At 44.3% G+C, this 105,000-nt stretch overlaps 3 protein-coding genes across 3 annotated transcripts; 1 reads left to right on the plus strand and 2 right to left on the minus strand.

Moving 5' to 3' along the window:
- Positions 1-2,474: 2,474 nt before the first annotated feature.
- On the minus strand, positions 2,475-23,442 carry deptor (DEP domain containing MTOR-interacting protein). Its single transcript, XM_056601718.1, has 10 exons — positions 23,109-23,442; positions 22,786-22,878; positions 20,350-20,528; positions 19,448-19,571; positions 15,558-15,736; positions 12,761-12,940; positions 12,000-12,137; positions 10,056-10,126; positions 9,018-9,122; positions 2,475-5,015 (listed from the first exon to the last, which is right to left on the minus strand). Exons 1-10 carry the CDS (start codon positions 23,120-23,122, stop codon positions 4,887-4,889), a joined length of 1,212 nt encoding a protein of 403 aa, XP_056457693.1. The 5' UTR covers positions 23,123-23,442; the 3' UTR covers positions 2,475-4,886.
- Positions 23,443-29,959: 6,517 nt separating this feature from the next.
- mtbp (MDM2 binding protein) lies at positions 29,960-59,672 on the plus strand. The gene is made up of 23 exons (XM_056602572.1): positions 29,960-31,026; positions 31,631-31,711; positions 31,826-31,899; positions 32,564-32,715; positions 32,854-32,912; positions 35,032-35,176; positions 37,931-38,045; positions 40,616-40,723; positions 45,775-45,869; positions 46,276-46,342; positions 46,825-46,942; positions 47,062-47,241; positions 47,658-47,759; positions 49,588-49,734; positions 50,110-50,203; positions 50,387-50,551; positions 51,638-51,733; positions 53,062-53,352; positions 53,812-53,978; positions 55,313-55,425; positions 56,580-56,693; positions 58,183-58,248; positions 58,360-59,672. The coding sequence occupies exons 1-23, from the start codon at positions 30,960-30,962 to the stop codon at positions 58,411-58,413; spliced, it is 2,670 nt and encodes an 889-aa protein (XP_056458547.1). The 5' UTR covers positions 29,960-30,959; the 3' UTR covers positions 58,414-59,672.
- A 5,984-nt stretch (positions 59,673-65,656) lies between these two features.
- Positions 65,657-95,679, minus strand: sntb1 (syntrophin, basic 1). The gene is given in 9 exon segments (XM_056601849.1): positions 65,657-66,333; positions 69,613-69,750; positions 69,752-69,861; positions 75,021-75,223; positions 78,687-78,823; positions 82,151-82,240; positions 84,201-84,318; positions 89,651-89,900; positions 94,391-95,679. Coding segments are annotated over 9 exon segments (1,713 nt in total). The 5' UTR covers positions 94,965-95,679; the 3' UTR covers positions 65,657-66,240.
- Between the last annotated feature and the right edge of the window lie 9,321 nt (positions 95,680-105,000).

Raw genomic sequence — 105,000 nt, forward strand, 5'->3', positions numbered from 1 at the left:
AAGCAAGCGGTGAACACGCATTTTTTGCGAAAAACCTTCTGAAATCCTGTAGGATCTCCGCAGGTGGCCCTGAGCGGTCATGTCCCAACCCGTACTACAGCTTTGTCACTCCGGTCAGGAATTTGGAGGACAGGAGATGAGCGACAATTGAGTGGAAAATCCCCTCCTGTAATCCCGTTCCAGGGCTCTTTAAGGCCAGCGACCTCAGGAAGCAGCCTCGTCCGTCTTTTATAGTTTCAAACTGTTACGTCTCCTCGTTGAGAGGAACTTCTGATTAGACTGGGATTTTTGATTTGAATGAAGAGATATTTATTTTGGTTGACACTATTTAATTTGAGCATTTTTTTATAATTATATACTTATTTTGCATCTATTGTGTATAATTTATTATTTATATATAGAAAATGCATACAGAACAGCTGATCATTTTGTTCGAAACAACTTTGAGAAAATCTTCATTTAAAGCCAGTTACAAGTCCAAACAACAAAGGCTACCAAGGACTATTCATATAAAATAACAAAAAGTCCTCTGGAGCCGTCTGATAACATTCGTGTTGTTTCCCTTGCCTCGGCTGAAGTATCCACGACGGAAAGCATAAATTACTCAAATTCAGAATAACTGATAAATACGGATATTAGAATATATACAGGTCGGTTAGACTTGTTCTGTGCCTGCGGGCGGGGAAAGCAATGTGGGAAACTGCTAAAGTAATATCCTGTGTGTGCGTGTGTGCGCGCGTGCGTGCGTGCGCGTTCCCGCATACATGAAGCAGAGACGATGGACAGCGTGGAGGAACAGACAAACGGAGGAGTGCAGGTTGGACAGATGGACATCAGACTGAATAAATGACCAGGAGAGATGGGGTGGATATGGATGGACGGCTGGGTGGGTGGGTATGGATGGATGAATGGCTGACAGAAATGGCCCTGTCTGATATATGTCCGATAAGGGTCTATTCTCCTAAGACGAATGGTGCTGAAAAATGTGAGAAAGGCGAGGCGAGGTGTGGAGATTGGAGAAAGGAACACAGCGGTGGGTTTGGGGAAGGATTGCCGCCTGTGGGAAGTGATAACAGCATTTCACCAGAGTATCAGTTGTAGACTTCGTTATTATTTATTGTGTAGGCCTATGGTTTGTATGGCTTAAGTCAGTTTCCTGTCATACCCCAAGTTTTGGATTCGCAGATTTAAACTCAAATCGTCCAAAGTCAAGTTTATTATATATATATATATATACATATATACATATATACATATATACATACATACATACATACATACATACATACATACATACATACATACATACATACATACATACATACATACATACATACATACATACATACATACATACATACATACATACATATATATATATATATATATATATATATATATATATATATATACACACACACACACACACACACACACACATGTATACATATATACATACATAGGCCTACCTGTAGGCCTATATATAGTCAATAATAATATTATAATAATTGGACTATTGCTTTTAAGCACCGTATAGTGCAAGGTGTCAATCAATTATTTTGTGTGACGTAGGCCTATAGAAGGACCGCTTGCCAAGCAGTCATAAAATGGGTTCAACTGAGGGAGTGACAATAGTACAACACTGCTCTCTGGTGGTAGTGTTTATTTTCCCGCACCTTTCCACTGACCCGTGTGCGGTGAGCGTTCACTGCCTTTTATCGCCATCACCAGACTGGAAGTGGATTACATGCTCCGATAACACCCCCCCATCATGAAAGGTAAAGGATAGGTGCCATGTTACATATTACTATTATCAATTATTATTCATCACAAAGGGACCTTTAACAATCTGTGCGTCAGATGTTACTTTTAACAGTAATTAACCGGCCCATTCTACGATATTGTACATTTACAATTATTTATAAAGTTGTTTATTTTAAGAAATAAGACTTACTTCTACTAAAAGAATACAGTGGCGAAGTAAAATGTCTATAAAATCAAAAACATGACAAATACAAAGCAAATTGAACTCAAAAACCCCAATCAAATCACATACTGATCAGACTGGTATGTTTATTAAACACATGATGAACCTGTAATACATCTGAACGTCAGAATGCCTTTAAGCTGCTTCATTAAAAACAGACTATGGTACCGTGAGATCCTTGTCTTCACCTCACTCTGATAGTGATCAAACAGCCGCGAACAGCGCTGCCTGAATGCTCAAACCCCAGCTCAACCAGTCAGGAAGAGTCTCTTTCAACACATTTGTCTAAAAACATTTGGTAAGTAATACAAGAAATAAGAAAAAGGAGAGAGAGAGAGAGAGAGAGAGAGAGAGAGAGAGAGAGAGAGAGAGAGAGAGAGAGAGAGAGAGAGAGAGAGAGAGAGAGAGAGAGAGAGAGAGAGAGAGAGAGAGAGAGAGAGAGAGAGAGAGAGAGAGAGAGAGAGAGAGAGAGAGAGAGAGAGAGAGAGAGAGAGAGAGAGAGAGAGAGAGAGAGAGAGAGAGAGAGAGAGAGAAGTGTAGATCAACACTAACTAGCAGCAAATTAGGATTTCTTAAGGCAAATGTTCTCAAGCTTATAGCAATATATCTGATAGCTCTCCAAACTACAGTAACCCAGCAATGAACAAACTAAATACTACTTCCAAAAAGCTTATTTTACATGAATGATCCAAAATAAAAAATTAGATCCACTTTTTAGCATGAAAAACCAATGTTAAGTTTTAAATGTGGATGTTCTCATTTCAAAAGTCTCTCAAACTACTGGTTTAATGTCTTTACCATTCATGAATGAATTGCTCGCAGTATGCTATGCACAGGTTGCATTCACACAACTATTCTAGTAAAGAATAATCCAAAATCATATCAGTGATATTTCTCTCATAGGGTTAGACAATAACAAACAAATCAACTCCTTTCATCATTAAAAAAGGTATGCCTCAGCAATTATAAAAATCATCAGAACCAACTACAGAGCAAACTTAAACAAAAGATAAACTTCAAATAGGTTAGCATTGGTAAAACCGCAAAAGCAGAGTGTTGCGATTTGTGGAACTTTAACCAGAATATTCTGGAATGTATGGCAACAGCTGTAACAAAATGGAGGACGGGTTTGGCATCAGCAAACATTAAACAACCAAAACATTAAACGGTCCAATGAATAGCTTGTACAGTGTATTTGCGCACCTCACATACATAGTTGGATTTGAATTAAAAGCAAAAAAACGGAAAAAAAATAATCTACCTGAATCATAAATTGCAGAAGTCCTTCTGTACCCCTCCTGTGCTCCGAACCCCCACTATGGGAGGAATCCGTTATTACCATCAACAAATAATTGCTTTATTTCCCGTCAAATTCTTAAATCCAGTTGGAGATGAATTCGTCCCCCTGAATGATTAAAGGAAATGCTAATGAACATACAAAAAATACGCTACAACGATGCTAATAGCCGCAGCATGACACTGGGAGCTAATGCTAATTCAAAAATAAAAATAAAAAAACATAAAAAAAGCTCTGTCTACATGGTGTTTATCAAGACCAATCAACTTTAGGAAGCTTTTGAATATATAGAAAGATTTTGTTATGCTCCAATGACACGTTTACATATATTCATCCTAACAGTCAGAATTGAATATTGGATACAATAATTATCTAATTATAGCCAGCCAATTACCTGAAATGCAAAATTGACTTTTAAGTGCTTTGTTTCAAAACAAAAATCTGTCCCACAAAAGCTTTCAGATTCAGATATTTTAGATTATTTTTTGTGTGGGGGATTATTGGCTTGCAAGCCTACCACAATCAAGGATAGGAGATCTTTTTTACAAACCTGTATGAAAAAAAATATATTGCACTGCAGATTTTAAACCAATGTATTTGAAAGTGCCCAACATACAAGGACAGATAATATTGGAGGAAATTAAATGAATGGCATAGGAGAACTAATAATATCGTATAAAACCATACATTTCTTCACCGATTAAAGTTTATATAAAAAGGAACCACATCAACTATGTATAACTACTTTACAAATCTGCTCCAAAAATTCACATAACCAAGTTTTCAGAGATTTTTTTCTTTTGGATTAAGTGCTTTAGGTCTTTCTGTATGGACGTCTTTTATAAATTGATTAGAAGATTATCATGTCAAAATAGTATGCCATGTCTCAATATGAAGGGATTCCTTCGGTCTCTATTCTAATACATCGTCCCTTCAGGATTAATACTTGGGATTGACTCCGAGAGTGGAAATATCTTCGGAGCTTTTGTGGAAACTCCCCAAAACCAATCAGTGTTTTCCGGAGTGCGATACATTTGGTGACAAGCTTCAATAAAAAGCGGAACCGTCAGATCACACCTCCTCCCTGTTTGTGTATATGCCCAGCAGAGGGCAGTGTGGAGCCAGTTTTCCTTTTTCTGAGGGAAGGTCAACTCAACCTTTCCACCCTGAAAAGTGAATGAGAACTTACGGTTTTGAGTACCACCAATCACAGAGAGGGGGAGGCGGCAGGAAATGCACCTTCTGAGAGAGTGAACCACAGAATACAAAGAAAAGGCTATGGAGGTTTTCTATGAATCTCCATTCTTAGAGAGGAACACAATGAGCAACATTGTATGGCCTTCTGTGACCATTTACGGCCATTAAAGAGACACCAGCCTTTTACCTCATTGTTTATGGTGATTTATAAAGTTACCTGGTTTGGCGGGTCTTTTTTACCGTCTAAATACACCTTCATGCGCCAGCGTTTCTTGAAAAATATAGCATTCTGGGAAAAAAACGATTATGGTGGTCCATAACTTTTAGTCCAGAAGGTTTTGCCAAAGGTTGCTCCCTTGAACCACCAGAAGTGCTGCCTGCCACGACATCCCCGTCGGCCATCTCTCAGCAGGACGGCTCCTCCATCACCTCCATCACCACGGTGCGGGGGCCGGTGAGGATGAGGTCGCTGACGGTGCGGTAGTCCAGGGAGAGGACGCTCTGGCCGTTCACCGACACCACGAACTGACGCACCTGGGGAGAGGGGGAATCGAGTCAGGAGCCTTTCGGCGGCGCCTTGGGTCGTGTGTTATTGTAGCGGCGTGGACGGCACAGCAAAGGCTGTGGTCCGATAGAGAGGACACAAGGGGGCGTACAGAGGTCGTCGGGGGGGGACGCGGGTTCACACCTTTTTAACCGCAAACTACTTCTCATGCACGACGAACGAGCAAACAGACGATTTCACGGGTTCTCTACAACAGCCTTTCAGCCAGTTTTGCCATTTCCAAACAATCAAGGTACCTCTCCAAGGTAACGTCAAGATAACTGCTCACCCAAAATATAAGGAACGTAAACGAGCCTCAGACACAAAAACTGCTTCAGTCAGCTGAGGCAGATAAATGTATTCTTCTAGATAGTCTAACTAAAAAAACAACCCAAAAAATTCAAAGTGTCGAGTTGCACCCTTTCCTAGAAATCATTTGAACCCGTCGACACATTTGGAACAGTGTCCGAGAGACAACCTAAACAACAAGTTTGTTTAGGTGAACATGAGCATTCCGCAGCAACGCCCGAGGCCTTATCAATGTGTCTTCAGGGCTCCAACAGGGCAGCTCTGATTAAAGATAACAGACAGACATATAGACGTGTGCTTCTGGTTAAAAACCCGGTTGAAAGACTTCCTATGTTGGGTCGATACAGGGCGGCGAGATATGCGAGGTATGGGAGCCCGCAGACGCTTCTAATTCCTTCAGCGACAGTAAGATCGCTGGTGGTTAGAAATATGGAGGACTGTCAGAGATAAGAGTCAAGGAACGCTGAAAAGGATCGTAGTTGAGTGGGGTTCAACGTTGTGCATGTGTGTGTGTATGTATTGGCTTGTCCATGTGTGTGTGTGTTTCTGGTTACATGGTTTTTATGGGGGCAAGACCTGCAGTCTGTGAAAGAAGGTTGAAATTCATTCATTACGAACTTAATGAAAAGGAGCAGCGATTATTAAGGTTTTCAGCTTGAAAAAAGCTCCCCCTTCAACTTGACTGCGCTTGTTCACAGAAGCAGAGGTCAAAAAGAGAAGATAGAAGGTGAGGAGAATGAGAGAGTTGGGGAGGGGGGGGTCACAGATATGTCCCGTAGAGAAAGTGCGAGTACTAATACTAGTAAATCCTTATCACATCCGATCTTCACATCATGCTCACGGTTGCACAGCGCAAACAGACTGTCCTGTACGAGAGCAGACGCAAACTCTTGCCTTCTCCTCCCTTCCCCCACCGTCTTCTTATCTTAACACTGCTTGTTCCCCAACCCCCCCAGGACCTCCTCGTGTTTCTCCGCTCTTTAAGAAAATTATATATTTTTAACCCCCCCCCCCCCCCTCCCCTCCCCCATATCACTTCCCTTCCCGTTTCCGCCGGGCTTGCATGTTGGGCTTGGCCCCGGTCCAGCAGGACACAGAAATGCCTCACAAGCAGAGCCTTTAAGGGTTAAGTGAGGTAAGACACATACTGTTGCATTCGGCTACAGGGTCTTGCATTAGACCCTGTAGCCGAATGCTCCCATGGGGTCTCCCCCCCCCCATGGGAGACCTCTAACACACTGCTCCCCCATCAGGCATGGTCCCGGGCCAGTCCTCCACGCCCCCCAGCCCCGGGTTGTTTTTGTCACCACTGAACGCCTCGACCAATGCACGAGAGAGAATACAAATTGTTTTACAACTCTGGACGCGTGACATTGCGCGATATTGTGTCCCAGTGACAAAACACAAGGAAGATATGGGGGCAGGAGGAAGTAGGTGAAAGAGTAAGGAGCTGTTGGAAGATGAACATAACCGCAGTATAGTTCAGTACGTGACACAATAACAGGAGCAGAACATACATAAGAATGGGGGAGGGATATGTTTTTCCCCCATAGCCTGTTTCCTCTTTCTGATCCAATCGTCTTCGGCTTTTCACCGCCACCGATATCTACCAGTCCTCATGTTGCTGGCTTCTCTCTATTCCAACCATACACTGTAAATGATATGCACACAGCTTTCCTAAGCTGCCCCATTGGTTTACACAGATGCATAGGAAGACTTGGCTTCTTCACATGTTTGACGTTATGGGCACCGCCATTGCTCTTCTTTTGGATCCAGAACATTCGAGGGTCGAAATGGAATGGCCGCCTCACAGAAGTCCACGGCGAAAACGCATTGATAATAACAAGTAAAACGGGACCTCTAAAATAAAAAATATGAATATAGGCGATATTAAAAAATATCCATCTAAAAAGGAAAATAAAAATATCTTTATAAAATATCTATAGCCCTATACAAAAATATATTAAAGTAAAAATATATTAAAAATGTATATCTAAATGAAAAAAATCTATCTATATTTAGATATATAGATAAACAAGCTACTGAAATCAAAACAAACAAAAACATCTATTTGCTATGTACTGATTATTTTTTCATTGACTAAGAATGGACAATGGTGTTCGTTTTGCAATCATCCAACAACTGCGAGCAACCTAGAGGCCGTTAGGTGAACTACATGTTAGGCCCTTCTGCATGGGTTTCACAACCAGCTGGCTATGGCTGCCTCTTGATTATAACACACACACACACACACTCCGAACCTATTTATACACCACTTCCCTGTTTTTTTTTTTATAACTGGGTTGAAGTAAAGTTTAATAAGTAAACCTCACACCCGAAAATGTTGCCAAGTCGCTCTGTGTCGCTCAATGATCGGTCTCCTTAGATCCCCTTCAAAAACCCAGACCAGGTCCGCACTCATTGGTCCGGCTGGCATTAAAAACACCCGACGCACCAGTGAACTGAAAAACACAGAAACTGCAAACCACAGCGTACACATACTGTAGCTGTAATGTGTCAAACAAGCAGGACTTTCAACGTCCTCCAAGATGGTCCCATTCTGTTAAACTATACTCTTCCAATTTCAACTTCATCCTGCAGTCTCAGTGTTTCTTTTCTTTTTCCTTCAATACTTCTCTGTCCCGGCCATCCTTCCTAATCATTAGATTTGCCTCCCTACCTCCCTTCTACTTAATGCCGTGGGCTCGGTGACCGCTACTGCACTCTGCATTCCCAGCATTCCTTGCTGCCAATGTGTGTGCATGCCTTCATGCCAGCATTGTGGTGAAGTCAGGGCCTCTTCTGTTCCAAGCCGGCCTCCTCTGCTCTCCCAATCCATTTCTGGATTCAACCGGGGTTTTTTTTAACAACTTTCACTACTCAACTATCTCTTCCACCATCATTCGAAAGGTTATTAACGATGACAATCATGGTACTGTACTCGTGATTTCCATCCATCTTCAACCCTTTTTCATTCAGATCTCTTTTCTTCACCCATGCCATGCACTTAGCTTCCAACATTTTACATTTAAATGTACATTTAGGGCATTTAGCAGACGCTTTTATCCAAAAGGTACATTTGTCATAAGAAAGATCAACAATATATCGCTGTCGGTACAGTAAGGATGTTCACAGAACCAAGTGCAAAGCACCAACAATCGCTAGGTTAACCCATTCCCCGTATACAACAAAGATAGCTAGGATAAGATGCTACATAACCAAGGTACTATAACTAAATACGACAGACAATAAGTGCATAGAGAAGTGCCAGGACGTACAACATACAACAAGTAGAAGAGGAGGGACCGGGTGGCTATGCAGTGTCTAGTGAACTCTGAACAGGTGAGTCTCGACTTTGTGTTCCTTCTTTCTGCTGCTCTGTCCTATATCCTACATCAGGGCATATACCATATAACCTATATCATCTATGAACTATCTATCTCCTACATATAATCTGTCTCCCACTTATATCCTATGTCCTGTATACTACGTCCTACCCGTACATCATATAATTATCATTTATATTACATTCTACTTGTATCCTATAGCCTACATCCTACCTAGATCCTATTCATTGACGATACACTCTTGACACAGTCCAGAGTCCAGGTGGGGCCGGATCATCGGCCAACCGTACCACGTGGGGGTCCCTGAACCCGTGCCCCCCCAAAAGGGCCACCTACCTTCATCCCGGCCGCTGCCGCCGGCCCGCTGGGGTCCACCGCCTGGATGTGGCACGGCTTGGTGCCCCGCACCACGAAGCCCCAGCCCACCGCGTCCCCCACGATCTGAGGGGGGGGGGGGGGGGGTCATAAACACAGCAGTGTGACAACCAGGCAGGTAATGAACACGTTGAGGCGGAAAACCGATAACAATTTATGACTGGAATATTATCCCAATCTATGTGCTGAGGATTCAAAGCTGTTTGCTGAGGAATTTGACTTGGTTTGATAAAACGCAACGTTAAAGACTCATATTTAGATTATTGGTTTGAATTAAACCAAGCAGAAAATTACGGACGACTGAAGAGTTTTAATGGTGGAAGCGTTAAGCTAAGTCATGCTAGTCATTTTTTCATGCTAGTAACGATTTTCTCATCAAGACTTTCTGGTCTTCATGAACCACTCGGACGTTACAATACCTGTGCATGGTGCTGTCTAAATGCATATATTTGAGTCTCGACGTCATTAATGTTCGACGTACACAAGCAGGGGTTGAGTTTCCTGTTCCTGTTCCTGTTTTAGGACTAACTGCTAGACATGGAGTCCAACCACACCAACAGGTGTGTTTCTTGACTCTTGACATTATAGTTCAGCTTATGCACATTCCGTTTAAAATGAGTCAGTGGATAGGGTTCATCTACATTCACACACATACACAGCTGCTATCTTCTGGATGACATGAGCTTTGTATTAAGTGACGTCCCCACACTCTATCCAATATTAACCCGGGTTAATGATTATAGCAATCACTCAAACCGTATTGTGTATTTTGTCCAATGGGTGACCGAGTGTGTGTGGGTGTGTGTGGGTGTGTGTGCGTGTGCACAGACGAGGCGCATGTGCCGTCCCCAGAGGAAATAGGTAATCCACCGACATTTTCAGAGAGAGTAACCCCGTGTGTGTGTGTGTGTGTGTATGTGCGTACAGTGAGTAACCCTGTGTGTGTGTGTACGTACAGAAAGTAACCCTGTGTGTGTGTGTGTATGTGCGTGCACGTACAGTGACAGTCTTCTTTGTGAAAGCTCCTCCCGGGGCCTGGAGTTCCTCGGGGCTGATTTGTCTCTTCAAGACTACACAGAAACAGAAGAAAAGCGCACGCATCGGTTACTAGGCACACAGTTAGATCACGAGGTGTACGACACACAAACCCAACGGACGCCGTCATTTGAGAGTGGTGAGCCACACTGAGCGCTTTGTTAATCAGTGTTAAAAAAAACTAAAGCCATTCACATAACCAACCCAGTTCAATTAGTTTTCAAAGCCTGGCCCGATATGGTACTGTTAAGGCACATTCTAAATAGATTTAATATATTCGACAAATTTAAGACGAACCAAGTATAAGTGGCCGTCGTAAAGAGCTACGAGTGAGTCAGTGAGTGCCAACGTGGCTTCACCGAGGCCGACAACTTCCTGACCCACTAATGAACGTTCACAACCTGCCATCAGGGCCCCTCAACATCCTCACAACCCACTCGGGTCCTCTGCGATCTCTTCTGTTCACCCATGTTTTAGGCGATTTGAGCTCTTTCTCGGGTGAACCGTCATTTCCCGGAAAGTACAACAGACGACTGGATTAGCTGCCATCACGTCCAGCCTCGGAGGCGAGCATTGGGGCAGGAATTTTCTAATTTGAGGTTCCAGATTGGGTTGGGTTACCATGGAAACTTCCAGTTATTCAGAATCAGTTTTCATGTTAGATATTGTATTGGGTGTTATTTAGGCGTGTAAAGATCCAATGGAGACATTTCAGACTGTGGTTATGTGGTTCTGCATGGTACATAAGGGTCAGTGTAGAACTCTTGAGACATTACGCATCGATGGAAGAAAAGCCGGTAAGCTCGCAAGACGCACAACAGCGCATTTTGTCCAGGACAATTGCGTCTGCAGGGATGAGGCAGATGAGGGAGGGATTACAGAGACAATTCACCTGATTTTGGGTCTATTAAAGACCACTGTGACGTGCGGGAAAGCCAACACTGGCCTACGTGATCAATATAAATGAATAGCAATACTGGGAATTTACACCGGCATCGGCTTGTGTGATGAAAATAACACTAGACTATATTACAATATAGAATATAGAAGAGAGTGAGCCAGTCTATCTACACCGACCGACAGAAAGTGATCCTCCCACTTGAATAACCTCTACATCTGGTTGTTGGATGCTGTAACACAATGTTAAGGTCACAGCAACAGCCTTGGATAGTGAGTGTGTGAGTTTGAGTGTGTGTTTGCGTGTGTGAGACATTGCTTTCATTCCTTTCCTGCCTATTGTTACTTTCGGTTGGACAAGGCCCAGAACGAAACTTGGGAAGGAACCGAATTACACATCAAAGACCAGGTAAACGCGCACACACACACACACACACACACACACACACACACACACACACACACACACACACACACACACACACACACACACACACACACACACACACACACACACACACACACACAGTTAAAGGTCAAGGATGTTTCATTGGGCAGAGGGGCCTCGCAGTAGGAGGGCCCTTGAGCTAGATGGGCCTCCACTTCTGCTTTTGTGTGCACGTGTGTGTGTGCACGAGATGCCAGGCCACAACATTAAGCTGTTGTTGATCCGTCTTTACCCCTACTTACCCCGACTACTGTGTACTATCGTTTTTCTCCAAATGCAGAAAAACTGAATTCTTGCTACAAAACAGTGCATTTAATTTAAATATAATAACAATAATAATAATAATAATAATAATAATATCATAATGTTTTTTTATAAATGAAGGGGTAAGGGGTAAGGGGCGTCCCCTTACCCCTTACCCCTTACCCCTTACCCCTTCCCCTTTCAAAACAAGGAGGAGGGGTAAGGGGAAGGGGTAAGGGGCAGAAATGGGCTTGGGCCTAAATTGTACCCCTGAGTGCGTGTGCGTGTGTGTGTGCGTGTGCCCCCCCCTTCCCTCTCACCAGACTTGGGGTTGAAGAGGACCGGGGGGCTGCTGCTGAGGGTGGGGCTGCTGCTGTAGTAACCGCTGGAGCCACAGCTGCTGCTCATGCTGCTGCGCCGCGCCCCCACCACCACCTTGATCTCCTTGGTGGGGCTCACTGCAGGGTGGGGGGGGAGAAGATAAGACGTTAGCGTTAATCCTGGGAGGGGGATTCAGTTGTTACGCCGGGAGCACACAGAGCACATATTTGGTTTCATATCCGTTTCAAGGAAAAGCACAGAAAGCGTGGAAGTAGCGCTCTCTCACTGCGTAGAGGAACCGATTCTAGTTTGGAAACATCGAAAATTAAAAAAAAAAGGTGACGTATCACACCACCAGGTTACAAGCGGTTTTTCAAAAATCTGCCCCTTGTGACGTCACAAGTGGGTTGGCACACCTCTCGGTGGACACGCCCACTTGTGATGTCACAGGGGGCAGATTTTCAAAACGGCCTGAAACGGCTAGGTGGTATAAGATGTAACCTTTAAAATAATATTATTTTACGTCCATCCAGCCCGTCCGCGTGCCTCGGGACATACAGCAGATAAACAAACGCTAGAATAGGAATACAATACATACACCAAAAATAAAGTACAACAATAATCCCAACAATACATCAAGAAATGTTAAACAGCTAGAACGTCTGGCAGGCTGCGGAGTGCCGTCCCCGCTGACCCCCTGACCCCCTGACCCCCCCCAATCCCCATCACCCCAGCAGCAGCAGCAGCGGATCACACCCACCAGAGAGGAAGCTGGTGTTGCCCCCGTCGGAGTTCTGCTTGCGCAGGCAAAAGGGGCTGTCGTGGCTCTCTGGGATCCGGCCGCGCTCGGCCAGCAGCTCCATCAGCCGCCTGCGCCGGCGGAAGTTCATCCTGAACTGGTACAGCAGGGGCCCGTCGCTGAAGTGGTGCTTGTTGCTCACTGGAGAGGTGGTGGCGGTGGTGGTGGTGGTGGTGGTGGTGGTGGTGGCGGTGGCGGTGGTGGCGGTGGCGGTGGTGGTGGAGCGGGAGCGAAAGACGGCGGAAAGAGACGAAAAGGAAAGGAGAAAAGTTAGAAGACATTAGGGGAGTAGTATAGGCTTAGTTATGGTTCCACGTCGACGCAACGCATGGGGGTCTTACGGAGCCATTACGCCCCTACGGACCCTCCTTGCGTAACCCTGCGTCAAAGCGACGCAGCAGCGAAAACTGTGAATGGACCGCCAACGTAAACCCGACACAGAACCAAAACAGGTTCACCACTGCGTCGAAGCGACTGCTTGGTCATTGCGTTGCGTCAACATGGAACCATAACGAAGCCTTAAGAGAAAAAAATATTACAGCAACACAGTGGATGGAATGGACACAAAAAAAAACAATAAAAGCAGATCTCAGGTTAAATGCTGGTACCCTTACCATACAAGCTGTGGGTCAAATTGTAGCGATTGCTTACCGTTGAGACCTCTTTTGACCCCTTTACAGAGGTTGTAACCCATTTTCAGTACGAGCTCTGTTTAACCAAGTGTACCGAGTGGTGTCATGTAGGGGTTGTTTGTCTATTATTCAGATTGACCGTTTGACAGTATGTCATCAGAATGGTTTTGCACAGCCAAACCAGAAGGATTTAGTTGTATTTTGAGCAGTGTGTGTGTGTCTTTCTTCTGTTAAATCTGCCCTGAATTTAAATGCGTTTTTCCTGAGTTTCAGCTGCTTGTGTTCTGTTGCAATAATGCAGGCTAATGTAAATGTCAGCCTACCTGGCAGGAGAAGCGGAAAGTGTTTAAAAAAACAAAAAGAAGGTACCATGCTGATAGGCTGGTGCTGGTGAGGGGGACATTCTCAACACCACCCACAACAAAGTGGACTCATCTGGAGCTGCCAAGCTATTGTTCCACTGTGTACTCTCTCCCTCTCCCGTTCTCACTCACTCACTCTCACTCCATGATGAATAAACATCGTTTTATCGCTTTGTACGTCGGCCACGTATGTTTACTCTCTGCGACGCGTGTGCCAACAGCAGGCGATCCGTTTTAAGGTGTCCTTGAGCAACACACAGACCTTTGTCCCCCGCTGGTACAATAAACCCTCCACCAAATGTTCCAGCTGACCACGACTACACCCAATGTGAGCACAGTGTCGTTTTGGAAACCGCAACGGACACAAAAGGTGTAATAAACATGCTCCTGTCACAGATTATCCTATTGGATTGTACCATTGAAGGATATATTATATGATTAGCCTCATTCATTGTTTTACAAATAATGTTACATCTAAATTAAAAACATTTGCCTTCAACAACGGAAACCAAACTTTAAAAAAAAACATGCTATAACCGACGCTTTTATCTTATTGTTAATGTACTGTCCTGTTCACACAGGACAATACGTACCAGTTGAAATATGACGACGGCTAGTGAGAAGATCAGATATATTGTGGGAGAGTTAAGAGGGGGCTGGCTGCCAAGATTCAGGACGTTTCGGGGAGTCGCTTTCCCTGAGAAGTAGGATGATGTGCCAACACAGCCTGCTCCAACCAGCTGGGCCTTTGCCAGGTTTACACACAACTCAACTGGACTCAACCCACAAGAAGCACACTAGCACTATAGCAAATATAGCTTCAGATCACACTTCTACCATAGCTGTAGAGCTTCAGATCACCCTCCTACCATAGCAGCAGAGTTTCAGACCAGCTTCTACCATAGAAGTAGGGTTTCAGATTCAACTCCTACAATAGCTGTAGAGTTTCAGATCAGGCTACTACCATAGAAGTAGAGTTTCAGATCACACTCCTACCATCGCAGTAGCGTTTCAGACCAGCTTCTACCATAGCAGTAGCGTTTCACCTCAAACTCCTACTATAGCAGGAGCGTTGCAGCTCAACTCTCGCAGCATCATTTAGGACAGAAGGTCATGGATCACGCGACATGTTTGGTCTGGAAGCCACACGTCTCCAGTATCGTCGGGGCTGCAGATAGCTCACGGCGCTGTGGTTTTGGCAGGCGTGACGGCACCGGGTGTTCCGTAAGGCGGCATGCCCCAGAACGATGGCAAACAGCGAGGGCAGAGTGCTTTCTTTGGTGCCTGATACGGCACAAAGAAAAGCACGTTTTGGACGCCACCCATCTGTCAATAGCGTAGATCGAAGCAGGAGGCAGCCGTCGCAGTTTTAAACCACATTTCCCTGTTCGCAATGTGACCTATAAATAAATACATTTGATTTGACATATGCAAGAATGTTTGTGTGGAATTAAAGTGGAACTGTACATTTTGCGTTTTGATTACACTTTAGGTACGTGAACCTCAAAAACCTTCCGGTTCTCGAGTGCGTCTGAGACGTGTGACTGTAGTGTGTTAAAATGCTGAGTTCAGCAGCCCAACAAAGCAGCCCAAACACAACAATGCTTTTATTGTGCGCTTCTCTGTGGAAGTGAACCGCAGATTGTCATTGGGAAGCAACATGGCTGCTCATGTCGAGTTGCTAACCAAAAAAACTGGGGAGGGGGGGGGGGGGGGGGGGGGGGGAAGCATAGCCTGCGTGTTACCATGACGCACACCCCTCACCGTGTTGGATGATGCCGTGTTCTAGAAGTCTCCGGCCTAGCTGCTCTGCCTCCTGTCTGGTCGCGATCTCTCCCTCCTGCAGCAGCCAATCGATGAACTCGGAGGCCACCAAGGTCTGTTCATAGGCCCCGTCCTCCTCCTCCCTGGTCTGCAATAGGTTGTTCTCCATGTTCATCAGCCTGTGGGAGAGAAAGACGGTTGATCATCCAATCACCACCAAGAACACGTAAAAATAAATTTAAAAAACAAGAAATTGTGTTCTTTGCTTTTACATCCATTAGTGGGCCCGATGCTGAAAGTGGGTGGTATGCAACTTATTCCCCCAGTAGACACTCGACTAAAGTGGATTTTCACCATTTAAAACAAAATGAATCATGTTGAAAGATTAAATGTTTACTTTAGGTCGGTTTCTCCAGATAATGTAAATAGAGAGACGGAGAACTAGAACAACCGGCTTTTTTATTTTGTCTGGGACCTTGTGTGCTAAAGCAACATGTCCAGGCTTGACCCCGCTACCCAAGTTCACACAACCAGACACAAGTGCTAGCTACATAGCTAACCGGGTATAGCTACTACTAATGTTGTATTCTTAATGTATTCCTTCATAGCGAACATTCAACACATATCATCACTAAAACCTCAATATCCAAAAGTTTAAATAGTTCTATAGACTGTATTACTCTAGGGTTAAGGAGCCTTATTTATTTGATGACAAGGATTTATTTTGTACCTTGCATCACTTGGATGATTGCGGTTACAGCTGGTCTGACTAGAACTGAAATGGCAACAGTTCAATATTTCCTCAGTTAATTTAGTGCAGTTGTCTGTAATCTAGCCTGGCCCAGCCTTATCAACCTCAACGAACCAGGCAGCCAAAACAACAGGCAGCAACCCTGGATATGGCTTTAGTCAATTTGTTTAAAATCGAATTTCCTGAACAGAAGCAAAAAAAAGCAGCATAGATGTCAAGCAAGGGAGTGGGTGATGGACTTTATACAAGAAGATTGTGGTTTTCAGTGGAAGGACTACCACAATAAGTGAAGCCTGAGGTGGAATTATTAAGAAATGTGTGATACTGCCGAATATTACGCAAGATAAAGATGGGGAAATGATTTGGGGATTTTTGGTTTAAAATAGGGAACAGTGCTGTTGGTTTGGATAGTGTTTCCCAACCTTTTTTGTCCCCACAACCCCATTAGTATGGACGAAGTACCTCTCCATCGGGACGAAACCAGAAATATTCACCTTTAAACTGGCTAATATTATCATTTATTTATTTTTCCTAATTAATACTGTATACTGACCTTGGCAAAAGCTGAGTTGTACTTATATTTCTCAACTTCAACAATCAAAATAAAAAAACATGTTTAATATTTATTAAACTCAAATATTAATATTTAAAACCGTCATTTTAGGTAGGTTGAACAATGCATTGCTTTGACTTAGCCCCACTTAGGAACCACTTATTTAGTACCAATCCCTCCGTCATGAATCTAAAGTGGTGATCTCAAAGACTTCTGTTTCGTTCTCTTTGCCGACACCTAAGATCTATTTTTCCCCAGGGATCCAAACAGTCTTGTCGACAAGTTCATAACCTTCATCAATCTGCAAATACAAGGGCTTTCATCAGTGAGCTAGGCTCAATAACTTCATTGTTTCATCTCATTCAGCGATAGATAGTGATTTAACAGATCTTTATTTCCAGGAAAGATCTATGAAAATACCGCATAATTTAATATTTCATTTATGATACATAACTTATGGAACTCTGGACACGCTCTACAGTTTCAACCGAGTGGCTTAAACCCCTTCCTTCAGAGGGGGATTCATGCTGACGATGTCAGCAGTAGTTGATACACGGTGCTGCATGCCTCACCAATGCAAAAAGCTGCACTCATCGGTATAAAATTAACCACGTCCCCTTCGCCCGCACACACCCAGGATCACCAAACGTGTTCTGCGATATAAAAGTTCACACACTGCAGCAACTATTAACAGCCCTCTGTATTTATGAGACGGATGCAGACTTCATGGCAGTCGACGGGATGGTCACAACATGAGGTCCTTGAACAACACGATAAAAATCATTTCTCTGCTCAACAAGTCTCCATCGGCACGGCTTGAACAATACGTCGTAAAAAGGTGACGTTTCAAACCAGGTCTTCCAATAATAGACACTCGCAGTTGGATAAAAGCATTAATGGCACGTATCTAGGACGACCCGATACGAGTGGCACGGCATGCTGCCATGGCCTACATTAGTAGTCCGAGGACAATCCAGTGAGCTAGCGGTTGTAGCCGGTGAGCAGGCAGCTCTCCAGCCCTGTGTAGTCAAGACACTTTGATCCTATTTTAGTCTGAATATTTAAAATCTTGAATACTACATTTTGGACTGTGAGCATAAAAGCATCTTATCTTGCATTCATCTTTTATGATCGACTGGGAGACTGAATTAAACAACATTTAACGAATAGGAGGAGAAAATAGGGTGGTTTTTCTAAGATGTTCCCCCTTGAATCGATAAGAGAAGGCAGTATAACAACTTTGATTTATACAGTCGACTCGTTTTTAATGATTTTATTTTTCTGCATGTGAGACAATGACAGACGTCAAGACTCTAATGGCTGCCATAGCAATGGAGACAGATGGTGTTCTCTTTCTATCGGTTCAAAATAGATTTTCCCCTCGGGGCTACATGCTCATACTCGTCAACATATAGTTAGCCAATACCACAGATGTAATACATGCATTGGCATTATCTCAAACACAGAGAGACACACACACACACACACACACACACACACACACACACACACACACACACACACACACACACACACACACACACACACACACACACACACACACACACACACACACACACACACACGCACGTCCATCCAGATGTGTTGAGGAAGAACATCTACCATTGTGCTCTCACTGAACAGCCATAATCCTTTATCATAGCAAGTTTTGTCATAGTTAGTCCAGTAATGGTGATACTTCTATAGGTTTGGTGACTCTTTAAATATTTCCGTTTCTGTGTGTAGATGTTTCCAACATGGGTATCTTTTGTTATACTTGTATTGCTCAAACTGAGTTTACTTAAGAGCTGTGACCCTGGCTGCAGCAGCTCTGGGAGGATCTCAGGGCAAGCGGCCATTGCGTCTGGAGAGTGGGGTTGTTGGTGTGTTTGTCCCCTGATGCACCATGGCGATTACATAAACAGACACGAAAGAGAGCTGAGACTGGCTCTTATCATAATGTCCCAGCTCACATCTCCACACGTCTGTGCGTGTGTGTGACTTTACTTAAATGGCATTTAGAAACACTTGATCATCATTTGGGACATTCGATTATTTTAAGTGATTAGTTTGAAGCCTAGGCACTCCGAGGTCATGAAAAGAAGATTGTAAAAAATAACATTAGGTACAACTTTTAAATGTATATATTCAGTTTAAAGTGGTGTGTTTATCTATACTATGGAGCCATTGGGCACTAAAAGATTGACAAGATAGAGAAGGAGACAGAGAACCGAGAGAGGGAGGGACTGAAGAGGAGAAGGACAGATAATCCTTGGGGATATAAGCAACATCATCCATTTCCGGTGAAATAAACAAAAACATCCATCCGAAAAAAATATATAGAGATAAAAAGCAGGCATAAGCAGTAGCCTCTGTCATCACACTAGAGGGCTCATGAGTCACCTGTTGTTATTGTGGACAGGGTGTTCAACTTCCTAAAAAGGCGGCGCACACACATTTGACATCAACCCACCCACTAGATTTAGCACTTGTGCTTACATTTTCCAATAAACAATTGACGTCAAATGCGTGCGTGCATGCGTACATGAGTGTGGGTGTGTGTGTGTGTGTGTGTCTTTGACATACTTCTCATAAATCCTCTGTCCCCTCATAAAGACCTTGGCCTCATGGTCCAAGGGGAAGGTCCCATCATCTTTCCGGAAGCGGTAAAACAATTTCAGGTCTTTGAATTCCCTGTGCTCGTCACATACTGAAAATCAAACAAATGTGTCAGGCACGAAGAAACACACACACACATAGTTATTTTATGATCCATCAAAATACAAAGTAAAATAAAAAGGATCTACCGGTAGTTGGTCTTTGTCTGACTTTAAAGTATAGAACAAAGCAGGAGTGGAACAACATACCAAATCCCATGTTACAGGATTCGTAATACTATTACGATTAACTAAGTATAAAGAAAGCGTTGCTGTTAAAAATATCGAATATATCGGATATCTACTTAAGCCCCGTCCATACGGAGACGATTTTTTGGTGAAACCGCATGGCTTGTGCGTTTCGGCCGACCGTCCACACGGAGCCGGCGAATCCGGTGCACGAAACCGCACATTTCTGAAGCCACCCTCGGAGGTGGTTTCAGAGCTATCCGGATCTATGCGGTTTCGCATACAGCGCGCAGGCTTGATGCGCTCCACTTTATTCGGGGAGAACCAGCGCCTTGAATATTTACTACAGCGTTTCTACAGCTCGATGCGGTTTCGCAATGACTCCATCTTTACGAGCTAGCAATCCATCCAGTGGTATCAGTTGCCGCACATTTATTTCAACATTTATTTACGCATCTGTGAAAGAATAACAGTGAACCTAACAGAAACACTGGAACATTATCTGGCCTCCGTTGGAGATGTTATGTGATAAGTCTACCATTGCTGGATTCGGTGCAACTCGGTTATGTCAATATTCCCCATTTTGTGTGGATTCTCAGAGCAACATGAGCAAACAGTCCTAACGTCTCCACCCAGCCGTACCGTGGTGAACGATGCTCTGGTCCAGCAGCTTCTGCATGATCCTGATGGCCGTGTCTCTGTCCGAGGCCTCCTTGTGTTCCATTAGCCAATCGATGAGCTCCTTGGCAACGAAACAGTTGGGGTAGGTTCTTAGGTGGTGTCGACGATCTTTGATCACCTTCGCTTCGTGGAGCCGCAGCCTAAGATACACAACACGTGTCGAAAGGAAGGGTGATGTTTAAAGTACACACATTAAGAGGGTGCTCTGATTAAGGACAGACGTTTTAAGGAAAATGTAAAAGCTTATGTATTATGGTTGATAATACATTTATGGAATAATGTAGCATAAAATGTCTGCCTCCTCTGTCAATAATATGTAAACATATATTTTTGCAACTACCTTTCTACTATTAATGTTTTTTATTTTTGACATATTTTCTGCATAGTTGTTTTATTTTTTATGCCTTTTAATTCTGATGATCTGTATTTATTGCTGTGACACTTGCATTTCCTATCCGATATTAATAATATATCTTATCCACCGCTTAACTAAATCAAGCGTTTACATGATGCATGTATTCCTTCCCGTTATTGCAGCCAATGGTTAAGGTAGAAGAAAAACACTTTCTGTCCCACAGTGTGACCTCTTCCTGACCCAAGTAAAACAGCCCATCTCCGGCCTGGGCTTAATTCTCTGCCGGTAGGTGCTCCGCGGCGGAGGGCAGCCTCACTAAGGATTAGCACCGACCGCCTGCCTTGCATCTGGCCGGGCCAGACCAACACCAGTAATAACACCCCTGCTACTAAATCCTCCTTCCTCCTGAAGCCAGATGTAGAGTTTCATGTTTACATTTTCTACATGTACACTCTCCTTTGCGCCTTAGAAAATTGTGCGGCTTTGCCCCCAACAAAATATGTCATTGTGATCATTAGCTATTTGTAATCATCTGAATCATTAGATTAAACACAAGGTCAATGAAGTGGAAATCAATTGAACAATGCAACGGTTTAATTTACAAAGTACATTGCAAGTCATAGCCACTGTCGTGCAGACAACCCTAACAACCTATCAGCAAACATCCTAGTTTTGCAAAGCAGACAGAGCATGAAATGCAACAAGGTCTACATTTAGAAAAAAACATAAGCATACCTCACCCTTCTAAAATACACTAACGTTAAGCTAGTGTGCACACACTCAGTGTAGCATGCACAACTACGCATCGACCATTTGTAGCTAGGCATCAATTAAACATGTCCTGTTCTTGCTTTTAGTATGATTCATTCATTCATTCATTCATTTTGATGAATGAATTCATTCATTCATCAGATTTAATCAGTGCCTCCTTCCTGTATCGGCTGGGACGGGACAGTTACATATGTATTTACAGAACACACGGGCTACTTGGCTGCCTCTTATCAGGGCACCGTTATCAGGGGCAGTTAAGGTGGCCTCGTGGGTCCAAGGCGTGATACAAGGCTCCGACCATGGCACAGACCGCGCAACGCCTAGCCATCCTCTCAAATCCCAATTGATACCAATATTGCTTTTTTGTGGGATTTGGAGTGTCTCTTCAATACTTCAAACTGGTCTAAACTGCTGGCAGAGTCGAGGATGGAGCCGGAGGACTATACCTGTGTGAGGCACTCATGTGGTAGATAGTGGTGCACAGTATGCACCTCTACACAGCGGTGAAGGTAAAAAAAACAACACATAAGGCGGCTACTGAGTGACAGCTGTCAGCTTGTCTTCACTGCCCCCCTCTCTGGAGTTTGCCCCAGGAAAAGTAAACTGACAGAACGGAATCTCTTGGAAGCTTGGGACAGCCACCTCTACTGAAAAAAACTGCTTTATTCCTGCCAGCTGGGAGGCATAAAACACACATGCACACGCACACGAAAGATAGCCTGTACTACACAAGTGGAGGTCATTGAGTGTGAATTGAATAATTATTGAATGGCCACTGCATGCGTTAAAGTTAAACTTGTATGTATCCAATCAATAGTTTCAACTTGTAGCGTCTGCAGCGGACTGAATAAACCCAACATCGGCATTTAGTGACGGGTTTGCGCTTACAATACAATGGCGCTGCAGTGTTACGCAAGCCGTAGTCATTGGCTTGCAGCAGATAGTGAATGCATACATACATGCATGGTATGTATGTATGTAGCCGTGGTGAACTGAATGGGAGGGGCTTGTGCGTAACGTATGGACGCCTTTGTTTGACTGTATGTACAGCATTGGGGTTGGGTAGTACTCAACGTCGACGTTCAGCTCCTTTAATCTACATTCTGGGTAAAATTCATTAAATGCATTCGTGTTCAATGCTAAGCGTGTGCACAGCGCTGGGCGTTTTAAATGCACAAATCTTTAAATGAACCCCTGAAACACCATTCGGGACAGAAAAACATGGTTTTTTTTTCACCGTATAAACGTTTGTTTTTTTGTGGTCAGCCTACCTCAGCTGTTCTCCAGTGACCAGCACCTCGGCCATGCGCTCCAGCTCGGCAGCCTTCTTTTGCATCGTGTTGCCGATCCCATCCATTATTTCTCTGTCAAAAACATGTCCACGTTAAAAAAAACAAATAACGCACCACAGAAAATTTGCATCGTGTGAGAACTTGTTTTTTTTAAGTCTGACAGCTTGAAACATGATGTGAAACGCACACCATGGCCAAAAAATAACTAGTTTTCATTCTGACAGATGGGATTTCTTAACGCTAAATCAGAGCGGCATTGGGTGGTGCAGAGGTTACATGTGTAGAATCGTTAAAGGTCTTACCTTTGCAGTACCATCGGAAGATAAGTCGTCTTCAGTATAACTTCTGGATTAGGATATATTACATTCCAGACCACGATTGAAGCAATGCACACGCTCACAAGTGACAGCTATAGCAGTCCTGTTTGCCAATGAAACATTTGCAGTATTCCATTGAAACCAGGCAAATAAACGGAGCAGCAACTTCTTTTTTTTTTACAGTGTAGACACAATGCGGTTCATGTTAATGAACTGTTTTAAAAAGCAGTCTAACCGCTGACTAATACATTACGTCGTGTGTGTTTTTCCCACCCACAGGATGAATACATGCTTTTCACCCACCGCTCACTAATTCACATCCACAAAGCCACCGCATTGGGAGGATTCAGATGTCGTCATGGGGGAGGCAACCAGAAGGGCGGAGACACGGACCGGAGAAAAGTTAGGGCTGGTTGGACTTATAATTGTACACAACATGTTATGCATTGTTGTTTAATTGCTATTAGTAGATCGATGAGCGTTTATCTGCCTTAACATTATTCAGAATAATAACATAAAACGTTGGGCACCGCCCGTGGTCCGATCCCACTGGTAGCCTATACTGTGACCCACAGTAGGTGTGACCCCAGGGGGTCGCTGTTACACCGTATTCTGTGACACATCGTAAAGTGTGACCCCAGGGGTCGCTGTTACACCGTATTCTGTGACCCAACATAGAGTGTGACCCCAGGGATCGCTGTTAGACCTTTTTATGTGACCCGTCGATTGATGTTACAATTTGGTGAGCATTTAATTGTGAACATTATTTTGGCCGAAAAAATGAAAACACTGGACAGCGCCCGGGGTTCGATCCCGCGAAGGGAGAGATGACATCTTTGTAGGAAGTAACCACTGAGCTAAAACAGCGCACTACAACAGTGTGGTAACTTTCATTATATGGTACGTGCACATTTTTGTTGGAGCCTTTTATTTCTGGAAAGTATGTCTAGTTTCTAATGGGCCAGAGAAAAGTTCGGGCTGGTTTTACGAATATTTGTACACAACATCCTATACATATTATCCATTGTTGGATGATTGCTATTAGTATATCAGTGAGCATTTAATTGTGAACATTATTTGGACCAGAATGTTTATAAATGTCGTCATGAGGTCATGTTGATGATCACGTCATGTTGATCAGGAGGGTGGAGACATGTACTACTGTAGGTAGGCTACTAGACGGCCTTGACAAATATTTGAGCACAACATAGCCTACTTAACATATTATGCCTTGTTGATGGATTTGTATTACGGTAGTATCTCAGGGGGAATTATATTGCGTTAACATTAATTTGAACATAATCACTGGACAGTGCACATGGTTCGATCCCTACAAGGGTTGGTACAGGTAAAATGATTTAGAATTGTAGGAAGTAACCACTGAGCTACACCAGAACATTACGTGAATGTGGTTGCTTCCATTATATACAAAAACAATGCAAACAGTTTTTGGAGCATTTATTTCTGGAAAGTATGTCAGTTTATAAATGTCAGAGAAAAGTTAGGATGGTTGGACAAACATTTTATCAACACACACGACATCACGGCGCAGTTACTGACAAAAAGCGAGAGAATTGAACTTCTCAGCATGAGTCTCTCTCTGATTCACAGTTGACAGGCTATGTTGGGTTGCAAGATCACCCCCTATCTTGACTGATTTCATAAACCCTGCTGGCTTTTAATCTATCTTAAAAATGTATTCTAACTCTCTGTTGTTCTACTTTCCTTAAAGTATATCATTGTTCCTAAGGTATATAATTCTGTCAAACAATGTATCCTCATTTAAGTTCATATCATGTTATACTCTCACTGTATTAATATTTATATTTATATTATATATATATATTCCTCATATGATTTTTCAAATTTAACAAGCAACAACACTTTGCACTAATTATGTCCCTACACTGTTTACCTTTGCACTACCACCGCTACACGTACTCCTCCACCATAGCACCTTATCTTCATGGGCAATGTATAATATAATCTGTTTTTATCAGGCCTAATAACTCCACATGCTCTGTATTCCTTACCCTTTAGTACTTGAGAGTGTTTTAGATTCCTTTTATGTGTGTGAGATATGTGTGTGTGTATATATATTCATGCTACTGGATGCCTAAAATTTCCCTTTTGGATGAATAAAGTATCAATCGATCTACCTATCTAACATTTGTACACAACATAATATATTGGAGGATTGCTATCAGGGTGTCACTGAGAACTTAATTGTGCTGGTTTAGCTCAGTGGTTACTTCCAACAACAACAACAAAAAACTATTTTGATTTCCTGACCCATTCCGTCCCGGGACTGAACCACCGGGAGCTGTCCAGTGTACTGTATATGGCACCAATTGCACACCGGATCATCTCTGGAAGGAAGGATCCACTCTGCGTTCCTCCTCATCATTTCTTCCTCCTTGATTGAGTGAGTTTTGCTTGCCTACTTGGGGGCTTGGGTCACGAGACATGGACCAGAGGAAAGTTAGGGATGGTTTGACAAACATTTGTACACAGGATGTTATATTATGCATTGCTGAGGGATTGCTATTATTGCTATTGCTACTGTTAGATAGTGTGATTACTTCGTGCAGACTTGCTATTTTTGGTCGTATATTACACTGTGCTATTGTTATGATCCACGGCATACACTAGTTTGCACAATTAGTATTTCTGTTTCACTATGAATTTAATTATAAAAAAAAAATGTGGCCTGAAAAATAAAAAATACACTGGACAGCGCCCGTGGTTCGATCCCGGGTGGGATGATGTAGAAAACACAATCGCATTTGTCGTAGGAAGTAACCACTGAGCTACACCAGCGCATACAGTCAGTGCAGTAACATGCATTATATACTACGTGCACATTTTGGTTGGAGACTTACTTTTCTTTTCTGGAATGTATATCTAGTTTATAAATATCGTCATGGTGGATTTAACAGGGATGGCAGAGACATGGACAGGGGAAATTTAGGGATGGTTTGACAAACATTTGTACACAGGATCCTATATTATGCGTTGCTGAGGGATTGCTGTTACTTTATCACTTAGCCTTTAATTATAAACATTATTTTGGCCAGAAAAATATAATTTAGCTGGACAGCGCCCGTGGTTGGATCCCGGAAAGGGGTTGTACAGGAAATCAGAAGATAGTTTTTGCAGGAAGTAACCACTGAGCTAAACCAGTGCACAACTTGAATGAGGTTACTTGCATTATGTGCAACGTACAAGCTGTTTTGTTTTTTCTGGAAAGAATGTCGTTTATAAATGTCTTCATGTTGGAGCCTTTTTCCAGTTTATAAATGTCGTCATGGGGGAGTTGAACAGGACGATGGAGACATGGAGCAGAGAAAATTGGGCTGGTTTGACAAATTCCCGTGCAAACAATCCTATACATATATATATATATATATATATGTATATATATATATGTATATGTATATATGTATATATATATATATATATGTATATATATATGTATATATATATATATATATATATATATATATATATATATAATGCATTGTTGAAGGATTTATATTAGGCAGTCAGTGAGATTTGTATTGCATTAACATTATTGTGAATGAAAATCACTGGACAGCACCCGTGGTTCGATCCCGGGTGGGATGATACAGGAAACCCGGTCGGGTTTGTTGTAGGAAGTAACCACTGAGCTACACCAGCGCGCCCAGTTAGAGCAGTAACATGCATTATATACTACATGCACATTTTGGTTGGAGACTTTTTTTTATTTTCTTGAATGTGTATCTAGTTTATAAATATCGCCATGGTGGACTGGACAGGGATGGCGGAGACATGGACCAGAGGAAAGTTAGGGATGGTTTGACAAACATTTGTACACAGGATGTTATATTATTCATTGCTGAGGGATTGAATTTAATTCTAAAAAATTTTTTTGGCCAGAAAAATAAAAATACACTGGACAGCGCCCGTGGTTGGATCCCGGGTAGAGATGGTACAGGAAATCAGAAGAGATTTTTTGTAGGAAATAACCACTGAGCTAAAAAAGTACACCTCATGATAGAGGTTACTTGCATTATGTGCAACGTACAAACTGTTTTGTTTTTTCTGGAAAGTATGTCGTTTATAAATGTCTTCATGTTGGAGCCTTTTATTTGTGGAAAGTAGCCTTTGTCTAGTTTATGAATGTGGTCATGGGGGAGTTGAACAGGACGATGGAGACATGGAGCAGAGAAAATTGGGCTGGTTTGACAAATTCTTGTGCAAACAATCCTAACTATCTATCTATATAAATAGATATTATGCATTGTTGCAGGATTTCTATCAGGCCGTCAGAGAGAATTGTATTGCATTAACATTATTGTGAATGAGAAACACTGGACAGCGCCCGTGGTTCGATCCCGGGTGGGATGATACAGGAAACCCGGTCGGGTTTGTTGTAGGAAGTAACCACTGAGCTACACCAGCGCGCAATGACAGAGCAGTAACAATCATTATATACTACATGCACATTTTGGTTGGACACTTTCTTTTCTTTTCTTGAATGTATATCTAGTTTATAAATATCGTCATGGTGGACTGGACAGGGATGGCGGAGACATGGACCAGAGAAAAGTTAGGGATGGTTTGACAAACATTTGTACACAGGATGTTATATTATTCATTGCTGAGGGATTGCTATTACTTTAACACTAAGAATTAAATTATTAAAAAAAAATTGGGCCAGAAAAATAAACATACACTGGACAGCTCCCGTGGTTGGATCCCGTGTAGGGATGGTACAGGAAATCAGAAGAGATTTTTTGTAGCAAGTAACCACTGAGCTAAACCAGTACACCTAACAAGGAGGTTACTTGCATTTATACAACGTACAAGCTGTTTTGTTTTTTCTGTAAAGTGTGTCGTTTATAAATGTCTTCATGTTGGAGCCTTTTATTTGTGGAAAGCAGCCTTTGTCTAGTTTATAAATGTCCTCATGGGGGAGTTGAACAGGACGATGGAGACATGGAGCAGAGAAAATTGGGGATGGTTTGACAAATTCTTGTTCAGACCATCCTATATCTAGATAGATATATTATGCATTGTTTCAGGATTTCTATCAGGCCGTCAGTGAGAATTGTATTGCATTAACATTATTGTGAATGGAAAACACTGGACAGCGCCCGTGGTTCGATCCCGGGTGGGATGATACAGGAAACCCGGTCGGGTTTGTTGTAGGAAGTAACCACTGAGCTACACCAGTGCGTACAGTCAGAGCAGTAACATGCATTATATACTACGTGCACAATTTGTTTGGAGACTTTTTTTTCTTTTCTGGAATGTATATCTAGTTTATAAATATCGTCATGGTGGAGTGAACAGGGATGGCGGAGACATGGACCAGAGGAAAGTTAGGGATGGTTTGACAAACATTTGTACACAGGATCCCATACATATTAGGCATTGCTGAGGGATTGCTATTACATTATCACTAAGCATTTCATTATAAACATTATTTTGGCCAAAAAAACTATAAAAACACTGGACAGCGCCCATGGTTGGATCCCGGGAAGAGATGGTACAGGAAATCAGAAATGATTTTTGTAGGAATTAACCACAGAGCTAAACCAGTACACCTAATGAAAGAGGTTACTTGCATTATATACAACGTACAAGCTGTTTTGTTTTTTCTGGAAAGTGTGTCGTTTATAAATGTCTTCATGTTGGAGCCTTTTATTTGTGGAAAGCAGCCTTTGTCTAGTTTATAAATGTCGTCATGGGGGACAGTTGAACAGGACGATGGAGACATGGAGCAGAGAATATTGGGCTGGATTGACAAATTCTTGTGCAAACAATCCTATCTATCTGTCTATCTGTCTGTCTATCTATCTATCTGTCTATATATATATATTATGCATTGTGGAAGGATTTCTATTAGGCTGTCAGTGAGAATTGTATTGCATTAACATTATTGTGAATGAAAAACACTGGACAGCGCCCGTGGTTCGATCCCGGGTGGGATGATACAGGAAACCCGGTCGGGTTTGTTGTAGGAAGTAACCACTGAGCTACACCAGCGCGCACAGACAGAGCAGTAACAATCAATATATTCTACAAGCACATTTTGGTTGGACGCTTTTTTTTTTCTTTTCTGGAATGTATATCTAGTTTATAAATATCGTCATGGTGGACTGGACAGGGATGGCGGAGACATGGACCAGAGGAAAGTTAGGGATGGTTTGACAAACATTTGTACACAGGATCCCATACATATTAGGCATTGCTGAGGGATTGCTATTACATTATCACTAAGCATTTAATTAAAAACATTATTTTGGCCAGAAAAATAAAAATACACTGGACAGCGCCCATGGTTGGATCCCGGGAAGAGATGGTACAGGAAATCAGAAGAGATTTTTTGTAGGAAGTAACCACTGAGCTAAACCAGTGCACTTCTTTATGGAGGTTACTTGCATTATATACAACGTGCAAGCTGTTTTGTTTTTTATGGAAAGTATGTCGTTATAAATGTCTTCATGTTGGAGCCTTTTATTTGTGGAAAGCAGCCTTTGTCTAGTTTATAAATGTCGTCATGGGGGAGTTGAACAGGACGATGGAGACATGGAGCAGAGAAAATTGGGCTGGTTTGACAAATTCTTGTTCAAACAATCCTATATATATCTATATAGATATATATATATATATATTATGCATTGTGGAAGGATTTCTATTAGGCCGTCAGTGAGAATTGTATTGCATTAACATTATTGTGAATGAAATACACTGGACAGCGCCCGTGGTTCGATCCCAGGTGGGATGATACAGGAAACTCGGTCAGGTTTGTTGTAGGAAGTAACCACTGAGCTACACCAGCGCGCACAGACAGAGCAGTAACAATCAATATATTCTACAAGCACATTTTGATTGGACACTTTTTTTTTCTTTTCTGGAATGTATATCTAGTTTATAAATATCGTCATGGTGGACTGGACAGGGATGGCGGAGACATGGACCAGAGGAAAGTTAGGGATGGTTTGACAAACATTTGTACACAGGATCCCATACATATTATGCATTGCTGAATGATTGCTATTACTTTATCACTAAGCATTTAATTATAAACGTTATTTTGGCCAGAAAAAAAAACGCTGGACAGCGCCCGTGGTTTGATCCCGGGAAGGGATGGTACGAAAATCGGCAGAGATTATTTGTAGGAAGTAACCACTGAGCTAAACCAGTGCACTTACTCTGAAGGGGTAACTAGCATTTTATACATTGTGAAAATAACAAACCTATGCACAGCACAACTGGTTCGATCCCGGCAGTCGTACATTAGGTACACAGTTGCAGGTTGCTGAGTAGCATCTTTGTACATATAAAATTGCAAACTTCGATATGAGTATTACGACACAGTTCACCTTCTACGTAAGTCGCTGAGAATGGGTTGGATAGAGCCTGCATTTGTCCGTCAAAAGATATCGCGCAAAACTTGGAAACAAAGTTCCGGCATTGACTGTGTGTGTTTGATCTGTTTCACTTTTAAATAAAATCCCTTTAAACTATGATAACGATTAACAGCCATACAAACTTCGATTCATATTAATAAGTAAGTACTACATGTTTCCTCGGGCATAGTTCATATTAAGTAGTTATCATTACTTGCACCCTTTCAAAGCACTACGCTATCTCTGTATTCCAGCATGTAGCCCGCCGTAGTAGAAAGTCGTATGGCTTTTATTTTGAAAATCTCGGTCCGGAAGTAGATCTACCGCCGCTAGTTTAGGCCTTTAAAGTTTAGCGGGAGTTTTGACACTACGAGAAGGCTTTTATCACATTTTAATCGCAATTTTTTAAGCATACATTTTATAATTATTTAACATGGATAAATACGTGATGCTTTTATCCTTCTGTCCTCGGTTATCGGAATGTCTGGAGGATTTTAAACGTAAGCCATAGCTACTACTAACCTACTCTTGACAATGTCCTTAACTGTACATGCTATCACGATATCTCGAGCTTCGAAACTTCAGTCGATAGAAGTAATATGTCTGTCAATATCAGGATGTAATCAATGCAGTAGACGCACTACGATTGTTGTGAGTAGTTCAATCTATTACGGCATAGTGGTTGTTCCTCAATGTTAGCTCGCCCAGCTATACCAATGAACTGTAATGTTACAGTGGAACTGGGTCATCGTACTGGTACATGGTTGCCAGTAATGGTAGTTATTGCTGTAGGTTATGTTTTGTTACTCAGAATATGTGAAATATCACATTATTTGTTTGATGGTGTTTTGTTGTCTATGAGCGACTTTTATATGGCGTGAGATTACTTCGTGCTGACTTGCTATTTTTGGTCGTATATTACACTGTGCTATTGTTATGATCCACGGCATACACTAGTTTGCACAATTAGTATTTCTGTTTCACTTACTGATATATTTGTTTTCATTGTTTATGTTTTCTTTCACTTATAACATGATTGCATGATTGTGCATCAAACAAATACAACTACTGCATTGATTATACCTGCCCTGCCATTTATTCCAGCTTTAGAGAAAGTGAAGCAATTATATCATGGTCTAAGGGGCATCTCCTGTGACGAATCTCCGAGGGTCTCAGCGTTCCCAGGTAGGATTCTGTAGGCATACTTCGACTGCCAGTCGTACTTATCTGTCCAGTTTTCGTTTTACTGTCAAACCCATTGTGTGAATATTTTCAAATCCCCTCTCTCATTTCCTCTAGCTTGTTCGCTTAGTGGCTACCCATCTGGGCAGAGGTGGTTCTTTGCCATCGAGGCTGTCCATGGATTTGGTCAGGTAACTACAAAATGATATACAATAATTGAGTCCCACATTCCACCAGCAGGCAGTTATACCCCTGAACATTTGGAGAAACCTTTGAAGTCTGTGTGTGGTTATAAATGCTTAATTAATTGTTTTCAAGGCAGTAGGAAAGTCAGACGACTGGTTATTCCTCTCCCAACCGAAATGTTCTGGTTTAGATTTCTGACATCTCACAACCTTTTGGCTTTGCTTCTTTATACCTCAATATAAATGACTATATAAAGGCTATTGCCCGCTAAAGTCGTTCATAGGTTATTCTCTGATGTTGCCATGGCAACATGCGATTGCTGTACGACAATATGCATGCACTAGTATGTTGACGATATACACATAATGACTAGCCTTTATCACATATACATCATTATCCTTATAGGATTATTTGTTTGTAGCTCTTTTTCAAAAAACATGTATTCAAAATTATAACACAACAATGTGACCAATTTAAGAAGAGCTTGAAACATCCGTCCCTCCTTGGAGCGGACAATCATTTTAAGTGGTATTATAAGTGCCACATTGTGCAAGACTCAGTGGATGTCGCGACCAAATTCAGGAGCTAATAACATTGTTTTTTTCCATGAATTGCCTTGAGTCGAGTGTGTAGGTTCACAATACCATTCTGTGCACATGTGTTTGTTAGTATTGCAGTTCAGAGTGGGAAGAGGGGAGAGCAAGCCAACCGAAGGGGGACAGGGAAGAGGAGAGCCCAAGTGCCTGGCAGCTGTGTCACAGCTCTCTGCAGGACCAGGGAAGAGAAGGGGAGACACAGGATGAGCAGTCTGCACTGGCAGAGTAAGTTCTTCTTTCATTTTGTGCATGGTTGTGTCGCATGGGCATGTGGGTGTGTGTGCTAATGTGTGTGATCACATGGTGTATTTGATCACAGTCTGTTCTCCTGATGTTTGAGTTTGAGTTTTGATGTCCTGACAGGTTGTTTGAGGAGGCAGCAGAAGGACTACATCTCTTGTCAGACAAACTACCACCACCAGGTATGTAGAAAAAAAAGAAGTAAGGTCTTTATCGTCTTCTCTGCTGTACTTTGCCTGAGCCATATGGTGCGGTTTTATGCAAACAGCATTCGCGAAACAATTCAATGTCATTCTCTCTGGGGTACTCTTGGGGACTTGGTTATATAGGCTCTCATAAGATGTTTAAAATAGCCGCAACGTTTATGATTAGTTGACTTTTAGAGCCTCCTGGTGGAGCTGATCAGCAATTACAAGGGGAAGAGAACATGAACATATTTATAATGTGAAAACTCTGAGTGCATCAAGCAGTGAACAGAGACCGGTTAGCTGGTCCCTAACATTTTTGCATATAACTAGTGACTTATTTTCTACTACTTAAAAGTGAAACAAACACTGCTTATGCAATGTCCAAAAGAGAACTCCATTAAAAACCTCTGAGGATTGATTTTGGACAGGTGTGTTAGACATGCGTTTCCACCACCATCCCTGAAATATTGAGAAGGTTCTGATTGATCGTGGGGCCAAACGCCTTGCAGTACCCCTGGAGAGTTTAACCTCAATCTGCTGTTCTATTAGAAGTCACGCATGGTTGAACACAATGTCATTCCTTAAAAAAAAATTCCCCTGTAATGGGATGGGTAGAAGAAAGTGACACTGTGTCACCTGACTTGTCCAGTAGTAGTTTCAGAAGATGTACTGACAATAACATGGCACAATAGTGCACGTGATGTGTGTGAGCATAATAAACCTTTTTTTAATAATTGGATTTTCAGTCCTCCTCTACGTGTGAGTAGTGGAGAAGCATCGTTGTAGTGTTTCTGCTGGTTTAAGTGACAACATAGGTAAAACGTTTTTATTTAAACCCATCAGCTTGAGATATGCATAGAAGATCTATGAAAACATCCCTAATGCGGACATTAGCGCACCATCACAGTGCTGACAGAGTACTTTAACTTAATTTTTGGGGTGACCAAACAACAAGAATTACAACGGTTTGGAACTCTTCCATGCAGTGTTTGGGACTCCGGGCCAATCTTTCAGCCATTAGCCTTAAAAAGCCGCCTCTCGTAATCCCTTTAGGAACGGTGTTCTCTTCAAATGCTAAAGCCACACTCCACTGGGCACTGGGACGGAATTGAGGCTCAGCCATTTATACTTTTTGGATAAGCTTTAGAAATGTTATTTAGTTTGAGACAGAACATTGTTTTTTTTGTTTATATTCCAGCACACACTTTCATCGTTGTCTGACTCTAGGGAGGAGTTTGTCATTGCTTTAATTCCCAAGTTTGTTTTGGTACAATAACTATCCATATGGAGGTGGTTAAACAGACAGTTGGAATGTATTTTGTGTTGAGGTGCATTTGATGCTCAGATCAAGTCAAAATGTTGCATAATTAGTTTTTTTCAAGGATGACAGAAACGACTAATTGCTATGTTGCTTGCCAGCCATTGTGAATAGATAACTTGTTCTAGTGGTATATTATCAGCAATGGCAGACTTGCTGACTGCTATAGGTGAGCATTCAGGAACTAGAGCACATTAAACACACTTGGCTTATCGTGTTATTGTTATCAACAACACAGCCTGCCAGAATGACCTTCCTGCCATCCTTCATGACCTCGTTATGCTGATAAGGAGATTGGTTTACTTTATACACTACAAATTGTCTTAAAAATACATTAATATAAAAACTGCACTGGGAATTTCTACTGTAGATCAATATGCCCATCAACAACTGAATCCATCAATGGAGCTATTCTCTATAAATTGTTTTATTAGCCCCCCCACCACCACCCACAAGTTGGGAAAATCTCAGACGACAGACGCTAGAAAAGGATATAGGCAAGGCAACTTTATGGCACTTATGGCACTTTTCATACATGAGGCAGACTCATATGTGCTTCACATTGAAACATTGTCAAATGATAAAATAAAATGGATAACTAAAGGAAACAAAGGCAAAGTTAAATAGACAGTGCGATGTGGTTAAGATTTAGCGGAAATCTAAAGCAAACATAAACTAAAACAATATCCAATATACTTAGAACCATAGCTATATCTCCACCCATTAGATGCTGCTAATGGTGACGGGTACAGAGTGCAGGTCTAAAGGTGTGCTGCGTGTTGTCTTTGTGGCCAGGTAAAGCCCTGGTGGACGTGCTGGTGCTCTGCGGGTCTCCCCCTCCGACCTCTCTGAGGGACCTGCTGCCTCTGATGGGTGCCCTCAAACACATGGAGTGCTGGCACTCCGCCAAGATCACCCTGGTGACCCCGCATGCCGAAGGGTGAGCGAACATGCAGCCCTACACACGGACGTAGTGATTAACCGGCTCTGGGCCACGTTTACTGTATGGGTGTGATTTTAAGATTTACATTCGCTCTGTGCCAAAGTTGTTTGCATGAGTTCCGGAACTTTCAGTTGATAGACAATTGTCCAAGCTGTCATGTGTACTGGCTGTGGTCTTCTATTTTTCCTGGAAACAGGAACATTTTCTCTCCCGGCAACTGAAGCAAACTATATCCCGGGAACTGCATTTATTTTTTTGGTTTAACTACCAGCTACCGTCAAAATGCATTGGTCATATTTCTAGTAACACTTAATGCCAGAAGGAAATATGTTCATAAACCTATGGGTTCCCAAGGCCTAAACAATTTTTTTGTTTGGTTCCGGTTTCCGACGACCCTGTCAATATGTGCGACCCAAATTATTTTATGAGCTTTATAAAAAAATAAAAGGAAAAAAGAAGAAATTTTTTTTTTTAAGATTTACATTCGCTCTGTGCCAAAGTTGTTTGCATGAGTTCCGGAACTTTCAGTTGATAGACAATTGTCCAAGCTGTCATGTGTACTGGCTGTGGTCTTCTATTTTTCCTGGAAACAGGAACATTTTCTCTCCCGGCAACTGAAGCAAACTATATCCCGGGAACTGCATTTATTTTTTGATTTAACTACCAGCTACCGTCAAAATGCATTGGTCATATTTCTAGTAACACTTAATGCCAGAAGGAAATATGTTCATAAACCTATGGGTTCCCAAGGCCTAAACAATTTTTTTGTTTGGTTCCGGTTTCCGACGACCCTGTCAATATGTGCGACACAAATTATTTTATGAGCTTTATAAAAAAAGAAAAGAAAAAAGAAGAAAAAAAAATTTGATGCAAACTAGGATTACGTTTTTGTACAGCACCTCTTCATTCTGTACAAGGATGAGCAACTGATGAAAACAACCTACCTATCATTCGCTGCCACTGGAAAAAATAAAATAAAAAAATAAAATAAATTCCGTACCTAACCATGACCTCAACTGACAACCAACAGGAACCAAACTTTTTTTTTTTTCAGGCCCAACCTGCCCTTCAGCTTCAGTGTATTATTCAGGGATATTAATTATTAGTAAGGCCATTAAACTGTATTTATGTCAATCCACATTAGTATACACAAAAGGTTCACTTTTGTATGCAGCTTGATCTTCACTTTCGCTGAAAGGATAATGAAATGCAAAGTTCATTGCATGTGATCCGTCTTTGTTAAAGCAAGTAATTTTGGCATTTTGAACGTCATTCCTATAAGCTGAGACGGATTCAATGTTCTGTTGGGGAAGGCTGCTGGTGTGAGCCTTATGTAAAAGCCAAGCAGCGTGAGATATATACAGTAATAAAGTCAATCATCACCCAAAGTCAACAGACCAATTTCTTTAGCTTTACTTCAGCATTGCAAACAGCTGTAATAATAATACAAAATTCACAGCATAATCACCCAAAATATGCTAGGGCCGATTTTAAATAAAACAGGAAGGCGTTAAGTCATAAATAAAATGGATACGACCCTGAGAAAAAAAGAAAAGGTTTGGCCTGCATGTCAATGCATGTGCAGACTGCAAATCAACTTGTTACACAGTTTAAGAACAGAACAGGCCTACTACTACTTGCATTATTACAAAATATTAGACAAATAGTCATAGGCTTATAACAACTGACACTGCTTAATATAAATCTTGGTTGACTTATTTTGTTCCTTTTTTTTTTAAGTTGGCTTTCTAGCAATTAACTCGAGGGACTTTGTACTCAGAAGTCCCTGTACAGAAATGCTCCATGCCTGAGCTGACGTAGCCGGAATAGTGGCAAGAGCGTCTTAACAGCTGCTACATATGATTGTGGAAAGTAACTGAAGACTTACATATTTTACAGATATAGGCCTGTTCTAATGTGATCTAAAAGTAAACAAAAACATGTATTTTTATTTCCATGGAATACAATAATAATGTACCTGAAACCAGCATCGACTGCTCTCCCCGATGCATCACCTTCTCATCTTCAAACCTTGAAACTATCCCTGGCAATGGCCCAGAATGGAAGTAGAAGTTTGTATGGGCCGGCTATTTCCCAGAACCCTCCAGCTTCTAGGGAACGTTCATTTGAAGCACAGTATCTGGCCTTTCCTTCACAGAGACGTTTTTTTTATGCTTCCTAAGATCCAATATCTTGTTTCATTCTGTTTTTATATACATATTTACCATTCCTGGAAGCATATCAGAAGTGGTCATGAGTACAACGAGCACATGCTCCGTCTTTAGGGAACGGTATGTTTTCCCCAAAACGGTACGAGCAGTGCCATCTGTTCAGCAAAGAGGCCCGTTATGGGTTTTTTGGTTTTGTTTGTGCTTTAGGAAATGTTTGACTTTAGTCCATCAGTCTGGCTTGAGTCAGGCTAATTAACACATGTAAATGATTTGGAAATATTGGAAGGAGGCTTGGTGGGGTAGTTCATTTTTTCAGCTTCCTCTGCATTTTTATTATTGTCTGATCAAAAATGGATAACCATTTATCCAACCACAAATTCCCCAACCAGCCCTTCCTTTCAAGCCTGAATAGTTCCAATAGTATCCACGCTGAGTGTGAACTTTGCCTCCGTTCCCTATAGCATGCCTCTCAAGCAACCGATCCAAGTCCCTTAACACAATGACAACGTTTGGATCCTAGCCTGTGGGATCCCCTTCATGAATACAACTGAAAACCCAGACCGTATTATCATATGTGCAGGTGGCAGAGGGTGGCGTCCTCTCTGAGTGCCACTGTGGTGGGGCCCGCTGAGATGGACAGCTGCATAGACCACAAGGAGCAGTGGAGAGGAGCTCTGCTGATCAGGGAGAGGAAGGTAAGCTGTTTGTCGTATTTGCGGGGCCATAGGCAGAAAGGCTTGGCTATGGTCGGACGTCGACGCAACGCAAATGACCACGCAGTCGCTTCGACGCAGTTGTGAACCTGTTTTGGTTCTGCGTCGGGTTTTAGTGAGCGTTTTAGTGCTGCGTCGCCTCGACCCAAGGTTACAATTTTTGGGAGGTGCATGTCAGGCCCTTGCGGTGGATGGAAGGTGGGTCCACAAGGAGAGAGGAACCCTGCATAAAATAACCTTTCTGTGCCCCCTTGTGGCCACCCGTGGTAGTGTGCCTCCCCCTCTGCTGCTGGGCCATGTAGAGGATGATTAGCATTATGGATTTAGTCTTATGTAAAGAAGTTCGACCTGAATAGAGGGGTCTGATTGAAAATGAATACAAAATATAAAGGTCATGCGAAGTGGAATGAACGGAGGTAAGTCCATGTGATGCGGGATAAACTGCTCTGCCCTATCAGCGCCACCTCTCACCTGACCTTAAACGCCCCTCTGGACTAAGATAGTTTGAGGAGGGAAGAAAGCAACCAAACATCTTAAAAATGATTCATTAGAATAAATAATGTGTGTGTGTCTTGGTGTGAGGAACAAAACCTTGCATGTTGTGTCAATGAAAATAAAAAGTTTTCAGTGACACAATATTCAACATATTCCAAGACATTCAATGCACTCGGACTCCTTCCTGTCTCGGCCTGATACGGGTTCACCCTGTATTGCCTCCGCTCTAGTGACTCTGGCTCCATCCAGCTCCCTCAATGAACCCAGGCAACTGGAGAAGCGCGGCTAAGGGACTTTCCACTTCCCTAAACTCTGTTGACAGGAGTCTACCTGCTTGAGCAGAAAAACTCCCACAGCTTTTCAGGATTGCGTCCATCTCTGCCCGCGCTCCGAGAGACAGCCATTTCCTTTCGTTTTCGCGCCATCGCTTCCCTCGTACTGGTGTTGAGCCGGGGATGCTGAGGCAGGCAGACAGACTCCTAGCGTCCCTGCCGGGGTGACCTTTTCACCAGGCGTGCTTTTAAGAGGAGACCGCCGCACGGGCCGCCTGCCAGTCAATCAGTTCGGGCGTCACCGCGGGAGAGCGCTGCCAAACAAAGAAGAAGAACTCCCCCAACACCGGATGCAAAGGAGCCGGCCGGGATTAAAGCTCTCTCGCGCTTCACCGAGGCGGTCCCCTATATAACAAGAGACGGCGGTGGCTGCAGGTGTGTGTGTGTGTGTGTGTGTGTGTGTGTGTGTGTGTGTGTGTGTGTGTGTGTGTGTGTGTGTGTGTGTGTGTGTGTGTGTGTGTGTGTGTGTGTGTGTGTGTGTGTGTGTGTGTGTGTGTGTGTGTGGGGGTGAGTTACTGAGCGTGCACGGTGGTTCAGTCGCTCAGTCAGCACCGTCGGTGTGGGGAGCCACCCCGCACCTCAAAGTGTTCAAGATTCCGCTTCCCCGCCCATTACCGAGGCAGGGCGCCCACAACTGGGGTTGGTCCCCGCGCGTGACCCTGTGTGGCAATCCACTGTTCCTATAGCCAGTTAGGATGGGTTAGATGCAGAGAATACGTTTTCTCAATATATTAATTGATTCATTAAGTTGATCTTCTATCGTGTGTCGTCTCTCTCTCTCTCTCTCTCTCTCCCTGTCTCTCTCTCTTTGTCCCTCTCTGTCCCTCTCTCTCTCTCTCTCTCTCTCTGACTCTCTCTCCCTGTCTCTCTCTCTCTGTCTCTGTCTTTCTCTGTCCCTCTCTCTGTCTCTCTCTGTCCCTCTTTCTCTCTCTCTCTCTATGTCCCTGTCTCTCTCCCTGTCTCTCTCTCCCTGTCTCTCTCTCTGTCTCTCTCTATGTCCCTGTCTCTCTCTCTCTCTCTGACTCTCTCTCTCCCTGTCTCTCTCCCTGTCTCTCTCCCTGTCTCTCTCTCCCTGTCTCTCTCCCTGTCTCTCACCCTGTCTCTCTCACCCTGTCTCTCTCACCCTGTCTCTCTCCCTGTCTCTGTCCCTGTCTCTCACCCTGTCTCTCACCCTGTCTCTCTCTCCCTGTCTCTCTCTCCCTGTCTCTCTCTCCCTGTCCCTCTCTCCCCGTCTCTCTCTCTGTCTCTCTCTCTCTCCCTGTCTCTCTCCCTGTCTCTCTCTCCCTGTCCCTCTCTCCCCGTCTCTCTCTCTGTCTCTCTCTCCCTGTCTCTCTCTCTCTCCCTGTCTCTCTCCCTGTCTCTCTCTCCCTGTCCCTCTCTCCCCGTCTCTCTCTCTGTCTCTCTCTCCCTGTCTCTCTCTCTCTCCCTGTCTCTCTCCCTGTCTCTCTCTCCCTGTCTCTCTCTCTGTCTCTCTCCCTGTCTCTCTCCCTGTCCCTCTCTCCCTGTCTCTCTCCCTGTCCCTCTCTCCCTGTCTCTCTCTCTGTCTCTCTCTCCCTGTCTCTCTCTCTCTCCCTGTCTCTCTCTCTGTCTCTCTCTCCCTGTCTCTCTCTCCCTGTCTCTCTCTCTCCCTGTCTCTCTCTCTCTCCCTGTCTCTCTCCCTGTCTCTCTCTCCCTGTCCCTCTCTCCCTGTCTCTCTCTCTGTCTCTCTCTCCACCTGTCTCTCAGTGTGCCTCAGAGCTGAGGTTCGGGGGCTTCTCCCTCCGTACTGCAGAGGGTGACGGTCCGACCATGTGCTCCTCCTCCGGCCCTGCTGCCCAGCGCCTGCAACCCCAGGTGAGTCTGAACGAGTCCGTCCGGCCCCCACGCCTTGAGGGACTCCACCTGGCGCGCACGCACACACGCGCGCGCACACTGTGCTATTTTTTGTGTGCTTAATGTGATCTCTTGGTTGGTTTTATTGTAGCCAAAAGGTTTTTCACTGGGATTGGTTTGTTTGGCAATTCCCGTTTTCCATTTTCATACTCCTTTACTTTTGTTGTGATAAACACCAATCTCGTTAAAAAAAGACAACACTTGGCAGTTCCTATTAGAAAATAAAGCATTTGACAATTGTTCTCAATACCCTGAAGACATTCCCTTCCGGATTTTGACACACACACACACGTGCGTGTGTTATCCACATAACACGCAAACGATTGTTCTAATAATGAGTACGGTATGTACACTGTCGTCTGGGAGAAAAAGTCAATGATTGACAGGCTTGTAATCGAGCACAACTTGTCGTAGCGCTCTGACGTAGCAGCCAGCTCCTGCTGTTTACATACCAAAGGTTTAAAGGTGATATATTATACCACCAGGTGTGAGTGTGATTAGCCGTTTTGAAAATCTTTTCGGACATCGATTTCTAGTGACCCACAGGGAATTGTAATTGGCTTACAATCCTCAACATCAGAATTCTAATGCTAATGACATGATTAACAATATGTAGTGTTCATCATAAATGTGTCCGTATACATTATATGTAACTATCGCCTGTATCCAAGTATTTGTTTACCATGATGATAACTTGGAGAACTTAGTGTGTGTGTGTGTGTGTGTGTGTGTGTGTGTGTGTGTGTGTGTGTGTGTGTGTGTGTGTGTGTGTGTGTGTGTGTGTGTGTGTGTGTGTGTGTGTGTGTGTGTGTGTGTGTGCGTGCACTATGTGTTCAAGCCAGAGTACTATGTGACCGCAGGTGGGTTATTCATGCGATAAGGTGTTGTGTGACAGTGTGTGTGTGTGTGTGTGTGTGTGTGTATTGAAGCAAAAGGTATTTCATTAGATCTGCAACCCGCCAGATGGCTTTGTTCTGGCACCCAATGATGGGTACATACTCTGACAGTCTTCTCAACCACCTTCAATTGAATACCTTTTCCCTCATGGAGGAGCTGTTTATGTCATTTGTACCCTTAGACAGAAAGACATAAACACCCACACACGGAGACAGATACACACACACACACAGCCTCATAACGGGGATGATTTGCTGCGTGTGCAAATTTGGAACACTTTGACAGTTATGTATGTATCTTCTGTATTTATTTTCCCCACCCTGTATACCCTAAATTCGCTGTTTAGGGCTGGAGTCTTCTCAAGGGATGACACGGGAGAAATATCCTATTTAAATGCATGGTTAGCTGTTTTAAATGCATTGCTTTCATTTTGTGCTAAATGGTTATGGAAGATTGGGCTCACTCAAGGGGTTGATACCAAAACCAAACGTAATACTAATTGAACTGTGGGAAAAGGGAAACAAGACTCAAAGATGATGTATTCTATTCATCTTTCTATTTCTTCGGCCAGCGATCAATGGGGGAAGACCGCCACAGAGGCATGGGAGTGAGACGCAGTAGGTAGGCTGAGAGTGGGCAGGTCATGGGAGTGAGACACAATAGGTAGGCCCGGATTTGCCAGGCCTTTGGAGTGAGATACAGCAGGTATGCTGGGAGTGGGCCGATCCGTTCACAGTCGGGTCTGTTTTGTCGTGTCTGCATTCAGGTCGTGTCCTTGAGAGGAAAACACAAAAGCCGTGATCTAAAAAAACAAATTATATTCTGCAGTCTGTCATTAGGGAAGTCTCTTTTTGACTCTTCTTACTCTCTATGTACCGCACCACAATTCTTCAGATTTACAAAGAAACCAAGCATATGTTCTGTATGAAACCAAAGGGATTAGCTTAAAGGGTGGGGATCCGGTAGAGTCTACATTGATGTTTCACTATCATGCTTATTATTATAATGAGGTATTCAGACAGAGTATCTGTGGATACCTAGTTGTCATTTATTTGCATGCTGAAGAATTTTGCCTCTCGGACCTACAATGGCTGTCTATGTTCCCAAAGTGACGTACCCATGCTCGCCCTACTCAGAGTTAAAATAAATGTATAAAAATGGCAATTTTATAAGGAAATCTAAATTGTTCAATATTCAATCAATGAAAACTACAGTTGAGAAGTGGTTCAGTGACTGGAAACTTCTTAGGGTCATAGGGGTCCCCCCCAATTAAAAACGTCAAGGTTTTGGGACGATATTTAAAAAAATGTACTTTGAATAAATGCTAAGCTATATGCCCAGACTCGTTAACAAGTCTTGAGTCCGAAGGAGGCAGGAACTGGAAACTGTCCATGCACATAGAGGACATATCCCTGAAACATGTGTTGAAAGTTTTGTGTTTATCTCCTTCCAATGACGTCACAGTATCAATTAGACTAATTGCTCTTAAGCGTAATGCCCCACTGTGCCTGCAGATGGCCCAGAATCACACTGTGTGTGTGTGTGTGTGTGTGTGTGTGTGTGTGTGTGTGTGTGTGTGTGTGTGTGTGTGTGTGTGTGTGTGTGTGTGTGTGTGTGTGTGTGTGTGTGTGTGTGTGTGTGTGTGTGTGTGTGTGTGTGTAATAAAAAATACCCATTGCTGAAAATCAAAGACCCCCCCCCCTCCTGTCGGAGGCATAATTGCGTCTAGGAGTAAAGACGTGCCCCCGTGAATGTCTTCAAAAGGGCGGTTGCTGGGGTCGGCGATGCGTGGGCAGTGAATACCTCCCGTCACGGCTCGCAGTCAAGAGTGTTTTTTTTTTTATTATTGAAGCTTTTCCTCTTCTGACAGTAAATAAAAACATCCAACACAGACAGACCCTATGAATCCAGTCTGCGTAAACCACCGAGGCAGAAAGCATGGTCTTTTCATGATGGTAAATGGGCTGCATTTATATAGCGCTTTACAATATTGCCTGACATTCACCTCTTCATGCATAAAGTCATCGGAGGTGCTGCTCCGATGGCGGCGTCAACCACGAAAGGTGACAGCCGGCTCGTCTGGGAGGGGTGAGGTGCCTCGCTCAGGGACACCTCGACACTCAGCTAGGAGGAGCCGGGGATCGAAACTAGCACTCTTGCGTTTACCCGCCAAAATGCTCTACCTCCTGAACTACTGCCGTCCATGATTTGCAACTTTCTTGTCCGTTTAGCTGTGGTAATGTGGTAATGTGGTAATCAGGTTAGAGAAACGGTTGGGATTTGGGGTTTTATTATTAAATTGGTAGGATTGTTTGGCCTGTGCATCGCCACCTCTTCTCCGGTCTGTTGAAGTCGAGCCCTATAACTAGTGAGTGCGTTGGCTGTTGGAGAATTGCAAAAGCAGTTGTTCCCGCTCCCCGCCCCTATGACCCTGATCTCATTGAAACCCTGCTGCCGATCGGCCGGGGATCAGCCGTCCCTTTTTATCATGGACCAAACGAGACAAAGATCTCCTTCCATCATCGTGAGTGACAAGCTCTGAGAGTAGCCCCATGTTTTATTGATCCAAGCCTAAAAAACAATGTGAACAATAAATAATTGATTGACAGCAGAGCGCTTTTAGAATGCGTTGCCGTTTGCATGCCTTTGTTTCCACACCAGGCTTTATAAATGATTTTTGTGCATCGACAAGGCATGCGTTTATTACTTTTTTTTATTCAAGGGACATTATGGGTGCTTTTGTCAGTGCCATTTTTCTGGCTTACTCCGAGAGCTCGGTAGGTTGTAAAGTTTCGTACAAGATGTCCTCACACAGGGTAACTCGAGTACCCTTTGTAACTTATAACACCGCCAGAGAAAAAGAAGTCGCGGTGGATTTTTTATCATATTGTAATGTCCAGGTTGTGTGTCTAACTAGTTGGAATTTAAGGTAATTTGTGGCGCAACATATTCTTTATTTTTGCTCTCCTGAGCCCTCTCTTCTTTCATAACCACTCCCTACATGACAAGAAAAGCTACAGGATTCAATTAGTGTGGACGCGGCGCGGGAGAACGCGTGTGTGTGACTTGGAGACACAGCCAGGCGCACACGGGCTCTGATGCAATCTAGCAACAGTGACAGGGATTGAATGGTCATTCCAGTATCGTCCTGCGTTTCCCCCATCAAAGTAAATTGGCAGCGAGTTTGGCTCCGCTTCAACAGCTCCCAATCTTCTGGGCTTGTCTTGAGGGCCTGCGAGATTGATCTCTATCTAATTTTCTCTGGGTTGCTATTCATCTTTTTATATATTTATTTATTACCCCGCCTCGTCGCTCGCCGCCTCCCTTTCTGTTTTTTTCTGTCTATAAAGTTTGTTGGATATATGGAGAGAACTCACACCCTGCACATTGTTAGTGATGATGCACGCACACAGGCCCTCGCATAGCAGGCTAGTGGTGCTTGAACAAAGCTGATATTGTACTCTGAGGACAGGGGGATGCGTGTCAAGGTTGATGGCTGTCCTGCGTGTTAAGTTCATGCTCGTCAAACTCCACTCTAGCAAACTTACCTCTGGACTAGTAAGTCAATTACATGCTGTTATTAATTGGAAACTTGAAAAAAAAGGGTAAGGTGGCACAATCTGTTAAAATAGGCCCAAAGCAAATGCTGCCACAGTAAGTGTCCATAGAGTATATGTCTTGGCAGCTCTCCTCTTGGGTGTTTATTGTGAAAGACAATCGTGCATTTATCAAACAGTGACTCCGATATTTGACCTTTCAGGCTAGAGGGGGATCTAGGACACAAGCACTGTACTTGTATGTAATCACACAGGTGGCATGGTCCTTTAAAGCTTTGTGTATCGCCCTAGTGCAACTTGAGGTAATAATTATCTGATTTGATTAATTAATTGTTTCCTAACGAGACCTGATCCATTGAAAGATATTTACATGATGAATCGTATTTGTGTGAAAAGATGCCTGCATACAGTAAAACAGAATACCAAAAACTAGAACAAACAAGCCACGATGATTAGTATAATGTGGAAATGATTAGATGTATTTGTTGGCTGCCCTCATGCATGCATCCCCCTCACCGTCCCCCTTTATTATAATGCAGCGTTGTTCTTCATCCCTAGGTCTTCCATTACTACCGGAATGTCTTGGACCTGATGCAGATGGTCTCCCTGAAAGAACTACCTGACTTTCTGTTGTCCAACACGGAGTTCCAGCTGTATCCTGAAGCCGTATCTGTGTCTCTTTGTGTCTGTGTGTCTGTTTGTCTGTGGGTGTGTGTGTCTGTGTGTGTGGCGGTGTGTGTGGCGGTTTGGTGGGGCAGACAGTTTTCTGTATGCAAAAGCAATTTGGGATGATCCACGCTTTTATTGTGGTACATGTAAATTTAATTTGGTCACTCTTACAGTCCCTTTCACCCCCTTTTTGAGAGGCCATAAATCATGCGGCACAGCCTTTTTTGTGAAAATCTTCTGTGAACATCTCGTTTATAATAATGGTATTAATAATTTACATACAATTGTTTTTCGGCCTCATAATAACAATTTATAATAATAGTCCCAGAATGTCCATAGTTGAGGCAGACCTTTTCAAACAGTGTATAGTTCCTTCATTCACAAGCACAGTCGCATGTCTGGGAAGTCCAAGAAGTGCAAGCTTCTGTTGGATCAGCTGTCGTCCCTACGTGGAGAGGTAACCGCTCCCTCTGGTCGCTGCTGCTACGGGACTCATGATGTACTTTGCCTTTCTTTGCTTAAAGGGGTGATATCATGACACCAGGTGTGAGTGTGTTTAGCCGTTACAAGCAGTTTGAAACTCTGCCTTTTCCTGTGTTCCAGTGACATCCCAAGTGGGCGTGTCCACCTAGATGTATGATGGCTAGATGAGCAGCATTTGCTTCAGTCCACTGGTTGGACTGATCTATCCAGCATGCATTTAGGTGGACTCGTGATGTCACTAAAGCACAAGTAAAGGCATATTCTCAAACGGCCTGTAATGGCTCACACTCAGCCCCGGTTGGATAAAATCCACCCTTTTTGTTTTTTTTGTTTTAGTCATTAACTTCAGATTTTTCATTGCGCCTCCTTGACATTGCATTTAATCTCCTACACCTTAACATAAAATAACCATTCCATATATCTTGTACACATATAAACACAACCCATCCCCAACAGGTGGGAGCATTGTTTTGCCTGTCCTGTGTGGTCACCCCCATGGCCCAGCCAGTAGCCAGCCAGCTGAGCTCCCAGCGATGGAGGGACACCCTGGCCAAGAGGCCCAGCTCTCTGCCTGGTAACGCCATCTCTCCCATGGACACACTGCAGAACGCAGCCAAGGGACTCCCAGGGCAGGCAGGCAGGCTGGACACTAACTTCCCCACCTCTGGGGTCCTGCTTTGCTCCGGGGTGTAGTGCCTGAGGTGGAGGTCAAAGGCGAGGGCGCCCACTACTTCCTGTTGGTCCAGGGCTCGGAGGACGGTGGAGGCGGAGCCTGCAGAGCCCGGATGCTCCACTCGGCCAATCAGATCAATGGAGCTGCTGCCGTGGCGACCGTAAATGGGCTCTTGAGGGAAAAGTCTCTGCTCTCATCAGGTATTTAGTGCGCGTGTACTTGTGCACGTGGGCTTTACTCCTTTTCTTGCCCGTGCTGTTCCACTTGAAAGCCTTGACATTTCTGCTGTTGACATTTTGCAAACCAGAGAGGAACATTTTTAATCTCGTGAAAAAGCACTGGAATGCACTCATGTATGGCAATCTTTTATGGAAATGCATCGGCCTGAAAACCTGGTCAAATCTGGAGTGTGTGAGTGTGTGAGTGTGCGTGCGTGCGAGTGCGTGCGTGCGTGCGTGCGTGTGTGCGTGCGTGCGTGCGTGCGTGCGTGCGTGCGCGCGCATGCGCGTGTGTGTGTGGCTATTTTTCACTCTAACCTTTCCCGTCTCTTTCCCGTCTCCTCCCCCCTCTCCCTCCCCACTCTCCCTCCTCCCTCTCCCTCCCCCGGCGCGAGCAGGAAAGACAGAAGGACGCCTCCTGGACTCGCTGCCCTGCTTCCGCCGAGACGACGTGCGGCAGGCGAGCCGGGCCCAGACGCTGGTTCTTAAGGAATGCCTGAGTGAGTCCTTTATCCTCCTGACACCCAATTAGACTCTGTACATGTTGAATGGCAGAACCTGTGGGGCGCGCTGCTAAACCCACGTCGATGTGAGACGAGGAACCTAGGTCGCCCCCATTTTGGAAGGATAAATTCTTCCTTTAAGTTTGGCAGGGGGCACATGGAGTCCATCGCGGCGTTATTGATTCGTAGACTGCCAGTGACCTTGGGCATTTCCACTACAGATATAGCAGAAGGAGACGGTGTTTTAAAGCCCAGCTGTGGGGGATTGTGTTGCGTTGATGTTTTTCTGGATTTGTCTGACGCAACTTCACAACATCGTCAACTGATGCCCCGCCCATCGAGCCGGCTGATTGGCAGGTTATCTATTTCCTCCTGCCTTTTAAAAGCCAATGGCGAGTGCGACGGCAGAGTCCTTGAAATCCTCCACAGAATGTCGAAAAGCTGACTCACTTACGCTCACCTGTTCTGTACGCTGTAGCTGTTGGCTCTAGCCTCCTTTCACATATCTGATATGAAATATTACTCCCCGTTGGAGTAACATTGGCCCTGCAGAGCCAATGGGGGGGAATGGCACAGAATATCATCAGGAGTCATCCGTCGGATCTTCAGCCTATAGTTCTCCTTCAGGAAACGCCCTCAATGTTCATCTTATTACGTTTTCAATAAACGCACGTTTGTTTGTTTTTATTTTCCTGTTTGAAACGCAGTCATCCTAGCAGCCAGAATGCCGCCGAAGAAAGGAATGCGATCGGACGAATGCGTGTTTTCCGAAATGGACAACAAAAAATTTTGCTTTCAATAGTAGCTGGCAGCTGCACATATCTCAATCTTCATCCCCCCCCCCGAGCTACACAGCTACCTAAGCCTGGGACATATTGGAGGTTTGCTTGTTTAGATTGGATTCAGATGATCTGCGCCGCTTGTTAAAGACGTCGCCTGAGGAGAAAGACGGGCAGAGGGGATCCAACTTGAGGCACTCAGCCCCTCACACCAGAGAGGGGGAGGAGGGGGGAGGGAGGAGGGAGAGGGAGGAGGTGGAGGAGGAGGGAGGAGGGGGGGAGAGGGAGGAGGGAGGGGGGAGGGGGCACTCAGTCTCTCCCCGACACCGTCTCTGGAACGTCCTGTGGGCACATCATTATTTCAGCAGGCCCCCATTGTGTCCTCCAAGTGTTCAAAAGACCCTGGCTGGAAGTCTGGTGCAGACAAGCCAAATAAATGCAGGGGCTCATCAAAGCGCCGGTTGGGTTCCGGGGGGATTGATGATCTTCCACCGCTGGGGTTGGAGGAGGCAGCGTCTTTTTGTGCTTGGAGAACGTCCCAACAGTGTAGCGATATTAATTGTGGTTGAAATGCCAGCCCACACTTAACGACACATTCGCCAACACTTTGGGTTTTTGGAGGGAATTATCCCGTAAGGCAAAGCGTCTTTCATCGCCTTTATATACTCTAGGATTGGGACAATTAATCTGTACCAGAAGGATTCAAATACAATAAAAAATAAATAAACGCCATTTAACTTTGTACTCCTATTTATGGCTTTGTTTAGTATAGAACAGTTAATAACATATATATGTTTTAGAAATATTTATTTTCATAATAAATGTATGGATTTCCTTACCATGGGCCATGTAATATAATATCGACACTGTGCAGTACGTCCTATATTTTATTGGATCTAGAATCCAATAAACTCTTCAAACTCTTAACAACAGTGTGTAATTGCAACCCAGCAGTTTTGGAGACCCTTGCTCTAGCAAGCCGAGCGAAGCGATTGACTTCTAATGAAGTTGAGATATGACCTTTTTATATTTATAATTTCTTTCAGAGAGGCGAGTGGATGCCCACTCGACGGCCGCGATACCGGTCAGCCTCATAAAGACCCTGCTGAACCGGGCCGCAGAGCAGTACCTGAGAGTAACCACTGACCCCTCCCCCCCGGAGGACCACCAGGGCAGCGTCACAACGGCTCCTGGTAGGCTATCTGGACCGGGAGCTCGGCCCTAACCCTAATCCTAATCCTAGATTAAAAACACATCAGTTTACCTGAAAGGCACAATGTCCTCAAAACCGTCTCGGCCTGTTTACACGTAGGGAGAGTTGATGAGAGATCCAAAGTACAGGTACAGATTTTCACCTCATTCAGGGTTTTCTCCGTCTCCGAGAACGGCTGGAAACATAACCTAGCTTCTGATGATGTGGCGAATGGGGTTTGGATGTTTTTAACCAAAATGTTAACCCGAGGGTCCACGGGCATGCCGTTGGGTGGCTGTGCGCCTAGTTACCGTGACGCATCAAATTCGCCACCTCACGACTTCCTGTTCCAACACGTCTCACTCCGCTCGCGCAGAGACCCGGCGAGGAGCCGGCCAGCCGTCGGAGTGGCCCGAGAGAAGCGTGCTCCGGAACGTGGAGAACCTCCGGAGAAGGCGCCAGAAGAACCGGTACGCGCCGCTCCAACAATCATGGAGAAATCAGGGTTGATTACTGGATGATTTCAAGTCAGGGGGGGCGCAAAGTTGATCCACCGTGAACGCACTTCTGTGCTGCGTGTGTAAAGATGGAGAAAGGTGTGTCGAAGCCACCAGGCCATTAAGATGTGTCTTTGTCTTTGTCTTCCCCCTCAGCTTTGGTCCGTTGTCGGCGCCGGGCTCCAGCGACAGTCTGCTGGGGCCGAAGGACGCGAGCCAGCGCGTGTCCGCGGCGCTGTTGGACGCCAAGGAGCTGCTGAAGCACTTCTGCGCAGACGGCACGCCCGCTGGGGAGCTTCAGCCTCTGGTGGTCTGCAGGGGGTGGGTCTAATGTACACAGAAGGAGGTCTGCCTCCCGTTTATAACGTCCCTATCTGGGGGCGCCCCCTGGCTCACCGGGTACAGCGCGTACCATATAGGCCCAGTCCTGAACGCAGCGACCCTGGGTTTGGATCCTGCCCGTGGTCATTTGCTGCATGTCCTCCCCTCTATCTCCCGTACCTTCCTCTCTATCTCAGTATATTATTAGGCATAAAAATGCCCACCCAAAACAACAAATCCATATTTGCAGCACGTACCTCATTAGTCGTATCGTGTGCGACTTGGAGTTGATGCGCTTCCATAGTCATCAACTACTAAGTTAATCGCAGAGCTTCGGTTCCTCGATGGCAAACGCCGGCAGTCGACTCGCCACTTCCACTCATAAATGATCCTCATAAACGTAACTTCAGCCGTTGGATGGGATGTATGGACGGCTGCGTACACGACGGTGACTGTGAGTCGAGTGTTCACGGTTCAGGGGCTGCGGGCGGTTCTGATGAGACGTTGTAATGGGTTTTCTGTTGTTCTGCAACCTTAATGCGATGAGCCTTAAAAAGAGGTTGATTGCGCACGGGGGGATTTTTCCTTGAAAGGCTTGAGATAAGATTGCCTTCAAGGAAAACACTCATTCTGGATGTAAGGGACTAATGCAGACAGCAACTTCTGGAAGGGGTCCAGTATTGACTCAGAACGCAGTAGCCATAGTCAAGGCAGTGTACGTCCTCTAAAAGGGTTTGTGTTTGCCAGTGACGGGCAATTCTATTCTAACATGGAAAGTATTCCTACAGAGTAATTAAATGTGGTCATTTATCTTTCGCTTGACACCCAAAAAAATTGTCTGCATTAGTCCCAACATAGGCTCAATATACGATGCAGGTAAAAAAAATCCCAAAGTCTTCCTTTGAACAATATTCAAACTGTTACGTTTTTCTCTCTCTCCATTGTCTCCGTCTTTCCTCCCACTCGACCATACCCATCTCCTCAACGGTTATTTCTGTCTCCCCCATTTTGTGGATCGCCCTCTCTCTGTGTGGATTCCTCTTTCAACTCTCTCTCCATCTCGTGCCTCTGCTCTTCCCCTGGCAGGAGCAACGTGTTCCAGATGTCTCCGGACCTGTCTCCCGGGCGGGCCAGCCAGTTGCCCTTCAGCAAGGCGTCGGCCACCAACTACCACGGGATAGAGTAAGCTCCCTCCATGTCCGTCATGGACGCTCGCCCCGCCTAGTCCCGCCCTGCGACAGTGGGTCAGCTGGCGCCACATGATTGATGTCTTATCCTGTCGCTGCCTGTCGACCTACAGAAGCACAAATTTGTCAGAGAAAATAATTATGGGCCTTTGATTGGCGACATATACCGAATACTAATTTCCCAATCAGCGTGCGAGAGATGGTTCCCATCGCTCTCTCTCTGTCTCTGTCTCTTGTCTCTCTCTCGCTCTCTCTCTATCTCTTCCTCCTTTCTCCAATTCATGGGGACAGAGCATTGATTCACTTTGAGGCGGATTGAATATTGGGCCTTGAACACACGCCACAATCACAGGCGTGTTTTATTTCTTTACCGCCGGCACTGCGTAGCCAATGGGGGATGTATAAACGCATCACAGACCCAGCGACGGGGCTCTGGGCCGGACGCAGCACATGGTTACCCCCTGACCACAGAGTAGTGCAGCTTTCCTTCGGCCAGATATACAAACGCAACTAAAAAAGAAGTAGGTTCTGCATCATCAAGGGCGACAGTAGCTCAGGAGGTAGAGCGGGTTGGCTGGTAACAGTAAGGTCGCTAGTTCGATCCCCGGCTCCTCCTCCTCGGAGTGTCATGGTGTCCCTGAGCAAGGCACCTCGCCCTAACGGCTCCCGGCTGTCGCCTTGCATGGCTGACGCCGCCGTCGGTGTGTGAATGTTTGCATGAATGGAAAGCGCTTTGGGCGGCCACTGGTGACAAAAAAGCGCTGTATAAATGCATAAATGTTTAAATCTAGCATTTACCCACTGCTGGAAATGAAGGAGGGAATCTTTGTGCAAGTGGGCCAGTCCGATTCACCCCTTGATGGTGAATTGGCGACTTGTGAGGGTTTTGAAGTCTGCAGCAGACACCGTCGGCCAGGGCCGTAGTCGGGTTGGTTGTCGGGGCTGAACGATTAATCGAATTCAAACCGACCGTAACTGAAGGCTGCGATTTTTTTGGGGTGATTTGTTACTGTTACTGACTGGAGATCAGTCCGATTTTATTTTTCTTTCCCAAGTCAATAGTTGAATAGAGGTCACTTCATCTCAACACATAGGCCTGGCCCAAAGGAAAGAGCCGTTTTATACGTTGACTGCTTCCAACGTCGTGTTGGTCATACAATGATTCATCGCTTGATAGTGAACACAGAACATAAGGAACTTTAAAAAATAAAATCGCATACTAAATCGCCATCGCCATATTGCTCGAAATATTCGCAATTCGTTAATTGCCCCGGATGGTTGAGCCCTCCCCGGTTCCTGAGTGGTGTTCTCGTGTCCCGTCAGGTTCTGCCTGGACCAGCAGCAGCTCAGCGCCCTGGACCGCGACCTGGGCTTCGTGCGCCTCCAGTCGCGCCTCGTCCGCTTCGAGACGCAGACCACCTGCTCCAAGGAGCCCCTCCCCTTCGCCCTGAGCCCCGCCCCCCTCGGCCCCGCCCCCTCCCCCGCCGTGGCCTCCGAGCCGGGCAGCGTGCCGGACGGGGAGGCGCTGCTGCAGCTGCAGAACGCCAACGTGGCACGGCTGAAGCGCCGGTCCCGGGAGGCGGACGCCGCCGCGCTGGGGGGGCCGCGCAAGAGGTGTGTGTGTGTGTGTGTGTGTGTGTGTGTGTGTGTGTGTGTGTGTGTGTGTGTGTGTGTGTGTGTGTGTGTGTGTGTGTGTGTGTGTGTGTGTGTGTGTGTGTGTGTGTGTGTGTGTGTGTGTGTGTGTGTGTGTCATAAATATTTGTATCATAAATGTGTTATGAAGTATGTGTGTCTGTCTTGTTTGTGTGTGTTCTGTACATATTGGTATCATAAACTTTTATGAAGTATGTGTGTGTCTATCTGTGTCTTGTGAGTGAGTGTGTGTGTGTTTGTTCCATAAATACTTGTATCATAAACGTGTCATGAAGTATGTGTGTGTCTGTCTTTTCAATCGTCTATAAAAACTGTGTGTGTTGTGTACGATGTGTGTGTGTGTGTGTGTGTGTGTGTGTGGGGCAAATCAAGACTTTTCCTCTGTGTTATCGCGGTGCTAATCGCCTCCGCTCCCCCCAGGCTGGTGAAGTCAGAGAGCTGTGACTCTCTGTGCTCCCAGAGCAGCGGTAGCAGTGGGACACGCCCCTCGGTGAGGTCACTGAGGCAGCAGCCAATCAGGTCCCAGTCGACCTCTGCCTCCACTCTACCCAGCTCTCTGGCCCCTCCCCCCAGTCGTCCATCTTCAGGTAGAGAGAATAATCTGGGATTTCATTTTTTTTATTTCAACATTTTATTAAAGAAAATGAGGCAGTATGTTGGACATACATGCTACAGGTTTAGCACTTCTCTCCTGTTTGCTGATATTTCTTATAATTTCCATTTCATTTTAAGATTTATTTTTAATGCGTGACTTGACTTTATACAAATTAATACTTTTTTGATGTGACTTGATGTAACTACAGTTCAATGCTCAAATGCTGAAAGATATCCCTCTGCATTCAAATATTTCATAGCAGAGTAATCATAAAAGGTAATTCAAACGGGCTCTGACCATGAAAATAAGATATGAATGCAGGAGATCCAAACTTTTTCGATCAGAATTGAGTGCGTACGACAGAATTTTCTAACTTTTTCTACGAACCGTTAATACATTTGGTTGTTACTGTTCGAGGGGCTGTGGACAAAGCGTTTCACCTTTGACCCCTAACCAAACGACGCTCCAGGAGAAGACCTTGCTGGCTTACATCAGTGTTGACAAATTATTACCAAGCCTCCTTTTTCATTATAAATGTGAAAAAGCGGCGGTCTACAGCAAGCAGACTTTACACCCGCAATGCACTGTAGATGTGGCTCTTATCCGCGCATATAGTCCTTTTAATACGTATTGCAGCTACTTATGTATTACAGCTCTTACAAAGTACGCACTGTTGCACACACAGTACGCGTACAATTGGGACACACTACCGTTGCGTTCACCGATTAGCACACACGTTGTCGTAGGCTCAGGTGATGCGACGTATCTTCTGCTTTAGCAAAGGATTGTGGGGAAGAATCGCCAACAAAGCATGCTGGCTTGAATACTGCGAAACGCGACCGAATGTAGTATATCAGAGTACGAGTAGGGAAGGCCATTTATAGCTGGCCTTCTTTGCACTCCAGAAGCCGACAGAGATTTGGGGGTTTATTTAAACCTAAGAAGATGTCTCTGTTAGATTAAAATCCCCCTCGCTGAGACCTTGCCTAAAGGGCCACAAAGAAAGTGGTTTTCACCCACCAAAGAGCTCAGAAGAAGACGCTAATAGAAATACCACATCAATATTTATGATGGTTAACATATTATTTTATTCGCCATGCACTATTCGAATTAAGTTGTGCCTTGTACTCATACTAACATTATTATATCCGATATATCGTTTAGTCCTCTACTGCCGCGGTTACAAACACATTTCTAAAGCACCCGTCTCATCCAACAAACCATGTAACCCGTATGGGATCTATGGAAGACGAGACTGCCCATGCTGACTGACCATCGCTCACACCCCATCGGCTGCCCCTCCCTCCCGTCTCCGTCCCCCCTCAGGCCAGCCTCCCGCGGCGCCGGCGGACACTACCGGACCCGACCACCAGGGGCCGCTCCAGGTCCACAGCCAGGAGCAGCAGGCCAAGGAGTCCCGCTCCCAGAAGCACCACAGGGTAGGGGGGGAGGGGGGGGAGGGGGGGAGGGAGGGAGGGAGGGAGGCGTGGGGGGAGGATATCTGTATGAACAACGTGTGTGTCTTATGGAGTTTTAACGCTGGAGAACCGTGTTTTAATTTGCTTCTAAAGAAATGTTTGATGGTTCCCTTGAGTTTTCCTCACAAGTCGCACATTGTCATAGGGATGCCTTTTCTTTCTGCTTCCAAATCTGCTCTCTTGTCAAGCTGGTGATCAGGATATAAAGCACATTTCAGGTCCTGCTCCTTTTCAAATAGACACACATTAAACACTGATGCTCGGTGGCACTGTAACACTCACTCCGGCACACCGAGGCATAATGAAGTGCATTTCTTATAGGATTCGATGTTCTGCGGACTGAATAAATTGCATCAGGACCGCGTCCCCTCAAGCTAAACAGAACAGGATTTGCGAGCGTGAGACAAAAGGCCGGCCCACATCAGTGACTTGTGAACGATGGCGCACAGCTGCCAAGATGGCGCACACACACACACACACACACACACACACACACACACACACACACACACACACACACACACACACACACACACACACACACACACACACACACACACACACACACACACACACACACACACACACACACACACTAGCTCCTCATGCGGTTCCACAATCTGGATGCAGACGTGGAAGACCTTGGGTTCTGCTGATTATTGTGCAAACACACTTATCACCCAGACATGAGTTCAGAAAAGAGCAACAAAAAAACGAATCATGCGGCGCTATGAGATTATTTTGGACGCAGATAAAAAGGAATCTGTGACCCTTTTTGGTCGAGAGAAATTGCAGTGTTTTGAGTCTGCAGGTTTCAGTGACGCATTGAAATGTTATTTTTTCTTTCTAAAAACACTATCCCTTTTATGTTTTTCGATAACGACCCCTGTTGGAGTCTAGCACTCACACCGCGCAGAGAACGCGGTCGGCCCTGCAATACATACAAGTGATTGCACCTGACCCCCCCCACTCGCCAGTGATAGTCGCGATAAGGCTGGGGGTTACACTGTTCCCAACACGACGTCAAGCTCTTGTGTCAACACATCGACGTGTAAACCTGAGTAACGCGGCCTGTTTGATGTGGCGTGTGTTTGTTGTCTCCCTGTGCGTCCCAGATGCTGAAGGAGGTCGTGGCTAAAACGCTCGAGGCCCACGATGTCACCGCCAAGCACCCCTGCTTCAGCGCCTGCAGCAAGAGACTGTTTGAGATCTCCAAGTTCTACCTCAAGGTTTGCACGCTCACTTCCCGCCGGCGCTCTCTCCCTCTCTCGCTCCGCTTCCCGCCTTGAGTTAAGGCTCAGTTGTGGTTCCACGTCGACCCGACGCAATGACCACGCAGACGCTTTGACGTCGGTTTTTAGTGAGCGGACCAATCACAGCCCTTTCTGCTGCGTCGCCTCGACCCAAGGTTACACATTTTGGGAGGTGCACGTCAAGCCCTTGCGGTGGGCGGAAGTAGGCTCCGCAAAGACATAATGGATCCATAAACCCCCCTTGCTTTGCGTCAACGTGGGACCATAACCAAGCCTTTAAACTGAGCCCGTTTATGCCGGTGGTGGACAGGTAAATGGACAAAACACTGTGCGGTGAATACAACATATTCAGGTTGGGCAACAAAGCCATCATCGCTTCTTGGGCAACTAACTGAGGGTCGTGTATATCCACGGTTAGAGTAAACTAACCTTTAAGTAAAGTTAGTTAATTGAATGCCCCTTGAAGGCTGTTGGATGGATGCTCAGAAAAACAAAGAGTTTGAAGTACAAGGGTTAAAGTAAAGGCAAAGCTTTAGGTGAAACACAGGTGGTTATATGAGATTAGATGGATACTTTCTCCATCCCTGAGGGGGAAACTGCAGCCGCATGTCAGTACAACCTCTGCTGCAATTAGCCAAAACTAATAATACCAATACTCTTTGGCTGGGATGCAATGATGAGGCATCAGACAATCAAGTCATTTCAGCCTGAATACATAGGTAAAAAACACCAGTGCAGGCTGCTAGTACCATGGACAGTATCAGAACGATATCCCCGTTGAACTAAATGGATGTGGTAGGCTACACCACGGGATGCATCTGCAGACCACTGCCACATAAATAAAGGTAAGATGCAATATTGATTGCTTAAGATTTGCTGGTGCTGTGGCGAGGTCTTTTGTGTTTTTTCCACTCAAGTGGTCGGCTGTTTTAACTTGCAATTGATAGTCGCTGGAGTCAGTCTCTTGTTGACACAAATTGACTTTTGGCCATTCTTGCTTTGCTTGAATTCTGGAATAAGTGTGGGGGGGGGGGGGGGGAGTGCATGAGTCTGAAGCTTTTTTTTTAAAGTTTTCTTCATAGAACGTGCCAGACAGATTTTGTATTAATTTTATTTCTCAGTAATTTTCTACATTGGTATGCTGTTTTTTCAGAACCTTTCATTACCGGCACTAAAGAGAGAAAAAAGAGTGCATCCTCATTGTACCCAGCACTTCTGAAAATGCCCTTCCCAATGCGTCTCTGTCCCCAGCACATTTCAAACCAAACTGACACCCATGGCAAGCTAACCTTCAAGCTTGGAGTGTACACTTCAAACGTGCGTTGGAAACAACAAGGCTACCGGTGTTCAATCCAGAATAGTTCAAATGAAACTGGTACTACATCCAGAATAGTTAGAATCAAATGACAAGGTAAGACAATATTCCAAAGCTCTGCGTCTGATACAAGTGCTTCTCTGCTCCAAGGATCTGAAGACGTCTCGGGGTCTGCACGACGAGATGAAGAAGGCGGCCAAGAGCAACGCCAAACAGGTAGGCCTTCCGTCCCTCCCGGGCCTGGTCCCGGTAGCTCTGTCACTGAGCCGTCCCTATGCAGCGCTCTAACCGCGAACCCTCTGGTCTGAACCCCCCCCCCCCCCGTAGGTTATTGACTGGGAGCTGGAGAAGACCTCAAAGAAGCAGAAAGCGGGGAAATAGTGAACATTTCGTACGACTAGCCTTCGAAGGTCATCAAAGACGGGGCTCCATCCGTCACCGTGGCAACGGGACGCTCGAAGCGCCCCCTCCAAGCGCTTCGCGTCGGAGGAAATGCGGCGTTGCGTCGACAACGTAACCACTTGTGTCGTTAAGGACGTTTGCTGTTTTTCGTTCTCAGTAAGAGATGCCGACAACAAGGCCTCATACGGTACTTCTGTTGAGTAATTCTCCAGACCCCTTTGACTACGTCCAGGGCCAGCTTCTCCTTTCAGTCTTTAAGTCTGGTCAGCCGGCCAGGGTCTGGCTTCTTCTACCTTAAACTCGGAAACTTCTACCACTGTATTTCCGAGTCTTCCGCACATTAGTGTTTATGTGTTACTTTGAAGGGAATGGCAGTCGGACCAAACACGACCACACAGCACAGACTCATGTTGTGGTACGGTAACTCATGGCACCAGCAGGGAGCCATTGGGAGTAATTGCCTCATTTTCTTAAGTTCTCCTTTTAAAGTTGTCTTGTGTTTTGTCTTGCCTGTTTTAATCAATGCAAACCTTAATTGTGTGCTATTTATTTTACTCCGGAGACTATAACATTATTATCAATGTCCATTATTTGTTTTCCCTTTGTGTTTTTCTGCCAGGGTTTTTGTTAGTTTTTTTTGTTGTTTTTATGCCCCGTCTTTATTTTCGCTTTTTAAACGCATTTTATCAATTATTTGTGATGTTATTTCCGCTGGTTTTATCCGCTCTAAATGTTATATCCTAACAGATGTGTCATATTTATCCCTCCTCAAGGCGACAATAAAATGTTTTTTTTTAAATGTTGTCTTTATCAGCAAAACAATTTTTGTTTTCATTCTCATTCTTCGTTTCTGTCATCATTTTATCGACGTTGTTCGTGCTATCTCTCCATACCCTGATGCATATTGTGGCTCCAAGCTGTTTGAACCAGGTGACCTCAGCCCTCCCCAGCGATACATTCGTACTGCATGGGACTGATTGAGGAGAGTTGTTCCCCATGTATGAAACAAATAATGTTCCTCAGATGGACGTTTTCCATCCCCCTCTGAAAGACCTTATAAGATAACTGGGATCCTCTCTTTTAAATCCATCTGTTAACATTTATGTTCATAACCGCATTACCATAGCACTGATTGTGTTAGACTGTGAAGCCCTTTCGCCAGTCTTACCATAAAGATAATATAAAGTCCCTGATTAAACCCACCGTGATCCCAGGCTTGACATGTGCTGTAAAATTAATGGGATTCATGGTCATTTGACCCATATTGGGATTTATCTTTCATTCTCACCTTCAGATGATGGTGACTGGCAGTAAGAGCAGGCATGCAACCAAAAAAGCTCAGACAATGGATTATGCTAGACTGATGAAGAGAAGGTACGAGAAATAGTGATACTTTCTCATCTTGTCATCTCTTTGAAAGCTTTCAGATCGTGGGAGTCACAAAGGTGTGTGGTGTGTGTGTGTGTCTCGACTAGTAGTATCATCAAAGTGTTATGAAGTATAATCGTGTACATCTTCAGTGTGTAACATAAATTGTGAGAGTCAGAGATAGGTGTGTGTGTGTCTCACACAAGTCCCCAACACGGCAGGAGAGGGTGTGTGTGTGTGTGTGTGTGTGTGCGTGCACATGTCGAGTGTGTAACATAAATCCTTCTCCTCATAAAGACAGGTTGTGTAATCTTCTGTATATATATGCAGCACAGTGTCTGCATGCTGATCGTCTGGCTCTCTGTCCCTCCTCTCCTCTCCTTCCATGTTGGTGGATAATACAACACACCCGACACGGAGGGTCAGCTCAAGCGTGAAATCAACAAACGATACAGAAGATTTACCTGCGTCTGCCGCTGAAAAACTAGAAACTGGAGAAGATAATCTCTCCCCGAGTCAGATCTCACTGCCGAGTGGCGACTCGACCGTGGCCACTTGACAACCACAGCCTGGAAAATTGTAATCTGCCTAATAAGACCAGAGGCTAACCTTTTACAATATGACCCACATATTGTGTCTCTTATTCATCTGTAAGGTAACACGAACATATTAGTCAGTGATTACTACACCATGAGTCTACTGCTAATTACCTGTTAGTTAATGCGTATGACTGCATTAACTAATGTTCATTGAGGGTTAATCAATGCATCCTTGTTAAGTGTTACTGACCAAAGCCTTATGACACCAATGTTATGATGTTGGCCCTTGGTTGTTTTACCAGGGCCTCAGGTTTGGTTTGGGGGTTCAACACACGGAAAAGGCAACTCCTGATAATGGGGATTTCATAGAGTTATAGCGAAAAGGGAAAAAGTAACATGATATATATATCATGTTCAACATTGAAATAGGCATATTGCTAGATAAACGAATCCTAAACATAGTAAATAAATGACATTTGGAAGAAAAATAAGAATACAAAATATAAGATCTTCCACCCATTACCTTTTCGGCTTTTGACATACAGCCAAATTCGACAAATCCTTATAGGATTATGAGTATTGAACCTCTCACTTTTTTGTAGCTCCAATGCTGCTAATGCCATAGCCACTAATCACTCCGACTCTACTGCTGCTGCAACTGCAAAAGGATGGCAATGAAAAATTAAGAAGGCTGCATAAAACCCTAATTTAAAAGGGAATATATAAGTGAGTGCCTCTGAAATGCTGAGCTACGTATTGCCGGCAGATTGAAGTGAAGGGGACCAGTGAGAGATCATTAGAGACGGGGAGAGCTTTGGGGAGACGGCGGGGAGCCATGCTGTAAAAGACACGCGGTGGCTGTGTTTCACTACGAGAAAGAGAGAGACGGCTCAACGTGGGTTCTCAAACAAGGGCACCTCAGCTGGGCTCCTTAAACACGTCTTCAGACGTGTCTACTTCTTCCATGTTTTCCTCGTTCTCTTTTTACAAGTTATTATTTCTGTCCGGACCCCTGTTATCACACACGCCAAGCTCACATGCTAACACACATATATAAAGGCAGTTTGTTGCTTCGGGGCTCTAATCAAACATGATAGACCAGCCCCTCCTCTATCCTAAGTTGATCTTATTTCGCTGCATGGTGTCTATTATGACACCATGCACCATAGTGTCTATTATGTATATTATTGTGCTGCATTATTGTTATTATATAAAGGTATACCGACGAATTCTAAAATTTAAACTTTTAGAGGATCGCGGGTTCAAGACAAGTCATTGGCTGAGGGGCTACTGAGCATGTGCATAGAGGGTCGGGTGTTATAATAATGTGTGTCATTAATAATAATGTCAATTGATAATTCATTGGTCCCTAGGGTTCTCTGGAGATGAACTGAGCCGGCTATGCGGTATAATAGATAATATAATATAGAAAGGTCTTTGCTCAAACATCCTTCAGCTTGGCATGAATAAAGCGAAATATTTCTTGGTGTCTTTTCAGCAGTCTTTCAAAATTACTTTTTAACCCACCCAGCGTGAAAACAAACAAATGATGCAGTGTGTAGTGTAGGATTTGGCGGAATGGTCCTAAATCGGCTGGGATGTGCTTCTAGCCTGCAGGCACATTTTTCTCTTAGCGTCCTATGTTTTTCTATCTTTCTTTAGAGCTAATTTTAGGATTGCCTCCTTCAAGAAGATTCTAACGTATTGAGTCTCTGGACCTCGCAGTTAAGAGAGTGGAGATGTCAAGGCAGCTGACTAGGAGGCCTACCTCCTAGTGCATTAACATGGACCCAAGGGAATGATTTATGCTTTGGCCTTTTAGCTTTCCCATGCATACATACATGCATACATTTCAATCATTTTAATTATACATCCATCTATAACGAGCACCGCATTCTGATTTTTTTTTTTTTTTTTTTACCATATTGCACATACGGTGAAAACAATACAGAAAGTGTGAAAAAAAATAAAAAATAATAATTTGACTGACAAAGACCCTAATTAGTTTTCAAATCTTCAACCTGAGATTCATTGCAGCTTTTGACAGTATCTATTGTTCACATCCTCTTTATATATTTGGGATGAACTTGGTAAGGTGGCAAAGCCTGTAAGCCTGTGAAAACCTTTCAAGTAATGAATCCCCAACGGCAAGATGGCTGTCCTCTGTTCTGCATGCTTTGCTTGAAGGTAGTAAAACGAGGAGGAACCTAAACAATAAACGACCCAACAATAATAACTCTCTTTGGAATAACAGCTTCAAAACACAACATGGGGGCTGAACATGAAAGTGACTATAGAGATAAGAGTATGATATACAGTGATTGAACCTTACGTAAACACACACACACGCACGCACGCACGCACGCACACACACACATCCTCTCCCGCCGTGTTAGGGACTTGTGAGGACCTGTCACTGAGGAGGAATGCAGCAGGAGACAGAGGACAAACAAACGCCATTCATTCACATTCCACTTACACGCACACACACACACACACACAAACGAACGGAGACCCTTTGAGGGGAAGTAGTTACAAGCACAACTCTGGGTATTGTTGAAGTGTCCCCTTTCACACACACACACGCACACACACACGCACACGCACACACACACACACACACACACACACACACACACACACACACACACACACACACACACACACACACACACACACACACACACACACACACACACACACACACACACACACACACACACACACACACACACACACACAGACACACACAGACACTCACAACCACTCACACATGGACTACTCTATTATGCTAATTGCCAATTTGGCAGTTACCCAATGCACCAATTGAGAAGCTTACAGTCCTATTCTCCCCGTCTCAATAGAAAACACTGATGTGTGTGTGGCTATGGGTGTGTGTTATCAGTGAGGCTTCAGAGTTGATCTCTGGTGTGTTTGGATGTGGATTTCTCTCTGGCTCAGTAGCACAGCGATGTTCTCTTTCATTAGTTTGGACTAAATGCGCACGCTCTTCGTTGCCAACCCAGCATCAGTGGTCCAAACGGGTGGTCTTGTCGCACGTCAGCTGTCCCCTGGAGGAACATTTTGTTTTCAAATTTGGTAATGGAATCAATTGCAGGACAATGAAAAACGAGTGCGATCCAATCACAAAGGCAATTTGTAGTTTTGCTGTCCTTTCAGCACAATGTAGGCCAAAGTAGTCAATGGTAGCCTATTATTTGTGTGGGTGTGTAAAAGGTTACAAGATATATATCACATCGAACATGAGTGATTTTTACACAGTTCTTACTGGGACAGGAAACTGCAACATTAATGCTACTTTTAATTTATGTCTGCATTTCTGCTGATGCGTCATCTTGACAAGAAGGTTTGAGGGAATACCTTGCATGGTGTGCACTTATACTTGCCTTGTGAGTTTGTCTGTGTGTGCGTGATTGTTTACGCCCACAAGCAGAAGCCATTGTTATCAAGAGGAATGAATGGAATGGAGCCCGAGGGATAGACATTTGAATGAGTATGTAAACACTTTTTTTTGCACCCTCAACGATATGATTAAAGCACATAATCATCCAGAAACAATAACTGTGTTACGCAAGCTCCCCACTGAGTTGTGTGCGTGTGTGTGTGGCATTCACAGATACATTCGACATGTATCTGTGAATGCCAGGTTTGATCCATGAAGACATCTCCTTGTTTCATTGTGATCAAGTAACAATGTGGATTGTTTCGGTCATCGTCTACTTAAAACTCATTCGTCCTCCATCTATTTCGACCGGGGACAGTCGGCTGAGTTGGCTTATCCTACCCTATCTAATCAAGTGTTCAACTTACGCCCACACGCACACAAGACTGACACATTTACAAGACACGCACATACACACTCCCACACACAATTCTTTCCCTACAGCATAATCCCCCCAAAAAGTACAATTATTGCACTTCCTTCAGAAATCTTCTTTCAGGGCAAATAAACAACATTATTTTCAACAGATCAACAACTCTTTTCCACCTGGCAAACAATTAGCCGCAGCATGTTTTTTTATTATTGGTTGCAATGAGTGACACTTTTTACAATCAGGCATTTGATAAATACTTGATTTTTGTGCAAAGCCTTGGATCAAACGCAAGGTTTCAACATCCTTAATGAAGGTACAACAGCTGCCAACGACATCCAATTACCTCTAACGTCGTCTCAGAGCGTCTCAGAGCGCGCCGTGATCCGATTGAAACAATATCGTTTTGAAACTCGTTTATTCGCCAGCCACTGTTATTCAGCAGATCTGTGATGAATGGTACGAGTCGACATTTAGCCGTGCCATTCGTTCCCGCTGCCAGGTGGGACTTGACAACGTAAAATGGTTATTTGTTATACATCTGTCTGGCATTAAATAAAGTTGTGAGTTAACAAAATATAAACCGTAAATCATTTGTGTTCTTGCCTTGGAAACTGCGCTCTCATACACACCGCCCTTTTGACCTCTGGTGAATCTGCTACAACTTTGTGACATCACATTTTAAGTAGGAATATTAATATCAGAAATATTCTCTGGACAGCCATTGGAAGGCACAAGGAATGTTCAGGCAGGCAGATATTTTGAGGACACAAAACACTATTCTGTCACACATTTTCAAGAAACTAGTTTGACCGTTGCCCCTTTGCGCACCGACAGTGTTGCTATGATTGGAATTTTATCAGGGACGATACTTGAAATACAACGGCACCATACTTGGGAATTACTCATTATTCAGAAGTCAAACACAGTCGGAAACATTTTAGGAAATTACTTCCACATTCTCCTTTCCTCAGGTCTAGTCAGACCATGACTAGGCCACATGCATAGTTAAGGTTTCTTCTTCTTTCTTCTCATCAATAATGTTATACATGGTTAATCAATGAGCAGTCCGGATACCAGGCAAAATCCAAGACTTTCTGCAATTGGTTCATTGGCGAATGTTTAGAAAACTATAGGCTAAAATCTGAGTGATTTAAATAAGGTTAATGATAAATCAACCAAGACTTCAAAATGTACTTCACTTGTGTTCCCCAAGTCAGATAAACTTGTTGCTAAAAAACCTGGCAGCAATTTAATTTGATCAGATGTCATGTTGAGCAATTTGTGCCTCGCTGAAAGAAGGGAATGTTTATCATTAACATTTTGTAAGGTCACAAAATGTTAATTGCTAAACAATTTCTCATATTACCGTCCCTGCGATAATAACTCAAATCCAAAACATTTATGCCAGATGTTGGCTAATGATAATACCTACATTTACTTGAAATTTCAGGAGAAACTCTGCATCATTATTCATCATCATCCATTGCTATTCAATTTATGTTTGCAGTTTTTGGAATATAAAATATTTCAACAAACTCTTCACATTAAATCCTGTACACGATCAATTTTTACAATCAAGTCTTTCTCCCGCCAAAAAGACAGACACAAATTCGGTTTCTCTAAATAAAAAAATAAAAGTAAACCACTTAAAGTCCAAGTTGTGTCGTGGAACCCTTAACACAGGGGATGTGAACTCAGTCAGTCGGTCACGTCTCCACGGCTCCTCTCCTTGGGAAGAGACGCGACCCTGGGGTCTCACGTCCTCACTTCCACAGGCTGTTGTCCTCCCCCTGCTTCCTCCCCCTTGGCTCCGCAGGGAAAGAGGTGCACGCCCACCCATCGGTCCCAGCGTCGGCTCCCGCCTCGGGAAGAGCAGAACGACTGAGGTCGACAGAACGACATCCTACGGGTCCGAGACCGAAATAATAACGTGGACTTCCCCTCACACAACACCCCCCCCCCCCCCCGGGTCCAGAGAGGTTCTCAATAAGTCACTTCTGTGGTTCTTTTTCGTTTTTCTTCCGTTTCCGATCAAACCGCGGCCTCTGATATGAAGGGTGCGGTCAGGCCACCAGCCCGAGGCGGCTGATCTTGGCCGAGAGGAAGGAGTGAAGGATGAAGACGATGGGCTTGGGACACGAGTGAAGGTCCAGTTGCTGGGAACACAAAGCAAGAGGAGGGGAGAGGGCAGAAGAAGAAGGAGGTCAGGGATGCGAGGAGGACCATCCGAGAGATAAATGTTTAAAGAAAACGGTTTGAACAGAAAGGCGCGCACTGCGCTGAACACAAAGGCGCCCACACGGGGCACAGAGAGGAACAGAATGATACAGAGAATCCAACACATAAGTCAAGCATTAGCCAAGTGAGTCAGGGCCAGGTTCTATTAAAGCAGGGGACTTCAACGTTTTCAAGGGCCAAGGACCCCCAAACCGATGGAGAGATGGAGCGGGGATCCCCTACTTATATATTGTATTGTTATTTTATTGTTATTTTGCATTCAATACTAAGATATAATAACTAACTAATAATACACAGGTTCATATATTCATGTTTTTATTTTAAACATGTGCGAGGTACAGTGAGTAGGGTGGCCATGCCACTGCCATTCATAAACCTAACATAACATAATAAACTGATACCTGCCAAGATCAACAATGTCTGTCAATTGCATGTAATCATGCATAAAAGATATTCAAATAGACATTTTTAAAACATAAATGTGGAAACGAAAATTAGAGATGTTTGTTAGTGTCTTTCTTATCACTCCGCAATAGTCCGGTAACTTATCAACCCCAGCGTGTCCGGTTGCTAAGCGACGTCAACGTCTTTGGTGGACTACTGCTGATCGCTTATTTCCCGATAATGGCCGGCGTTCTGTACAATGCCATATATATAGTCCATCTGGATCGCATGATAGTAATAGATCTATTCCGATTAGAAATCGAATCAAAAGTGTCTGTGTAAACGCGGCTAGAGTGTTGGATTCATGTTAATGTGTATTTAAAGACATTTAAATTTGTGGAAAAATGTGAATATAAAAAAAATGTCGAATCAACCAAAACTTTGCGACCCCCTGTTGAAGACCTCTGGTTTAGAGACCATGGATCTCGTGCCTGCTTAGAGGAAGAAGCTCATTTCTCTTTGCATCACTATCTCACAGCCGTTTTCAATTTGCGATTTGAAGAGTCTGACAATCGCCTTTACGTACAACGCTTTGTTTGCACTCGTATAGCGTGTGTGGATGTGAATTTAGATGAAGTCACAGCTATGACTTTGGGATTTAAACTATCATCCATGCCTGGCAGGTGGAATTGCTGATGGTGCGAGTGGTTTTGTATGTACAATGCATGTGTGTGTTTGTTTGTTTTAATCTTTAATACCGAGTTCTTCAACAGGGGGTCCGCGACCCCTAGGGGGTCCGCAGAGGGGGGGGGGGGGGTCGCAAAAGTTTTGGCTCATCAGAGATTCTCCCCGCAATTTTGAAATGTATTTAAGTACACATTAACATGAATCCAACAGACTAGCCGCGTTTACACATTTCTAATCGGAATAGATCTATTACTATCGATCCGGATGTACTACATATTTGGCATTTATAAAAGTGGTAAGCGTACGTTCGTATGTCCCCTCGCGCACACCTGACACATCAGGACTTGCTGCGACATTTTTATGCATTTGATTTGAATGAAAGCCCAGCAGGAGAGAGCTTTTCTCTGCCTGCTCCTTCAATTGAGGATAGCAATGTGACGTCAGTTTCTCGTCCGGTCTTTTAATCTACCCCCTCCTCCGCCGCAAACAATACGTACTTGGATGAGAGTGCGCAGCCAAGACTGTTGGGAGAGAGAGAGTGCTGTTATGTCAGGGATAATGTAGAGAACGCCGGCCATTATCGGGAAAATAAGCAATCAGCAGAGAAATGGTCCGCCAAAGACGTTGACGTCGCTTAGCAACCGGACACGCTGGGGTTGATAAGTTACCGGACTATTGCGGAGTGATAAGAAAGACACTAACAAACATCTCTAATTTTCGTTTCCACATTTATGTTTTAAAAATGTATATTTGAATAGCTTTTATGCATGATTCCATGCAATTGACAGACATTGTTGATCTTGGCAGGTATCCGTTTATTATGTTATGTTATGTTTATGAATGGCAGTGGCATGGCACCCTACTCACTGTACCTTGCACATGTTTAAAATAAAAAAATGAATATATGAACCTGTGTATTATTTGAATATCTTAGTATTGAATGCAAAATAACAAGGTACATTTATACATGGCACTATAGGACCAATTTAATATAAAATACAATTTTATACAATATATAAGTAGGGGATCCCCGCTCCATCTCTCTGTCAGTTTGGGGGTCCTTGGCCTGGAAAACATTGAAGTCCCCTGCCGTAAACCATTAAAATCCTTTAAGAATACAAAATTGAAATCTAAAACAATTGAAGATCTGCGGTGTTTTGACTATGTGTGGGGGCACACACTCACACACACGGCTCATAGTAAAGTAATCGAAAAAAAACTAGGATGGTTTACATTTCCTCACTAACTCGTTATCAATGTAGCATGAGGAACCCTTGTATACTCGAAAAAAAGAGTCAAACGAAATCAACACCCTTCTTTCCCAAACAGATCAAATCTTTGGCTTCATCAACATGTCAAATAAACTAAATGTGTTGTTTTCTGTAATGAAACAACTGACTTGCATAATCATACTGGTGTTAAAGCGACAATTATGTCTCCAGACACGGTTATGGCTTCTCCATTCCTATTAAACCAATGCAGAATAACAACTATCAACTAACAAATGTTGCCGGTTGTTTGCCAACCCAGTCAACTTTGCCAGACCAGAACTATTCAAAAAAGAATATTCATAAATTGGTGGAGCTCAATAGTTTCCGATTACTTTTTCTATTTACTTATTTTACTCCAGTCAATTAAATCAAGTAACAGCTCAATCTGAGCGATATGCAAATATGTAGTTTATGCAAGGGGTTACGTATAGAACGCCGGTCATTATCGGAAAAATAAGCCCCTTCAGGGCGAACCGGGCCCTGAAGGGGCAAAACAATGAAACCTTGGGGCGAACCGGGCCCCGACGCGAAGCAGGGGGGCCCGGTTCGCCCTGAAGGGGCTTATTTTCCCGATTTGTCAAACGTTCTAAATGTGTACAACCCATTTTTTTGCAGCCACTGCAATACGTCGCACAAATTAATTCTTCAATACATTGTGGTCACGATGCATTGTGCCTTTACGTGGCATCCCCCAACAAACACCCCATACACTGGCACAATATATTCAAAACTAATTTGTACGACCCATCTTTTCCAGTGGTTGCAAAAATGGGTCGTAAAAAAATAAACGTCTTGACTATATGGCGCCAGTGTTCTGAATCCCGGGACCGACTCCCGAGGTGACCGGACACTCACGATCTCCCCCTCCTTGCCCCCGAAGTCCAGGCACAGCATGCGGATCCCGTCGTCGGACGACATGCGGAGCTTCTCGAAGGCGTAGGCCAGCAGCGCCGCCCGCCCCTCCTCCTCCTCCTCCCCCCCCCCCGCCACCGCCGCCGCCGCTGCACTCCCCCCCCGCAGGCCCGACGGGGGGGTCGGCCAGCACGGAGAAGCCCTGCTCGTAGTGGACCACCAGGCGGCACTCCTGGCCCTGGTACAGGCAGCCTGGAAGACACCCCATGGGTTTAAAGATTCATTTGTGCACTTTTGTGATTTATGATGAGGGTTAGAGAGACAGGAAGGTATGGGAGATGGAAGGGAGGTCATGCAGCAGATGACCACGGGCAGGAATCGAACCCGGGTCCTTTAGGTAACGCGCTCTACCTGGTGAGCCACCGAGACGCCACCGGTCGCCCCCCCCCCCCCCCCCCCCCCCCTCCCCTCCCCATGTTTTAGTGGTTTTTCTTTCGGCCAAAGTTGTTCTCGCTTGTCTCGATTCAAGGATTTCTTTTCCCTCAGCGTTGTGAGGAACATGTCGGTATAGTGTGAATATTACCACAATTTGGATTTTGTCATGTGACCAGACTTAACCTTGACAGACACCCGGGACAGGTGATGCAAATACAATCTCCACCTATTACGTCATGCTGTATTGAAATGAACACTGGGACACTTCCACCCCCTCTTCGTCCTAACTAACACAGTTCCATTCTTACACTGAACAGAAAATAGCAAACACATGTGGAACACACCGTGGGAAAAAAGGTTAGATTGACCCAAACAATGACCCCATCGAGTTTCAATTGATGGATTGAACTCTGGAGGCGACCACCAATGCAAGGCAAGCCTCGGTAGGGTAGCATGGTAGGCTACCATCCTATCCCCCCCCCCTCCCCCACACACACACACACACAACCCCTTCAAGATTGCAACATCTAGCCCAAAGCCCACGGCCGTGTCGGTACACAGAAGGCAATTAAGGCATTTTTTTTAAATGCAAAAACAGACTTGGGTCCCTCATGAAGCGGGCGAAATGGCAAAGCCACGCCACATCGGCGCCACATCGGCGCTCTGTGCGGTGTGCACCATTAAAAACAATAGGGTTCCAATTCTTTTTTGCGGCTCGCACTAGAAATATGCACTGAAATTTATGCTCCTTGTGCTTTGGGTGTCATTCATAATAGAGGCGGACAGTCTCTGTCACGCTCCTCTGGTAACCTCAGTCTTCTTGTTTGGTCTTGCAGAGTGCGGGCCGATGCAATCTCTGTGTAACCGACGGCTCTCTCTTTGCTGTAGGAGCCTCGTGCCCGTTCTTCTCACTCTGCAGCATTGTTCCCCGGGACTATCAACATGTGCACAGCCCAGCTGTCATCACCACACCATCGCTCTCCCACCACATGAACACGCCTTCTCTCACTCTCTACCCCCCTATCTGATACATCTTCATTTTTGTTGTTGTTGTTGTTTGTGTGTTTGTGTGTGTGCGTGTGCGCGTGTGCGTGTGTGCGCGCGCGTGTGCGTGTGCGCGTGTGTTTGTACACAACTAGAGAAAACCCATCGTTTACCCCAGTGAAGTGATACTTGTCTCCAGTTCCTCAAGGTAATTGAGGAACTTGAAGTATTTGTTCAACATTGTGCTCCGTTCTAAACCTTGAGAGTATCTAAACAAACAAGCGCTGCTCTAGGCTTTAGAGAACACAGCGTTCCTCGTATACAACAGGAGATGGATTGAAGAGACACAGAAACATCTTTGCTTTACAACATTTAAACAATGTCCTAACGCACTTTGACAACCACGTTAGTGCTTGCAAATAAGGACATATGTACCACCGGGATCACTAGTGGTAATTCTACGAAATAATTGTTAAATATCATGATGTGCTCATGAATTCAACCGACCATTTTTAAAACGTCCAACTGTTGCTATGATTTGCTGTAGGCCTATCTGATTGTGTCCAGAGGCATTTTGGTCTGTGCCCGTCGGTGATGTTCTGTGGAAGTCGAAAATGAACAGAGAGGTTTATCGATTAATTGCCGTTTGCAATTCGGCGATCTCAGGCTAGCCTAACTGAGGGTCATTACACTGAAGTATACAGACATTTAAAACTGAAGCTAGTTTTCCTATTCACAATTTCTAACCTCAGATTAGATCATTTGATATTGCCATATCTGCTCATCTTAATTAATTTATACTATAAAACTGGCTATCAAGATAAGACGATATCGTAGTTCCAGAATGCTTATTTTATATCCCTGAAGTCCACGTTTAGGCTTCATTAGGGGTTGATAATTAGTATTTTGGACAGATCGCCTCAAACAACAGATCTCCTCACACAACAGATCTCCTCACACAACAGATCTCCTCACACAACAGTCCTCTGCTCCTCCCCTCAGCCTCCCAGCTCCTCCTCATTGTGCTAATGTCACTGCTGATCAATACAATACAGATGAACGGGAGCAGACAGCTGATCGTCTCCTAGCCCTACGCTGGGATGGCTGTAGCGTGATACACACCAACACACAATAGATGTCCAATATCTTTCTATCAATCTATATTTATGTTTGACATCCATTGTGTGTGACTGGCACACCAGAGCCGGCCTCGTGTATGAAATTAGCTATTTGAATAAAGTCGCCTTGCCTTTCTCTCTACACCAACACAGTTCCACACATGCAGTGTGTGACACACCCACACACTAGGCAATGACTAGGGGCCTTGTATCATCACAACGGGGGGAGACAGGGGCGGGGCTGGTGGTGGTGCAGGTGGTCGAGGAGGTGGAGCTTGAGGAGGTGAGGTTGGGGGTGGAGGAGGAGGAGGAGGAGGAGGAGGAGGTGAAGTTGGTGGTGGAGGTGATGGAGGAGGTGGGGGTGGTGGTGGAGGTGAGGATGTGATGTTGGTGGAGGTTAGGGAGGAGGTGGAGGAGCTGAGGGTGGGGGTGGTGAAGGTAAGGGGTTTGGGAGAAGCTGTGCTGAAGACTTCGGTAAACAAAGTGTGATTGCAAAGGGACTCTGGAGAGCACAACACGACTTTAAGTCAGAGGAGAAAAGTGGGTTGCCATAACGACCGCTGGGAAGAAAGTTATTTAAGGATACATGGCGATTATTTCACGATCCGTCTCCACCACGTTGTGTTCGTTACGCACAATAAGCGTCATGCTCGATGTTTACGGGTCTAAATCTTCCCAAGCGCCGGTGAGAAGACGCTCCCTCAGACCTAACCTGTACACGTACTTGCGGCAAAACATTGTTAGTTCTAAAGCAGCCGCTGTTGAATCTGTGCATTTTAAAAATCAGCTCTGGCGGCGCGAGAGGAGCTACGCTACGCTAGTCGCAAAGACGCGGGCAAGCTTCCAGAGCTATTAACAAGCAGTTTGCAACAACAGACTCACTTTTGTTATTTGTTTTTTAATTTGGGGAGAGCATTTTGTTGTTATGTATCACATCCTGAAACATTGAGAAGGTCGGGCCACCTGTTGCTGCACTCTTGCGTAGCCAGGACTTGGTGACTCGGGAAGGTGTAATTATAGATAGAGATGTGGGACCGTAGGGAGACAATAGAGCTGCCACAACAACAATGTCCTAAGAAGAAAAGACACGCATAGCGAGAGAGAGACATGGTGCGAGAGAGAGAGAGAGACATGGTGAGAGAGAGACATGGTGCGAGAGAGAGCGAGAGAGACATGGTGAGAGAGAGACATGGTGCGAGAGAGACATGGTGCGAGAGAGAGAGAGAGAGACATGGTGAGAGGGAGACATGGTGCGAGAGAGAGCGAGAGAGACATGGTGAGAGAGAGACATGGTGAGAGAGAGACATGGTGCGAGAGAGAGAGACATGGTGAGAGAGAGACATGGTGAGAGAGAGACATGGTGCGAGAGAGAGCGAGAGAGACATGGTGAGAGAGAGACATGGTGAGAGAGAGACATGGTGAGAGAGAGACATGGTGCGAGAGAGAGCGAGAGAGACATGGTGAGAGAGAGACATGGTGAGAGAGAGACATGGTGCGAGAGAGAGCGAGAGAGACATGGTGAGAGAGAGACATGGTGAGAGAGAGACATGGTGCGAGAGAGAGAGAGAGAGACATGGTGAGAGAGAGACATGGTGAGAGAGAGACATGGTGAGAGAGAGAGAGACATGGTGAGAGAGAGACATGGTGCGAGAGAGAGCGAGAGAGAGACATGGTGCGAGAGAGAGCGAGAGAGAGACATGGTGAGAGAGAGAGCGAGAGAGACATGGTGAGAGAGAGACATGGTGCGAGAGAGAGCGAGAGAGAGACATGGTGAGAGAGAGAGAGCGAGAGAGACATGGTGAGAGAGAGAGAGCGAGAGAGACATGGTGAGAGAGAGACATGGTGAGAGAGAGACATGGTGAGAGAGAGACATGGTGCGAGAGAGAGAGCGAGAGAGACATGGTGAGAGAGAGACATGGTGCGAGAGAGAGAGAGAGGGTGCGAGAGAGACAGTGAGCGAAATATAGCGAGAGAGAGAGACATAGTAAGAGAGCGAGAGACACAGCGAGAGAGACATAGTGAGAGAGACAAAGGGAAAGAGATAGCAAGAGAGGGAAACATAGCGAGAGACATAGCAAAAGAGAAAGAGACACAGCGAGCGAGAGAGAGACACAGCGAGCGAGAGAGAGACATAGCGAAAGACATAGCGAGAGAGAGAGTCACATACACAAAGAGAGCAAAAGAGACTGAAGATATTGTCAAAGATACCAGGACTGCCAGTTTCCACTGCAGTACACAAGCAGACTTAAGACACTCGTACACATAGAAGGATATCCCCAAATCCCCTTCTGTAAATAACTGATGTTTTGTCCACATTCTCCATATGGCTCAGAAATGCTTGTTTTTTTGCAGTTGCAAATTGTACCAAACTGTGGTTGTATTGTTGTGTTGAGAGCACTTAAGTGTAGTGTATATATTGCCTTGCAATTTTAAAGTGTTTCCAATCTAACGATGATTGTCCATTCTCTAAGGGTAAGTAAACCCCCATTAGAGCAGTGCTTCTGCCTAATAAAATAATAAACAAAATCGATTCAAGAAGTGGTGACAGTTTTAGCGTTTTTAAAAACAGACACAATGGCTTCCATAGGAGCAAGTGTGAGGGGGCGTGGCCAAACGTTGTTAAAAACCCACGTCGCCCTCGCTTGGGCTAGGGTGGGCATCCAATAGTAAACGACCAATCCGGAGAAGAGGTTTTAGCCAGAAACCATTGCATTTAACAGAATTTCCCCCAACACAACACAGAAATGTTCGCCAATATTCCCTTAAGACCCAAAAGGTCTCCTTCTACTCCTGTCCCCGTTCTTTACGCCTGTACGGTTCAAGAACAGAGTTCACACTGTACACGGTAGGAGCCCCAGCTGCTGGACCACTCACTGGTGCTGACTTCCCGGATCATCTCGGCCGAGGCGTGACAGCCGGTGACGATGTGCCTGGTCCACGCCGACAGGTCCTGGGTGGTCTCGGCCCGGAACAGGTGGGCCTCGATGCCGAGCCGCGTGCCCGTCCGGGTGGCGAAGGACAGCTCTGTGCCGCGATGGGGCGACCCCCCCCCCCGGTCGGGTCCGGAGTGGACCAGTCTGTCACACACAAACACACACGTCACACATGCACACTTATTTTTGAAGGTTTTATCCTTTTTATTGCAGAGTAAGATAGACAGGAAGGTATAGGAACAAAAGACCACGGTCAGGAATCGAACCCGGGTCGTTGCGGTGAGGACTGAACCTTTAATGGTAGGCGGAGTGCCCCTGTGGCGCCCCACACATGCACACTTGTGTGGGGCGCCCCACACATGCACACTTGTGTGGGAGAGCCTCGAGCAGGATGGCGCTGGAGAAGACGGTGAAGCTTTATTGGGGGGGGACTCTTAGACACGTGACAACGGTCTGATCTGGCCGGTTCATGTTTCCATTTCCCGCTTAAGATCCGATTTCTCACACTGAAGTTTCTCGACGAACAGCACCTGGCCCGTAGGATCTGTCCTCGCCAACTCAGCTTTCCAAGCGGGTAATGTGGATCGAGCAGTGAGTGCGGGGGAAGCTTTGACTAAGGGTCATTATCTCAGGTCCCCGACAAAGCGAGAAGAGCTGAACCGCTGTCTGCTGCACTTCAAAAACAATGGCAGTGTCCGACGCAAGTGTAGCAATCGACGAGGCAATCGAAACTCAATTATCTGTAATCGACCGAATAACCATGTTGAAAGATGAACCGAGCTGTACCCTGAAGGCAGAGGAGATTTTATCGCTTTTCTTCCAACTAGACTTGAAAAGAGCGGCACTTAGTTCTTTAATCTGACTGGCTGGAGTTTTCTTTAACCGCGTAAGACTGAGACCATATGTTGGAATCAATTACTGGCCAACCAGACCGATCTTTAGCCAGGGACTGAAATGTGAACTTTTGAGATTAGGATGGTCTCACGGGGGTAGGTTACCCACCCCTCTGGTCCAGTACTGGTCCGGTGGTTAGGATTAGAGGAGCTTACCATAGGTGCTCCTCAAAAGGAACATATATGAAAAGGGGAAGAAGATGAAACACAAATAGAGAGTGACAGGTCCAAATCATGTTTTGTGCAGAAGCAACCTAACAACTAGTATAATTACATAAAAGCCTGTCTGGGTGCAGGAAGCGTGAATAGACCAGGCTTAGAATTAACTCTGGGGTTGCTTGGAATGGAGCGGTGGGTGACAATAGAAATACCTTGGAGCCAAAGCGCATTTACGTGGACATACAATCACAGAACAACGGTGAAGATCAACGTCATGGAGATCAATACACAAATCAACAAAAATTTATTTGAAAACGGATATACCGATAATTGAGTGAAGATTTACAATCTCAATCAGCAAAGTTTCCAAAGTTATCAAATGTTGCTCAGGACTACCATGAGACCGGTGGAGAAATCCCACCAAACAATGGATTGCATTGTAGGATGGCAGACGCAGTAAATAATGACAGAGACATGACCTCATCCTGCAAAAAGCTGTTTCCTAGCACCCGCTATGTGTCCTGTCCAACAACAACTGATGCGAGCCAGCATGTCAAAGTAGCTCTCTGAGATATGATACAACACGGCTCTCGGGAAAAGGGGCTCTGGATTTATTTTTAAGTATATTCTATTTTTTTTTCAACATCACTAGACATTTAAAGATTTGCCAGTCTCGCTGAAGCTGTATGGGATGCTTTGGTTGAGCTGTTTATTGTTCCTTCCTTTATTCTTAGGATTTAGTAAATCCATGTTTCTTTGAAGATAGGGAGTGTTTTATTTTAAATATGCAGTCCATCAGTGCCAAACGAAAGACAATTCAAGGTTTCTTATGTTTAACAGTTGGTAGGTTTGTATTGTGGGGTGTCCGTGTGTGAGAGAGCAAACAGAGAATAGGCGTGTGTGTATATTTGCTTAAGGTATGATTGATGTGTTTTTTCTGTATGTAACAGTTAACAGACCTAACTGTGTGTGTGTGTGTGTGTGTGTGTGTGTGTGTGTGTGTGTGTGTGTGTGTGTGTGTGTGTGTGTGTGTGTGTGTGTGTGTGTGTGTGTGTGTGTGTGTGTGTGTGTGTGTGTGTGTGTGTGTCTGAGGCTGATGGTTTACGTATAGGTGCGTGTGTTTAATAAACCTGTTTGTGTAGTAGACCTGTGTGTATAACAGAGGAGGAGTGGGTGTGTGTGTTGGCCTAATGTGGTAGGCCTACAGTCATGATTAGGAGACATTGGTAGGTTTTCCCTGTCTTGCCACCTCTGTCCTGTAAAGATCCTGACACTCAAACCATGGCTGAAATGCAATGGTTTTACATTAATCACTTCTGAAAAGACGACTTTACACTCTGCTGTATTTGTTTTTTGCTTTGAACATGGTTCAAAGCATAATATCCTACTTATTATATCATCGTGCACATATTAATGTATGCCAATTTGTCACGGTTACTAAAATAAAACTGTATTTTAGAGATAACAGGTGTTTCCCCAAAACACTATGCAAAAATTCCACTTTCTATCGTACGTGGGTAACAGTCTTTTTGTGATGACCTTGTTAGTCGCAGTGTGGAGCCTTCTCTGGGCAGTGGTTGACTGAGAGAGAGTTAGGCTTCCCAGACACCAATGGTATCACGGTTCGGTGCGTTTGGATGCTTGGAGCTCCGTCTGGGCAGCGGGTTAGTTTGATGTCCGCGTGCAAGAGAGGGTTAATATCTTCTCAGTATAACACCACGGTGACTGGTGCATTTCATTTTAAAAACCCTCACTATATCGCTCGTACACAATGACGGTACTAAAATAGTTGCCATTGGTCAAAACACCGAAATACCCGTTTTAAATCTCTCAGTGTTAGAACTCCAACCGGGTTCACTGGCTCTTTATTCAACAACATACTTGAGCAAACTGTGTTTGGCCTGAAGGTTTAATTTAAAATGCACCTGGTGCCCATCTCATTTCTAATCAAACTGTCGCTGTTTTTCTCTGTTTCTGTGTGTCTCTGTCTGTGTTTCTGTGTGGGTTTCCGTGCTTCTGTCTGCGTGTCTCTGTCTCTGTGTGGGTTTCCGTGTGCGTGTGTGTGGGTTTCCGTGTGTGTGTGTGTGGGTTTCCGTGTGTGTGTCTGTGTGTGTCTCTGTGTGTACGCACCGTGTGGCTAACAGTGGGAAGGTGTGCTCAGGGCTTCTCCAGTGTGTGTGTATGTGTGTGTACGCACCGCGTGGCTAACAGTGGGTAGGTGTGCTCAGGGCTCCTCCAGTGTGTGTGTGTGTGTGTGTGTGTGTGTGTGTGTGTGTGTGTGTGTGTGTGTGTGTGTGTGTGTGTGTGTGTGTGTGTGTGTGTGTGTGTGTGTGTGTGTGTGTGTGTGTGTGTCTCTGTCTGTACGCACCGCGTGGCTAACAGTGGGTAGGTGTGCTCAGGGCTCCTCCAGTGTGTGTGTGTGTGTGTGTGTGTGTGTGTGTGTGTGTGTGTGTGTGTGTGTGTGTGTGTGTGTGTGTGTGTGTGTGTGTGTGTGTGTGTGTGTGTGTGTGTGTGTGTGTGTGTGTGTGTGTGTGTGTGTCTCTGTCTGTACGCACCGCGTGGCTAACAGTGGGTAGGTGTGCTCAGGGCTTCTCCAGGCCTCAGGCCTCCGGGGCAGACTGCTGTACAGCAGCAGGTCCTTCTCCGTCACCACCACCAGCACGGGCTTCCACTGCTCCTTCTCGTTCTCCGTCTGACATACACACACACACACACACGCACCCAGAGTGAAACATGATATGCTTCATCGTATGACTCATACAAGTTAGCAGAGTTAAAATGCATGTAAATACTTTTTTGTTGTGTTTTAGTGTAGTTTTTATTAGGGTGTGTGTGTGTGTGTGTGTGTGTGTGTGTGTGTGTGTGTGTGTGTGTGTGTGTGTGTGTGTGTGTGAGACAATGTACTTATGCTAGCCTGGGAACAAGAAGATTCTGCGGGCTGATTCCCCTTCGGTTCTGACAGACTCCAGTTGACCAGGCCCGGGTTAGGCAAATCGCAACCGTTTATCCAAAAGCCTTTCTTTAAAAGAGGAACAACTACCCTTGAATATTCTTTTCTTGAAAAAAAATCCTGCGTTTTCCGCACTTTTGACTGGATTTGGTCAAAGTTTAATTTCAGCTCGGAGCTACATCACACCTTTTGCTCTGATTGGTTGTACGACTATCCACTCGTGTCCGGAGGCATTTAGCTCTGCCCCCGTTAATAAAGCCCCTTGACTTCCAGACTACTTTGCATTTGCGACTTCTACGCTGCTGTAGCCCCGGTATTCCCCTTCAGGGATGAACCAAGTGCTCTTATTGTATCATAAATGAATAATGATCTATAGATATATCCATGGTGGCAGAGAGGGATGTGCCATGGGGAGAAAAAGTGAGAGGAAGCACATTGTTTTTAAAAATGTGTTAAAACTTGAATGTCGCAGTACATTATATAGTTGCTCCGGCGCTGCCCACATCCACTATTGAAATATGCCTTGTTAAAAGGGTTCTACAGCAAGAGATGACAGCCGAGGAAGGGCCCGTCGGCCCAGTAGAAAGCAGGGCGGTGCCGAGGGTCTGTTCCATTGATACAGACAGCGGTAACTGCTGGTGTCGGAGAGTATTGAGACCCACTTTGGGGCTTTTTTCTCATTTCATTCCAATGCATAATACATCTCTCACTCTCTCATGAGAATCGGAACAATATTATCTTTCGCATGTCATGATTTGTCAGGATCTGTGCATAAGGCAGTTACCCGGGTAGGTAATCTTTGTGCGGTGTTTGATCGTGAACGGGGATAATGCCATCCTTGAGACGGAAGATGAAAAATTATTTACAAACTCACAACGTATTCAGAAAGGTCTTCGACAATGCTTAGGAGCATTTCAACAGACCATACATTTGTCAACTTAGACTACGGCAGTTTGGTTTTGCTACTCTCCCTGACCGTATTCTAGACTGTAGAGAACTGCTGGACCTTCGTCCAACATCGCTGGGCTTAAAATAGTGCAGCAAAGAATAGAGGAACTGAGAATATTGACTCTGCATTATCAAACTCTAGTTCCTGTTTGAGACATGGGTGCAAATTCAATTGAACTTGAATCCCAAACAGGGCTTCACTCACTAGTGAAAGATAAATCCTCTTTTTGTAGTAGATGCCCTTCATCAACCCTTGATGAATTAGCCTCATGGTAGCCTCATTCCAAGTCTAATGGTGCAATCAAAGTAAAAGGCAACTCCTTGATACGAAACTGCTGCATTGGCCTTGGAGGGCCATTGGAGATCAATGGATCTGCAGGCCGGCGGACAACGCAATCTCCAATTTCACTGTGAAGAATGGTCGGGATTTCCTCAGCCCTTAAGAGGCAGAGCCGTTAGTGGCTGCTGCCACCCGATCATGTGTGATGTCATCCAAACAGCTGAATGACACAACAAAGACCAGTGGGAAGTGATCCACTGCCCACTCCTCCACCACCACCACCACCCACCCCACCCCACGCCCCCCCCCCCCCCCCCCCACCCCCCCACCCCCGGCCGGAAGGAAAATCCACTGCATTGTGCCCGCGGGCCAGGACACTAAGATACCACAGCCACTGAATGCGCTAAGCGCAGCATAACAGGGAAATGCCCTTATATGACTTTGTGTCTTACTATACGGGCCAGCAGATGATTAAACGCTGACACAATGTTTACCAAATACAGGCACGCAAATGCAATTATGTACACGGGCAGACGCCTAACGTTTAACCTAATCTCCCTGCCCGGGTTTCCGAACACGCACACGCCCACACGCACAAAGAAACGTTGGAAACATTATGAGATTAAAAAAGTAACACTGCACACAAGTGAACGAACAGCTCCTCCATCATGTTCATACACTGCTTCTCTGAGGAAAGCCTAGACCTTCTAATGGAGAGCTGGGGAGGTTCAGTGCAGACCCACCAGAGAGGGCATCACACGGCTGCAACACACTCGCTAAGGACCAGGGACGGCCGGGGGCCCCAGGCAGACAGTAATACCAAGGTCCACGAAGCGAGCATTCTGAAGGACGCTGAGTAATGATGACCTAAGGTCTGGAAGAGGCAATAAAGATGAGCCAATCTACTGAGCGGCTGCCAGGAGCTGAGTGTACCCCACCACGAAGACAGACGTGACAGCTGATCACACAGGGTTAAACTCTGGGGTGTCTGAACTCTCTACTCTCTAACATTACTTAAAATAATAATCATCCCCTGTAACTCTGGCCGCCAGACATCACAGAGATCACCACGGAAACCAGACGAGCAATACGGTAATCCTCAATGGCAGACACCTTTATCCAGGATTCATAAGGGAGGTTGGTTCCGTGAATACCAACTAACGGGAGCAGTGATTTTCTCAACCACCGGGCTTTAAACCAATACTGGGCCGTGGACCAGTGGAACCCTGGAGACAGAGATTTTGAAAACAAGCCTGAAAACAGTAAACAACACCTAATGATGACTTCCTTAAAATTCTAATATGTTCTATTATCATTTGAACACTATTTTTTTATCGCAACCAATTAAATTGAACAGCAAAATGAGCATATGGGTGTCATCGGCCCAGCTACAATTGCCCAAATGGTATGTATGTTTGCATCGGCGCCTTTAGTCAACCACATATGTGTCATATAATACGCATATGTCAGAATAAAGGTTTTTCACAGCCTGTTACTATGCCGTTTGCGGTTGTTAATCATGATGCACATCCCATATAAGGTCACGGCCTTATATGGATCACTGATCACTCTACCTGCATTGAGCTGAGCTCATCTGAAGGACAAGAGCTGCCCTTTGTAGCAACGTTTCAGCCAATTACATTTCAGGATTTTAAAGTTCAAAGTTCATGGGTCGTCTGTTAAACATTATGCTAAGAATGTGTTGCTAAGTAACTGCATTGGTATTCATTGTATGGAAGGCACAATCACAGAAGGTTAGTTTGAGTGTGAGCGTGCGCGCGTGCATGTGTGATAAAATGTGGTTGGACACCTGAGACGCACACAGATACCAGAAGCTGTACCTTTCCTGCGAGCCACCCCAAGTGGCGTATCTCCTTGCTGCCTGAAACACCCGCCCTTGTAGCGTTATGGACGAACTCCGCCAGGCCCCGCTAGCATAGGGAGACAATCCATGGATAGGGTTAGGGATCGTACAATAATACATGGCTAGGGTTAGGGATCGTTCAATAATCCATGGATAGGGTTAGGGATCGTTCAATAATCCATGTATAGGGTTAGGGATCGTTCAATAATCCATGGACAGGTTTAGGGATCGTACAATAATACATGGATAGGTTTAGGGATCGTACAATAATACATGGATAGGGTTAGGGATCGTTCAATAATCCATGGATAGGGTTAGGGATCGTACAATAATCCATGGATAGGGTTAGGGATCGTTCAATAATCCATGGATAGGGTTAGGGATCGTTCAATAATCCATGTATAGGGTTAGGGATCGTTCAATAATCCATGGATAGGGTTAGGGATCGTACAATTACTCATGGATAGGGTTAGGGATCGTACAATAATACATGGCTAGGGTTAGGGATCGTACAATAATACATGGCTAGGGTTAGGGATCGTACAATAATACATGGATAGGGTTAGGGATCGTTCAATAATACATGGACAGGATTAGGGATCGTACAATAATACATGGACAGGGTTAGGGATCGTACAATAATACACGGACAGGGTTAGGGATCGTACAATAATACATGGATAGTGTTAGGGATCGTACAATAATACATGGACAGGGTTAGGGATCGTACAATAATACATGGATAGGGTTAGGGATCGTACAATAATACATGGACAGGGTTAGGGATCGTACAATAATATACGGACAGGGTTAGGGATCGTACAATAATACATGGATAGGGTAGGGATCATACTAGGGATGCACCGAAATGAAAATTCTTGGCCGAAAGCCGAAAACGAATGTGGCTTTTGCCGTTTTTCATTCATTTTGCTTTAATTTTTCACCATTGCATAAATCAAACAATTAAATGTCCTTTATAAACTTTTTTTCAATAAAAGAAAATCAATTACAAATTTGATACAATTTTTTTATTGAATACTGAACGTTTTCTAACATTCCAGCAGACCTTATAGCAAGAATTTAAGAACAATATACCTTTAAATAAATGAGTAAAACAAAATAATTATTATTAATTTTATTTATGATAATGTTCGGTGTTTTGGGCCATTTTCGGCCGAACATTTTCGGTGGCCGAATATTCGGTGCATCCCTAGATCGTACAATAATACATTCATAGGGTTTGGGATCATACAAGAAAAAATATTTTAAGGTTTACACTAACACTTTCCATTACAATGTAGTTGTACGCATGCAGGTACTGTCTTATAAGCAATGTAACATCATGCAAAAGTATGTACTCTACGGAACAGCACAGAACATCGATACACACATTGTGGTAAAGGGGTAACGATAAGGAATAGCCAAAGAAGCGAGCTCCACTCTAGGGTAGGTTTGGGTTAGGCTGGTCCATAACGTTACAAATTAAGTACATGCGGTTATGGGGCGTTGCATTGTTTATTACATGTGCAATTACACTAACAAGGTCACTAATGGAAAGCATTACCCTATCTTATGATCACATTGCAACTGCAAACTATTAACAACGTTTACTTAAAGTGATCACGCACTATACTGGCCCATTTGCATCCACGCGTCACTGAAGGACCGAATGACAGCTCAGAAAGGAAACGACAATGGAGGAATGGGGATGTGATATTTAACCATTTAAACACCAGCTTGTGAATATATCAAACCCTTCGGCCTGACGCAGTCAAACCGAACTCTTTAATCTGTTAGATAGATAACAAGCGATAACATCCCGTAAGCGGATGTGATTAGAAAGGCCCGCGGCGAAAGCAGCTTTGATCTTCAGAGGCAGGACAAACACAAACACAAAACCAACAAACATAAACAGAGGCGAGGAGAGGAGAGTTAAAGGGAGGGGTGGTTTTGGGTAAGGTCTGAGGTACGCAACACACAAACGGTGGCGTGTCTTCAGGAGGCCTCGGCCCTCTGTGGAAGCCTACCTGTGTGAGTGCGGCGGTGGTGGCGTGCATGGCGGAGAACCAGGCCTGGCTGGTGGCCCGGTCGGGGCAGCGCAGCACCAGGGTATGGCGGGCGTCTGAGGAGTGCAGCTCCACGTGCCTGCCGCCGACCGCAGAACCAGGGGCGAACAAAACATGTGCAGTTCAGACGATGTGCACATCCAGACGGTGTGATTTGACCCATGAGAAGTGATGATAATAATAATAATAATAATAATAATAATAATACGTTTACTGCACACACTCAAGGTCGCTTTACAGTGTCATGAGCACATACGGAACAACACAAAGTTCAACAACAAAAATACAAATTATAATAAATTATACAGAGGGTCTATGCAGTATTGGAAGAGGAGAAGTGTTCTTGAAACAGAAAGGTCTTGAGATGAGCTTTAAAAGAGGGAAGGAGGGACAGTCATGGGGGGGATTGAGGAAGGGAATTCCAGAGTTGGGGGGCAATGGCGCTGAAAGACCTGCCACCCAAGTAATTGCTTGTTGTCAGTGTGGTGTCGAGGTAGGAAGCTGATGTTAATTAGCACCTTGTTTTCGGTGTATTTTTGTGTGTCCTGACAGGTCAGATTTTTATACATTAGTCTACTTATGATCATTTACGATTAAACTGATCGTTATCTTCTGCTTTTGGGTTTAGTTGGTTTGTATTGCAATTTAATCATCCGCAAGTATACATGAATGTACAAGATCCATTGGTGGTTCTTACAATAGTATATATGTCTACCTCTCTTCAGTTACAATCAGACAAAAGCAGAAGGCTCTATCAGGGAATCAGAGAGAGCCATATGTGTATGTCTTACAGACGCCAACTGATTATTTAGTAGCGCAGTATCAAAACACTCACGGACAGACGGTGGCCAGATATTAGCAATTGTAGCGAATAAATATATTCTTTCAGCAGGATTCAGCTAAATAAACTACAGCATACTAATGCCTGCTGCATTAAGAACTAGAATTACATGCAGACTCGCCTCGTTTGAAGGAAAGTAAAGTTTCATGGAAAAAAACACGGTTGTTAGGGGATGCGAGCAACACAAATAAGAGTGAATGGGTGTTATTCTAGATATCATCCACGAGACTTATAGGGGATAATTTTTTACCAGTATAAACCTCAGGGCAATACCCCTACTAAAACCTGACAACAACAAGATAAACACCTGGACCCACTGCCAAAGGATCTAATATGGAGCGACCGAGACAGGAATTAACTGTAAATTAATTTGGTCCGGCCTGACAAATCACCTTAAAAGGTAATCATTCTTCCCTTTATTCCTAGTAATCGTCAAACACAGTCGATACATTCTACACACTGACAGTGTTGACAATGATTATGCCGCAATCTTCCTGAGATTTAAAACTAAAATGTTTTTATTAATAAATTAAAAATGATAAATTAAGGTTCAATAAAAAATAAGACATTCTTTTGACATTCTGGAGTGGAGCCATCAGCGATGTTCTCTGTTGCTATGGGGATAAACTCTCAAAAAGGGCCTCTGAACCTTGAAGCAAATACATTTTTTAAAAGCATTAATACGTCTTACATGATCTTCATCATGGTAATATATGCCATTTTACCACATTTACTTCAATAAGACCAGAATTATGAGAAAACAGCGGTAAAATCCTAAGGTTCGGCCAACACCACCAACCAGTTTGTGAACATTCTGCACTCTGCTCCAAACTGAAGTTGCGTTCTTTTCGAGACGTCGAAGTGCCTTTTCAGAGGCACTCTGACTTCAGGATGAAGGGGACACCGGTGGCGAGGCGTGTGTGGACGGTCGGAGCTCTGTCTGGGCAGCGGTTGATGATGATGTCTGCATCTGGTAGAAGGGCTAACACTTATAGTATAACGCCACCCACGCATTAGATATACAACAATGGGCCTAGCTTAAAGAAATATATCACCACGTCACCGTGGGTCCCGGCCATGGGGACACCGGGCACCTCCCCTCCCTAGAAGTCTCCGCTCGAACAGTGGGGTTTACTTACACTTAAAGAAACGGCTGACTCAGATGCTAAAAATACCAAACCAAGTAATAGCTGTTCCATGCTCCCCAAACCTCCATCCCCCTTCATATTTTAATGTGTAATTATTCCAAGACTCTGGAAGAAGAAAAGGAAAAGATAAACACAATTCACGTGCATCCCATTTTCCCTCTACTGTGTGGGCTGTGTGGGGAAGACCTCTCTCTCTCTCTCTCTCTCTCTCTCTCTCTCTCTCTCTCTCTCTCTCTCTCTCTCTCTCTCTCTCTCTCTCTCTCTCTCTCTCTCTCTCTCTCTCTCTCTCTCTCTCTCTCTCTCTCTCTCTCTCTCTCTCTCTCTCTCTCTCTCTCTCTCTCTCTCTCTCTCTCTCTCTCTCTCTCTCTCTCAGATGAGCTCCAGGTGTTCCCGGGCTAAAAATAGATTAAAATGAGTGGGGGGGGGGCGGGGGAGGCTGGACCAGTCTTGGCTGGTCCAGCCAAGTGTGTGTGTGTGTGTGGTGGGCTGTCAATGCTGGTGCTTGTCCCCGAGTGGGACTTCGACTGCTTGATGGGTGGGGGCCAGACCCAGGAGGCTTTGAAAGGAAGCAGTGGAAAAACAACAGCGAGGAAGCCGTTTAGGAATCGACAGAACCCTCTAGACTACATAGAGGACTTCATTCAGACGACACGTCCTTCACGTGTCCTTTCAGCCCAGAAACCTCTCGATATCCAGCACACCTTGATGTTTCGTCAAACCCACATCAGAACTGTGTTCTCATCTTTTCCCTATGGGACTATTGGTCCTTGCTCGTGTTGTGCTTTTGCAACTTCTACTTGCCCCTTCTTTCACTGGTGAAAACATAACTACACTACACTATGTTTGATACACTAAAACGTAGCATATTGTCCAGAGATACTCAAGAGTTACTGTGATGTGAATGGGACTGCTGTACACGGTGCTGTAGTATTCTAGGTTGGAGCAACCTCTGGCTACAGTATTTGAAAGCTCTGGGCTATGTTTACCCTTAAGTAAGCTCTAAACTGAACCGTCTAAATAGCATGAGAAAATGTCAAACAGTGGCATCGTTGTTTAGATAAGGCACCGTACAAAGGTTCAATGACGTCAATGCTGGGTAGTTATCGTGGAAGTGTAAAGAAGATTCTTGGCCCAACGATGAGTAACTTAATAGAAAGGACTTTATCCCAGCGTAAAAATGACGTAAAAAAAAACACAACTTCTTTCCCTTTCCTTATTGTCTCTTCTGGGTTCTTCTCGGTTTTGCCTCTCATGTCAATATTATCCATGCTCATCCTTCCCCTCTGCAATCCCGTTCTCAAGCTTCCCACTAATTTATTTATTCTCTTTTTTCTTCTGTGTAGTTCCCCCGCTGGCTTTGGCCCTCTCTCCTTTAGCTCCTCTGCACTCCAAAATAAACCCCAGCCTTGTCTTCAGCTGTCTGTCAGCTTAAGCTCGTGGGTGCTCGCAGACATCTGCCGCCCTGAGGAAGATGCTATTCCACGGGGAAATGCAGAACATTACTAATTATAGTAACGGAGAGACAAGCACCCGCTTCCTTCTCGGAGGCTCACATGCTCAACCGAGCGAGTTCGCCCTTTTGACCGCTCCAACTCCACCACTGGCTAATGTTGAATGAAACACGGGAAACACAGCCAATCAAATACAAAGGCTCGGATTCTAAGATGAATCGGTTGGGGCTAATGTGTCACGAACATGTGAACGCCGAAAGTTGAAGTCGAGTTTAGTTTTCTCCCTCGAGGATACTGACATGAAGATGTGCGAACATCAAAAGCCTAAGGGTTTGTGTTGTTGTTTTTTGTGTTTTTTGAGTGAGGTATCTCTTAAACATTGACCAAACGGAACGCTGACTGGACATAATTGTAGCCTAGCACAGCGAAGATTAAATGTGAATAATAACACCACAGCAAAAACATAATAAACGGAAGCGAGTAGTCAACTGGTAAATTAAACAACCTTAAACAATATTTAAAACACGGTGACGAAACCAATACTGGTCTTAAACGGCGAAGTTCCTTGGCAAAAGAAAAAGTATCCATTTTATCTTTACTTTCTGTACTTAAGCTCCAAAATATAACTTGCTTGATAGAATGATGGACAGATTAAACCAAAGCAAGGCATTCACATCTAAAGAAGATACAAGTCGGATGAATTTTATAAATTATTTAGGAAATAGGAATTCTATCTTCATGTTTTACAAAGATACTGAGTTCATAACTGGAAGCCTTGCTCTACGGCATTTGCACACTATTGTTGAGTTCGGTATTTGACCATTTCCTTCCACTCAGGTGTAGTCACTTCAGTCACATGACTCACGGTATACAGAACAGACAAAAAACCCAGGTGCTGCAAAATATCCTAACAAATGTTATCTTGCTTCTCAAATTCCCCAAATATTACTTGAGCTGGAGTTTGTGTTTCCTTGCCAGCAACAAAACAATATAACTCATATAAATTGGCATTGGCAAGAATGCAGCACAAATACAACGTGTTTATTTCCTGGTTTTGCTTCTGTTAAAATACATTTGCCATAAATGATGCCAACAGCATCTCTGGAGAAGCCTTCTCATCTTGCCCACAAGTCCTGACTTGTGTTTGTGTGATTGTGCGGCAAACGTTTACGTTGTTTTGCTGCACATTTAAACTGTTAAACAAATCCCGGACGTGCCAGGCATGAAATGTAACTTTGAAGCGTCTGCTGTGTATTGTTGCAACGTGACTTTGATGCGGTCTCTGTCAACCAATAGCTTTGGAGGAAACGTGAAGTTGAACTATCTTTCAACAAAAAAAACATGTATGCAAGGACGCGGGTGCACACACACACACACATGCCCCCAGACACAACAAGCAAGCAAGTACAAACACTCACTCACTCTGCAAATGGCTGGGAAGAACAGGAGGGATGGGAACGAACAGTGGATGGATCAGAAACCGACCCGAATTGCAAGAAGCAATACAAAGAACCCAATATTTCATCCACTTTCCGTCTCGTATGTTTTTGATGAATCCCTGATTTGATGAATACTGTTATTGTAACCTTTCCATGCTAATTGGGTATTTGTTTGTCAAGTGACTTCATTAAGTTTAGGAAAACCAAGCACAAAAGGGCACGAGGCCAAGAGAGAGAGAAGATCAGATTTGTACGGATGGACATATTCAGTTAACTAGTGATGGAAAACAAAGACCTCCCGAATGGGAACACAAATACACAAGGGAGGGAGAGAGAGGGGGAGAGGGGGATAGGACGGGGGAGACAGAGGAGAAGTAACAGAACACGGAGCTACAGAAGGAAAGCATTCTACCCAAAAATCCAATATATGCCAGGCCAACGTCCCACTGGAGAACGCATCATGACAATAATAAAACACAGGGTCTGTGATTCAGTGTGTGTCGGTGTGTTCGTGTGTGTGCCTCCCCCCCACCTTTTGTCGGGGTCCACCTCCGTCAGGGAGCGGGTGACGTAGCACATCTTGAGCGGTATGCAGCGCCGGTCGCCCTGCAGGGGCAGGGACCGGGGCGGTGTGGGGGCGGAGCCGGGCGGGGCCACTGGGGGCGTCTGGAAGGACGGAGAGAAGCCCAGCCGGGGCGACTCGGGGGGTGGCGTCTCCCAGCCGATCTCCGACACCGGGGAGCCTCTCTTTACGTAGGGCGTGGCCTCACGCATGTACTTCACTGGAAAGGAGAAGGAAGCTTCAAATTAAAAGTTCTCATATTTTTCCTTGAGAGTGACCGACTAAAACTGTTGCCTAAAACTCTCTCCTTCTCCAAATGTTCTGAACTCTTTCCAAAAAAGTTCACCCCGTTCACCCCAAAATGGTCCAGACTTTCCCCTCGATACCAAACTCACTTCGAGTGCATGGAAAACGCTCCATTCTTCATCTAATTATGCAACACATGACTTTCACAAAATAAACAAATCAAAATCATTTCCACAACCTCAATGTTGCAAAAGCCTTTTCTGAAGGTTAGCACTATTACAGTGATTTAATTGGGCTTGGGGGAAACCACAGTCACACAGAAGGTCATTGGCCAGGTTTAATTTTATTGAAAACATTTCCAACATGTTTGTGTGCATCTTCTCGCTAGTCAACACACTTGATTAACAACACATACATCTGTATTCAAGCCTGCCCTAGATAGAAGACTTGAGAGACACGTTCACATCTTCTGAACCCACACAACATTCAGTAGGACTACTTTCTGGTGCACGGAGGAAGGCGGAACATCTTTGTAGGGTTTGCATCCCTCTTTAAAGAACATCATTTAGAATTCAGTTTGATCTGAACACAAACTAGTTCAATTAGCTTACTCAGTGCATTAGGTGGTAATTTTAATCTTCCAAACCTGGAAAATTAAATCTATACCAGAATGAACTACTTTTTCCATATCTGGAAACGGGAACTCGGAAAGGATGCCAAATTAAAAAAAAAGAAGGAAATAACTAAAGAGTGCAGTCCTTTTTTGTTTTGTTTTGTTGCCCTAAATTCTCTGGGACTCCCAGAAAGCCCCGGTTGTTTAATTGGCATTTCCCAGTGTAGTTGCCAGTTATAATTGGCATAATGCCGGTGGCATTTGTGGATCCAGCGAGTAATCTATTCCTCTGGGTGGCAGCGGGGGCATCCGTGCAGCAACCCAGTAGTGAGAGTCAGTTCCCACAGCAGTCCGTATAAAACAAGGCTGACTGCAGTGCCAACCCGCAGAAGAGAGACAGGGGGATAGCAAGGTGAGGATGTACCAAGGCCACTGAACAATGAATGAGTGTGTCCTGAATCGAACCCCAGCAACGACGCGTTCCAGTTTCACATTCCATCACAACTCGACGCACGCGCACACACGCAGGACACACACGGACACACACGCACACCTTGCCATTGGGTGAAAAGTATTTAAAGAGAGCATCATGGGGAAAGTGAACTTCAGTGATGTGATGTGATGTAATGCCTAATGACTGGCCATGACTAGATGTCCAGTGTGTATAGAAAGAATCACTAAAGAGGTGGATGTTTAAGGACTGTGGGAGGAGATGGTTTGTGGCTACATGGACTGGAGGAGCCTACCACATGAAAGTGAGGAACAAACCAAGGTCAGTGAATCACAAACAGCGCAGGGGGAGGAATTCAGACTGACGAGTGAAAGGGAGTCTGCTATACAGATAAGGCCCAGTGAATTTCCTCTGGGGGACACACACACACACACACACACACACACACACACACACACACACACACACACACACACACACACACACACACACACACACACACACACACACACACACACACACACACACACACACACACACACACACACACACACACACACACACAAACGATGAAGGGCCCTAAACCGGTACTTGGATCCAAACACTGGAATCCTAATAACATATGGACTTCATGACTACATGTGTCTGGGAGAGAAAAGGCAGAAATTATTTGCCTTTTAAAATCATCAACGTCTTTAAAGACAAAACGTAACAAAGGAAGAATGATTTAATTCACACAGAAGGTATTCATTGAATCTGCTGTGCAAGTTATGGGTTTTTTCACAGAACTTGTTCATAAAGAATACATAGGCAGGCTCAGCTAGTCGGCTACAGTGGGGGCATAGAAAGCGCATTTCTGCATGAAGGAGACTCAGTCTTTCCTTTCCCGTGGAGGCAGACCTCCGATGGGGTGGGGTCTGCATGCCCGTTAGGCTGTGTGTGCACGTCCTCTGGGGTCTGTTGATATTTCATTAAGCGAATGGGAGTTAAGTGTGCATGAACTGCTGCTGGCCTACTCTGTGATAATGAGCCAAACATATTCTCAATATTGCACGATATATATCAAAATTCGGGCGGGGAAGAGAGGGTGGGGTTTGGGACCACTCCACCATCTATTCAGAGCTGTGGCTGAATTAAAGCTTTATTCGCACAATTATGAAGGATAGAAAGCTTTAAATAAGGTTTCGCCCTCCACCCCAGATTTGCACACAAACACGCAAGTTGTTAAACAAACCCAAAGGCGTCCCTCCTGTTTCCTTCTATGTATTAAGTCATTCAGAGTATATCATCAGAGATATTGCTTATGTTATAGCAAAAGTTTAAAGCTGAATACAATCCCAGACAATACCAGAGTCACAGCCAATAAGAGTTCCATTGAAGAGCTTCATTTCTTCACACACTTGCTCGAGTTAAAAAACTTTATTTGCTATCTTCCCTTTGTTTATCAGAGGTGTTAATAATTTATACAAATAATGTACGGTTAGTGTTCAGGCATTAAAATTGCTTGTTTGCGCGCACACACACACACACACACACACACACACACACACACACACACACACACACACACACACACACACACACACACACACACACACACACACACACACACACACACACACACACACACACACACACTGTTGGTTGTTTTGCAGCATCATCAGCACATTTGCTAGGGCATAGTGTGAGTAGACGCCACTTGGGGACCTTACAGGGCAGGCAGACAGATAGGGCCAGTCCCAGTTCCTACTGATAATGCTCAGCCAGGTCTAACCCTGTTGGGCCTCGGGGGAAACAGGGGAACCGCTGTGTGCATGCATAGGGGTTAGAAAAGTTTCACTTTAGGACTTTTCTCTTAAAAGTGTGAGAGAGAGGGGTGGGTTGGGGAGAGTGGAGGAGAGAATAAGGACCCCACTATAGCTCAATCACAACAACATTTCAGGGGAGGAGCTGGTTCTGATTGCAGCAACCTTTCTTGGCCAACGGGTAGGTAGGTGGACAGACACCAATGTAGGTAGGTAGATAGATACATAATATATCCTCCTGGGAAGATTGGTGGCATCAACTTTTTCATTTAAACTCACTCGGTTAAATGAAAAGGTAGATTTTTCTAAATCAGAAAATCTATCATGTAATCAATTTGTGATTCCACACGAGCAGACAACCACTTGTGCTCAGTGATTTCCAAGTAGTTGGATAATTATTTGGCCTTTAAAGCGAGATAACCAATGTGACATGATTACGAGAGAGACTTCATTGCCACCGGGGAAGTTTTGGATTCACTCAAGCACGGCCATATCAGCAGTGCGATAATTGGGGAAAGTGTTATGATAACTGCTGTCCATGAATGTGTTTTGGATATGACAGAAATTTTCCGTCTCAGCTAAAAGTGTGTCCAAAGCACGCCGTCTATCTACAAACACCGGGATGGAACAGTTCTGCTGAGACCAGCCGGATAGGTGCCATCATCTAATACCTATGAGGAAACACTCAAGAAAACAGTCACTGAGCATTTAAATGTTCTCAGTGACCTCATCAGATGATTATAGGTGGTGCATGAACATTGATTTACTAGAAACAGGTGCCGGTGTCTCTGGTTCTGTGATACAAATGCAAAACAAAGCTCAGTCCTAGCTCTACTTGTATGAGTAGGACCTGGAATTCACTGCAGGGCATCGGAGTCTAGACTGGACCACTGGTGACTGTATGTGTGTGCGTACATGTCTGTTTAGATATGCACACAGACACACACATACACACACATACAATATGACAACAGGATCAGTGGTTGGCTCACCATGGAGAACCGATAGTGAGTCATTTCCTGTCAGTTTACAGGAAATGTATCGTTCCAGCTTGGCTCATTTGCGTTGGTAGATGAATGCTGGTTGTTTCTTGGCCCTAAACCTTATTCGTGTATAACTATTTGTTTGTAAATGGAGCACATCTGCTATTTCAATATGGGATTGAGATCCTGAGAGTTTGTGGCGTCTCTAATGATCTCAAAACACACACCAGAACATTATTTGACATAAAAAAATTAGTCTTCCTTGCAACTGTTGCCAGATATTTTGTAAAACAACAAGAAAGAGATTAGGTGGTCATTTGGATAACTCATTAGATAAGCCTATCAATTTGACCACCCAAACCACATAATACTGCTCTATATCCCCCCCCCCACACACACACACACACACACACACACACACACACACACACACACACACACACACACACACACACACACACACACACACACACACACACACACACACACACACACACACACACACACAAAATATATATATCGTTGTTTCTACATGCTGGAGCTCCAACTCCATCTGTCATATAAACCAACAGCAAATACAGTCCCCTTGTCACACATACACACACCGCATACCTTCAAGGATCACCTCTCTCCCGGCTTGCTTCAGAGCTTGAACGGCTTCGTCGTGGGTCGCGTCCCGCAGGTTCGCACCGTTCACGGACAGAATGGCGTCCCCGACGTACAGAGCCTGGGTCAGGTCCGCGGCCAGCCCTTTGAAGATCTTGCTGATGAGAATGGGCATTTTGTTCTCCTTCCCGCCTTTAATGCTGACCCCGAGCCCGCCGACCTCTTGCTTGGTCACCTTGACGCACCTCTTCTGGTTGGCTATTGCTTCAGACACTTGCTCAGGTAGGTCCTTGAGGGCATCCCGCTCGGTCCCGGTTTCGGGGCTCGTGTCGGATTCCGTGCCGGGGTCGCCGGGGTGACCAGCGGTATTGTTGTTGCCGTTATAAGATCCGTTAATGAGGCTGTTGGCGCGGACGGCGTCGGTCGTACCGGTGTCCCCCTCCTCACAGCTCAGAGTCAGGGATTCCTCGTTCAAGTGTGCCAAAACTTTGTGCCACTTCCCTTTGACCAAAACTTCCAGAAACCCACTTTGTTGAACTCGGCCGTTACCTGGAACTCCCGTCGTCAGTACAACCGCCATCTTTACAGTAAGCCTTTAAAAAAAAAAAAAGAACTCGCGTGTGATTATCCGGTACAGTGCGACACACTTGGCTCACACCCCGAAGTGGACTTTGGCCCCACCGAAGTTTTCCGGAGGACTTGCCAAGAGTGTCGAATGGTCAGCTGTGTTGTGGCACCGCCGGGTCCGCCTGCCCCAAACCCTCTCTGCTGGGTGGAGTTAGTTCCCCTCCGTTAGCCGATCCCATCTTCAGTAATCCATATCTTTTCTGTTTTTCCGCCACACACTCAAAATAATAAGGACCGCAGAGCGATGGAAACACTAAACAGACGGCATAATGTAGTTATCCAAGTATGGGCGACAATTGAACTGCTTCGTCCATGTATGGGCGACAGCGATGTTGAATAATAGTATTTGAGAGACACGCGAGCGCCTATATGTTCATCTTCTGTGACTGTCCAACTCTCCTCTCTCTACATGCTGTGTGCGGGTCAATATTTATCCACGTGCACGTTGAGTAGGTACGGGGGCGCGCGTAAAGGAATGCGCCGTGACAGGTAATGTTGCTCGGGAGCACACAGAACAGACCTGACGATATCTGGCTCCCGGGCAATATTCGAATGTACCCATTGTTGTTATTATTATGCACATTTTATGTTGGCTGCATCAATCCATCTATCTGACATCTATGTATCGCCCTGATCGGAAATACATGCCAAAAAATACATGCCTGCAATGTTGAGCGCAAGTGCATTCTGCGGGTGTTCTGTGTTAGTGTTTGATTAGCAGATTTTGCATATTAGGCTACTGCCTTTTGGACCAAAAACGAAATGCTACTGCGATGTAGTATTTCGTTGTTTGTGGCACTTTTGTAATCGACATACTTGTTAGTTATTCTCGATTAACATCAGGTGTGTGTGTGGAACTTCAGCTTTCTCATTCTTCACTCTACAACTATTTTAGATGGTAGGTCTATGGTTGCATGCTTTATGCAGACTTGTGTGTAGTAGCAGAGGTTTGAGGAAACCACTTAATTGTGGTTGAATAGTTATTTCCTGTGGGTTTCTCTGGAAGATACCTTAAGGTTATAGTCTTTAAGATAATGATACCATGATACCATGATACCATGTATAAATAGTACTGTATACATCAACCAAATGGCATATTATTAGGCCTATTATAACAACGCAGCAAAGTAATACTTTTTAAACTTGACTCGCTGTACATTATCTCTTACATATAGTACTCCTCCAGAATAAATATATGTTCTAAACAGATAGGCCTAATTGGGTTAAATCCAACATTTGTTGAGTGAGTTTTAATTTCTAAAAAGCTCTTGAGCTTGATGCTGTTTAGTTGAAATGATGCCAGTCGTTTGCTTTAAAGAAGGCAAAGTTGAAATAGTAATTTCATCAGTAAGCCATACCCGTTTGAGATTCAGAAGATTGCTAACAGCAATTGGAGATTGCTATTGTATTTATAGAGTTTTCCTATTTTAGTCTTATAGGCCTAAAGGAAATCATCCCTATAAAAGCAAAAAGACACCCTAATAAAAACTTAACTGTCATACATTAATGACAGGCGAGAAAGGCCACTTCTAAAGAAGTGATGTGTTCCATGGAACAGGTAGGCCTACACAGAAAGAAAAATATACAATTCAGCCTTGACCGTTCAGTTGTGTGGGATCGCCATCTACTGGTGAGGATAGTTTTTGACATGCTTGACCTTCCACAAAGTAGTGGTGACCGAATTATTTCGATTGTCTCTTCAAGGAAATCTACTATCGACTTTTATCATTGTGCAGTTTTGGATAATTGTATATTTGCACGAGTGCACCATAAAATATGAATCCATAAACAATAGGAATAATTGCAATTATTGAGTGTATCTGACTGAATATATATTGAATGCAACTTTAATTGATTGAAAAATATAAAACTCAGGTAATAAGACAGACTGAGAAAGAGGTGTGAATGGCCTACTTAGAAAAAGAAAAACAAAGCTAAGAATAAGCTTTACCATATAATGAGGCAGAATATTTATTTATTTCACTTTCATATGCAAATGACTCATCCAATAGCTAGACTTTCTTTGTACTGGTAACAACCTTCAAAAAGAAAAATATGATTGCAATGAGACTAACAGAAATAGAGAAAAGGTTATAAGGTTCCTTTCTGAATCTTTATTTACCTGTCCACATTATACAAGAGGAAGAGAAGGACAATAACAGTTTGTGATTCTCTCCTCTCCAATTATTTCTGTCAGACATTGGATACTGAATTGAATGGAGTTTCCACAAGCTGGCCATTCACTTCAGTATCCAAGAGCATTTATTGTGAATTGCTCCATTTTATGAAGCAAATCAAATGTAAAATTCATACAACCAAAACAAAAAGTATGCTTTGATCTCTCCTTAATGGACATATCTCTTCCATACTTATACATACAAAACAGGAGATGAATGATGCAAAGGGGAAGTGGTGATGTAGGTTTTTGTGTGCATTTATTTACATTTTGAAATATTTGTAATGCACAAGCAAACCAATATTCTCCTATATGCCTACACATAAACACGGCATGTCGGTTTTCCAATGTAGGCCTATTTGTGGGATCTTCCCCTTGTAATAAAACATCAAATCAAGAAAGGAAAGATCTTCACAGTGAATCTGCACGCCTGTGAAAGAGTCGATACGAGCAACTTCCAAATCATGGAAAGATACCAGCCCTCCCCTAGCGACAAACACCCTAAACGGGCTTATAGGCTTTTGTTTCGATGTCTCAGAGACAAAGTAGGCCTATTCACTTCAACGTCAGGTCATCATTTCTACACATGGAACAGTGATGAAGGGCATGGTCCCAAATATTAGGTTCTGCTCTCCTTGCAGAACTTGCGTCCCTGTGGAGTAGGAACGTGGGTTCAGCGCAAGTTGTTCCTTGTTTGGTTGGTTGGTTGGTTGGTTGTTAGATGGTTGATGTTGAGGGGAGGAGACCACTATAAAGTATGCATTAGATGAAAGTAAGCAACGGGGGACTTTGACGATGCCTGAACGTGCACCTGAAGCACCTCATTAAACAGTTAAGCTACACAGAAATAATGTTTCAACTACATTACACTTATTTATAGCAACCGATTTTGTCCGAAGCAACTTACATCAAGTGCATTCCATCATTAAGATGCAACCGAAAATGTATAATAGTCATACATCCAATATATGGAAATGGTACAAAACGTACGAGGACATAAAACGAATAAAATAGCCGAACTTTCCCATGCTATACATTATAGAAACAAGAGATGTGCCAGATGCGGTCTGAACAGATGAGTATTCTGTCTGTGACGGAAAATGTGTAGGGTTTCTGCTGTCCTGATCTCAACGGGGAGCCTGTTTCACATTTGTGGAGCCAGGACAGCACACAATCGAGATTTTGTAAGGCAGCAGCTGGGCTCCCCTAGTAGAGGGACATAGGCAGGACGTTTGGCAGCCCCACCACAGCCTAATACACGGGCTGGGCTGGAGAACCATGTGCTGGATGTACTATGGGCCGGAGGGGAGCCATGATGAGCCTTACTAAAACCTGTAGTAAAAAGGTATGGTGAGTGATGAGTTAGGACCCGAATGCAGAAGAAGCAGAGAGGAAAACAGAAACACAGGCAATGCGAAATTAGGTAGCAAAACTACTAACTGAATAAACTAAGCTATAAGGAACGGGCAAGGCTTGTCAATCACAGAGAGGACATAATCAAGACTGACAAAGGGGGATGAAACTAGAAACTTAATTTCACATAGTGGATACGATCAACTAATTCATGTTCTGGAGCGCAATCAATGAATACAAGGGCTCTAAATAAATAAATAGCCCATCTAGTGGATGAGGCAATAACTACAGATACAAAAAATATATAACTGCATCCTCTCCTTTCATAGCTTTTTAACAAGGCAAAAATAAGTTGTAACATCTTCAATTTTAGCAGTGACTCACAGCTTGACTATATGTCCCTCTTTTCTTCTTACACAGAGTAAGGAGAAAATCCATGTTATTCTATGGACATAAAGGATATACTATCAGTAGCTCATGCTTATGACTCGATGGTTTTATTGCCTACGGAAAACAGGCATTTAGGTTTTTGTTTGCCTCACCCATCCATTTTATTGAGCGCATTTCTCGGCTTTTTCAACTCAATCATGTCCATAAACCCCTTGTTTGACCGAAAAACGTATGTTTATCAAACATCTGGTCAGTTTATCAACTGACCAAATTTAACAACTGATCTGGTCTGTTGTTAAAAGAGCACATGGTCTACTTGAGTTGCGATTCTTTCACATGAATTGAAGATATCCATTGGTATTGATTATTATCGACCACTAGAGGGCTCACTCTGCACATATATAGATGACGTTCTACTGTACTTCGCAGCTGTACTGCATAATGGGGTATGTATGTGTGAGTGTCTGCGTGCGTGTGTGTGTGTGTGTGTGTGTGTGTGTGTGTGTGTGTGTGTGTGTGTATTGTTTGCTGCTTGCCATGGTAACAGATGTGAATGAAATCTTGCAAAGGGGAAAACCAAACAGCTTGGTCTATGCCAGGAGAGGAGAGCGTTGCATGAGCCTTCAATCTAGGGGACCAGGATGCAAGCCAAAGGAGACATTTATCTTCTTCTTTTACTTCACCTTCTTCTTCTTCTTCTTCTTCTTCTTCTTCTTCTTCTTCTTCTTCTTCTTCTTCTTCTTCTTCTTCTCCACCACTTATTTTTTAAAATTTTCCTCTTCTTCTTCTTCTTCTTCTTCTTCTTCTTCTTCTTCTTCTTCTTCTTCTTCTTCTTCTTCTTCTTCTTCTTCTTCTTCTTCTTCATCTTCTTCTTCTTCTTCTTCTTCACAAGCCAGATACAATTTGTTGGAACAATTAATTAACGTTCTTAATGATAATTTATTGTATTGTAAATAAAAACGACAACAATTATAAAAAAAATTACAAACTACATACAAACAAACCACACAAAACACTTTCGTCGTGTATTTTCGGATTATGAATATGTTCAGATTTGGCAGATGAGTCTCCTCTGTGCGGCAGTGGACCTTGAAGCCCCCTAGGCTATCATGATTCCTTTTCTCAAGTCACACGGTTCGTGAAATACTGGACGACGCCGAAAACATTCTTTGGCTTGGTGTGCCATGCCTTGTGTGGCATTTAAGAAGTGATTCGCCACGAGAAATCCCTTGGTATGCATACAGGCAGCCACCTTGGGTCCCCGGCACTGACCCCGTTCCTGCCCATGAGATGAGGTGTGTGTCTGTCTTTGTGTCTCTGTTTACGGGTAGCCCAGAGTTTTTCCTTTCATTATCGCACCGGCAGCTGTAGTATGAGGTCACACTAACCTCATAATGGAGCTCCTCATTCTGTCATGTTTAAAGGAGAAGCTTTGGGACCGGGTAAATCACTGTGTATGTTTAGGCTGGGACTTTGCAAGTGGGCAGATGGTTGCGTTTCAGTCTTTTCAAAAGTCCTCTGTGAACTAGTTATTGACTTCGATAGAAACATGGCCACTTGGAATCTGTGCTTTATTGTGGTCTGTTTGGACCGCTCTTCAGTTGTCTCCTCACTGCTCCCTCGCTCTCTCTCTCTTTCCCCCCGTTGCAGTGGCAGTAAACACTTTGGTTTTCTCAATTAGCGGCATGCAATCCCGGTATGCCTTCAGTCTGGCCTGTGTAACCCCCTGTCAATGAACTCCGCTGACATTTCTCCCACCGGTCTGTGCCAGAACGGGTTCGTGGAGCTCTGGGATAATGTTCCAGGTGGATCACTGTTCTCCAAGTCCTACTATCAGCGGTTCACCAGTATTTATTTCACCACCGTTTTATTTTCTGTTCTTTTTTTCTGTTCTTTTTTTTTTTACAACCGGTGAGAAGAGTCTAAGTGTTTTATGTTTGTTTATTTCTGTTGATAAAAAAAACACTGCTACCACTCTAAACAAATCCTCTTTTGTTAACAAGTTCCCATCTTATTTAATGTTAAGGCGCGAGTAAGTAAACTAAGAGTAGGAGGTTCTGAACTCAAGTACTAATGAAGGCCATTGAGGCTTCTACATCCCCCCAACTGTTTGGCTTAAAAGCATCAACATCCGAAAAAGAGAGGATAAATCTGTCTAACGAGTTACCCACAGTTAATTGGAAATATATGACATTTTCTATTCAATCTGGAATCATTACCACCATCCCTCTAAATAGAATATTCACTCAATGAAACTATGAGTACAAACTATTTCCTAATGTAATTTATTTGAACACTGCAATTCAACCCCTTGATCTTTATTTCTGGTACCGGTTGAACTCCTCCTTCTCTGTCGGTTTGTATGGTTACAGCAGAGCAGTTTCAGTTGGGGGTCCGTTAAGGTTGAGAAAGCCTGCTGCTGAATTCAGACGGAGAATCTCCTCGGGTTCTGGCCTCCAAACACAGCAACACCAGCCACACAGCTGGTGGGACACTGCTTCCATCCCTTCCTAGAAGCATGACCTCACCCCCACTTTAGCCCTGGAGGTGTCACTGGGACTCTGTGTGTGTGTGTGTGTGTGTGTGTGTGTGTGTGTGTGTGTGTGTGTGTGTGTGTGTGTGTGTGTGTGTGTGTGTGTGTGTGTGTGTGTGTGTGTGTGTGTGTGTGTGTGTGCGTTTGTGTGCGTGTGTGTGGTGTTTATTAGAAAGGAAGAAGGGCATGTGTGTGTTTGATTGTTTTAGTGTGTGCGGGTGTGTGTGTAATTGTGTATTTGAGAATGTGCGAGTGTGTGTGTCTGTGTGTCTTTTTGTGTGTGTGTGGTGTTGATGTCACGGAGAGAATGTGTGTGTGTGTGTGTGTGTGTGTGTGTGTGTGTGTGTGTGTGTGTGTGTGTGTGTGTGTGTGTGTGTGTGTGTGTGTGTGTGTGTGTGTGTGTGTGTGTGTGTGTGTGTGAGAGTTTAAGTGTGTGTGGGACAGACAGAGAAACAAACAAACAAACAAAAATACCTTCTAACAGCTGTGAGAAAGGTTCCGGTAAGCATATTATCTCTGCCTCCTCCACCTCCTTCTTCATGGGTAACAAACATGCCACCATCAATTTGTGTGCGTGTCCTTGGACCAACACAGATTTCAAAGTGTGTGCTTGTGTCGAGGCATTGATCAGAACTTTAATAGCGCCGTCACCCGTCTGTGACGAGGCGGCGCCGGCGATCAGTGCTCATCATCATCCATCCAAGGTGTTATTTAATGCTAAGATACCCCTCTGTGGTGACAACCTTAATCACGCCCGCCGCACTCCATTAGCGCAGATTAAGGACGAACCGAAAACGAATCTACCGCTGTCCATCGAGGACTCTGGGAAACACACCAGCTATCTCTGCAGGTTGCCATCGGCACTTCTGTCATCCAAACAAACCTCGAGACCTGGACCCGGGAGAGCGGTGGCATAAACAAAAGGTCCACATGAAACACCCCTGGCTCCTCAGGGCCACCCAGAGAGACAAGTGGACCTGAGGGATATCTGTGACTCCCCTTCTGGTCACCATTTGTCTTTCAGGTGTCCCCCTTCTTCTTCTCCGTTTCCTTGTTATTCTTTCTCACTCCTCGTCTCTTCCCCCGTCATCTCTCATCCTGTTTATACCCTGTTGCCTTGGTGTTGACCTTATGTGTCTGTGTGTGTGTGTGTGTGTGTGTGTGTGTGTGTGTGTGTGTGTGTGTGTGTGTGTGTGTGTGTGTGTGTGTGTGTGTGTGTGTGTGTGTGTGTGTGTGTGTGTGTGTGTGTGTGTGTGTGTGTGTGTTTATGTGTGGGTGTTTATGGATGTTTATCTGCACATCTGTGTGTTTGTGGCTGTGTGTGTGCGTGTGTGTGCGTGTGTTTCAGAGTGGGTGTTTATGGGTGTCTATCTGCATATCTTTGTTTGTGTGTGTGTGTGTGTGTGTGTGTGTGTGTGTGTGTGTGTGTGTGTGTGTGTGTGTGTGTGTGTGTGTGTGTGTGTGTGTGTGTGTGTGTGTGTGTGTGCGTGTGTCGGGGAATTTGACCTGAAACCAACCCAAACCCAAACCCAAACCAGGGAGATTGGTAAAGAGCTAGATTTGCCTTTGTCTGGATTTAATAGCAAATATTGTGTCAGAATTGCATCATCTGGTAGCCAATATTAAAAGAAAGTAACATAAGCAGATTTCTCTGCTTTGCAATGCTTCACTCACTCAGTAGATGTGGTTGAGTGCCATTACCCTTGGGCAGACAGCAACGACCAATTGCAGACACACCAAAAAATGGGCAGCTTTTTTGAGAGTTTATTATTTTTGTTCATCTTGAAGGTCTTTTAGTTTAAATTAACCAGAGGAGTGCAATCCTTTTCCTCCCATAATATTTGGCTGATATTTTCTATTTTTTTTGCACTTCTTTACTGGGAGAGCTTATTTGGGGGGGGGGGGCGGGGTGAGTGCATGTGCACATAAGAGGATGATTATGAAATATGATGTAATGGTGTGTGCCGGTGTTAGGTCTTAACCGTGCATATGCAAGCACACACACTCTCCAACATACACACACACATACGTCACACTATGTTGGCATAGCAACATCCATAGTAAATAAAGATATTTAAAGGGGCTCATACATTAACAAGTACTTCTAGAAACACATGCACACCCCCACCCGTTCCTCTTGAAATGTCCCTTGGAGGTGCAGAGTGTAATGTAAGAGTGTTTATTTGAAGGGACCTTTGCCTTTTTATGGGCAATGTCTGGAAAATTTGCGTCAGAAAAGTAAGGGGGGGGGGGGGGGGGTTAAAAGCAGGCATTATGCTCGCAGACTAGGCTAGTTTATTCCAGATTATCCCAGATCAATCAGACTCAGAGTCTGGTACCTCAGAGTGAATAGACAAAAAATGCAAAACAATTAAGATCGTAATATGGCGCTACCTCTTTGGATTCTCTTGGTGCTATGTTGTTGCTGCGTGAATTTCATTTCAGTAGATGGGCTTCCATTGCCAACTGCATCACCTGTGATGTCGGCCAGCATTACCCCCAAAATACAACATTTTAGTTGCTGATCAGTGCAAATAACTAACAACTTAAAAATGTATTTTCAACATAAACTCAATGGACTGGACAGCAAAGAGAAGACAGGATAGTGGGCTGGAAAAGTGAAAGACTGGCATGTATAGCATACGACGTCAGGTCGGAATCAAACCTGGGTTGCTCGATGGAGTATTGATGGTTTGTTCATTAGTTGGTAGACTCAAGTCCCCCTAAATTTAACTTTCTCATTCAGTGGAGCCACAATAGACTTATTAGTGGATAGAGGGATTAAAACAATGTTTATTTCAGACGACAGGGACATTTGGCTGGGTTTCTTTAGTTTGTGGCTGAAAGTGTCTAACTTGTGGTCGAGTACTTTTTATTGTTCAATAGGATACATCTTTGCGCATAACCCTGGTAAACGACCTTGTATTCTCATCATTTTGAATATTAGAACACGATGAGTGCTATTAGGCATTTTTTTAATGGGATTTTCTGTTTTGTTTAACCTAAGACAAAGATGCCTATGAACGAAAACCACTGTTCAAAGATTTTTCTAGATTGGAAACACACAGCATCTAGTATAAAGATTGAATGATGCGCGATCATTCCATCAGCAGGAAGCAGAATTATCAGGCCAAAACTATGAGTGTTGCTAGTGAGTCGGGAAAGGGCTTGTTGTTTACATGGAGGTCTATCTGAGCACAGATACTTTAATTATATATTTTTTAACTGCCTCTTCTGGACAGCTCCTGTCATCATTGGAAGAAAAGGACCTAAAGGCATTTAGGCTTGAAAGTTTGAGCACATTTCATTAATTTACAGTAAATTACAATTGTGTTTTTCTGTTTGTTTCTTGCTCCCAAACAACTTGAAGAAGTTAAATCAAAATGTCATATCCTTTTCATACCCTTATTTGTGAGGAACATCCCATCCTAAACAAGTCCATGTGTATATAAAAACCATGAAACAAACATATAATCCCCTTGTAATTATTTAGTTCCTAACTTTATATCTTCTCGCTACATGATTTAATCCATGCTG

This window comes from Gadus chalcogrammus, chromosome 11 (genome assembly GCF_026213295.1).
Source record: "Gadus chalcogrammus isolate NIFS_2021 chromosome 11, NIFS_Gcha_1.0, whole genome shotgun sequence".
NCBI classification, from domain to species: domain Eukaryota; kingdom Metazoa; phylum Chordata; class Actinopteri; order Gadiformes; family Gadidae; genus Gadus; species Gadus chalcogrammus.

Coding starts and splice junctions, on each gene's coding strand:
- deptor (XM_056601718.1), bottom strand. Junction 15,737..19,447: donor GGACAGAGGATTTATGAGAA/GTATGTCAAAGA, acceptor TCTCTCCCACAG/GCTGATGAACATGGAGAACA. Junction 5,016..9,017: donor CGGCAGCGGCCGGGATGAAG/GTAGGTGGCCCT, acceptor CCCTCTCCCCAG/GTGCGTCAGTTCGTGGTGTC.
- mtbp (XM_056602572.1), top strand. CDS start 30,960: ATGGATAAATACGTGATGCTTTTATCCTTCTGTCCTCGGTTATCGGAA. Junction 31,027..31,630: donor ATGTCTGGAGGATTTTAAAC/GTAAGCCATAGC, acceptor CATTTATTCCAG/CTTTAGAGAAAGTGAAGCAA. Junction 46,343..46,824: donor TGTCGTCCCTACGTGGAGAG/GTAACCGCTCCC, acceptor CATCCCCAACAG/GTGGGAGCATTGTTTTGCCT.